The sequence below is a fragment of the Natrix helvetica genome (assembly GCF_964273705.1).
Source record: "Natrix helvetica genome assembly, chromosome: 7".
In the NCBI taxonomy this organism is placed as follows: domain Eukaryota; kingdom Metazoa; phylum Chordata; class Lepidosauria; order Squamata; family Natricidae; genus Natrix; species Natrix helvetica.
The window spans coordinates 73,336,354-73,443,524 of NC_138558.1; the positions used below are offsets into that span (position 1 = coordinate 73,336,354).

General features: G+C 43.6%; 5 protein-coding genes across 9 annotated transcripts in view; 2 read left to right on the plus strand and 3 right to left on the minus strand.

The window, feature by feature from the left end:
• Positions 1-209: 209 nt before the first annotated feature.
• KLB (klotho beta) lies at positions 210-19,184 on the plus strand (the record flags this gene model as incomplete). The annotated part of the gene is made up of 5 exons (XM_081959720.1): positions 210-938; positions 10,067-10,577; positions 11,441-11,709; positions 13,657-14,800; positions 17,924-19,184. The coding sequence occupies 5 exons, from the start codon at positions 210-212 to the stop codon at positions 18,319-18,321; spliced, it is 3,051 nt and encodes a 1,016-aa protein (XP_081815846.1). The 3' UTR covers positions 18,322-19,184.
• Positions 19,185-19,332: 148 nt separating this feature from the next.
• RPL9 (ribosomal protein L9) lies at positions 19,333-30,632 on the minus strand. Of its 3 annotated transcripts, none has more exons than XM_081959043.1 (8): positions 30,533-30,632; positions 28,654-28,706; positions 28,409-28,524; positions 24,641-24,736; positions 24,361-24,493; positions 22,927-23,007; positions 22,509-22,622; positions 19,333-19,440 (listed from the first exon to the last, which is right to left on the minus strand). In XM_081959043.1, the coding sequence occupies exons 2-7, from the start codon at positions 28,697-28,699 to the stop codon at positions 22,516-22,518; spliced, it is 579 nt and encodes a 192-aa protein (XP_081815169.1). In that variant the 5' UTR covers positions 28,700-28,706; positions 30,533-30,632; the 3' UTR covers positions 19,333-19,440; positions 22,509-22,515. The 3 variants fall into 3 exon arrangements, with proteins under 3 accessions (XP_081815169.1, XP_081815170.1, XP_081815171.1); XM_081959044.1 differs by having other exon boundaries at positions 19,333-19,431; positions 22,502-22,622; XM_081959045.1 differs by lacking the exon at positions 30,533-30,632 and adding an exon at positions 30,466-30,529.
• A 27-nt stretch (positions 30,633-30,659) lies between these two features.
• On the plus strand, positions 30,660-48,515 carry LIAS (lipoic acid synthetase). The gene is made up of 11 exons (XM_081959022.1): positions 30,660-30,858; positions 33,370-33,536; positions 35,570-35,663; positions 36,316-36,396; positions 37,440-37,596; positions 39,110-39,167; positions 39,285-39,413; positions 41,829-41,974; positions 44,150-44,220; positions 45,571-45,682; positions 46,914-48,515. Exons 1-11 carry the CDS (start codon positions 30,778-30,780, stop codon positions 46,964-46,966), a joined length of 1,149 nt encoding a protein of 382 aa, XP_081815148.1. The 5' UTR covers positions 30,660-30,777; the 3' UTR covers positions 46,967-48,515.
• A 261-nt stretch (positions 48,516-48,776) lies between these two features.
• On the minus strand, positions 48,777-75,881 carry UGDH (UDP-glucose 6-dehydrogenase). Its single transcript, XM_081959009.1, has 12 exons — positions 75,682-75,881; positions 67,926-68,094; positions 65,662-65,763; positions 60,880-61,080; positions 60,595-60,792; positions 58,489-58,636; positions 56,408-56,502; positions 54,151-54,281; positions 51,875-52,008; positions 50,207-50,298; positions 49,881-49,991; positions 48,777-48,951 (listed from the first exon to the last, which is right to left on the minus strand). Exons 2-12 carry the CDS (start codon positions 68,085-68,087, stop codon positions 48,841-48,843), a joined length of 1,485 nt encoding a protein of 494 aa, XP_081815135.1. The 5' UTR covers positions 68,088-68,094; positions 75,682-75,881; the 3' UTR covers positions 48,777-48,840.
• A 6,111-nt stretch (positions 75,882-81,992) lies between these two features.
• The window catches only part of SMIM14 (small integral membrane protein 14), a 37,442-nt gene continuing 12,263 nt past the window's right edge, over positions 81,993-107,171 (minus strand). For all 3 annotated transcript variants that reach the window (XM_081959051.1, XM_081959052.1, XM_081959050.1), the window contains 4 exons: positions 100,973-101,078; positions 93,120-93,168; positions 85,926-86,074; positions 81,993-84,109 (listed from right to left, as the gene is read on the minus strand). In XM_081959051.1, the coding sequence (XP_081815177.1) occupies positions 84,077-84,109; positions 85,926-86,074; positions 93,120-93,168; positions 100,973-101,047 (306 nt within the window). In that variant the 5' untranslated portion in view covers positions 101,048-101,078 and the 3' untranslated portion in view covers positions 81,993-84,076. The remainder of the gene's footprint in view (positions 84,110-85,925; positions 86,075-93,119; positions 93,169-100,972; positions 101,079-107,171) is intronic.

The following is a 107,171-nucleotide window of genomic DNA, read 5'->3' on the forward strand; positions in this document are numbered from 1 at the left end:
GACGACCGATCCTAAGTCCTGTAGTCCAGGCTAATTATTAACAGGACTTCTGGAATCACAAGCGTATTTTTACCGGAGCTTTGATAAGACAAGACACTGCAGGGACCCAGGAGCGAAGGAGACAAGGTATGCAGCAGGAATCCAGGAATCAATTTTTGGCAGCCTCTAAAAAGAAATGTGACTTTTAGCATCCGCTCTGCAGGTATAGGATGGCTGGCCGGCTCCTGAAGGGTCCCGTAGCTTTATGGACTTTAGTTTTCATCCAGTCGGTTTCCGGATTTCGCAGGGATGGGATTTCTTTCTGGGAAAAGGATCTCCACTTAAGTCCCGTGAACGAAACTCAGCTCTTTCTGCATGACACGTTCCCTCCCAGTTTCCTCTGGGGAGTGGGAACCAGTGCCTTTCAGGTGGAGGGGAGCCAGCTGAAGGACGGGAGAGGTCCTTCGATATGGGACCACTTCCTCCGCTCCAGGCGCCCTTACAGGACAGAGGACTGGGGTGACAGCTACATGTCCCTGGAAAAAGATTTAGCGGCTCTGAGTTTTTTGAAGGTTTCTTCGTACCACTTTTCCATTTCGTGGCCAAGACTGTTTCCTACTGGGATGGTGACAGCCGTCAACGAGAAAGGACTCCACTACTACAACCATCTCTTAGATGCTCTCCTCCGCAAGGGCATCAAGCCCATCGTCACTCTTTACCACTGGGACCTACCGTGGGAATTGCAGGAAAGGTACGGAGGCTGGGAAAACGACTCCCTCGTGGACATTTTCAACGATTACGCCACTTTTTGCTTCCAAGCTTTCGGAGACCGTGTGAAGTACTGGATTACAATGCACAACCCTTATCTCATTGCTTGGCACGGGTACGGCACGGGGCTTCATGCGCCTGGAAAGAGGCGTGAAGCTGCCATCTACGTGGTAGGACATAACCTGATCAAGGTATGACAGGGAGAGGTCTGGTCATAAGAAAGTTGCCGCAAATCGAAGCAGAAAAGGAAGGTATTAAGAATGAAAGAGGACAGTGGGAAGAGGACAAATAATGTTTCTATGCAGGTTTTGCACATGAAATGTATTTCTTACTTTCTTGCAATAATTTCTTGGAGGAACTAAGTCTGCTCTCTTGGCTGGTCTAATTGCGCCATCAATTTTACCATAAAGCCATGAGTTAACTATGAATTAATTTTAACAGCACTATACTTTAGTTGGAATTAATCCCTTGACAAATCTTGGTCTACTAAAAAGCTTTCTGTTTAGTTTAGAATAGAATAGAGTTGGAAGGGACCTTGGAGGTCTTCTAGTCCAACCCCATGCTCGGCAGGAAACCCTACACCATCCCAGGCAAATGGTTGTCCAATCGCTTCTTTAAAAACCTCCAGTGTTGGAGCATTTACAACTTCTGGAGGCAAGCTGTTCCACTGATTAATTGTTCTCACTGTCAGGAAATTTCTCCTCAGTTCTAAGTTACTTCTCTCCTTGATTAGTTTCCACCCATTGCTTCTTGTTCTATCCTCAGGTGCCTTGGAGAATAGTTTGACTCCCTCTTCTTTGTGGCAACCCCTGAGATATTGGAATAATGCTATCATGTCTCCCCTAGTCCTTCTTTCTCTTAAGCTAAACATACCCAGTTCCTGCAACCGTTCTTCACATGTTTTAGCCTCCAGTCCCCTAATCCTCTTTGTTGCTCTTCTCTGCACTCTTTCTAGAGTCTCCACATCTTTTCTACATCGTGGTGACCAGTTTGTCCTTCCTTAACCCGAGTTCTTGAAATGTTGAGACGACACCCCCCCCCCGACCCCCAACATAGCTGGCGGCTCTAGAATTCAAGCTAAAGGAAGGAATCATAAATGCAGAATCCTGGGATGGTAACATCTCATTCCAGATTGTGTCAGCTCTGCTGATCTCACACATACGGTACTTTTTTGTTTCAAGATAAACACGTCAATATTTAAAGAACATCAATATGACATCAAGCTTGTTCTTCTTCAGGCATTTCTTTCGTCTCAGAAAGAAGGAAAGATTCATTCTCTCACTTAAATCGTGTCCCTGACAGTCTGTGCCTGAATTAAAGTTTCCAAAATCAGAAAGCTAATTGCATCAAACCCTGCATTTTTTGAGATTCCTCTGCTGCCTATTAGAGCAGACGTTTGGCATCATCACACTGTCATGGGTGATGAAAAGAGGGGCAGCCACCAAGACAGTCTTAGTTACTGTCACAGTAGCTTTTGCTTCAGGTAATACATTGCTTCCAATCCGATCTAAACTCTTTCTGACACTTATAATTACACTTCCCTAGGTAGCTTAGTGCCTTAGAAGGGAAAGAAGATACTTCACGGAGATATTGCAAAGTTGTGCGATGCTGTTAGACTTCTTACATGAAGCCCATTCAAAAGTAGTAGGTTTTAGATCTAAAGGAAGATCTGTGGGTGTGAAGGTCAAGGCTCATCTTTTACCTACCTTCCCCCTCCTCCTCCTCCCATTTCTTCTTCTTCTTCTTCTTCTTCTTCTTCTTCTTCTTCTTCTTCTTCTTCTTCTTCTTCTTCTTCTCCTTCTCCTTCTCCTCCTCCTCCTCCTCCTCCTCCTCTCCTCCTCCTCTGCCTTCCTTGGGAACTTTAAGACTTGTGGACTTCAACTCCCAGAGTTGATTTGACAACTGACAATTAATTAGTGGAACAACTTGCCTCCAGAAGTTGTGAATGCTCCAAGTTTTTAAGAAGAGATTGCACAACCATTTGTCTGAAGTGGTGTAGGGTTTCCTGCCTAAGCAGGGGGCTGGACTAGAAGACCTCCAAGGTTCCTTCCAACTCTGTTATTCTATTTTATTCTATTTCCCTTGGCTTTCCCAGGCGGCTTATCCCCTCTCCATTTCTGATTTCGTCTGGAGGCAAGTTGTTCCACTCATTAATTGTCAGTTGTCAAATCATGTCAACCCAGCTTGTACATAATAGCCGCCTGTCAATCCACATTTCAAATGCTTCTAGTCCCTTCAAGTGGCTTTCTGTCAGAGACCAACTCTCTTCTCCGTAGAGCAGGATAGAAAATAAGTAGCATCTGACAAGCCTGATTTTCAATCTTAGGCTTATGTCACGACTGCAGAACCTTGCACATTTCACCACAATTAGACCTCTGGTGGAAGAATACAATTGTGTACATTTCTGGAGGGACCCCCCAATATCACAACTAGAACTTGTACAGGCAGTTCTTGGCTTACAACAGTTTGCTTAGTGACCGTTGAAAGTTACAACAAAGTGACTGATGACCGCTTCTCATACTTAGGACCCTTGGAGCTTCCCCATAGTCATGTGATCAAAATCCAGACGCTTGGCAACTGACTTGTATTTATGACGTCTTGCAGCGTTCCGGGGTCATGCGATCCCCCCTTTTTTTGACCTTCCGACAAGCAAAGCCAACAGGGAAGCCCGATTCGCTTAACAACCGGCTTGCTAACTTTATCAACCACAGTGATTCACTTAACAACGGTAGCAAGGAGGGTCATGAAATGGGGCCGAACTCACTTAGCGGCAGAAATTTTGGGCTCAGTTGTAGCCGTAAGTCAAGGACTACCTGTATTTATTTTTTCTGCACCCAAGTTTGGTAGTTTGGAACAAAAATGTGGATGAAGCTGGAGACAAGTCACGTCGACTGGGGGAGAATCTTGAAAGAAGTCTATAAACACGGTTCCTTCGTTCTCTTTTAGCCTTTAAATTGTTAAAGTGCTCTCGAAGATTTTAAAAAAGCCAGCCTGTTTGTTTAGAGAGCCATTTTTCCTCTTGTACTGATGTGAAGGATTAAAAAAGAAAGAAATTACCTGTTGTCCAGGTGATGGAAAATTCCAGGAACGATCCCTAGAATTACAGTCAACGTGAATATAAAGAATGGAACAGCTGCCACAGGAAACGCGGCTGTGTTGATGCTGAAAACGAAGTCAGCTCAGCGGCCGAGCGGAAATTAAAACACTTCCGTTTAAATTGTTTAATTTAAAACGCTTGAATTAAAACATGCGTTGCGCTGGCGGTCTCTTATCTCCCACTCCCTCCCTCTCTCTGTGCATGGGTCAGCCATCTACCCATTCTAGATGGTTCTTGAAAAAGCTAAGCAGGCTCAAACGTGGTTAGTCCTTCGGTGGGAGATCCTCCTAGATTAATTTGGAAGCTAAATCCTTGAAGGAGGCAGGAGCAAACCACTTCTGTGTTTTTGAGAAATATTTTAATATATTCATACGATCCAAAGAGAAAGCAGAGTATTTCGTGTTTGGTTCATGACTCCTGGATTGCAGTCAACAAAAGAACTTTACCCTTTGCCTTTTCGAATTCCATTTGGAGTTGGTCGCTGAGATTCTCCCTAACCGTTGATCAGAAATCGAGATAAAAATTGTTTTGCCAACATCACTTGGACTTTCCCTGAGCGTCTGACTTGGGAGCGCCTCGCCGACTTTCCTCTGGCTGGTTTTGAAAGAAGTGGGTTCGAGCCTGCTTCTCCTGCTTAGCCCTCGAATTGGGAGGCCTCCAGAAAATACCTTCCTTCGTAAACAAGATTTGGGCAGTGCAGGGAACACCCACCCCCCATCCCCCAGAAAGCAGCAATGTGGAAATGGCTTGCGGATTGTCGGGTTGTGAATTATATGTGGACAAGTCTAATAAGAATTTTTTCCCATGTAGGGAGGAGGGTATGCGAGTATGTCAGTTTAGCCCCCCCATACTGGTATTTGTTAAAAGAGTACTAGATAATGTGTGACCCATTGGGTCATTGTCTCAGAGATATTTCCTTACCTAAGCAGAATGATTTATAGTTGGAGAAGGCGGCAATGGGAACAACATCCATTTTATTGAGGTTCCTAATAGCAGGAAGCATAAGAAATCTTCTCTTTCCTTCCCTCTGCTCCCTTCTCTCCACTCCTCCCCTCCCCTCCACCACTCTTCCCCTCTTCCCTTCCTCCCCTCTCCTTCGCTCCCCTTCCCCCCTCCCTTTTCCCCCTCCCCTTTGCTCCCTCCCCTCCCCTTCATTCCATTTCCCTCTGCTCCATCACACCAAACCAAAGCTTGGTGTGATGTCAGCTATTGAGAGGTGTCTCTAACGCAAATAGAACAGAGTCCATTGGTTAAGGTAAAGGTTAAAGTTTCCCTCGCACATTTGTGCTAGTCGTTCCCAACTCTAGGGGGCAGTGCTCATCTCTGCTTCAAAGCCAAAGAGCCAGCGCTGTCTGAAGACGTCTCCGTGGTCATGTGGCCGGCATGACTCAATGCCGAAGGCGCACGGAAAGCTGTTACCTTCTCACCAAAGGTGGTCCCTATTTTTCTACTTGCATTTTTTACGTCCTTTCGAATTGCTAGAAGCTGGGACAAGTAACGGGAGCTCACTCCATTACGCGGCGCTTGGGATTCGAACTGCCGCACCGCCTACCTTTCTGATCGACAAGCTCAGCGTCTTAGCCACTGAGCCACCTGTGTCCATTGGTTAGCATCCCATTTTCTCAACTACTAGATTTTGCCGGTAACTGAATTAGAAAAACAATCACCGTGTTTACGGTATGTCTGCAGTAACATTGAGGCATTACTTCATCTTGCTCGAGAGGTCTTCAGACCCATGAATGATTTACCTCTATCTTATCCCAAGATAGGGAAGGAACTCTGCGCAGAAATCTCAAGGATTATGAAGACATTGCAGGACAAATACCCACGTCTGAGATTCTTGCTCACTAAACATTTCCCACACAGCAATAAAGTTGGGAGTTGATTGATGGATTAAGTAAAACCCATCTCTTCTCTAGTAGATTTATCTTGCTGGTTGGAGCCACGTCCAGCTATACCATCTAAAAGGGTCTTATAAGTAGACCTACTTTGCCCCTTTGTAAATTCTTTGATTCTACATCAGGCCCAAGGTGGTAGACTTGCCATTGTTCTTCTGCTGTTGCACTCCGGTGCCAGAAGTGATCAGATTAACCCAGGGCAAAGCAACTGAGTAAGACCTTTGAAGTGTGGTGGCAAACACGACGTGTGAAAAGCTCCTGTTTTTGGATGTTTCTCAGCCAACTTCAGGAGGCTCCACTCCGTTCTCGTCTTCCCACCTATTATTCTCTCCCTCCGTGGAAAGAGGGATCTTAAAATACCCCGAAGGCAGGACAAGAAGCAATGGGTAGAAACTAATCGGCTCACTACAGGAGACCATGCAGGCAGAAAACCATATTTTTAATGTTGCCTTTTTATATTTGTGTTGTATTTGTGCTGATAAATAAATAAAGGGAGACTAGTATAGATCTATTTCAAGCTATTTAGCTCTCATCAACTAGCCATACCCTTACTGGGATTCGAACCTGGGTATGGCTAGCTGATGAGAGCTAAATAGCTTGAAATAGATCTATACTAGTCTCCCTTTATTTATTTATCAGCACAAATTTAGCTTAAGAGAAGAGTTTAGCTTAAGAGAAAGAAGGACTAGGGGAGACATGATAGCATTGTTCCAGTATCTCAGAGGTTGCCACAAAGAAGAGGGAGGCAAACTATTCTCCAAAGCACCTGAGGATAGAACAAGAAGCAATGGATGGAAACTAATCAAGGAGAGAAGTAACCTGGAATTAAGGAGGAATTTCCTGATTGTGAGAACAATTAATCAGTGGAACAACTTGTTGTGAGTGCTCCAACACTGGAAGTTTTAAAGACGATGTTGGATAACCATTTGTCTGAAATGGTATAAGGTTTCCTGCCTAGGCAGGGGGTTGGACTAGAAGACCTCCAAGGTCCCTTCTAACTCTGTTATTCTATTCTATTCTATTCCTATTCTATTTACATTTTCTCAAGGAAGAGCGCTTCTTTTGAATGTCTTACGATATCACACAGATAAACATTGCCCTTATAACCATTGAAATTTGCCTCGGCTCCATGGTTGCAACTTGGAGTAAGGTGTTATCTTGAGTAGATTCTTGGCTTAGTTGGTTTCAAATATAGGACTTGATTAGCTAGCCCAGGTGCTGTTGCACAACAGCCAAGATAAAACGTTTGCCTTTTCTCCGGCCGTTAATCAACCCTCAACAGCAATTAACTGTTTCATGGCATCTTACAGTTACAGTTGTATGCATGGGTATCTCGAAATAAATATCATGATTATAGGGTCTCTTGCTTGAGCATGGGGTCGGATTAGAAGACCTCCAAAGTCCCTTCCAATTATTCTGTTATTCTTGTCAATCCCCACCCCACCCCAAGCATTCAGAGAAGCAAACGTACTCCATGCTATTTTCAGAAAGCACGGATACAGAGCTCTCATTACAATTAATGAGCTGTGGGATTCATCCATCCGTGGCAGAAGCAGGGCTATTCTCCATCTCAAAAGTTAATGTGGACATTCAGACCTTAGATCAGGGGTGTCCAAACTTGGGAACTTTAAGACTTGTGGACTTCAACTCCCAGAATTCCCCAGCCAGCATGGCTGGCTGGGGAATTCTGGGAGTTGAAGTCCACAAGTCTTAAAGTTCCCAAGTTTGGACACCCCTGCCTTAGATAAATGCTTGGGGAAAAATTAGATTTATCAGACTAGAAACTACAAGGGTTGATAGCAATATTTTCCACCTTGATCATTTTAAAATGTTTTCTCAAGGCTGACAGCTGTCCTCATTCCACTTCCTGTTCTGCCAGCATCCTGGAGGAGATATATTACGCTGATAAAATTTTGAAAATAAATGTTTACATAGGCTTGCCTTGCTGAGATGCTGGAGTTGAGGGCACCTGTCGTATTTCTTTTCTATGGATAGAGTCACCTTCTTCATCCGAAGCCAAAATGACAAACACACAAATAATCACTTTGATGCGTTTTGTCCTAGGCGAGGGGTCTCCAAACATGGCAACTTTCAATGGCCGGCTGAGGAATTCTGGGAGTTGAAGTTCACAGCTCTTACGGCTGAGGAATTCTGGGAGTTGAAGTTCACAGCTCTTAAAAGTTGGAGACTTTGACCCAGAGGGGAAAGACATCAAATTGCTTCCCATAAATCAAACGAATTTACCGGGAAATTTATAACCAACCTTCAGCCCGTTCGAAAGTACTTTTCATTTTTTATTGTGCCACTGTTACGCAGTAATCTTCCACTTCCATAATCACGGGACTCCTGAGGTGCTGAAAATGAAGTGGCCGTGTTCCTCGTTACGTTTGATGTTTAATTTATTTTGTTTTAATTTCCTTTTAATTAAAAATTAATGGATGGGGAAACCTGGCAAAATCGAGAACAACTTTCAAGTGGGGAAAAAGAAATCCAACCCAGGTCTTTGTCGGGAAATATTCCTTTCTCCTTTAAAAAGCGAAGTTGAAAAGAAAGGAAGAGTTCTGGGAAATGTAATAGAATAATAGATAGAATAATAGAATTCTTTATTGGCCAAGTGTGATTGGACACACAAGGAATTTGTCTTTGGTGCATATGCTCTCCGTGTATATAAAAAGACAAGTTGCATTCGTCACGAATCCTAAGGTACAACCCTTAATGATAGTCATAGGGTACAAATAAGCAATCAAATAATACTAGGAAGCAATCAATATAAACGGTGAGTATACAAGCAACAAAGTTACAGTCCGACAGTCATAAGTGGGAGGAGATGGGTGATAAGAACGATGAGAAGATTAATAGTAATAGTAATGCAGCCTTAGTGAATAATTTGACCATGGTGAGGGAAATATTTGTTTAGCAGAGTGATGGCGTTTGGGGAAAAAACTGTCCTTGTGTCCAGTTGCTCTGGTGTGCAGTGCCCGATAGCGTCGTTTTGAGGGTAGGAGTTGAAACAATTTATGTCCAGGATGCGAGGGGTCTGTACAGATATTTTCACAGCCCTCTTTTTGACTCTGTGCAGTGTCCAGGGCCTCAATGGAAGGCAGGTTGGCAGTCATTGTTTTTTCTGCAGTTCTAATGATCCTCTGAAGTCCGTCTCTGTCTTGTTGGGTTGCAGAGCCAAACCAGACAGTTATAAACCAGGTTGGAGGATTTTGCATTCATCCATTGGTAGTTGCAGGGCTTTTTCAAACTTGGCAAATTTGTGTAGACTTCAACTCCCAGAATTCCCCTGCCAGCAGGCATCCTGGGAGTTGAAGTCCAACATCTTAACATTGCCAAGTTTGAAAAACACTGATCTAGTGTACTCCGACTGTATCAAATGCCACTTTGTGAGAACACTGAAGTTCTTAAAAGTAAAAAATAGCCACTAGCCTCAAGAGGCCGGGCAACCCTAATATGGAAAGTTTGGATTGACATTTTCCTTGTGACCAATTCACAATTAAATCATGTTTTATGTACTAAATTATAAAACCTTACTCTAACAATAAATTCCACATGAATGAGCTAATAGATTTATTATGCTTGAAGCTTTCAGGTAATTAACTTGATAAACTGAATACCGGCTCATATCACAACAAACCGATTTGTCTTTAAATTAGCTCAATTGTATCATTAACAATAATTAATAAATACCTGGATTTTAACATTTGCATCTAAGAAATATATTCAGATTTAACAGATGAACAGCGTTGAAAGGGACCTTGTAGGTCATCTAGTCCAACCCCTCGCCCAAGCAGGAGACCCTACACCATTTCTGACAAATGGCAGTCCAATCTCTTCTTGAAAGTCTCAAGTGATGAAGCTCCCACAACTTCCGAAGGCAACTTCTGTTCCATGGGTGGATTGTTCACACTTTGTCAGAAAGTTCTTCCTTATTTCTAGGTTGAATCTCTCCTTGTTCAGTTTCCATCCATTGTTCCTTGTCTGGCCTTCGGGTGCTTTGGAAAATAGCTTGACCCCTTCCTGTCTGTGGCATCCCTCAAATATTGGAAAATGCTTCCATGTCCCCCCTGGTCCTTCTCTTCACTAGACTAGCCAGGCCCAGTTCCTGCAAACGTTCATTGTATGTTTTAGCCTCCAGTCCCCTCATCATCCTGGTTGCTCTTCTCTGCACTCTTTCTACAGTCTCCACAAGTTTTTCATAGTGTGGTGACCAAAACTGGATGCAGAATTCTAGGTTCAGGTTCATAGCTCTTCAAAAAAAAACAAAAATCCCTGCAACGATCACCTATAATTAAACTCCAAATGTATTTTTCTTCCTTAGGCTCATGCAAAGGTCTGGCATAATTATGACCAACATTTTCGACCCCAGCAGCAAGGGTCTTTATCAATCACGTTGGGATCTCACTGGATTGAACCAAATAGAACCAACAACCAATCAGATATTGGAAAGTGTCAGCTGTCCATACAGAAAGTTCTGGGCTGGTTTGCAAAGCCAATACATGGAGATGGCGATTACCCGGAAGAGCTGAAGACCGAACTTGCTTCCCTCCTCCCAAAGGCCACTCCAACTGAAAAAAACCATTTCAAAGGGACGGCTGATTTCTTCGCATTTTCTTTAGGGCCAAATAATTTTAAACCTTCAAGCAAGCTGCCCCAAATGGGACAAAATTTTTCCCTCGACTTGAGAGCTGCTCTGAACTGGATTAAAGTGGAATATGACAATCCCAAGATCTTGATCGCCGAAAACGGGTGGTTCACCGATGAAGACGTGAAAACAGAAGATACTACGACTATTTACACAATGAAGACCTTTATTAATATGGTTTTGCAAGGTGCGTATGGAGATTGGGGAGGGGGGGGATTTGAAAGCAGCCAGTCAGGGTTGAAAGAGGGTCGCTTAAACGAGGGAAACCAAAAAGGAATCAATTACAGGTAGTCCTCGACTTACAGTTCATTTAGTGGCTGCTCAAAGTTACAACCGCACTGAAAACAGAACAGAATAGAGTGGAATAGAATAGAATTATTGGCCAAACGTGATTGGACACACAAGGAATTTGTCTTTGGTGCGTATGTTCTCAGTGCACATAAAAAGATAAGATAAATTTGTCAAGAATCATTTTGCGCTTGCACCGAACCAGCAGTAAGTAATGCTGACAGCAACCCACTCCTGCCCCAGGAGTGCCGTTTTTGCCCTCCCCAGCCCCCCAGGAGCACTCTGCCAGCCTCCCAAACCCTCTGCGTGCCCCACTGTTGTGAAAGACAGGACACGCAGAGGGTTTGGGAGTCCTGCAGAGTGATCCTGGGGGCCAAGTAGGGCAATCACTCCCCTCCCCCCCCTCCCGTTTACCTCTTTGAAATCTTGGTGCGTCTTATACTCCGGTGCGTCTTATAGTCTGGAAAATACGGTAATCCATGCCTTCGTTGCTTTTCAGAAGTAAGGGGGGGGGAGTGGTAAGATATAAGATGAATTAGACTGATGTGATCCCACCTGCCCTGTTGCTGGCTCCATCCGATTAGTCTTAAAGAAACAGTTATCCACCCAAAATAAAAAATAATTCCTTAGACTGGACCTCGATCAACAAACCAGGCAGCTGCTAAGAGAAATCCTTCCCAACCCTCCTCCTTACTGGTTTACATTTGTCATGTTCGTTAATTGGACAATTGTTAATTGTTTTTATTTATTTGCCTTACGCAGCAATTAAATATGATCGGGTCGATGTCTTTGGTTATACGCTTTGGTCACTCTTGGATGGATTTGAATGGCACCAGGCCTTCAACACACGGCGAGGTTTGTTTTACGTAGATTTCGACAGTGAAGAGAAGGAGCGGATCCCCAAGTCATCTGCATTTTATTATAGGCGAATCATTCAGGAGAATGGCTTTCCTGACAAAGAATCAACCCAGACTTTGCAAGGCCAGTTTCCTTGGGATTTCTCCTGGGGCATCACAGAATCCGTTATCAAGGTAAGCAAACTAAAGCAAGCATCCCGACTCTTTGAATCAGAATGGAGCTGGAAGGGACCGTGGAGGTCTTCTAGACCAACCCCGTGCTCAAGCAGGAGACCCTGGCCTATACCATTTCAGACCTCTGTGTGCCCCATTTTTGTGAAAAATGGGAAATGCAGAGGATGACTTCTTAAGGACCTCCAGTGATGGAGCACCCACAACTTCTGAAGGCAATTTCTGTTCCATTGCTTAACTGTCCTCACTCTTAGGAAGTTTGGGAGGATAAAATTAATTTAGTGTCTCCCCAAAATGTTGCAAATATTAAAATCAGAATGCCCCTTATTCCTCAATGATTATCCTTTATAAATCTTGAGTTTTTTTTTTTAAAAAAATCCAAATCGTTTATTAATGTAGATGTTCCAAACCGTAGGTTTTTAAGGTCTTTGCTCAAAAAAAAAAGTACTATTACGAGTAGAACATAAATCAGAAGATTATAATTTGACACGTTCCTCAAATGCCCAAACCATAAAATCAGTATTAAATTGGGGCTGTAAATAGAGCACCAAGGGAAAAGTCTCTATATGGTAATGCCATTATAGAAAACATCCTTATTTTATAGATTATTATGACATAAATATGTTCAAAAGATGGGAGCAGCTTCGACTGAGAAAACCTGCTACTCCTCTCAGATATAGCAAGCTGAGAATATGTAACAGATGGTTTCCCATCTCTCTTTTGAGACCAAGCCCTCTCTTCCAGAACAGGTTGAATAGCATTCATCTTTTTGACGTTGCCTAGATATCTTGATTTCTTGAACTTCATGCTTCGGTATGTTGTTGTGTCCAAACGTTAATTCAGAACAACCCCCCAAGCTTCACCGGCATTGTGCTAGACTGGGCTTTTATAATCTTATTTTTCAAAATTTCCCAAGCTTCTTGAGTTGTTTTCCTCTTGAAGATTCTCATCCATGGAATCCTTCCCAAGCTCTCTCTAAGTTTATTGAAATTAGATCTCTTAAAGATGATGGATGGGGAGAGGAGGAAAAACTGGATGTCATTCGCAGATTGACATCCCAGCTCCTCTTTTTTATATGGCCTTGTCTAGATGTACTGATCTTTTCACCTTCGTCCATGACTTCCCACAAGGGTTGAATCAGCAGATGGAACAGTGGCTTCAGAGGTTGCTTCAGAAATGCTCCACTTTGACCATGCTATTAGAAGCCACCCGGGCTGTTCTGACCGAGGCTTCCCAAGAGCATGAAGCAAACTCCTTGTCCTGACAAAAACCCCTTTTATTAATTTACTGTGAATTCTGCTCATTCACATCCAGCAACGTCTTTCAAGGGAGGATTTACAGTCACAGACCTTCTCTGGCTTGGAGAGCTGCCAGTCCTGATATCTGCAGAACTTGGCCAAGAGTCTCAGAGAGTCACGAACCAATTAAACGAACTAATTGCCTCCTGCAAACTCCACTCCCCTTCCGCTCCTCTTTTATTTCCTTTGGGAGGGGCCATTCACCATCCCCCCGTGGCCTTACTCCCAAGTCGACCCCTGTCCTTTAGCTGTTCCCTTCATCTGGCAACTCTGCGCATGCGCACACTGGTAACAGGCTCCAGCTGTTCGTCTGCCTCACTGCTCTAGCTCCGTAGGCACCTGATCACTGCCAGACGGCCTCAGCCCCGTCTCTGCCTTTGATACAAACCCCTCGTCAGAGCCTTCCCCAGCCTCCAGAACTGGCCCATGCTCCTCCGCAACCTCCTCACTGTCCGACTCTGCTGCCAGCTTTGCTGGCCACTGGTGGACCACAACACTATTGGAGGAACAGACTGGGGTGCTCCTCAGATCAGGCTATAACTGATCTTGCCAGTGTCCGAAATCTAACATAACGACTCCTAGATGTATTGGGAAGGAGGGAAGCCACCTATGAAAATCAATATTCCTTCTTAATCTTCATTTTTGTTCACAGGTTGAATCCATTGCTTCTTCTCCTCAGTTCTCTGACCCTAACCTGTATCTCTGGAATGTCTCTGGAGACGGAAAATTCCACCAGGTGAAGGGCGTGAAATTGAAAAATCGGGCAGTTCAGTGTACGGACTTCAGCAGCATTAAAACACACCTTCAACTGCTATCAAAAATGAAGGTCACTCATTACAGGTTCGCCTTCAATTGGTCACTGCTCCTCCCCAGTGGCGACATGTTGTCCCTTGACAGCCATGTCCTGCGGTATTACCGATGTCTGATTAGCGAGATGCTCAAACTCAACGTGAAGCCCGTGGTAACCTTGCATTATCCAACCCATCAGACCTTAAGCCTGCCAAGTCCTTTACTTCAACACGGCGGATGGTTGAATCAATCCACCGTCCAGGCGTTTAGAACGTACGCCGAAGTGTGCTTCGAGGAATTCGGAGACCTAGTTAAATTCTGGATCACCATCAACGAGCCAAATCGGATGGGTGAAATTTACAACAGCAGCAGCAACGACACTTACCAAGCAGCTCACAATTTGCTGATCGCTCATGCCTCGGCTTGGCAGGTCTACGAGAAACATTATCGGTCTTTCCAGCGGGGTCAGGTGTCTCTGTCTCTGCACTGTGATTGGGCAGAGCCTGCTAACCCTTACTTCACTAACCATTTGGAAGCAGCCAATCGGTTCCTCCAGTTTAAAATGGCCTGGTTTTTAGATCCTCTGCTGAAGACGGGAGACTACCCAGTGGCCATGAGAAAATACCTGGGTTACAAAAAACGCGAAGGCCTTTCCAGTTCGTTTTTGCCATTTTTTACAGAGGAGGAAAAGCGGCTCGTCAAAGGGGCTGTCGATTTCATCGCCGTGAATCATTTCACCACTCGATTTGTGATCCACGAGTCGAAGAACGGGAGCTGGTATGAATGGGATCAGGACATTAAACTCATACAAGATAAGACCTACCTAACGTCCCCCGTTCGCTCCACGGTGGTGCCTTGGGGGTTACGCAAAACCCTGAACTGGATCAACCGGCATTACGGCGATATGGATATTTATATCACCACGAGTGGGATCGATGATCAGGCTGAAGACAATGACGAGCTCCGTAAATACTACATTGAAAAATATGTGCAGGAAGCTTTTAAAGGTGAGTAGAAGGTGATATGGGACGCGGTGGCTCAGTGGCTAAAACGCTGAGCTTGTCGATCAGAAAGGTCGGTAGTTGGGCGGTTCGAATCCCCAGCGCCGTGTAACAGAGTGAGCTCCCGTTACCTGTCCCAGCTTCTGCCAACCTAGCAGTTCGAAAGCACGTAAAAAATGCAAGTAGAAAAATAGGAGCCACCTTTGGTGGGAAGGTAATGACGTTCCATGTGCCTTCAGCGTTGAGTCATGACGGCCACATGACCACGGAGACGTCTTTGGACAGCGCTGGCTCTTCAGCTTAGAAACGGAGATGAGCACCGCCCCCTAGAGTCAGGAACACCTAGCACATATGTGCGAGGGGAACCTTTACCTTAAGTTGATAGACGCTCAACCCAATAATTCAGAAGCCTCCTGTGCATTTGTTTAGCAAATTTTAAAGAGGGTCGCTGGGTTGTTTTTCCTTTGCAAAGAAGGGACGAAACGCGAGGTACGCTATTTTTATTGATTGGAATAATATTGTTAGGTTTCCCTGTAGCAGGTGAGACTACCGGGTGGCCATTTCTAGCATAGAAAAATCACAATGGGGACAGGAATCCAAAGGTCTGCTAGCCACGTGATCAGACCAATGCTTTAAAAAAAATAAAAAGCATAGCCTTTTGTAAGGAAAGCATCTGGTTGATCGCGAGGATGGGCAGATCCACGGAGACCATGTCAATGACTGAGTTGTAATGGGTTAAAAAAAATACTCAGCCTCCCGATTTTTGGCTGCTAGATTAACATGGTTTCCCTCCAGCAAGGTCTAAAATGGGAGCAAAGGATTTGTTCGCAAATGTGTGCGTCACACAACAGTAAGTGGGTTTGACTGCCCTTGACACCTCAGGTCCTAAAGCAGGGGTGTCCAAACTTGGGAACTTTAAGACTTGTGGACTTCAACTCCCGGAATTCCCCAGCCAGCATGGCTGGCTGGGGAATTCCGAGAGTTGAAGTCCACAAGTCTTAAAGTTCCCAAGTTTGGACACCCCTGTCCTAAAGGAAGCTTCCCATCCCTACTGCTCTCTGGATGTGTTAAGGATGTTGTGTTGTGCTGGTTTAGCCAGGGGATTTATTGGCTAGCATTTCTGGGAAGCCCTCTATCAAAAATGATTGTTCCCATTATATTCAGCAAATCCAGGCCAAACATCACACCTCCCCCCCCCTTTACAGCAGGTAGTTCATTTCTGTACAATTTACACAATCCTGCCCAAAGCAATTTTTTTCCTCTGTCAGCCATAAAGCTGACATCCGCAACTATGGTATATCACAGGAGTACAGGCCTTCACATTTTGTAAATATTTAAGTCTATCTCGCCAGCAGTTTAGACATTAATGGCTGTGTGTTGTGTTATTTTGAGGGGACAGCAGATTTACACTGCTGTATCCTCACTACTTTACATTGTAGCCAAGTGACATTTCTTCAGTGTTGTCACATGGAAAGATATCCTTAAATATTTACAAAAGGTGAGGGGTGTGTGTACTCACCTCTGTGATACACTTCCAAGTGGTAGTCAAATTATTATTTTCATCATATGGTTGATAACTTTATTTAAAAAAATACCAGACTATTTCATCCAAAATTATAATCTAGGTGGATATAGCAAAGTCTACCAAACAATAGCCAGAGCAATAAATATGATACTGACAAATACCTTTTTAGCAATCCTATGGTTTTTTTTTTCCTACCTGGATTTTGAAATAAGTTATCAGAAATCAAGACCAATAATGAAAGACATTTCAGCCCAAACTATCTCACAGGGTTGCTGTTTGTGGAGAAAACAGGAGGAAAAAGGAATAATTGGCGTGCTTAAATAAAGACGAGATAAAAATAAATAAAAATGATAGGGTGGCAATATTGTTTCTCACTAACAATGCAAACAGAAGAATCTGATGCAAGTGGTTGAATAAAGGTATAGTTATCTGATTTGCAGAAGAATGCCCCAAGGTCTGAGTGTTTTTTATGTAACTTAGCTTTGTATCCTAACTCAGCTCTGGCTACGGAAGTGGGATAAGTGCCTTTCCAGTTTAATCTATCACAAAAGATTATTGTGAAAGTCATAGCGACTCAAAGGAAGGATTGATTTATGAGAAGTTCATGAAATTCAGTTGTGAGGGATAACAAATCTTGTGTTGTCAAAGCTTAACAAACCTTTGTGTTTGTGAGGATTACAGCTGAACAAATGCCAAGAATATTATTATAGGGTATACACAGGGAGTGCTCAACTTACAACTCCAATTGAGCCCCAAATATCTGTGGCTAAGTAAGACATTTCTTAAGCCCCATTTTACCACCTTTCTTGCCCCGGTTGTTAAACGAATTGCTGCCGTTGTTAAATTAGTAACGGTTGTTAAATGAACCAGGCTTCCCCATTGACTTTGCTTATCGGGTCACAAAAGGGGAGTCACATGACTCCCCAGGACACAGCAACTGTCGTAAACAAGTCAGTTGCCAAAGCTTTGAATTTTGATATGACATGACCCCGGGGATGCTGCAATGGTCGAAAGTCACTTTTTTCGGAGCCGCCATAACTTTGAATGGTCATTAAACAAACTGTTGTAAGTCGAGGACTACCTGTAGACCAGGGGTGTCCAAACTTGGGAACTTTAAGACTTGTGGACTTCAACTCCCAGAATTCAAAGCATAGCTGGCTGGGGAATTCTGGGAGTTGAAGTCCACAAGTCTTAAAGTTCCCAAGTTTGGACACCCCTGCTGTAGACAACTATTATTTGAGGAAGGAAATGATGAGGTGGGAGACAGTAAGAATTACTTTTGGAGACTATAAATAAAGCAGTAATAGTCTGAGACATAAATGCTTCTGTCCCAAAGTAATCTATGTAGTGTGGCAAGATCACATAAGAGCAAGATATAATCTCATTCTTGAAAGCTTTTAGAAAAAAATGTTAATTGTATTATTAGTAATACAAACAAAATTCTTTTTTAAAAAACTGCAGAAATTCTAGGAAGGGTGTTCCTTTGGGGTGGAGGGGAAACGAGCTTAAATGAGTTTACACCCATTTCCCCCCAAATACTATAGAATGGCTTTTCAGTTCATGCAGAAATAAAGAATTAACGCGAGGTTGGTTGTCCTTTTCAGCTTACCACATCGACAAAGTCAACCTCAAGGGCTACTTTGGATTCAAGCTAACGGACGAAGCAGCCAAACTCAAAATTGGATTCTTTACTTCCAAATCCCAAGCCAAAGCGTCCGTCCAGTTCTACAGTCAGCTGATCTGCAACAACGGTTTCCCCATCGATCCTACAAACAAATGTGGACAGCGAACAGAATCGGCATCCTGCACCTTCTGCCTATTTGGCATTCAGGAAAAGTCCCTAATATTCCTTGGATGCTGCTGTTTGGCTACCCTAATCATGTTCCTAATTATTGCTGCTTTCCAGAAGCAAAAGCAAAAGAGACGAGATTGGTCAAAATACTTCAAGCACTTCGGCCTTTCTACGGAAACTAAACCTAAGAAAGTTCTGAGCCAAATATAGAATCATTTTCTTTGTCCCTTTATCAACGGGGATCAGAAAAATGAGTGGAAATTAGTGGAAACACTCTTATTATTGTCTCTGTAAGATACGTATGACCAGAATGCCGAATTCAGGATTCTGACACAAGAGCCACACTTTTTTCTTTTTTTTACAAGGGCTCATTCTACATTCTTATTCCGTACCTTGGACATTTCTTCGCTGCTTTACTACAGAGAAAATGAGTCTCCAGTCAACTAGCCTTATTCACTTTCTTCAGGCTCTACAGATTATACAACCCAGTCCCGTGGAAGCTGTTTAAGCTATTGGACATCTTGCACCTTCTCCATGTGAAAGCAAACTATTTTTTAAAAAAATATGCCTGTTGGTTAATTGTTTTAATTAGAATTCAACCAAATGTTTCTGCTGGGTATATTGAGATAACAAGGTAGTTCATTTTGAAATGATGAGATTTTAGACCTGTGCACTTTTAAAGAAATGTCTTTGCATTTCTCAAAGTATAATTCTACTGGGTGTGTGTGTGTGTTTGTGCTGTGGTTTAGAGATGAAACTTTGACGATATACTTTCATTTTTTGCAACCCAATTAATATTCCAAATTGGTCAAATGCCAGCATGTATAATATCTATCACTAAATGGACGAAGCAGCCAAACCCAAAATTGGATTCTTTACCTCTGAATTCCAAGCCATGAGATTGTAGCTTTTAATTTGGTTTCCAAAATAAGAAACAAGTGAAGTTTTGGAAAAAGACTTGAAATATCTAATGATTTGAGTTAAACCAATTCCAGATTTCAAATGGACTAAATAAAGATAAATGACGTTACTCCAGTGTCTTATTGTGCGAGACTCTGACATGTAACTCCTGAAGTGTACGAAAAACTTGAAAAGGCTCACAATTCACCCTAAAGATATTTATCTTACCATGTTTGTGTTGTGATGGGCAACTGAGCACTCCATTTTCAAAATTAACAGGGAGTTATAGCTATTCCCTGCTCAATCACAAAATACAGGATATTGAAAGATTATGGTTTTATTTTCTCAAAACAACCTGAGACTCTTCAGTTCAAATAGAAAACTTCCAACTGCAAGTGGTGTCATGTTCCCAGATTGCCACTTCAGGACCTAAAACCATTAAAAAAAAGTTTTATTGTTGAAGCAGATAGAACACTAAGAAAATAAATTTACTTCCTTTCTCTGACAAACATATTCAAACTAATGTGATAAAGAGTACTGTGGTGTAATATTTTATAGATGTATTTACATATATGAAAAATTCTTACGTATATGTTTGTTTTATTGCATTTTTTCCCTTTTGTTCTTTTTCCTCATTGTTAAATAAGTTAATTTTTTCTGTTTTGTTAAATAAAGGCAAATCAATGGGAAAAAAAAAATCACCTGATAGTTTCAGTCTGTGAAGTGAATACACATCAGCAGACAAACTGACAGATGGGATTATTGGATGCTTTAGATTTCTTAAAATACTTGTGTTTCTAAAAGATTTTAGAAAGTACCGTATTTTTCGCCCTATAAGACGCTCCGGAATATAAGACGCACCCAATTTTAAAGGAGGAAAATCTAGAAAAAAAAGATTTTTGGGCTCAATTGCCACTCAATTTTGGGCTCAAATGTGGTCATAAGTTTTCTTTCTTTGTTTGTTTCTTTCATCTCTCTCTCCCACTTTCTTTTTCTTTCTTTTCTTTTTTCATTTTTTCTACCTTTCTTTCTCTTTCTCTCTCTTTCTGTTTCTCTGTGTGTCTGTCTGTCTCTCTCTCTGTGTGTAGCTCTTTGTCTCTCTCTCCCTCCCCCCTCTCTGTCTCTCTCTGTCATTCTTTCTGTGTGTCTGTCTGTCTGTCTCTGTCTCTCTCTCTCCTCCCTCCTCCATCTGTCACTCTGTATGTGTGTGTGTGTCTGTCTCTCACTCTCCCTCCCTCCCTCTCTCTGTGTTTCTCTCTCCTCCCTTCCTCTCTGTCTGTCACTCTGTGTGTACGTGTGTGTGTCTGTCTGTCTGTCTGTCACTCACTCAATCACTCACTCTCTATCTGTGTGTGTGTGTGTATGTGTCTCTCTCTCTCTGTGTCTCTGTCTGTCTGTCCCTCTCTCCCAACTGGAGAACAACCTTTTCTGTCCCCTTACCAGCCCATCCGGGAAGATGAGGAACGCGAGGGGGAGCCAGAGTGGGGTGGGGAATCCTCCCTTTCCCCCTCTCAGAGATCTTTTGGGAAGTGAAAGAGCTGAGAGGGGGGAAAGCCTCCCATTGAAAACAGCACTGAGTGGGGTGGGGAATCCTTGCTTTCCTCCTCTCAGAGATCTTTTGCTAAGGGAGGCTTCTCAAAATGGGAGGCCCCCATCTCTTTGCACCCTTCAATCCGTCTCTCTCTCCCTCTGTCCCCCAATGGCTCAGCTGAAAAACTGGGGGGAACCGTGCAGAGGAAAAGGAGGAGGAAGGAAAGGGGGGAGAGAAACGGGGGGGGGGGAGGAAGAGAGAGAATCTCTCCCTTAAAGATCGCCTGCTTAAAGATCACCTGCTTCTTTTTAAGCAGGCGATCTTTAAGCAGGCGATCGATCTTCGGCTGCACAAGCCGCTCTGCCTTCTTCTGATAGCTGCCTGCTTAAAAAGAAGGACGACCCCCCCCCCCCCCTGCAAAAAAACGCCATGGACTTGCGAGTGAGTGACAGGGGCGGGGCTTCCAGGTTCATTGACCAACCAGCAGAAACCCACCACTGCCCAGGTGGCTACATTCGGCCTATAAGACGCACCCAGATTTTCACCCTCTTTTTGGGAGTAAAAAAGTGCGTCTTATAGGGCGAAAAATACGGTATTTTAAAAGCAAAAAAGGGCAGGTGAACTTATCCATTTCATCACCACAAATGCTGAACAATAATCTCAGGAGCCTCACCTTAAACAGTACGATACACATTAATCGCATTATAACTTTGGCAAATCTCAAAAAGCTAATTAGAACTGAACATAGCCAGTGGTTGGGATAGGGGGAAAAAAATCATCTAGATGCGATAGGCAAGAGTGAAAAGTTGAAAAACGGCCTGGAAGTGCAATCGCAAGAAAAACATTGGCAAGAAAATGATTAAGGTATGTTTCTATGGTCATCATGAATTGAATTCAATTCAATAAAGCTTCATCTTCACCCTTGATACGAAGAACTATTGCAAGAATTGGGTTTGGCTAGTCTAGTGAAAAGAAGGACATGAGGTGATACAATAGGAGTGTTCCGATTTCTCAGGGTCTGCCCCAAAGAAGAGGAGGGGGTCAACCTATTTTCCAAAGCACCTGAAGGCAGAAAAAGAAGCAATAGATGGAAACTCATGAAGGAGAGAGGGAGCCTAGAACTAAAGATAAAATTCCAGGCAGTGAGAATAATTAATCAATTGCCCCCAGAAGTTGTGGGGGCTCCAACACTGGAGGCTTTTAAGAAGAGACTGGGCAGCCATTTATCCGGAATGGTATAGGGTCTCTTTCTCGAGCAGAGGGTTGGACTAGAAGACCTTCAAAGTCCCAACTCTGTTATTCTGAATCAAATTATATCTATCTAAAGCCTATCCGTATCCAGGCAGTGGATTAACTATTCTTAGCATTGGGACTATACCTCCTCAAATCATAACCAGCAAGTCAAATTGAAATGGACTCAGTGATGCCCTCCTCGTTGTCTAAACTCTCAAGTAAGCTAACATGAGAAATAATCTTTCTCAATTATTCACGTTTCAGTGGGATGAAGAAGAAAATGCTAATGCCTCCCCAGCTACCTGTGCAATTTTACGAGCAACACACACAGGATATACAGTATATGACTATTTCCCAAATGGCAACTTACAGAAATGCGTGTAAATCACTTGATTAGCAAGGTGTCTATTATACACCACACCGGAAAAACTTATCACTTTCTCCCATCCCAAACTATTAATCAGTCATCCATCATACATCCACTATAATGGAAGCTACAACAAACAGCTAACTCTACTTGCTAAAAATATTCTTGGAATTAGCCCAGTGACATTTAGCATTTCAGAGGTGAGTGCCTGAGACCAAATTAAAATAAAAATTCACTGAATTATGCCACTATGCTGGTTCAACTGTCCCTGCTCTGTCAAAACTTAATCCAGGAGATTTTATTTATTTGCATTTCATGTACCGCACATGGATTTATGCGAAAAAAAGAATGTCACTAACTTCTTACCGGGGTTTTATTCATCAGTTTGTTGTACTGTTCCCTTCTCGGAGACATAGATACCATCCAAGAATTTTCTGATATCTTTATTCTTGACAGTTGTGGCTTGCTGGATCAAGGCAGCTATAAAAAAAAAAAGATGGCTCTATTTAGTTTGGAATGACAATTACACCCTCCAGATTTAACAACTGATTTAACAAAAGCTAGGGCTACAATAAAATCAAATTAGATGGCAAAGCCAAATGAAACCATTTGTAGCAAGGTAACAGTAGGAAAAAAAATGGGAATATTAGCAAAACCTGTTAAGAATAACAATACAAGAAAGAATTTCCCTGATCTTCAGTTTATTTAAACAAACAGTTTCCAAATGCTTTGCAAGACATAATACAAACTTAGCAATGGGGCAAAACGTAATATAAAGGCCTACCCGAGTTAGATACCAATTCAATGTCATTTCCTTCAAGGATCAGTTCATCCTTCTGAGCTTGAGACACTGCACAATTAACGCCTAAAGTAGGAAAAAAAGAATACTTGAGAAAAGATTATCACTAAAAAAGAAATGAAAATGTATTCAAAGGAACCGATTTGTAACTTAAGAAAAAATATATTATTAATGCACTCGCTGTACTTTGCTTTTCAAAGGTAAGAATTTGTTTCCCTTAAGGAAATTCCCTAGGAAACCCAGAATAAGCATTACAAAAATACCTACAGCAAGTATGCATCACAACAAGGACACAACAAGGTCGCTGTGTCTTTCTGTATTCAAAAATTCAAAATGAACTTCTCTGTTTTATATATAAAATACACAAGTACCACCTTGAAAATTCTGTGGTGGTGGTGGTGGTGTGTGTGTGTGTGTCTGTGGCTGGCATACAATAAATCTGTTTGTAAAACCCACCAAGGGGTTGGTCCGACTGTTGTCGTCAAGCATATCATCATGCTTTGTCAACCATGAAAGACAGAGAAGGGCTTTTGACTATACTTAGTCCTTACTTAGTGACTTCTTGTTCAGCAGCCATTTGAAGTTACAACAGTGCTCAACAAGAAGACTTATGGCCGCTCCTTGAAGTTGTGGCTGTCACAGTGTCCCCCCCAGTCACAGGATCACGATTGGGGCACTTGGCAACTGGCACAAAGTTCCAATGGTTACAGCTTCCCACGGTCACATCATCACCCCTTGGGATCTTCACTGCCAACTTCCACCCACCTGACGGTGTGTTTAATGACTGCACAGGATTCCTTAACAACCACAACTGTCATTGTACACTGACAATCGTATTTAATTTTGTTGTACAAGGTGCAATGACAATAAAGTAAACTAAACTAAAGAAAGGAAGAAAGATCAACAAATTAAAAACAACTACAAAATCGGAAAATGATTAAAAGATAGAAATACAAAATAGACTGTAGCAAATAAATAATAGGAAATGGATGCAAAGCGATTCAAATGTAATAAAGGTCGTTATATATAGAATATATAGAATGTTATATATAGAGTGAAGAAAAAGGTGTATGAAAGAATATATAAATAATATAACTTAAAGTTATAGCTATACAAGACCTTTATGTACAGATAAAAGAATCGCAACAGATATGTAAATGTGTTGCAAAGATATGAAGTTTGCATAAACAAAAAGATTTTAAAAAATAAACTAAACTAATGAAATCAGTATCTATCAACTTTTCAAGATTCTATTCCAAGATTCATCTCAAGCAGTCATTTTCAAACTTGGCAACTCTTAAGATGTGTGGACTTTAACTCCCAGAATTCCCCAGTCCATCCCGTTAAAAAAACCCACTGATCTCAGGCACAGAGTATTGGAATTCTCTCTCTTTTCCCATTTCAACTCAGGCACCTTACCTTGCCTCATGCGTACTCGCCGGATATATTTCTCCCCAAGGAAGTTGCGGATCTCGACCAGAGAGCCACTTTCTTGAATAACGACGTTGATGGGGAAGTGGGCGTACACAGACCTCATCTTATAACGAAAGCCCTGAAAATTAGGCAAGTCGATCAAAGCAACGAAAACGTCGTTCTGAAGAGTTGCACTAGCTTATCCAAAATGAGCAGCTGCCAAGGCGACCTTACCCTGCCTGCATTGTCACGTTTTGCGTTTTAAGCTCAGTTTTACGAAACTTACCAATGTCACGCCCTTGATCATGTTTTGCACATGACTGCAAATTGTGCGAACGGTTGCCAACTCCTTTCTGTTACCCCACCACTTGTCAACACGCAGCTAAAAGGTTTAAAGAAAAAGTAAAATTAATCGCAATTCCAATACGTAAGGACAGTCATCCCCCCCCCCCCGAAAAAATTTACAATTCTGGAACATTTCGTTAAATTGACAATTTTCTGTGCCTGCAATTATTGATATTTCTAACGAGCCAAGATATAAGGCTCGTTAGGCCAAGATATAAGGCTATACTCTAAGCTGTAATTATAATTAGCTTGCAGATGACAGCACACACAAAGAATCAAACATGAGTCAAGGGTACCTAATTGTATAATGCAGGGGTTCCCAAATTTGGCAACTTTAAGACTTCTGGACTTCAACTCCCACAATTCTCCAGCCTGCACTGTCCAAAAACGTCTCTGTGGTCATATGGCTCAATGCCAAAGGCGCATGGAACGCTGTTCCCTTCCCACCAAAGGAGGTTCCTATTTTTCTACTTCCATTTTTTACATGTTTTCGAACTGCTAAGTTGGCAGAAGCTGGGACAAGTAACGGGAGCTCACTCCGTTACGCGGTGCTCGTGATTCGAACCGCCGACCTTTCTGATCGATAAGCTCAGCGCCTTAGCCACTGAACTACCACGTCCCGCTTTAGGATTGTATAATGCATTTTAATTCCAATTTCAATGAAATAGTTTCCAAAGGTTCTTTCCGCTACTTAAAAGAAAAATCAGGGGTAGACTCTACCCTCAACTTACGATGAAAGATAAAACAGTGCGGAAACAAAAGGGAATTGACAGAGACCTCCTAAAATGTAAACTTTTGTCGTTGACTGAACTCAGTGAAGCTGCAACTGACCAAATTCTGATTTGGTGGTCTAGGCCAGCAGCCCCCAGCCTTTGGGCATCAGAGACCGGTGTTATTTCGTGTGCTGCCTGCACCCCATGGGTGGGGCTTCGCTTGTTTGCGCTGCCTTGTTGCTGGCATCCATGGAACGGGGGGGTGGGGGTGGCGGCTGGAGACCTCTGGCCTAGGCCAGAGTGGTTCCCTACAATCCATATTTTCAGCAAGCCAGAGCAGTACATTCCTGCATTGAGAGCCAGTTTGATCCATACCCCTGAATGCATGCTTGTTCACTAAAGGACAGTTGAGGACCATCTTGTTCTGACCGAGGCTTCCCTAGAGCATGAAACAACTCCTTGTTCTAACAAAAAACCCATTTTATTAATTTACTATGAATTCTGCTCATTCACATCCAGCATCCTTCTTTGAAGGGAGGATTTACGGTCACAGACCTTATCTGGCTTGGAGAGCTGCCAGGCCGATATCTTCAAAACTTGGCAAGGAGTCTCAGAGAGTCACAGACCAATGAAGCGAACGAATGGTCTCCTGCAAACTCCCCTCCCCTTTCGCTCCTCTTTTATTCCCTCTGGGAGGGGCCATTCATCGCCCACTTGTGGCCATACTCCCAAGTTGACCCCTGTTCTTTAGCTGTTCCCTTCGTCTGGCAGCTCTGCGCATGCGCACACTGGGAACAGGCTCCAGCTTTTCATCTGCCTCACTGATGTCTGACTCTGAAGGCAGCTGATAACTGTCAGACGGCCCTGGCCCCCTCTCTGCCTCCGACACAGAGCCCTCCTCAGAGCCTTCCCCAGACGCCAGGGCCGGCCCACGTTCCTCCCCAACCTCCTCACTGTCCAAATCTGCTGCCAACTTTGCTGGGAGGCCACAACATGTCTTTCATGCCCCAACTATGCAAAACGCGACCATTTCAGTAAACCGAAGGCTTCGCTTCCCAAAATACAACACAACTTTCTCCAAACTGCCCACGAGAACAAGTGTACTGCAGTGCAGCTCAGAAACAGATGTGCAATGTGTCGATCAATCCAACCAACTGTTGGACGGCAGCAATTTCCAACACCAGACTGACTTGTCAAGCCACTGCAACCATAGCAATTGCTCCCAACGATATGCCAATGCCACCTTTACACACTCATTTCACACACCTCCAAGGTCCCTTTCAACTGTTTATTTTTTCCTTTCTTTTCTATTCTATTCTTTGTTCTGTTCTATTCTACATTCTATTCTATTCTTCATTCAATTCTATTCTTTACTAAGAGATAACCTGGCGTTGCCCGGGTATTTATTTAAAGGGGGAAACTGTCCGGACCAAAAGTAATTTCTAATGTTGGATTTTCCCCCTTACCAGAAACCCCCTTGTGGAGTACTGTGAAACCACTACCATTGTACAGTAGAATCCATTTGAAGGCACAATATGCTGTATCATAACAGAACAACCCCCTCCCCCTCTGAGGGGTGTCTTACCCCCACGGTATTTGTTTGCAGAGTGTAAGACATCTGTGTACCAGGTTTGTTGGAAATTGCTCGAGGTGTTCCAGAGTTATGCTGGAACTCCACTACCCCCTTTTTAAAATATATATATGTAGATTCCATTCTTGAGCTTAACTGGACCCCAGAGGATGGTAGAAGACAGGAAGGCCTGGAGGAAAGTTGTCAATGAGGTCTTGATGGGTCAGGCACAACTTTGCAACTAACAACAACAGATTCTATTCCATTCTATTCTCTATTCTATCCTATTCCTCATTCCATTATTCTGTCCTGTCCTGTCAATATGACAGGGACGCGGGGGAAGGGATGTTCAGAAATCACCCATCATACACTAAAATGGATTAATTGATATACCATTTCCATATGCACTAAAAGTCCACTGAGCATGTCAGGTTTCACTAAATTGTGTTTGGAGCTTTTTCTACTTCAGGTTTTTGTGTTCAATCCTGTAACTCTAAACTTATATTTGAACTACGAGGGGTTAAATACACAGCATGAAGGATGGCAGCCAATAATGTAGTTTTTACTATGTTTTAATTTGTTGTATTTTGATACGGACTGTACACCGCCCCGAGTCCCTTTCGGGAGAGGGGGCGGTATATAAACGCTAATAATAAATAAATAAATAAATAAATAAATAATAGTTTCAGAAACCTTAGTAGAATAGGTGTATAATACAGGTAGTTCTCAAGTGACAAGTTTATTTAGTGATCAAACAGCAAAGACTTATGACCATTTTTCACACTTACAACTAGTATCCCTGTTTTTTATGTAATAAAAATTGGTACACGTGGCAACTGGCATATATGTATGACAGTTGTGTGTCCCAGGGACATGTTATCACTTTTTGCGACCTTCTGACAAGCGAAGTCAGATTCATTTAACAACCTTATTACTAACCTAACAACCGCCGTGCTTCACTTAACAACTGAGTGAAGAAAAGTTGTAAAATGGGACAAAGCTCACTTAACGAACATCTCCCCTTAGCCACAGAAATTTTGGGCTCAACTGTGATTGTAGTTTGAGGACTACCTGTACAAATATTTTTGCACTCAAGACAGGAACATGGTCTATGAAAAACTCAGAAGCGTTGCACAAAACGAAATACATATAAAATAAGTAGCAAGCATGGAAACAGCTGGCATTTGATGCAATGAAAGCTATCGCAGGCCTTCAGAATTTGTGACACCACCGCAATGATTCACGGGGTTTGTAAACATTGCAACTTTTAGCAGGTTGTGTTGAATCAGACATATTTTCTCACTACCTTTCAAGTCAACATCTCCAAATCTCATATTCTAGCCACACAACCGCAATAAATTGCGAATTAATTATAAGAGCATGATCGGAAATCTGGAAACCTGATACAACGCCGAGACAGTCTCACCTTCTTGCGTTTTTTCCCCAAAAGGGAGAGTTCCACATTGATGTGGTTGAAATCTCTTTTCAACGTTCCTCTGGGGCCTTTGACAGTAACTGTCCGCCCCTTCAGGGTAATGTCGACTGGAAAGAAAGAAAGAAAAATAGCTTCAGTAAAATATTCAGGCAACATAAATATCCAAACAGTAAGTCAGATGCTTATTTATTATTAATTTTTGTAAGAAAAGAGTTTTAGGAGAGTTACATCCTTACCTTTCTCAGGAATGTCAACTGTTTGGTTACTGAGAATGGTCTTCATTTTTAATCTAGTAAAAAAAAAAGAAGACAAAATGGAAAGTTAAGCAAGAGAATCTCTTTTTTAAAAGCAAAATTTCAACAGCATGCATTTATTTATTGTAATTTGTCAGAGAGAAACAAAAACAGGAATAATATAAAAATACAATGAGAGAGACAATAGGGATGTTAGCGCACTTATGCACGGCCCCTCTACAGACCTCTTAAGTATGAAGTGAGGTCTATGGAAGTCAATTTGTGACTTCCATAGTGAAAATGTTCAGCTGACCCAACTGGATCAGGTAGAAGAGCATTCCAGATTTTGACACCTCTATTACAAAAATTGTATTTTTTTCAGTCAAGTTTAGAACGATTTACATTGAGTTTAAAGAGGTTGTTTGCGTGCGTATTATTGCGATTAAAGAAGAAAAAAGTCATTTCCAGTTAAAACATTACTCCGTAAAATTTTATACGCAATACCGAAATCTGACCGCAAGCGATGTGGTTCCAGATTATCCAAACCGAGAATTTCGAGCCTAGTAGCATAGGGAATTCTATTCTATGAAAAACAAATTTGAAAGCCCAGTTGCACCAAGGATGTTTAATATCTTTTATTTCAGCACTGTTTTTATAAAATTGTCCTACCACCTACACTTTTCTTGACCATTTTTTTCCAAAGGTGATTTTTTTCCAAATGTTAAGCTCCACCACTGTTTAAATCCTTTGTTTTCCTAGATCTCCCTCTTAGGAAAAGGAAAAATAGTAATATGGAATTACGAGTCCCTTTCGGGAGAGGGGGCGGTATATAAACGCTAATAATAAATAATAAATAATAAATAGGAAAAACACATGCTTCTATGATTTTAATAAAGCTGGCTGTCACATATCCCTGTAAAGCACATTGCAGTGTTGAAGCTGTCCTAATAATGGACATACAATATGCACATTGAAGTTCTAACAAACATACAATATGCACACGTTGAAATTCTTTAAATTTTGGACTGTAACTACCATAAAATTATTTGATCAGATGAAACAATTAATTGTGATTAAAGGCAGAGGAGAGTGGTGAAAAACTTTTGGATCTTATGGCTCAATAAAATAACATAACCATTTCAACAGAGAGGAGGGGGTCAAGCTATTTTCCTGGAAATAAGGAGAAAATTTTCTGACAGTGAGACCAATCAACCCATGGAACAGAAGTTCCCTTCGGAAATTGTGGGAACTTCATCACTGGAAGCTTTCAAGAAGAGACTGCATTGCCCTCTGTCAGTATAATGGTGTAGGGTATCCTGATTGGGCAGGGGGTTGGACTAGATGACCTACAAGGTCCCTTCCAACTCTGTTAATCTGTATCAATGTGGCCATTCATAGCTCTTGAGGATTTCTACTGCAATTCTGGGAATTGAAGTCCACAAGCCTTAAAAGTTGCCATGATTGGACACTCCTGAGATACACCAACGCCGTCCCTAGTATTTAGCCTACGTGAAAGCAACACCAGAGCGAAGGAGTTATAAACAGGCTAGTTCACACAACAACTTGGGACTCTCCTTCCTCTAAATCAGAGAACGTGCCCATTAAAGTCACTTAGGATGGTCGCGCAAGCGCAGATGAACAACAGGCGCGCGCCTCCCTTCTCCAGGCCACCGGTGCGAGTATTGGGGAGGGGATTATTTCTGGGGGTCCCTCTCCGAAACCGCGCGGACCGCAACCCGAGGAGTACCCTCACTCCTAGCGGGGATGCCGTTCGGGCCTGGCCCGGAGCGTTAGAAGAAACCCGGCGGGACCTACTTGGCGGATGGAGGCGGATTCTCCTGCCTTCGCTCCGAGGGGGAAAAGAAAAACCGGCGCGACTCACCTTTCGCGTTGACAGGAAAGAGGAAAGGAAATGCGTCTTGCGTCATCACGCTTTTAAACGGCGTGTCGCGTCCTGATGACGACGGCGCCCGGAGAAGGTGTTGTCAAAGGCCTGCCAGCAGGCGCGATCCATCGATCGCCGAGCGGAAAGGGGAAACTAGCCGAGCGCCGAGGTTGCCCATCGAGGGACTTCGGCCCCGGGGACGGTGTCGGTGGGGCAGCGGCCGGGCTGGGAGGACAACCGACATGTGGCTGCTTGGTAGCCGGCTCCCCTGCGCTTCCCTCGCCCCGAGGAGCCTCACGAGGCTTGTAGCGGAGGGCAAACCGGTGAGAGGTCTCTCTGTTTGCCCCGTTTCCCCCGTCTCGCGGCTGCTGCCCCGGTATCCTTGGGCGCACAACGTCCCTGCGAGGTAGGAAGGGACGTCCGGTCGCCCTCGGCGGAAACCAGGACCGAGGAGGTGACCTGGGTTGATCTGGAAAGCGTAATCGCATCTAATCTGGATTACAGGTGGCTGGGGCACCACCAGGAGATCCCAGGGCAGGGGAAAACGATGCAAGCAGGCATTAGCAAGCTAAGTACAGGTAGACTTTGACCTATAACCACAATTGAGCCCAACGTTTCCGTTATCGAGTGGGTTTTGCCCCGTTTTGCCTCTTTTCCTCGCCCCGGTTGTTAAGTGAATCACTGCAGTTGATGTTAGTAATCCAGTTGTTAAGTGAACCTACCCATGGACTTTGCTTGCAATTAGGTCGCAAAAGGTGATCACATGACCTTGGGACACCACAGCAGTCATAAGTATGAAGCAGCCTCTGAATGTTGATCACGTGGTCGGGAGGATGTTACAAAGGTCGTAAATGTGAAACCCGGCCACAGTTTTTCAGTACCATTGTAACTCTGAATGGTCACTAAATGAACTATCGTAAGTCAAGGACTATCTGTTGTCCCGTGACATGCTGCTAGGAAAAGAAGAAATATTTTGGTACAACTAGCAGTGGGATCAATTCTAAATATCTGAGGGAAGCTTTTCAAGCTAATTTTCTTCTTAAAGCTACTGTGTTGAAAAAGGCTATACAGGTAGTCCTTGATTTAACAACAGTTCATTTAGCGACCGTTCAAAGTTGTCACTGAAAAAAGTGACATTATTGTTCTGACCCAGCCTTCGCAGAAGCAAGAAACGGACTCCCTGCAAAAGAAAACTCCCTCTTTAATTACACCTTGGGAATTAGCTGCATTCACCAAGAGAAAGTCCAGGCAAGAGTCTTGCAAGAAGTTAACTGAATCAATAGTCCTTAGCAGCTTGTTATCATAATTCAAGGTTGTGAGCTCCCAGCCAGGAGACTGCAAATTAAGTCAGTTCAAACAGAGAAATAGATAAACCTCAGTCTGGCAAGCAGTCTTTGATGCACGGAACACAATGAGCAAAATCTCCAGAAATACGAACTGTTGTCTCCTACGACCACCACTCCCCTTTCCTTCTATTTATTCCCCAGCCAGGGAGGGGCCATTCAGCGTCCACCTTTGCTTTGCTTCCCGAGTCGATTCCTTGTCCTCTGTTATTCACAGAGGGACACGGTGGCTCAGTGGCTAAGACACTGAGCCTGTTGATCAGAGAGGTCAGCAGTTTGGCGGTTTGAATCCCTCGCGCTGTGTAGCAGAGGGAGCTCCCATTACTTCTGCCAGCCTAGCAGTTTGAAAGCATATAAAAATGCAAGGGGAAAAATAGGGATCACTTTGGTAGGAAGATAACAGCGTTCCATGCGCCTTCGGTGAACGAAGCTTCCCCAGGCTCCAGAACTGGCTCAAGTTCCTCCCCCACCTTCTCATCGTTCGAGTCTGCTGCCAGCCAACATGGTCTGCTCCAGCCATGTTGTGGCCAACTGGTGGGCCACATCGCTTATAACCATTGCAGCATCCCCATGATCGTGTGTTTTATCCTCAGCTGCTGGACAACTGGTTCATATTTATGACGGTTGCAGTGTCCCTGGGTTGTGTGATCCCCTTTTGCGGCCTTCTGACAAGCCGAGTCAAGGGGGAAGCCGGATTCGCTTCACAACGGTGTTACTACTTCAACAAGTGTAGTGATTCGCTTAACTAAAGTGGCAAGAAAAACCGTAAGGTGGGGCAGAGCTCACTTAACCCTTTATTGCTCCAACTTTCCCCCAACTATTCCCACGTTTCTGGCAAGTGCCAGAGCAAAATGATCACATGCACACACGCACACACACACACACACACACTTCCAGCAGCCTCTGGCTGCAAGTAACCCAGCACAACGCTGTGAGCACAACGGCTGCAAAACGGGAAATCCAGTGGGGCAAGGGAATAAGCCAATGAGTCCAGGAAGCAAAGGAACAAGGCAGTTAATCCAGGAAGCAAGAAATAAAGCAAGAAGTACAGGAAATGTTCAACATTGGCAACGGCACAAAAGCCTCCATGTTTTGTTCCCAACAAATGCCCCTCCTCACAGCATCTCCCTAAGTCTCAGTCCCTAGGTGTGCCTTGTGAAGAGGGGAGGGGTGCTCTCCTCCTGAGTAGTTGAGTCAGTCTGCGCTGTTCTCACCTTCTCTCCACTCTCCGTGCTCTTGGATCAGGAGGAGGTGGTTCTTGCTCATCGCCTGAGCTCCGTCTCTCATGTTCATGTTTGATCTCCATCGGCTCCAGTTCCGGCTTGTCTTCCTCCTCAGATTCAGACTCTGATGGGGGCATGACAACAACTGTTTCACTCAGCAACATATCTTTTGGGGTCAATTGTGGTCATAAGTCGAGGATTACCTGCATATTACATTTGCAAAGCAATTATATATCTATCTATCTATATCCCCCCACCACCACCCCAGGTGTTTGGAAACCAGCTGAGAACTTCAAGCTCCAATACGCTGCCAGAATCCCAGGTGGGACATTTTCAAGAGGGACCCGATTTGAAAGATTTCATATCTGGGGAACTTTCGGACAAAACCAAATGGGCAGAATACAAAGGCAATTTAAAGCGTCAAAAAGGAGAAAGGTACAGAGAAATATTCAGTCTCGTTTCTTGTAACCCATTCAAACCCACGTTAGCCTGTTGGTGTTTCATCTTTTGGCTCAGAGATTGGGGAAATGTTGATCCTTTTATGACTTGTGGGCTTCTGGGAGTTGAAGTCCACACGTCATAGAGGGGCCGTCATTCCCCGGTTCTCTTTTAGCAGAATGAAATAAAACCTTTCTCCTCCTCCTCTCCTTCCTTCCTTTCTTTTACTTCTTTCTTTTTCTTTCTTCTTTTTTTCGTATGTATGTATGTTCCAGCATAACTCTGGAGTGCCTCGAGCAATTTCCACCAAACTTTTGGTTACAACCCTTCCCTGCTCGTAAGACATCCCAGGTGTGTGTGTGTGTTCCAGCAAAACTCTGGAATGCCTGGGCTGTTAAGGAGAGAGAGTGCGGCATCCTAGAGTGGCAATCGTTTGTGATGTCATGGGAGGGAGAAGGGAGAGCCTAGGCTGTTAAGGAGAGCGAGCGCGGCGTCCTAGAGCAGCAATTGTTTGTGATGTCAGTTCCTTCGCAGCTTCCTCTGGAAAGCCAGCCGTGACGTTCGCCCTCCAGTGGGGAAGCACCTGATGGATTTGGGGGAAGGTGCCAGGATGGTAAACAGGGCGGGAAAGAGGAGCCCATGCGAGGGGGAAGGGAGAGGGCAGGGATGATGGGCATGGGAATAGGAAGAAGAAAGGCCCCCCTCAATGGCTCCCTGTCAGACAAATGCTTTGACATGTAGGAATACCTGTGCAATGCCAAGTTATCAGCTACTAGATAATAAAATGGTGCCATTGGATGGGGTGTCATAAACCTGTAGAAGCCTTAAGAAATCTATCACGTATTTTATATTCTTCTCTGTTGTTTTGTTGTCTTCGGCTTACAACAGTTTATTTAGTGAACATTTGAAGCTACAATGAAATATGAGCCAGCAGTGTGCAGCAGCTGCCAAAAAAGGCAACACAGTTCTAGGCTGCATCAACAGAGGGATAGAATCAAGATCACTGGAAGTGTTAATACCACCTTATAAGGCCTTGGGAAGGCCACACTTGGAATATTTGAATCCAGTTTTGGTCGCCACGATGTAGAAAAGATGTGGAGACTCTAGAAAGAGTGCAGAGAAGAGCAACAAAGAGGATTAGGGGACTGGAGACTAAAACATATGAAGAACGGTTGCAGGAACTGGGTATGTTTAGCTTAAGAGAAAGAAGGACCAGGGGAGACATGATAGCATTGTTCCAATATCTCAGGGGTTGCCACAAAGAAGAGGGAGTCAAACTATTCTCCAAGGCACCTGAGGGTAGAACAAGAAGCAATGGGTGGAAACTAATCAAGGAGAGAAGTAACTTAGAACTGAGGAGAAATTTCCTGACAGTGAGAACAATTAATCAGTGGAACAGAAGTTGCCTCCAGAAGTTGTGAATGCCCCAACACTGGAAGTCTTTAAGAAGATGTTGTATAGCCATTTGTCTGAAGCGGTGTAGGGTTTCCTGCCTAGGCTGGGGGTTGGACTAGAAGACCTCCAAGGTCCCTTCCAACTCTATTATTGTATTGTATTATATTGAAAAAAAAAGTGACCCGACCGTTTTACACCCTTACAACTATTGCAGCTGCCCAGTGGTCATATGAGCAAAAGTCAGAGAGTTGACTCATACTTATGACAGTTGTAGAGTCCCAGGTTCATGTAACAATCTTTTGTGACCTCCTAACAAGAGAAGCCAAACTTTAACAACTGCAGTGATTCACTTAACCGTGGCAGGAAAGGTTGTAAAATGGGACGAAAAGCACTTATCAAATGTCTCGCTTAACAACAGAAATTTTGTCTCAATTGAGGACTACCTATATAAAAAAACATCAGCCCCCCCCCCCCCCCCCCTTTCCGGCATAAAATTCCACATCATTCCTGGATGGATTTGTTTGAAGTGTAATTAAAGAAGAATTTGAGAATGTGAAGAGGATTGATACAGAAAGACAAAAAACATTTCTAAAACAGAGATAATTGGCGAACTAAAACAAGCTTTTTATTTTTAGGTTACGGCTCCCTCCCTGGTTGAAAACCGAGATCCCCATTGGGAAAAACTATAATAAACTGAAGAACACGCTGCGCAATTTAAATCTACATACGGTAGGTATAGTGTCAGTACCAACACTTGTTCCGGTTTGGAAATTTTTATTTTTCTCCTCCTTTTCTTCCTATATGTCAGGGGTGTCCAAACTTGGGAATTTTAAGACTTGTGGACTTCAACTTCCAGAATTCCCCAGCCAGCCATGCTGGCTGGGGAATTCTGGGAGTTGAAGTCCACAAGTCTTAAAGTTCCCAAGTTTGGACACCCCTGCTATATGTGATTGGGCCGAATGTGAAGGAGATAACAGAACCGCAGTAGCTTTTTCAGACATTTAAGCGAAAAATCCATTTTAAATTCTTCATGAAAAGTTTCCCTTAAATTTCCAGTTTAGGTTAACTTTTTTCTTTTAAATTCAAGGTTTTTTACTTTTTTAATACAAATTATACATATTGTAGAAACGCAGCGTTGTCTGTGTCTTTTCTTTTACATCCTCTTCTTTACATAGTCCATTTTACATCATGGTTTCGTTTTCCCTTTCTGCCAAATTATTCCCTTCCATTCTTTTCCATCTTTATAGTTATTTTTTTCTTAATGCATGAGCAATATCTTCAATTGCGCCGTCAACGGTACACCAAGTTTTCATTTCTTATTTTCTCCTTTGGTATATTTTGCTATAAGCAACATATATCTTCTAATTCAATTTATACGTAGGTATGTGAGGAGGCCAGGTGTCCAAACATTGGAGAATGCTGGGGGGGAGGAGAATATGCTACCGCTACAGCCACTATCATGGTAAGTTCATCTGGCGGGCCACAACATTAAGGATTAGATCCAGAAAGACCCAGATTTAAACCATAGAGTCGCCCTTTCCATATTATTGCATAATGCAGGGAGCGTTGCAAAACAGCCTTTAGTATATGGGTCAACTTCACACCCCCAGTTCAGATGGGGGAGTTCTCCTCGGAATGTGCCATCGGCCGCCCCAGAGGGGGCTCTTTGTTGAGCTGTGGGGTCATTGGTGCTCTCTGAGGTGGGCTGTTTCCTTGCAGATGCTTCCTGACCCAAACAAGATGACATCCTCTGTACTGATGATGTTACCTAGTTGGGTCATGAAATGTCTGCAAGAAAGCCACAGCGATCAGGGAGCACCAATGACCCCACAGTCCTCTTCCTCCTCCTCTCCACAACCCCCCCTCCCTTCTAGCACTGATGATGTTACCTAGTTGGGTCATGAAACGCCTGCAAGAAAAGCACCAAGCTGAGAGAGAACTAAGGACCCCATAGTCTTCCTCCTCCTCTCCACAAACCCCACTCCCTCTTAGCACTGATGATGTTATCTAGTTGGGTCATGAAATGTCTGCAAGAAAGCCACAGCAATCAGAGAGCACCAATGAACCCACAGTCCTCCTCTCCACAAGCCCCACTCCCTTCTAGCACTGATGATATTACTTAGTTGGATAATGAAATCTCCGCAAGAAAGCCACCAAGCTCAGAGAGCACCAAGGACCCCAGAGATGTTCTCCTCCTCCTCCAACTCCAAATCCTTCTAGCAATGATCATGTTACTTAGATGGGTAACGAAACGTCTATAAGACAGTAACCAAGTTCAGGGAGCACCAAGCCCCATCTTGCCAGTTTTGACGGTCCCCACTACCAAATTTGTCTTTGCCACTTTCCCATTCTTGAATCCAGAGACTGATACCTCTGGTCTCCATGCCATCCGGTATGGAGGTATTTCATCGTTCGCAGTCGGACACGCAGGCAGTTCAAATAATTTGAAAAAAACGGGGTTTTTTTAGATGGGAAAAAAAAACCCTCGTCTCTTTTCTATTTTAGCTAATGGGGGACACGTGTACGAGGGGTTGTCGCTTCTGCTCGGTGAAGACATCAAGAAACCCTCCCCCGTTGGACCCCGAGGAACCGTATAACACCGCAAAAGCAATTGCAGAATGGGGACTGGATTATGTCGTGCTGACCTCTGTAGACAGGGATGGTATGTTGTGTTACTTGGCCGGCGAGAAAACAAAATAATACTATGCCGATTTACAACCATAATTGAGCCCAGGATTGCTCTGGTTAAGTGAGACATTTGTTAAGAGAATTTTCCCCGGTTTACGAAAGATGTAAACTTAAACATCTTCCTTGCCACCGTTGTTAAGTGAATCATTGCAGCGGTTAAGTCAGCCACACGGATGTTAAGTGAATCTGGCTTCCCCATTGACTTTGCTTGTCGGAAGGTGGCAAAAGAGGATCGCATGACACACACACACCCCAGGACACTACGACCGTCATAAATACGAGTCAGTTGTCAGGTTGTCTGAATTTTGATCCCATGTCCATGGGGATGCTGGAAGCGTCGTAAGTGTGAAAAACAGTCATAGCTCACTTTTTAGTGCCGTTGTCACTTGGAACAATGAATGGTGTTAAATCAAGGACCACCTGTATACAAAAATCTCAGAGAGTGAATACAAAGGTGAAAAAAAAAATGCATGTAATCAATGTTTTCCCGCAAGTTACAGGTATTTCTGTGTCTTTTAGGCAAAATAGGTAATTTTGGGATATCTTCAGTGGATTTCTCCAATTTTCCATTTATTCCTTTGCTGTTTTAATTTTCCCTATTTCTAGAAATGAGTCCATAAACACATGCAAAAAAGAAAAGGGAGTCTCTTGTTAGAGAACATATGTTGTGGCATTTTTGGGCCATTTTCTAGGCCGTTCTGGGGGCATTTTTGGAATATTTTCCAGGCCATTTCAGCGCCGTTTTTAGGCACGGTTTCAGGCAGATTTTTACTCAAAAAATGGCCAAAAGGGTTCACCATCACTGCCCTAAGTCTTCTTCCCAAAAAATATCTCACAAATTCCCCTTCCCCAATCATTAACATTTTAAATTCCCAACATTAGATTAGATTCAAAATTAATAATATTATTGAACTGTCTACTTTCACATTCCCATCTCCTGATCTACCTTCTTATATATATTTACTAATATTTACCCTATGATTATGCTTTTCTTCTATTGACCTTTTCCTGATTATCCATCCATCCATCTTTACAGTTCAGAGTTGAAAAGAGATAGCCATAATAACAGGAAAGGAAAGGAAGAGAGGAGGAGAGGAGAAGAAAGGAAAGGGGAAAGAAGGAAGAAAGAGGAAAGGAGAGAAAGGAGGGAAGGGATAGAAAGAGAAGGCGGGAGGGCAGGAGGAGGAAGAGGAAAATAGGAGTAGGGGAGAGGCAAGGGAAGAAGGGAAGGGAAAGGAGAGGAGGAAGGAAGGAAGAGAAGGGAGGGAGGGTGAAAAGAAAAGAAAAAAAATAGGGTGATGATAATGCAAAATAGGGGTATGGGATGGTAAGGAAAGCAATCCAGAATGTATATTTTAACCTTTTATATGGAAAAGCAAATACATAGAAGTGATAAAGATAAATAAGAATAATAACTATGTGAATGTACACCTGTAACTATATATAAGGCAATTTTTTAAAAAACTTTTTAAAAAAAACCTTTACAGATCTTTCCGATGGAGGCGCAGAACATTTTGCCAAGACCGTCTCTCACTTAAAAGAAAGGTAAGAGGAAACACGGATACGCCGAAGGCAAAAACTTTTCCCTGTTTTTGAAAAGAGATTCCCTGAAGAGGTTTTCCCGACTCTTGCGCAAGTTTACACACCTTCCTTGCATTGCAGGAATCCCAACATTCTGGTGGAATGCTTGACGCCTGACTTCCGAGGGGACCTCGGCGCGGTGGAGAAAGTGGCTTTGTCTGGATTAGATGTCTATGCCCACAATGTGGAGACCGTTCCCGAATTGCAGAGGTGATGGGAGGTGATCTTTCAGCCAGAGAATGTCCTCGTTCCAGGGGACATTGGTTTTGTTTTTTCTTAATATATTTTTAATTTATCAATAAGTACTAGCTGGATAGAAGGGAAGCGGTGGCTCAGTGGCTAAGATGCTGAGCTTGTCGATCAGAAAGTTTGCCGGATTGAATCCCTAGCGCCGCGTAGCGGAGTGAGCTCCCATTACTTGTCCCAGCTTCTGCCAACCTAGCCGTTCGAAAGCACATAAAAAATGCAATTAGAAAAATAGGTGGGAAGGGAACAGCATTCCGTGCGCCTTCGGTGTTTAGTCATACCAGCCACACGACCATGGAGACGGCTTTGAAACAGAGATGAGCACTGCCCCCTAGAGTCGGGAATGACTGGCACATATGTGCAAGGGGAACCTTTACACTTTAACCGTATAAGCTGGATACCTGTACTTCGCGACGAAACTATGTGATCGGGCAATGCAGGAAAAATCCGGTTCAATTCGTTGACTCAGTGGTGGCCGCAGCACTGTGATAGTTTCTATCTAGTTTCTTGCATAAGGGAATATCGCTCCCACCGCCTAGAGTCCGGAAGCAGTTCCATAAGTGGAAGGCGTAGACATTTTGGTGAGGTACCGATGTTTAGTACTGTAAGGAGCTCCAGACCACTCCTGAGTGAAGGAGTGGAATGTCTGTCAGTTTGAACTGAGGTAACGGAATGTGAGGCAACTGGCAGTTGGAACAGAGTTCTTTTCGGGTAGGGAGAGGGAGTAGAACTCCTTAGCATCAGAGCGTGTTAATTAATGTATAAGAAATACTAATGATCTGATGGTCATTTCGAAAAATCCTAGCGAGCACCTAGAAGCCAAGAGGCTCTGCCACCTCCATTTCCTCTTCCCCCTCGGAGCTCTCGGATTGCCTTGATTCTGACCCCAACTCCCACGCCTCCTCCTCTCCATTGATTCGGCTGTTGGAGGGACAGGTGGTCGACAGACCACAACAGCACTTACAATGAGGACCCATCGAAAGCCTTACAACATTGCAATGAGGGTCCATCGGACAAGCAATCAAAAGAGGACGGCTTGAGGCCAATTGACCCCAATTCGCTGTCCAGCATTTTATTATTATAAAGATTTTGCCAACTTGTCGTAGCAACGGGGCAGTTTCCCATTCCTTTAACCTCAACGTTACAACAGAGTTATATTTACATCCACTTTAAGCACACGCTTCCTCTTTTCCTGTGACATCTTGCCGGCAAAGCAACTGCCAGTGCTGCAGACCACAATTTTGACATACTTAAAGGTCACAATTTCGGCACATAGAATAGTATTGATTTTATTTCAGTCCTTAATATGCCTGATAACCACCTCCTCTTCCAGTGGCACCATCTTGTTTTTCAGTTCTGTGCCTGCGGATAACAATTTTCATTGCAAAAATTTACTTTCTCCCCATTTTTAAAAGTTTTGCGCATGCGCAAACCTTTTCATTTGCAAATGTGCTTGCGCATGGAGCATTTTTTTTTTGCACACCCCGAACCGCCAGTAATGCCAGCAGCAACCTACCCTTGGCTCCGGAATATAGGATGCACCTTAGTTTTTTGGGAGGAAAATAATAATAAGAAAATTCTGCCTCTGCCTACCAGCATCCCTGGTATTCAGCTGACACATGGGAACAAAGTCAGCCAATGAATAGGCAGAGCAACTAAGTCAGCCAATGGGGGCTATTTGGACTCTGAAACAGTATTTGCTGGGTGAGCAACAAAGAGACAGGAAGGAGCCTGGCTTAGCCTAGAACTGAAAGTGAAACTGCTTGTGTTTTGCTTGTATTGACTGCTACCTTGGAAAACCTGCTTTTGGTAATGTATTGTATATAATAATTATTATTATTATTTTGAATCCTGCTAAATCAGTTATTGTGATTTCTGAATGTGATTGCTGCTGCAAACTCTGACCAGCCAGGTCAGCTTCAGCACTTACTGCAGCCTGATTCAGAACAGCTGATTGGCGGGTGGATCACACTGTCCGAATACCCCCAATCAGCTGTCCCAGGCTGCAGGGATTGCCACAGACCATTGCCGCCTCCACGCCTCGCGTTTTTGGCCTCTGGTGGGTGAGGCTACATTCGGTGTATAAGACACACCCAAATTTTCACCCTCTTTTTTAAGGGGGGGAGGTGCGTCTTATACTCTGAAAAATGGGGTGATTTTTTCTTCTTCTTCTTGCACCTCTCCTGTCAGCAAATCCCAAAGTGGGCTGGGAGAATTCTGGGAGTTGAAGTCCACCCATCTGAAAGTTGCAAGCTGAAGAACCACTGTTCTTAATGTTCTGCGGTCTCAGTGTAGGGATCAAACTTAGCCAGAGCTGCAACAAACCTAAGATCCACCCCGCGTTGGTCTAAAACCTTTCGCATGCCTTTTTTCTTGCAGCAAAGTTCGCGATCCACGGGCAAACTTTGAGCAATCCGTTCGTATTTTGAAGCATGCCAAGGAAGTTCAGCCTGACGTGATTTCTAAAACGTCGATCATGCTTGGCCTGGGGGAGACGGACGAACAGTTGCATGCCACCCTGGAGAGTAAGTAGAGAGAAGGGATAAGTAGCGTAGGGGTTAAAAAAAAAAGTGAAGTTGGCCACTCCAAATGGGCACTCCATGCTCCACCCCTATTTATTTGCGTCGTAGACAGCTAATCCCCGAGAGGTGAAATGATTGTCAGCTCTCACCTCACAATCAGGAGGATGTGAACTCAATCCTAGGTAGAGGCAGATATTTCTCTCTCTGGGCACAATGAGAATATATCTTCTGAAGAAAACTCCGCACTGGTGACAGGAAAGTCATCCGGCCAGTAAACACTCTGCTAGCTCCATTCTGTTGTCCAGACTTCACCCCGCAAGGGATTACGGCAGGGGTGGGTTATGGCTTCTTCTACTACTGGTTTGCTCAGGGACGCGCTTTGGGCGCCCGCTTGCGCGGAAGCAAAAACAAGATAGCAGCACCTACGGTGCCGCCGATAGAACTGGTTCGGGCAGCCAAACCGGTAGGAACCCACCTCTGGATTAGGGTTCGTTAAAAGAGGATGATGTAGACAGCTAATCCTCAATTTAATGACCCACAATTGAGCCCCAAAATTCTGTTGTTAAATGAGACAAGTGTTAAGGGCGTTTTGCCTCATTTTACAACTTTCCTTGCCACAGCGGTTAAGTCAGGGTGTCCAAACTTGGGAACTTTAAGACTTGTGAGTTGAAGTCCACAAGTCTTAAAGTTCTCAAGTTTGGACACCCCTGGGTTAAGTGAATCACTGCCGTTTGTTAAGTTGGTAACACAGGTTAAGGGAATCCAGCTTCCCCCGTTAACTTTGCTTGTTAGGCCGCAAAATGTGACCTCAGGACGCTGCAACCGTCAGAAGTACAAGCCAGTTGCCAAGCATTTGAATGGTTTGATCATGTGACCACATGGAGGATGCAGTGGTCATAAGTGTGAAAAAAGGTCATAAGTTGCTTTTTTCAGTGCCGTGGTAACTTTGAACGGTCACTAAATGAACTGTTGTAAGTCGAGGACTGCCTGCAGAGGATTCACACAACAAAAAGGCTTAGATTATTTTTTTTAACATCTCGCTTCGTTTTCGTTTTTCTCTCTCTTTGAACAGAAAAGAACAGAACAGAATAACAGAGTTGGAAGGGACCTTGGAGGTCTTCTAGTCCAACCCCCTGCCTCGGCAGGAAACCCGACACCACTTCTTTGCATTTTTCTTTACTTTTTATATTTTCCTTCGTTTGTATGAAGCCTTCTTATATCTTGGTATAGGTCAGGGGTGTCCAAACTTGGGAACTTTAAGACTTGTGGACTTCAACTCCCAGAATTCCCCAGCCAATTCCCCATGGCTGGCTGGGGAATTCTGGGAGTTGAAGTCCACAAGTCTTAAAGTTCCCAAGTTTGGACACCCCTGGTATAGGTAGTCCTTGACTTACAACAGTGTCAACACATAAAACATTGGCATATTTGTTATAAGTTCCCATGGTGAGGAAAGCAGGGGGTGGGGGGAGCGCATTCTACATATACCTTCGACGAGCCGGATCTCAGATTACTACCGCAGGCTTGTGAGGCGTACACCTTGTTGGCGAATGTGATTTATGACACAGACAGAGGGGAGGGAAGGAACGGGGTAAAGTTCAGCCATAATGCAAATGAGTATAGATCTGACTGCAATGAGGTATTGCCGAAATGGTGTTCCTAATTGGTTTTCTATTGAAACTTGGCTCAAGGCTCATGAATTAATTAGGGCATCTTTCGGAAACCTGACACACAGTTTATTTAGTGGCCACTCAATGTTACAATGGCATTGAATATAGTGACGTATGACCGTTTTTCACACTTACGACTGTTGTAGCATCCACGTGGTCACATGATCAAAATTCAGATGCCTGGCAACTGACTCATATTTATGACGGTTTCAACATCCTGGGGTCATGTTTTGAGACCTTCTGACAAGCAGAGTCAATGGGGAAGCCAGATTCACTTAACAACCATGTTACTCACTTAACAACTCCGGCAAGAAAGGTTGTAAAATGGGGGGAAATTCACTTTGCAAAGGTCTTGGCAATATAAATTTTGGACTCGTTTATGAACGTACATCGATAACTACCCACATTTGCAAATTTGGATAAAATTGTTGTTAAACAAGATAGGAGAAAAATGCCAAATCCTGGTTCTGTCATTTACTAAGAGTATCTTATTTTTTTTAACGAAAAATAGGATTACGTGAAGCTGATGTGGATTGCTTGACCTTGGGACAGTATATGCAGCCAACAAAACGGCATCTAAAGGTATTTTATTTTAGAACTAACTAGCTGATAATCTGGCGTTGCCCAGGTATTCATTTATAGGGGTGAAATGTCTGGATCAAAAGTAATTTCTAACGTTGGATTTTCCCCCCTTACCAGAGGGAGCCTCCTTGTGGAGTACTGTGAAGCTGTTACCATGGCAAATCCACTGTGCTGTACAGTAGAAGCCATTTTAGGCAGTATAGTAGAAGCCATTTTAAGGCACAACAGGCTGCATCTTAACAGAACACACACTCCTAGGGGTTTTAAGGGTGCCTTACCCCCACAGTATTTGTTTCCAAAGAGTAAGTCATCTGTGTACCAAGTTTGGTTGAAATTGCTCGAGGCGTTCCAGAGTTCTAATGGAACGCACGCACACACACCCATTTTTATAGAGAGAGAGATTGGAAGTCTTAAGGCTGTTCATTGCTTCCGATACTCTAAAACCTGTTATATCTGGACTAATATTAAATTGTATTTTTTTGCTGGCAATAAACATTTTGAATGGAGATCCAGATGTTTGGTTCGTAACATCCCATCCGAAGCCCAAAACGGGGGATTGGAGCACTTTGGAAAGTATTCCACAATCAAAATACGCTCGGAGTGTCCCAAAAGACCTTTTTGAATGTTTGAAAAATGCTCAAAACCTTCCTTTTTTCAATCTTTGAAGTCATTTTTTCCCCCACATTTAAGGGAGGGCTTGTAACAAGATGGTTCGATTTCAGAGTAGTTCAAATTTAAACATTCTGCATACCATGACAGTTAGCAGCAAGCCGTGCAGTTCCTTACCACCACCACCACCCAAAATGGGTCCAAAATTAAAAAGTGTTTCTAAACCTGTACATTTGCTCAGTTTTGAAATTTAATAGGTTTCCAAAAGGATCATTTTTGTTCTTTCCCTTTTGCACAAGGAAAAGGAAGGATTCTGCCCTTAAAATAGTTCTAAATTAAGTACAGATAATCCTTGGCTTACGACAATTGAACCCCAGATTTCTATTGCTAAGTGAGTTTTACCCCGTTTTACGACCTTCCTTGACACAGTTGTTAAGTGAATCCCTTCAGTTGTTAAAACTAGTAACACTTTGCTAAGTGAATCTGTGTCACGTCAGCCAGTTGTCAAGCGCCTGAATGTCGATCGCATGACCATGGGTTAATGCAACGGTCGTTAAGTATGAAAAATGGTCATAAGTCACTTTTTTCCATGTCACAACTCCAAACATTCATTAAATGAACTGTTGTAAGTGGAGGACTCCCTGTATAAACGGGCTTTTGCGAAAGCAATTAGAAAACTACCCAACTTTCAGATGGCCCAGAGCTCAACTGCCTTTATAATATCATTATTTTTTTTCCTAGGTGGAAGAATATGTTGCTCCGGAGAAATTTAAACACTGGGAGAAAGTTGGAAACAACCTCGGATTTCATTACACAGCTAGTGGGCCTCTTGTGCGTTCTTCTTACAAAGCAGGTACGAGTTGTCCGATTAGCAGGACCACAAGCGAGTCACTCAGCCCAGCCACAGTATCCAGAGCTCAACAGGTTGCTCAAGGATTGCTAATTAAATTATTACTGGTAAATTGTATTTGCACTTCAATTGGGCAATTTGCCATTGCTTCCTTCTCAGGGCTTAAGAGAGACTGACTGGCTGAAGCCTAGCTGGCTTCCGTGTCTGAGGCAGGACTAGAACACAAGATTGTCTACTACTACAGAAACGCAGCCCAAATGTACAGGATTTATATTTTACTAGCTGATAAACTGGCGTTGACCGGGTATTTATTTATAGGGGGAAATGTCTGGACCAAACATAATTTTTAATGCTGGATTTTCCCCCTTACCTTTGTGGAGTACGTGAAGCCATTACCATGGCAACTGCGCTGCACCGTAGAAGCCATTTTACGCAGTACGGTAGAAGACATTTTAAGGCACAACAGGCTGTATCTTAACAGAAAACACACCCCGAGGGGTGTTTGGGGTTGTTACCCCCACAGTATTTGTTTCCAGAGAGTAAGTCATCTGTGTACCAAGTTTCGTTGAAATTGCTCAAGGCGTTCCAGAGTTATGCTGGAAACATACACACACACACAGAGAGCCATTTATATATATATAAATTTCCACCAACTGGTTGAACGGGTCCAACACTTCAATTATTAATCCATTAGATCCTCAGGAAGACTTTAGAAGTCCAGTGTGCAGCAGACTACAGCCAGGATTAATTTAGATGTAAATTGCTATGTAATTTGCATCATTTGTTGTAACCTGGAAGCTCTCTTACAGGTGCGCTTTAAAATCAGAATATGCTCTGGTTGAACGACAGCAATATTTGAGAAGCTTTAAAAATGTTATTTCAGAGCTGTTAACATGTTTGAAGCGTCCTGTTAGGTACAATAACTAATTTCTGAGTCACTGGGAAGGTTTTGGGTAGTATTCAGCTTTAAAAACCAAAGGATGATAATTTTTTGAAATCTCTTTTGCTTTTTTGACTATGCTGAAACTTTAGGAGCACCAAATAGCACAGAAGCTATTAGTTGCTCTTGAATTTTTGATTTCCCCCCCCCACAAAAAGGTCCATTTCATATTCAGATTCTTTGCCGTAATTGATGGCTCTCTTGTATTTTCCTGCAATAATGACAAAAAATGGACAACGGAATATTTTTACCGCTTGGTTAAAACGTCTTGCTTTTGTTTTGGGTTTTGCACAGGTGAATTTTTCTTGAAAAACTTAATCCACAAGAGAAAGAAGAAGGACATCTGATGCGTCTTAAGACCGAGAAAAAGAATTCCACTCTTATGTTCTAGATGGCAGCATCACGGATAAACGCAATGAAAACAAATTGGAAAGCTTTTGTTGCTTTATAAAAAAAAAAAGATTACATAATATTTTATTTGTTCCTGGACCCTGACACGTTCTGATATTGTACAAAACAAAGATATCACTCATTATCCAATAAGTGACGTTCGGACACATCAAGAAAAACAGAGGTAGAATGAGACACATACATTAAGGAATCATAAGATGCATTTTCCCCTCTCATCTATAATCATGGTTTGTTCCATTATTAGTCCCCATCGCATCGCTAAACGTCTTTTCAATGACACTCAGCACACGAGCGATTCTCAGTCATCATCCCCGTTTGCATAAAATACAATGAAATGACTTTTCTCGTTGGCCTTAAATAGGATTAGAAGCATATCTGTACCGTAAATGATATTCTTAATTAAACTGTTGGATTGGAAATGATATTTGTGATTAAACTGTTGGATTGGAGCTCGGCTGCAATATTATCTTTTCCCTGACCGCTTTATAAAAAAGGTATGAATGAGGCTCTTAAGTCAAAAATGAACCAATGTGCTAATTTTGAGGCTGTTAGACAAAGCGGTCCCTCGAAGATTTGTTTGCAGTTGATCCAAGGAAAAAAGTGGACTTCTGTTTTATTTGTATTCAGTACAAGTGTGTTTGAGAATTAAGCCACAATACCACTGCAGTGATGGGTATTCCAGTTTTATGTTTATTCCTGTGGGTACCGAAAAACGGAAGCATCCTTTGGTCATTATTTTGTGTGTCGTAGTTTACTGGGACAAACTGCAGAAAAAAAAATCGGATTTCTGTCTTATAATAAGGATGTGAAAAGATACTGGTAATGCCCAAGACTCTGCAAAACAAACACATTTCCCCAGATATTTTAAGGATGTTGTGTGTCCCAGTTCACACAGCGTGTTTAAAACCATACTTTGCTTGCTTGGTCTTGGCTTACGGTACGTACCCGACCAACTTGGATTTATTCGGTAAACCGTGGTTACAATAAGTCAGCTTAATGTAACATACTAAAATCAGATCAATTCCATACCTGGAAGTCCCGAGTCTGCTTTTAACCACAATAAGAAATGTGTTTTGCTTAGCTTCTAAGGTAAGAAAGTGATGGTCAACATATCAGCAATTGAAGAGAAAGCAGAATTAATAATTCCTTATTTTGGGTCTTCTCTGGAATAAGCATTATTTTTATGCAAAGTACCTCAACCGTCATTTCATTAATGCCTTGATTTCACTCATGGAAAAAAGTATCCCTTTGCCTTTGCTGGAGACTTCCATACCAGACAAGTCTTAATTTAAACTTCCAACATGAATAATGTTACATGGTATTAATAGGTTACTATCTATTCAATAGGATAGGAAATGTCTTGCTTGCTTCTACTTTCAATCTGTCAAAGCTAAAGTTTTAAGTCTGTGAAATCTTGCAAAAATACCCCTAAAATCTTGGAAGTTCAAAGCCGATGCGTTGTCCCGTTAAAAAAATATTTAAAAACATGATGGCTGTATAGTTAACACGTCATTGGTAGAAGTTACAATACTAGAAAAATAGACCTTATAATAAAAGGGAATCTGGTTGAAAATGTCCCAGGTAACGACGGAGCTTTATCTCAATAGTTCGTATGAAATCCTTTTCACTATGCAAAAAAATACTAAAACTTCATTTAGCCAGAGCGGAGTGTTAAGTGGGGTTTCCGTGGGAGATATTTAAATCTCCCATTGAAATCAAATAATTTGTAATGCTTTATTGAGGCTCAAAGGGTGCCTATTGTTTTCTTCTATTTTCCTCCTTCTTCCAACTTTTCTGTACCAAAAAAAGCCTAGATCCTTGGTTTCTTTAGAGGCGGGTCCTGCAGACTGAATTTTGGAATGTCACCGGATGACGCAAAGGGAATTCTTTTGGCTGAGATTTTCTTCCCGATTGTCTCAATCTGAAGAAAAAGGAAAAAAAAATACACAAAATCAGCTGACAGAGAATGAAATCAGTATTTGAGGGGGGCTTGTTAAAATATTCATGAGTGGGAGAGACATGGGAACAAGGTCAGCCAATGAATAGGCATAGCAACTAAGTCAGCCAATGGGATCTTAAACAGATCTGAGTCTGTGCAAAGACTTGAAACAGAAACTTAAGCAGTCTCCTGCTCTGAGAAGTAAACTTAAGCAGTCTGTCTGGGCTTTGCTGATATGAAACTGCTTGTGTTTGCCTGTAACTCTCCTGCCTTGTATTTACTTGGAAAAACCACCTGTTGGTATTGTACATTTATTCATCTATTATTCATCTCCATGCATTTTATTCTCAACTGGTTGTGAGAACCCAACTTTGTGAGGTTACTGTAGGGTTTTTAAACACTGTCTGACTCCACGAAACCACGGGTCACTTGAAGCTAGATAGCAATAACAGACTTACATACCGCTTCATAGTGCTTTACAGCCCACTCTAAGTGGTTTACAAAGTCAGCATATTGCCTCCAACAATCCCCAAGTCTGGAGGGAAATGATGAGGAAGAGGAGGAACAGCTGGGTCTAGTGTCTTACACACGGATACACAGAAGACAGAGGAGAGGAGAGCAGTGGAAATCTATGAGCCGGTCCTTGGGACAAAAGAGCCACCACTGCTAGCGAAGCTCCACCCTAGCTCTGGGGATAAAAGGCAGGGAGGAGATGAATAAGTGTGGCATACAACTATTCATCTCCCTGCTGGACGGACTTGTTAGCCTGCGGTGAGAGAGAAACTTTTTGCCGGGGCTGCTGGTGCTCCTAATAAAGGAACCTTTGAATTCAATTCAGAGGGCTTGTGGGGATTGGGAGAGCCAGGTCAGAGCACACGGTTAGCGAGCAGAATAACGGAAGGAGATCATACCTGGAACCCGATCGTTTGCAGCCGATGATGGAGATCATCCAGGACTCTCCTGCCATCAAAAATAAAAGCTGGCTTCAGCATTTTTTTGTGAATGCGCTCGTAATCCAGCTCCTGCAAAAGACGCCCAAGATAAGTTTCAAGCGATTCGCATTGGATTCCCTTATGTCAGGGGTGTCCAAACTTGGGAACTTTAAGACTTGTGGACTTCAACTCCCAGAATTCCCCAGCCAGCTGGCTGGGGAATTCTGGGAGTTGAAGTCCACAAGTCTTAAAGTTCCCAAGTTTGGACACACCTGCCTTACATAGAGCTTTTTCACTGTGTTTACCTTAAACATGTCCCACTCTGTGCAAATGACGAGCGCGTGGGCCTCCTCGCAGGCTTCGTACGGGTCCTTACTAATGGTGACCAGTCGCGAGACTAAAATGGGAAGAGAAAGCGGGAAGTTGGAGTCAAACGTTGAGCATCCATTGGCCCAAGAGAAGCCCATTGAAACTGAGCTTCTCTGACATGCAGGTCACGGTTATCCTAAAGGTGCTTTTTTTTTTTTTTCCCAAGAGACTCTGGTTTTTCTTTGAAGACATTTCGCTTTGAAGCACTGAAGAAGAAGCTGAAGAAGCTTCCTGGATGAGAAGCGAAATATCTTCAAAGGAAAACCAGAAAGTCCAGTTGCCTCTTGAAAAAAGCACCATTTAAGCTCGTTGTTTTCAGTGGGAGAGGCTGAAGCACTTAACAGAAAAACAGAATGGTTTCCCATCAATATGATTTTCCCGTGGTTCCATTAGCACAAACCCCTTTTATGCAATTTTAATGGTTACTGTTCTGACCCAGGATTCCTTAAAAAGCAAGAAGCAAAGTTCTTGGTCCCAGCAAAACCCCTTTTATTTACATGACTGCGAATTCCTTTCATTCACAGTCAGCAAGGTTTAGGAAACAGTCTTTCCAAGGAGTAGTTATCAACACGAACCGTATCTCGTTTGGCGAGCTATCAAATAACTAGTTTCCAAACACAGGCCAAGAAAAACGTGGCAAAGAGCTTCTTATAGTCACAAACAGAACTTTCCACTCTTGAAACGACCGAAGGAACGAATTGTTTCCTGCAAAAGCCCCCTCCCCCTTCACTCTTTTGTTTCCTATAGGAGGGCCAATCAGCTCCAAGGTGTGGCTTTACTCCCGAGTCGACCCTGCTTTCTTAGTTGTTCTTGTCTTCTGGCAGCTCTGTGCATGCGCACACTGGGAACAGGCTCCAGCTGTTTCTCTGCCTCACTGCTCTCTAGCTCCCTCTCTGCCTCCGACACAGAGCCCTCGTCTGAGCATTCCTCAGCCCCCAGGACTGGCCCACGTTCCTCCCCAACCTCCTCATTGTCAGACTCTGCTGCCATCTCTGCTGGCTGCCGGTAGGCCACAACAGTTGTCTTTGGGTAAGTGATCCATACCAACATGTACAAAATAAGAAAGAAATGGCTGAATCAGAATCGAGCTGGAAGGGACCTTGGAGGTCTTCTAGTCTAGCCCCCTGCTCAGCCAGGAGAGCCTCAATTGTGGCCATAGGTTGAGGGCTACCTGTATTTGTTTTTAAAATTAAATTACAGCATTTACAGTTTATTATTTGGTCTCAGTAATCACTACAGTTTTTTCCCCTTTCCAAATTTTGACGTGTGTTATACAAAAAGCTTTTCAATATAGCAATAGCACTTAGACTTATATACCTCTTTACAGTGCTTTGCAGCCCTCCTTAAGCGGTGTAAAGAGTCAGCCTCTTGCACCCAATAATTTGGGTCCTCATTTTACCCACCTCAGAAAGAGGGAAGGCTGAGTCAACCTGAAGCCTGGTGAGGTTCCAACTGCCAAATTGCAGTCAGCCGGCAGTCAGCAGAAGTAACCTGGCACTCTAACCACTGCGCCAACATGCTCAATACCCTGATTTTGTTTCGGGTTTTTTTGTCTCCTTTCTGTGACTTTTCTGCAACACCTTTAGAAAGCTCATCCCACTCACCTTGGTCATCCTCAGAGACCCCTGGGTGAGAAAGATCCAGAATGATTTGCTCTCTCAGAACTTTGGGATCGTAGATATGGAGTCTGGCACCTTCGTCCATTAAATATTTGCTGATGTAGATACTGGATGATTCTCTAAAAATAAAACGTACAACGTCCTGAAATCCCTACCTCTATTAACCATCCTCTAGAGCAGTGTTTCTCAAACTTGGCGACTTTAAGTCCTGTGGACTTCAACTACCAGAATTCCCCAGCCAGCTATGCTGGCTGGGGGATTCTGGGAGTTGAAGTCCACAGGACTTAAAGTCGCCAAGTTTGAGAAACACTGCTCTAGAGTTTAACCTAGGACACACCTGTGTTGAAAAGGCAGGCAAAGATTACCAACTTATCAAACAGATGGGTGTTAGAATTAGCACCTCTGAATGTGATGAGATTTACTTCTGGGCAAAGCACTGAGAGCGCCTTTACCTGAAATACATTCCTTGTGAGAAACGGAAGGGAAGGAAAAATAGGAAGGGAAGGAAGGAAAGGAAAGGGGAGGGGAGGAGAGGAAGGAAGGAAGGAAAGGGGAGGGAGAAATTGAGGAAATAAGACACTTTGAAGAGGAAGGAAGGGAGAGAAAGAAAGAGAGAGGGAGAGAGAGGAGGGAGGGATGCCCACATCAGCAAGAGAAATAGATGTTTTAAAGGGGAAGGGTGGAAGGAAAGAAGGAAGGAGAAAAGAAAGGAAAGAAAGAAAAAGAAAGAAAGAAAAGGTAAGTGTTGAGTTTCCAATTTAAACTCTATCCATTTTATTTATCCTCCATCCATCCAACCTTTCAGACTTCAGGGACCACTAAATTCATAATTTTAAACCCCGTGGACCACTAATATGATCTGCCTAATGACCAGCAGGGTGGGCGTGGCTAGGTGGTCATGTGACTGGGTGGGCGTGGCCAACTCAGTATCACTCACTTCGAGGGGTGCCTTGCTGGCCTCTACTCACCCCTCCCTCCCAGCCCCTCCTCATCTGGCCTCCTTAGGACCCCAACAGGAAGCCGTTGCTGGACCTAAGCAGCCACCACAAGAAAGAGTTGGCAAAACAGCTCAGTTCAAATTGGATCTGACTGAGAAGGAGGCTCAGCTGAAGCGCCTCACTGAGGACTAGGAGCATAGGCTTTCCAAGCAGAGGGAAGACCTGCGGGAGTGCAAGGCCAGGTGCCGGAGCCTGGAGGCTCAGCGGGCTGAGATGGTCAGCTAGTTCCAGGCCATGATGCAATCCCCCACTAGAACGAGGCCCTCCGGCTCTTCACTACCAGCGGCTCTTCCCTCTAGCCTTCGCCCAAAGCCTCCCCCCCCCCCCCAGGCTGAAGCAGACCCCAAGTGGGAATTTCTGCCTCCCTCCGACCCGCACAAAAAGACCCTGAAGGGGGAGACTCTCTGCAGCAACACAAGCGTTCATTGCACGTATCCGTCCCAGGGGGCGTAGTTTGAGGACCCCGGATTTAGTGCAATATAAAAAATGCAAATAATTTTTCTGCGGACCACCAAAATCTTCTCGCGGGCCACCAGTTGGTGACCGCTGCTTTGAAGTATGAAACAAGGAATTACTGTTTAATCATGGAGCTGAATGCTTTGTTAACCCCAGGGCCATAAACAATTCATCCTGATAAACTCTTCCTGGGTTGGGTCTGCCTATCATTAAGGGCGTATACTGAATTTATCTGCCAATTAGTCATGCTCTCCTAAACGAAGAGGAAAGAAAGAGATGACATCAAACATAATAAGCCTTTGAATACGGGTAGTTCATTTACTGATCGTTCAAAGTTACAACGTCGCTGAAAGAAAAGGGCCTTACGACCATTTTCCACCCTTAATGACTAGTTCAGCTTCCCCACGATCAAAATTATTCACATTTATGACGGTTGCAGTGTGCCGGGGGGGGGGGGAGCCCGCAATTCCCTTTAGCGACTGTCTGACAAGCAAAGTCCATGGGGAAGCCAGATTCACTTAACAACCAGGTGACCAAGTTAACAAGGACAGGGATTCCCTTAACGACGGTGGCAAGAAAGGTCGTAATATGGGGCAAAACTCACTCAGCAAATGCTTCACTTAGCGACGTAAATTTGGGGCTCTATGGTGGTTGTGAAATCGAAGACTAATTGTGATTCCATCTCACTTGTGACTTACACCAACCCTGATCTGCCATGTCACCGTTTCGCACACCCAGCTCTCAGTGAGAGTCAGATGGAGGGGGAAGGAGAATCTGTTGGCCAGGCCTCAGTTTCCCTCATTTTACCTGGTATCTCCTGTGTCCTTTTTAAATGCAAAACCCAAGATAGCAATCTTCTTATCAGTGACTGTGTTGAAGAGGCTGTCGATGATGCGGGAAGCAAATCTTCTACGTTGATAATCATTCATGTCAATCACCTGCCATTATGGGTTGAGAAAAAGAAAGGGGGTGGGGACAGAGAGTAAAGGCCCCTCCTTTGGAAACATCAAATAAATTTCCATTCACACCCCCCTCTCCCAACGTCCGAGTTTATAAACACCCAAAGGCTGGGGGAAATTTATGCTGCTCAGATAATACAAACATACGAAGCACCTAAAGGCCAGACAAGGAATCTTGGATGGAAACTGAACAAGGAGAAAAGCAAGGCAACTTCAATGTTATGATTTAAAATTGCTTTTATTTAGAATTATTTTGTGTTATTGTATTGCTCCCAAAAGTCAGGCATCCAGTTTTATTTACCACACTATAAAAAAGATGTTGAGACTCTAGAAAAAGTGCAGAGAAGAGCAACGAAGATAATTAGAGGACTAGAGGCTAAAACATATGACGAATGGTTGCAGGAACTGGGCCTGGCTAGTCTAGGGAAGAGAAGGACCAGGGGAGACAGGAGAGCATCTTCCAATATTTGAGGGGCTGCCACAGAGAGGAGCGGGGAGTCAAGCTATTTTCCAAAGCACCCAAAGCCAGAGAAGGAATAATGGATGGAAACTGAACATGGTAGAGATTCAACCTGGAAATAAGGAGACATTTTCTGACAGTGAGAACAATCAACCCATGGAACAGAAGTTGCTTTCAGAAGTTGTGGGAGCTTCATCACTGGAAGCTTTCCAGAAGAGACTGGACCTCCCTCTGTCAGAAATGGTGTAGGATCTCCTGTTTGGGCAGGGGGCTGGACTAGATGACCTACAGGTCCCTTCCAACTCTGTTAATCTTATCTCAATCTGTATTTAAATGTAAAAATCCTCACTAAGTATATGCAAGGGCTGCTAAATTGTATGAGATGTGTATGTCCAGGGTTGTACACAACTATTCTTAAATGGGCATGTACACGTACATACTACAACACATACACACACACCCTTTTTCTCACCGTGAGGTCCTTGGTGCTCTCTGAGCTTGGTTGTTTTCTTGCAGATGTTTCATTACCCAACTGAGTAACATCATCAGTGCTAAGAAGGGAACAAGGCTTCCTCTCTGTTTATGTATATCTATAAAAAGACACACCACTCCCAAACAGCACTGATAATGTTACCTAGTTGGGTAATGAAACGTCCACAAGAAAACAGCCAAGCTCAGAGCACCAAAAACGCCTCCAATACATAATTTCATATTATTGTTCTTTATGTTTAGGAATGAGGGCAGATCTGCAGCGTATATATTAAAAAGAAGCTATAAATCAGGGGTCATCAATCTTTCAGACCTCAGGGACCACTAAATTCATCATTTTAAATCCCGCGGACAACTAATATGATCTGCCTAATGACTGGCAGGGTGGGCGTGGCTAGGTGGTCATGTGACTGGATAGGAGTGGCCAAACCAATGTCATTCATCTTGAGGGGCACCTTGTCATGCTCTACTCACCCCTCCCCTCCCAGCCACTCCTTGCCTGCCCACCTGGGCTCCTTAAGGCCCCAACAGGAAGCCGTTGCTGGACCTAAGCAGCCCCCAGGAGAAAGAGTTGGCAAAACAGTTCAGTTGAAATTGGATCTGACCGAGAAGGAGGCTCAGCTGAAGCGCCTTACTGAGGACTAGGAGCATAGGCTTTCCAAGCAGGGGGAAGACCTGCGGGAGTGCAAGGCCAGGTACCGGCACCTGGAGGCTCAGCGGGCTGAGATGGTCAGCCAGTTCCAGGCCATGATGCACTCCCACTGGAATGAGGCCCTCTGGCTCTTCGCTACCAGCCTTCGCCCAAAGCCCCCCACCAGAAGTCTGAAGCAGACCCCAAGTCGGAATTTCTGCCCCCCTCCGACTCAGACAAAAAGACCTCAAAGGGGGAGATTCTCTGCAGCAACACAAGCGTTCATTGCACGTATCCGTCCCAGGGGCCGTAGTTTGAGGACCCCGGATTTAGTGCAATATAAAAAATGCAAATAATTTTTCTGCGGACCACCAAAACTTTCTCTTGGGCCAATGATTGGTGACTGCTGGTCTAGACCACAATAGAACCGTTCATTGTGCTTCCCCACCCAGCAAGACGTCCAGGTGGGAATCAAACTAGATGAATCGCATACCCTTAGGATTGAGGTCCCTCCCAAAGCCTTACCTGTTGCCAATAGCGAGCCACTTCCGATAGGTTCAGGGCCTCGCAAAGGTAAACCAAATTCAGAACATCTTTTTGGAAGCAGCTCCCACCAAATCCTGGGGAGGAAAAAACAGGAATCGAGTCCTGATTGAAGGACAATGTTTTTGATTTTCAAGTACCTTCCTCTTCCTATGACGGCCTTTTGCCCTAGTCTACCTGAGGTCGACAGATTTAGGAAACATGGAGTGACTTTTCTGTTTACTCCACAGTTGTGTGTTCTGACCGAGGCTTCCCAAAAGCACGAAGCCGACTCCTCGTCCTGATAAAACCCCTTTTATTTAGTTTATAAAGTGAATTCCTCTCCAGCAAAGTCCCGGCCAAGAGTCTTTCAAGAGATTTCACAGCTACAGACCTTCATCAGGCTTGGAGAGCTGCCAGGCCGATGTCTTCTAAACTCCATGCTGTAGCAGCAATTACTTGGCAAGAAGTCAGGAACAGATCTTCACCCTCATGAATTGAACTAATTGTCTCCTGCAAACTCCCCTCCCCTTTCACTCCTCTTTATCCCCTTTGGGAGGGGCCATTCACTGTCCACCTATGGCCTTACTCCCAAGTCGCCCCTGTTCCTTAGCTGTTCCCTTTTCTTGGCAGCTCTGCGCTTGTGCACACTGGGAACAGGCTCGTTGTTCTTCTGCCTCACTGATGTCCGACTCCGAAGGCAGCTGATAACTGGCATAGGGCAATGGCCCCCTCTCTGCCTCTGACACAGAGCCCTCGTCCGAGCCTTCCCCAGACTCCAGGACTGGCCTATGTTCCTCCCCAACCTCCTCACTGCCCGAATCTGCTGCCAACTCCACTGGCAAGCAACAACATTGTGGAGCTGCCAGAAACCGCCCTTTCCTTAAGCGCACTTGTCCCATTTCTGTACAGGTAGTTCTCGACTTACAACAGTTCATGTAGTGACCATTCAAAGTTACATTGGCAATTATGACTGTTTTTCACACTTACGACCGTGGCAGCATCCCTATGGTCGTGTGATTTACATTTGGATGCTCGGCAACTGGTTCATATCCTGCTGCATCAAATATTCATTTCCTACTAGCTGATAACTCGGATTATGCCCAGATATTTATTTATAGGGGGAAAATGTCCGGACCAAACGTAATTTCTAATGTTGGATTTTCCCCCTTACCAGAGGGATCCCCCTTGTGGAGTACTGTGAAGCCATTACCATGGCAGCTCCACTGCGCTGTACAGTAGAAGTCATTTTACGGCGGTACAGTAGAAGCCATTTTATGGCAGTACAGTAGAAGCCATTTTATAGCAGTACAGTAGAAGCTATTTGAAGGCACAACAGGCTGTATCTTAACAGAACTCACACCCTGAGGGGTTTTTAGGGGTGTCTTACCCCCCACAGTATTTTTCTCCAGAGAGTAAGTCATCTGGGTACCAAGTTTGGTTCAAATTTCTTGAGGCGCTCAAGAGTTATGCTGGAACACACACACACAGGAACACACACAAAGTGCTATTTGTATATATACGTATATATAGTATCTCCTTAGCGTAATATTTATTTACTATTGGTATTCCTTCAATAAGATTTATAAATCATCATAATTAAAGCAAAGTCTGGTTAGTGATGGTTTGAAGTTAGAACGGCAATGTAAAAAGTGACGGAATTGGTTTTTTTCACACTTAACGACCCTTGCAGCAGCCCAGTAGTTCCCAAATTTAGACACTTGGCACAACTGACTCATAGTTACGACGGTCGTAGTGTACTGGGATCACATGATTCCCCCTTTTACGACCTTCCAACAAGCGAAGTCGATGGGGGAAGCCAGATTCGCTTCACAACCGTTTGACTAGCAACGGTAGTGATTCACTTAACAAACATGGCAAGACAAGTCGTAAAAAGGGGCAAAACTCACTTGACCACCGTCTCGCTTAGCTCAATTGTGGTGGTAAGGAATACCTGTATTACAGAAGCCAGGTTGATATAGATTTTTTTTTTGCCTTTCAGGGAAGCCTAAAAAGAGTTTTAACTAAACTTCTTCATCCTCGGATCTCTCACAAGTAGAACGTCGCCGCGCTTGAGAACTTACCAACGCTGGCCTTCAAGAACTTGTTCCCAATTCTTTGGTCCATTCCGATGGCTCTGGCCACCTCTTCAACATCGGCGCCCGTGGCTTCACACAGGGCACTGATGGAGTTGATACTGGATATCCTCTGTGCAAGGAAAGCATTGGCTGCCTGGGGTTGAAGCCAAGAGAAAGCAAAGCACAAAGTTATTTCAGTTGAGACGTAGGAACCAGGCAACGAAGCGCAAGAAAATGATGAAAGTGTTGTGGCCCACCAGCGGAGCTGGCAGCAGACTCGGACAGTGAGGAGGTTGGGGAGGAACATGGGCCAGTCCTGGAGTCTGGGGAAAGCTCTGATGAGGGCTCTGTGTCGGAGGCAGAGAGGGGGCCATTGCCCTATGCCAGTTATCAGCTGCCTTAGGAGTCAGACATCAATGAGGCAGAAGAACAGCTGGAGCCTGTTCCCAGTGTGCGCATGCGCAGAGCTGCCAGGCGAAGGGAAGAGCTAAAGAACAGGGGTGGATTTGGGAGTAAGGTGGACGATGAATGGCCCTTCCCAGAGGAAATACAAGAGGAGCGAAAGGGGAGTGGAGTTTGCAGGAGACAATTAGTTCGCTTAATTGGTTTGTGACCCTCCGAGGCTCCTTGCCAAGTTTTGCAGATATCAGCCTGGCAGCTCTCCAAGCCAGATAAGGTCTGTGATTGTAAATCCTCCCTTGAAAGACTTTGCTGGATGTGAATGAGCAGAATTCACAGTCAGTGAATAAAAGGGGGGTTTGTCGAGACCAGGAGTTTGCTTCTTGCTCTTGGGAAGCCTCGTTTGGGACAGAAACTGACATTAGATCACTAGCCTTGCTTACTATTTGTCAGGGTTCCAAGTAATAAATCTATGGCAAGCAAGACTCCGAGGCCATTGAGCTCCTGAAAGAATACTTTTATTGGAAATATCATATTGGCACATATCTGGTAAAAACCGACTCTGAAAACTCCCATGGTTTTCACCTTATTAAAAGTAAAATATTTTCTACTCTCTCAAAACAATCAGCCACGTGGTCCAATCACCGTGCAGTCTGACAAGCAGGTAACATCACTCTGCTGCCTTCTGACCAGGTGTGGGAATGTCCAACTATTATTGATGTTGGGACTATGCCTGCCTTCAAAGCAATTCAGAGATTTTGCGTGCAGAGAGCTCTGGATTCCAGCATCAAATGGTTTAATAAAAGGTAAAGGTTCCTCATGCACCTATGTGTTAGTCGTTCCTGACTCTAGGGGGCGGTGCTCATCTGCGTTTCAAAACCGAAGAGCCAGCGCTGTCCGAAGACGTCTCCGTGGTCATGTGGCCAGCATGACTAAACCCCGATGGTGCACGGAATGCTGCTACCTTCCCACCAAAGGTGGTCCCTATTTTTCTACTTCCATTTTTACATGCTTTCGAAGCTGGGAGAAGTAACGGGAGCTCACTCCGTTACGCAGCGCTAGGGATTCAAACCGCCAAGCTGCCGACCTTTCTGATCGACAGGCTCAGCATCTTAACCACTGAGCCACCGCGTCCCTTAAATGGCTAAATAAATACACACAATTCAGTGTATTGTGTATTGTGGCCCAACCAAACCAAAAAGGTAAAGACTAGATACGTTTCATTTTGAACAATTCTGGGTAACCGCTGATCGGTGAAACAATGAATCCTCTATTTTCCCTTGAACATTTTGCTACAGATGTTCTTCCATTGTTTACAGATGGTCCCCAACTTATGACCCCAATTGACCCCAAAATCTCCATCGTTATGTGAAAGAGTGTCCCTTTTAATACGATAACCTATTTCTGTACAGGTAGTCTTGGACTTACAAGAGTTCATTTAGTGGCAATGTGAAATTACAGTGACACCTATGACCGTTTATCACACTTACGACTGTGGCAGCAATCCCATGGTGCGATTTGCATTCGGACCTTCCCTGTTCCTCCCGTAATACTGGAAGGGTCTCCTGCTTGAACATGTTGGGGCTGGACTAGAAGACCTCCAAGGTCCCTTCAAACTCTGCTATTCTGTAATAACTTTGAATGGACCCTAAATGAAAGGTTGCAAACCGAGGACTACCTGTGTGCCATTCTACCTTTTCCTACGATACCAACCAGTTTGGAGAGCTCTGAAGACCAGGTATTCGTGGTCAGAATCTTCTCTCTGGGCACCCACTGCTCATAGACAGCACTCAATGCACGGACGGCTTTTTGCCCCTCGGGGGTCTCGTCCCCCCCTATCAATACGCGGTCTGGATTCTTGAGGTCGTTGACGGCCGTGCCCTCCGCTAAGAATTCTGGGTTGGATAAGACCTGCAGCCAAGAACAAAGATTGTTTTCCCCTCGCGCAGACGAGATGTGCATTGCATCACTTCGTTTCACAAATCTCGATTATCTTACCTGCAGATTTAAATTCGGTTTCATGTTGGCATCAAATATCCGGCGGATGCTCTCGGCGGCCCGCACAGGAACGGTGCTTTTCTCGGTCACAATTTTATAACCGTTGGAGTTTTGCACGATCCTTCTTGCGCAAGCCTCAATATACTTCAGGTCGGCAGCCCGGCCTTTCCCCATACCATAGGTCTTCGTTGGCGTATTAACCTAGGTTAAAAGAGGGTTTGAAAGAGGAGAGATTCTCAGGAAAACCTGTTGCTTCCTGGGCTGTGTCCCATCATGTAATGTCCTGTTTCAACTTTTAGATCATTAAGAAAACTGCGATCTTATTTTTGAGAAGAGCTGGAGAAACATTTGATGCGCATCTGAAATCCTTCATGTTTAAGCATCGTCAGTTGTCAGAATCCAGTCTCCACCGCCAAGGTTTGCTCGCTCCCCTGGGTTAATTTATTGATATGTAAGCAAATTAAAATTTGCTTTGCTAATAATAATAGTATTTATAATATTAAATCACAAAAGTTGGAATAGACTGTACAAGTGGCTACAGAATAGTAGCCAAAACAAGAAATAAAAGTTTAAAAACACTATAGATTATGCTGAGAAAAATGTATATATGTAAAATTTGATTATATGCACTATGCTATTGTATTATAATTATTACATTATTATTATTAGAATTGTTAAGAATTACGAGAATAATTGAACAGCAAACTACAAAAACAGAATATACATGCTGATATGGGAAGCTGCAAAATTATCAAAAAATCAAAACAATTTATGGTGAACTGCGCATGCACGCACATGACTAAACTTGCCAGCAATGGTGGTGGCAACCGGGGTACTGGTTTGAGGGTGTGGCCAGCCTGGGTCACTGCCGGTTTTGCGACCCAGGTCTAAATACCACTACCGATTCAGCCGAACCAGGAGCAACCCACCTCTGTTCTGCCACCCAACCAACTCCCAAACAAGATTGTATGCCAGAATCCCTACTTCTAAGGAGTGGCTGCCTTTTAGCATGGATAATGTAGAGCTAAATCAAGAAAAAAATGTAATTTTATTTTAATACATTTGTATATTATTCAGTTTAAACCACAAGCTCCCCCCCCAAAAAAAAGATTTTTTTTTTTCCAAAACCAAAACAAAATTAGACCAAACGTTAGAAAAATTGTCTCATTTTGTTACGTTTAAGCAAAATGTAACTTCTTGCATTTGCAAAAAGGGGCATATCTAAATGTCTCTTGTGAACAGCACATTTGGAATACCAATACATTGGGAATATAAGATCCCTCCTCTTAAATTCCCAAGTATGCCTTCTATCACTTAGTAGATAGGGAATCACTCCCAATGAATTTTGAGGAATTTCAGTCGCTGTCGTTTAATCAAGCTATGAATTTTCTGCACCAAAGATGGAATGGGGAACAGAACCCTTTCTTAATCCCCCCTTTTTCACGCTGACTCTGGGAAACCTATCGTGGAATGGGAGGAGGCGATAACCTGCTATTAGCCCTCTGCAAATATTCTGCTTTTTAAACTAACTGTGCTTCTGGAACCCACCAATGGAAGGTTTTCCCTTGAACTGTAATCCCCTCCTGATCTCCTATGTCCAATTGGTGTGGCCTGTCGGCCGCCGGCCCCTCCAACCGCCGAATCAGAGGAGGAGGAGGCGTGGGAGTTTGGGCTCAACATCAGGACAAACTGAGAGCTCCGAGCAGGAAGAGGGAATGGAGATGGCAGAGAGAGAGAGAGAAAGAAAGAGAGAAAGAGGAGGAACCTGAGCCAACCATCAGCCCTCAGATGGAGAGTCAACAGCCCCCCAGGTCTGGAGATGGCTGATGAGGAAGAGGAGGAACAACTGGGTCCAGTGCCTGATGTGCGGATAGGAGAGGAGAGCAGTGGAAGTCTATGGGCCGGTCCTTGGGGCGGAAGAGCCACCTCTGCTAGCAAAGCCCCACCGTAGCTCTGAGGATAAAAGTCAGGGGGCGGAGATGAATAGATGGGCAGAAAGCTATTCATCTCCCTGCCGGTCAGCCACTGATAGCCTGCTCTGTGTGTGTGTGTGTGTGTGTGTGTGTGTGTGTGTGTGTGATAGAGAGAGACATTTTGCCAGGGCTAATGGCGCTCCTAATAAAGGAAACATTTATTTAATACAATACAATAGTAGAGTTGGAAGGGACCTTGGAGGTCTTCTAGTCCAACCCCCTGCCTAGGCAGGAAACCCTATACCGTTTCAGACAAATAGCTATCCAACATCTTCTTAAAGACTTCCAGTGTTGGGGCATTCACAACTTCTGGAGGCAAGCTGTTCCACTGATTAATTGTTCTCACTGTCAGGAAATTTCTCCTCAGTTCTAAGTTGCTTCTCTCCTTGATTAGTTTCCACCCATTGCTTCTTGTTCTACCCTCAGGTGCTTTGGAGAATAGTTTGACTCCCTCTTCTTTGTGGCAACCTCTGAGATATTGGAACAATGCTATCATGTCTCCCCTAGTCCTTCTTTCTCTTAAGCTAAACATACCCAGTTCCTGCAACCGTTCTTCATATGTTTTAGTCTCCAGTCCCCTAATCATCTTTGTTGCTCTTCTCTGCACTCTTTCTAGAGTCTCCACATCTTTTTTACATCGTGGCGACCAGAACTGAATGCAGTATTCCAAGTGTGGCCTTACCAAGGCATTATAAAGTGGTATTAACACTTCACGTGATCTTGATTCTATCCCTCTGTTGATGCAGCCTAGAACTGTGTTGGCTTTTTTGGCAGCTGCTGCACACGGCTCGCTCCTATTTAAATGGTTGTCCACTAGGACTCCAAGATCCCTTTCACAGTTACTACTACTGAGCAAGGTATCACCTATACTGTACCTGTGCATTCCGTTTTTGTTGCCAAAATGTAGAACCTTACTCTTTTCACCATTGAATTTCATTTTATTAGATAGTGCCCAATGTTCAAGTTTGTCAAGATCCTTCTGTATTTTAAGCCTGTCTTCTGGAGTGTTGGCTATTCCTGCCAGCTTGGTATCATCTGCAAATTTGATGAGTTTCCCATTTATTCCCTCATCCAAATCATTGATGAAGATGTTGAAGAGTACTGGGCCTAAAACAGAGCCTTGGGGTACTCCACTGCATACTTCCCTCCATGTAGATGCAGTTCCATTGAGAACTGCACGTTGAGTGCGGTTGGTCAGCCAGTTACGAATCCATCTGGTGGTGATGCTGTCTAACCCACATTCTTCTACTTTATCTAGTAGTAGGTTATGGTCTACCTTATCAAAAGCCTTACTGAAGTCCAAGTAAACTATATCAACAGCATTCCTCTGGTCCACTAATTTTGTCACATTTAACTACAGAGGTTTTGTCGTGGGTGGGAGCCAGGTCAGAACTCTCGGTTGGTGAGATGAATAAGTGTGGCAGACAATTAGTCATCTTCCAAGGAACTTGTTAGCCTGTGAGATAAACTTTTTCCCGGCACTGCTGGCACTCCTAATAAAGGAAGTTATTTTCCTTTAAATTCCTGGGAGTCCACCTCCAGCAAAGACCTCACCTGGAAAATCAACACGACCCAGGTGGCCAGAAAGGCCCACTTCTTCAGGGTCTTGCGGGGAAAAAAAAGTGGAAGAAAAACCGATGGCCTCCTTTTACCGGTCCCACAATAGAAAGCGTCCGCACTCATTGCATTGCGGTGTGGTATGCTGGCTTGACAGCCGCCTCCTGCCGGCCAGCTGATTTTTGGATCTCTGCAAAAGATGATACAAGCCATCGAGAATGTAACTACCTACATCCAACAGGAACAGGAAGTTCCTCATGGGAGCAGATAGAGGTCAATCCTAGAGAGGCAGGAAATGGATCACTGAACAATGCAGCTGAATGCCTAGAGAAGAATAAAGCTGCATACAAAGCACCTGTGACAGCTCAGGCATGCAGGGGTGTGTGAGGGTGGCTCCCGCCGTGCCCCCTTTTTTGGGGTCCCAGGAGGCTTCAGGGAGGCCTGCTAGGCCCAAAACGGGGCACGGGGAGTTGCAATGCACAGGGCGGTGGGAGGCACACATTGTATCATGCGTATGCGCGTACTTTCAGCACACGAGGAGAAAAAGGTTCGTCAACAATGCACTAGGACATCGCTAGGACTCGCTGCCTTAGAAGAGCGAGGAAAATCCTCAGGGACGACTCACAGTCTGGCCGGCCCTTCTTTCTTCTCCTGCCACCGGGAAGGGGATATAGACGCCTAGGCAGCCGCACAAACTGGCTGAAGAACAGTTTTTAATCGCGGGCTGCCAGGCCCCTGAATGCGAAATACCATATTTCTCGGAGTATAAGACGCAGCAAGGTTTTGAAGAGGCAAATTAAACAACAAACAAAAGGTTTTGCACTCTGCAAATGACCCCTTGCAACAAGCAGGAACCTCACAGAGAGCTCAAAAGACAACTATCACACTTCACACAAAAATAACACAAAAGCTATTATACAACTAACTCACACGCAATGCAAAAGCAGCTGGACTTCACACAAAATGGCGCCTGCAACAAGCAGGAACCTCACAGACAATCAGGCACAGCTGATTGTTGCTCAGCTGATTGTCGGAACTTTTTTTTTTTTTAGCATATTTTTGCTACCGGCCCAAATTGGGAGCATTTCACCCCCTGGTTGGTCGTGTTTGGGGAGCTGGATCAGAACACCACAAGGAATTTTGAAACCGAGCAAAATTATTGCTGGCACTTGTGACTAACTGGGTTCCTCCTTCGGGTTTCCTTCCATTTCCCTCGGATTTAAACTTTTAAGAAGTAAAATGAATTACTTACAGAAATAAATACGAGATCAGCTTCTCTGATAGCTTCATCGATGTTGGTGGAGAAAAAGAGATTTTTTCCTCTGCAAGATTCTACTACCTCTTTAAGTCCCGGCTGGGGGAAAAAAAATCAACAAAGAAAGCATTTTTGGATGGGTTTTATTCAAGAGGAACATGGCTCAAAGGGACGAAGCCTGATCAAGTTATAGTAGAATTGTGAGCCACCCGGAGTCATTTGTGAAGATGGGTGGCTGTAAAAAATTGAATGAATAAATTCATAACTAAACATTAAAAGCAACTTCATTCCTTCACTGTAGATCAACAGAGGCTTGTGGGGTCTTTGGTGCTCTCTGAACGTGGCTGTTTTGCTGCAGACCTTTCATTACCCAAATAGGTAACATCATCAGTGCTAGTGAGGAGTGGGGTACAGGGCAAGCCGCCTGTTAAGCAAACAGCGAGCAAACTGCAAGGAAACCACCAAGCTCAAGAGAGCACCATGGAACTTCAGTTCTCCTCCTTCACTCTGCAAGTCACAATCCCTTCTAGCACTGATGATGTTACTTAGTTGGGTAATGAAACGTCTGCCAGAAAACCACCAAGCTCAAGAGAGCACCAAGGACCCCACAGTCCTCCTCCTTGCAAGTCCCCCTTCTTTCTAGCACTGATGTTGTTACTTAGTTGGGTAATGAAACGTCTGTAAGAAAACCACCAAGCTCAGAGAGCACCGAGGACCCCATAGTTTTTTCTCCTTCTCTCTGCAAACCACACTCCCTTCTAGTACTGATGATGTTATGTAGTTTGGTAATGAAACGCCTGCTAGAAGCCCAGCAAGCTCAGAGAGCGTCAAGGACCCCTCTTTTCAACCCCAAGCTACAAATTTCCTCCTTTATTGGCACAACAGGTGCTTCTCTGGCTTTTAAAAGAAAAACCCCCAAACCTCCTGATGGAATTGGAATTAATTTCACTTCCTCCACACCTCCTTGATGTCCATGCAAAAGGACAGCCATTCAAAGACCGTTTATATTCTGAAAACAGCATTTATTGTTGCTTTCGTGGTGTGGAGACAATAACTTGGTCCTTAACACCAATATGACCAAGGAGCTTCTAGTGGACTATAGAAGGAATAGGTCAGACATTCAGCTCTTGCTTATCAATGGAGACTGAATGGAGCAAGTGGCCAGTTTTAAGTTTCTGGGGATTGTCATAAAAGAAGACCTGACCTGGGGCAACTCACATTGCAGCCCTGGTCAAAAGGGCCCAGCAGAGATTATACTACCTGAGACTTCTCAGAAAGCAACACCTGAATGGAAAACTGCTGGTGACCTTCTACCGCTGCACCATAGAGAGTATTTTAACTTACTGCCCCTGTGTCTGGTTTGCCAATTGCACAGGGGCAGATAGGACAGAGCTCCAGAGGGTCAACGTCATTGCCCAGAGGATCATGGGTCGCCCTCTCCCCTCTTTGGAAGAGCTTTATAGCTCCCGCTGCCTTAAGAAAGCTCAAAACGTCCTTAAAGATCCATCTCATCCTGGGCAGCCTTTTTTTAAAAAAACTATTACCATCTGGCAGATAGTACAGGATAATAAACAACAAGGGCAAATAGGCTGAAAAACAGCTTCTATCCCAGGGCAGTAACCATGTTGAATTCTACAGCATAGTGCAATATCAGGTTTTCAATTGCAATTATATAGAAAGTAAAAGTTGTATGTGTTTTTATTTTTTATTTTTATAGTTATAATGTACACTGAAGACGGCATTTAATTTTGCTGTACCATGAGCAATGACAATAAAGTAAAACTATACTACCCTGTGTCCCTGAAAATAAGACCTCCCTGGATATAATAAGGCCAATCGGGCTTTTGAGCGCATGCGCTAAAATAAACCCTCCCCGAAAATATTGCAACACAGCAGCAGCCATGAGGTGACCACGCTCGCCGCCTCCTGCACCTCAAAAATAATAAGACCTCCCCAAAAATAAGGCCAGGTGCTTATTTCAGGGGGTCAAAAGAAAATGAGACCCTGTCTTATTTTCGGGGAAACACAGTAATTATTGAGGGAGCAAGTCCTTGTCCTTATTCTATTCTGCCCCGTGGGCAGTTATGAAAATGTGACAGGAGGTTCTTCTGTTAGCCACTCCGGAACAGTATGTAAAAAATGATTAACAATAAGAATGGATTTCATAAAGATAGTAGCGGCAGCGTTGCAGAAATCCAGGCGCATGAAATGCAGCATAAAATCAGCCAGAACAAAAAAGTAATATTACTGAGCCACTGTACCTCATAAATAGGAAGGATGTCAGAATTCCACGCCCCGATCCGAGCTTCGTTAACATCAACTACGGTGACTTTAATTTTGGGGCACATATGAGCAATAACGCTGCATGTTGGCCCACCAACATAACCAGCACCAATGCAGCAGATTTTCTTGATTTCAAACATGACTGATCTGGTGAGGAAATAAATTGGGATGTGGGTCAATTAGAACCAAATTTTAGAATGGAATAAAAACTGTATTGTCAGTTTAAAGGTACACGAATCAGCGTATCTTAAAATGAAATCTCGTTGCATTCAGCTCTCAAAAGACAATCATTGTGCATATACCCACATACACACACACACACACACATTTATATGACACAAAGAAACATCAGAGTCCAGTTCGAATGTATACATACACATATCAGTCCCTCAGACAGAAAGTCCATACAGAGAGTGATGAGGACAGTGGAGATGATTATAGAAAGCTCACTTCCCGTTATTCAGGATACTGCCTATAAGTGCTATGTGCTTAGAGCTCAAAGCATTGTTAGAGACCCTGCACATACACTTTACGGTCTGTTTCTGTTGCTCTCCTCTGGGAGGAGGTTTCAAAGCATTTCTAGCAGAACCACTAGACTCTGTAACAGCTTTGGTCCCTATGCCATCCACCTGGTAAACTCGCAAGATTTGTTTTTCTCGCCATGTATATGTATAGAATTACAGATGTATAGAATTACAGAATCCGGTAGTCCTGCTAGAAATACTTCTAACACCTCCCCCCAGAGGGGAAAAACAGAATCAGACCATGGAGAGGGTGGGTGGGGACTCTAACAGTGCTTCGAGTTCTAGGCACACAGCGCTTATAAGCAATATCCCAAATAATGGGAAGTGAGCATCCTATAATCTTCTCCGCTGTCCTCACCACTTTCTGTATGGACTTTCTATCTGAGGCACTGTTGCTACCATAGTTTCAGCAGAGTTTCAACACTGCACAAAGTGAAAACCACTTTTGAAAGGCATGCTTATATGGGTCCCAAAATTTGTGTTCAATATTTCTGTTTGGAAGCACCTACAAGTCCTGCCTAAGCCAATTTGGGAAGGAAGGAGCAGTTTGGGAAGCATTTTATGATAATCCCAGAGCTCTTTCCTAGCATGTTCTCTTTGCAAGAGTCACTCATCCCATCTTCGTGTTCACAGATGCTCATCGCGGCCTGAGAAAAACTAAACCCTGCAATACAGAGAGTCCTCAACTTACAACCGCAAAATTTATGCCGGGTTAAGCGAGTTTTCTACATTTTACGATTTCCCTTGCCACATTTGCTAAGCGAATCGCTGAAGGTCTTAAATTGGTAAGATGCACTGTCAGAAGGTCACAAAAATGGATCCCAGTAACCTGGGACATCCCTGCGACCGTCATAAATGGGCACCGGTTGTCAACGCATCCGAATGTAAAATCATGTGACTGCGGAGACATTTTTTTTCAGTGCTGTCGTAACTTCGGTCACTAAACGAACTGTTGTTAAGTCAAGGACTGCCTGTACTGAATTATAAACCATGGAAAGGGGGGGGGGGAGAAAGAAATGAAGTTGACTTGGTAAGAAGCAGCATTTTGAGGAAGGAGTGCTTGCAAACAGACCCCCGAGTAAAACATCTTCTTTACAACTCCTTCTTTTAAGAAGCAGCTTGTAAGGAGTCGCTTCCCTTCCCCCAAGCCAACTTTTTTTCCCCTCCTTTTTCTTGCAAAATACAAGGAAGAAACTGTTAGAGAAGGGTGGAGTGGGGGAATTGCCCAATTGACGTACTCTCGTTCAACGGAATCTGGGTGGATTTCAACACTGGTTGGCCTTGTGGATTAGACATTCTTGCAGCTGATTAATCCTTTCCAATGGCAAACGTCTTTCCGTTTTCTTCCAAGGGGTTGGGACGGAGGGCTGCCTGGATTAGATATTACACACACACACCCAGGTGAAAGATTAAGCTGGGGTGCGTTTACTATGGCAGAACTGAGCAGAGTTGGAAGGGATCTCGGAGGTCCTCTAGTCCAACCCCTGCTCAAGCAGGAGACCCTGTAGCAGTGATGACGAATCCACACACTATGGATTTCAAATAGCTCCCCCCTCCCCTCCCCCAGTAATCACATCAGCTTAATTTACCTGAAGATGACATAACTTCCCTTCCACCAAATTAAGTCACACTGCTGTTATTATCTGTTGTTTAGCCACTTCTTAGGATACCAGAATTGCTAAAGCTGACCTAATCCAGCATTTCTATATTCAATATACTGGTACATACTTCCCAATCAAATAGTTCTGGATTTGTGATTGAAATCGGCATTTGTCAATCAGCATTTGTCAATCAGCATTTGTCCAGCAGCTGCCAAAAAAGCCAACACAGTTCTAGGCTACATAAACAGAGGGATATAATTAAGATCACGTGAAGTGTTAATACCACTTTATAAGGCCTTGGTAAGGCCACACATGGAATACTGCATCCAGTTTTGGTCACCACGATGTAGAAAAGATGTGGAGACTCTAGAAAGAGTGCAGAGAAGAGAAACAAAGATGATTAGGGGACTGGAGACTAAAACATATGAAGAACGGTAGCAGGAACTGGGTATGTTTAGCTTAAGAGAAAGAAGGACTAGGGGAGACATGATAGCAGTGTTCCAATATCTCAGGGGTTGCCACAAAGAAGGGGGAGTCAAACTATTATCCAAGGCACCTGAGGGTAGAACAAGAAGCAATGGGTGGAAACTAATCAAGGAGAGAAGCAACTTAGAACTGAGGAGAAATTTCCTGACAGTTAGAACAATTTATCAATGGAACAACTTGCCTCCAGAAGTTGTGAATGCCCCAACACTGGAAGTCTTTAAGAAGATATTGGATAGCCATCTGTCTGAAACAGTATAGGGTTTCCTGCTTAGGCAGGGAGTTGGACTAGAAGACCTCCAAGGTCCCTTCCAACTCTGCTATTGTATTTATTTGTTATTACTTGTCAATCAGAAACCAGAAATTCTGAATTGTTTATTTCTTTACAGCAATCAGTAGGTCTAATAATGCTGGTCAGCATGAGTCCAAAATGTTCCAATCATCGCATAGCTGCCTCATAAGTCAGAGGAGAGAAATGTTCTCCAGATGTTACTGGCTTGCAATGTCTGCCCATCCTTACCACAGCAAAGACCAACAGAGATTTTAATAACATTTGGAAAGACAGCACTTTCAGGAAAAACAGGACGATTCCTTATTTTTTTTTATTTTTTGGATAGGAAGGCAGGCAGGCTAGGAGTGCATGGCTTGCCTTATAGGCGGTCTTATTGGTTGACCCCCAATATGATGCAGGAACTTACCAAATATGGTAAGAAAGGAAGCAAACTCTCCTATTAAAGCAGGAATATCAATGTCTTCCTTTTATAACTTTTTGAAATAAAACAAAATAGTACAGCAGGTCGACGATCGAATGCTAAATCTTGAATCTAACGCTGAGATCTCAATAACTCAGTCAACAGACATAGATATTCATTGCCCTAGAAGTAGACACGCTGGCTGAAGAAGAAGAAAAAAACTTATCTGGCACTCAATTATGGCTTTGATTGCGGTCCAGCCAGAGGTCTCAAACTTTATTTCAACATAAGCGAAGTACCGTATAAAGGAGAGCAATCTTAACTTTCTGTTTCAACTGCATGAAATATATATATATATATATATATATATATATATATATATATATATATATATATATATATATATATATATATATATATATATATATATATATATATATATATATATATATATATATATATATATATATATATATATATATATATATATATATATATATATATATATATATATATATATATATGGCTAATGTTATAGGTATCAGAAACACACAATTAGGGTGATTTGTTATAATTCCTTCTTATAATATAACTAGCCGATAGCCCGGCATTGCTAGGGTATTTTATTTAGAAGGGGAAAACATCCAGACCAAACGTCATTTCTAATGTTGGATTTTCCCCCTTACCAGAGGCAGCCCCCCTGTAGAGTATGGTGAAGCCGTTACCGTGCAACTCCACTGCCCTGTACAGTAGAAGCCGTTTTACGGCAGTACAGTAGAAGTCATTGAAAGGCACAACCGGCTGCATCTTAACAGAACACCACCACCCCCCGAGGGGTGTTAAGGGTGTCTTATCCCCACAGTATTTTTCTCCAGAGAGAAGGTTATCTGTGTACCAAGTTTGGTTGAAATTACTCAAGGCTTTCCAGAGTTATCCTGGAACATACACACACATCGCCATTTTTACATATAGATTACATTTATAGCCCCAAGAATGTTTTTTTTTTCATGCAACCTATAGAATGTTAGTGACAAACTACACACCAGCTTAAATCCCAGTTGTACAATGGATTTCCAGACCTACAGAATTTGCTTAAGGGATACCTTGAAATACCATCCTAAATACATTACTACAGAACTGGGGGAAAGGAAAAAAAAATTCATTTTTCCCTAACCCTTAAGATCCACTCCTCCAATCTCACAAGGGTTTGTTCTAAGAATAAATAATGAGCCGTCCTGAAAAGGATAGAAACTATCAGTAGCAAAACTTCACTGCGCTGTACAGTAGAAGCCATTTTACGGCAGTACAGTAGAAGCCATTTTAAGGCAAAACAGGCTGTATCTTAACAGAATACACACCCTGAGGGGGGGTCTTACCCCCACAGTGTTTTTCTCCATAACATACACACACAAATAGCCACATATACACACATATATATGCTGGTCTTGTTGTATTCGGGTCTTTTCCCGTGTAAGATTGTCTTGGCAACGTTTCGGCGAGGTCCCACTCGCCATCTTCAGGCATGAAGCCGAAAACACCAGCCTGAAGATGGCGAGTGGGACCTTGCCGAAACATTGCCAAGACAATTTCAATCTTACATGGGAAAACACCCGAATACAACAAGACAGGTGTGTGTGTGTGTGTGTGTGTGTGTGTGTGTGTGTGTGATGTCAAAGCACCTGGTATGCCCAAATATGGGAGGGAGTGCGTATATAAGACCCGAATACAACAAGACCAGCATAGATAGATAGATAGATAGATACATAGATAGATAGATAGATAGATAGATAGATAGATAGATAGATAGATAGATAACATTTATAGAGTACAATAAAAATATAGGATAGAAACTATCGATAGCAAGGCTGTAGTACTGATGCCATGATACAATAATAGACAACACGGTAAAAAGGAATGCAGTGCTGAAAATTAATGAAGAAAATATGTTAATTAATGAAGACTTAAAAAGAATCTTTTGGAAATTATAGATTACTTTAAAACAGCCTCTGGAAAGGAAGAGCTGTGTGCGAAATATTTTTTCCTGAACTCTACAACTGCAGAGTCAGGCAGAATATGGTAATTATCCCAGATTAAACGGATTGGGGGGGGGGGGTGTTGGTGGAGTGAATCCATGAAGGGTGCAGAATAAATTGGCTCATCCATTAGGTCTTATAGAGGGGAACCCCGTTTTATAAACCACCAAAGCAAGCATGGTTTCCCCTCCACATTTCCACCACTGGCCGGGAGACCAGCCACTGCTCCAAAATAAAATTTGCTTTGGGAACACCAGTCCATCTTGAGTCTCAAGTCAGTCCTCTCACTTATGCTGGGAAATTCCCAGAATGAATGAAGTCAGAGGATGGGAAGCGTGGGGGAGAAAGAATCCCCCCCTCCACCCATAGTTTCTTGAATCCTCTTGCCCCACATCACAGGAAAAGAAGTGGGGGGAGGCCCACCTCAGCCAGAGAAATGGAGGAAATGGGACATGTTAAAGTGGAAGGAAGGGGGGGGGGAGGAAAGAGAGGGAGAAGAAAGGAAAGAAGGAAGGAAGGACCCACCTCAGCTAGAAAAATGGAGGGAATATGACATTTTAAAGTGGAAGGAAGGGGGAAGAAAGAAAGAGAGGGAGTGAGAGGAAAGAAAGAAAGAAAGAAAGAAAGAAAGAAAGAAAGAAAGAAAGAAAGAAAGAAAGAAAGAAAGAAAGGAAGGAAGGAAGACCCACCTCAGCTAGAAAAATGGAGGAAATGGAGGAAATTTTAAAGTGGAAGGAAGGTGGGAGAAAAAGAAAGAAAGAAAGAAAGAAAGAAAGAAAGAAAGAAAGAAAGAAAGAAAGAAAGAAAGAAAGAAAGGACCCACCTCAGACAGAGAAAGGGAGGAAATAGGACATTTTAAAGTGGAAGGAAGGAAGGAGGAGAAAGAAAGAGAGAGAAGGAAGGACCCATCTTAGCCAGAGAAACTGAAGAAATAGGACTTTTAAAGAGGAAAAAAGGGTGGGGGGAGAAAGAAAGAGAGTGGGAGGGAGGGAAGGAAAGAAAGAAAAAAAGGGGGAGAGAAAAAGAGATGGAAGAAAGGAAAGAAAGAAAAGACCCACCTCAGCCAGTGAAACTGAGGAAACGGGACCTTTTTTAAAGAGGAAGGAAGGAAGGAAGGAAAGAAAGAAAAAGAAAGGGGGGAGGGAAAAAGAGGTGGAAGGAAAGGAGGAGAGAGAGAGAGAGAGAGAAAGAAAGGAAAAGGGGGAGGGAAAAAGAGACGGAAAAAAGGAAAGAAAGAAAAGACCCACCTCAGTCAGAGAAACTGAGGAAACAGGACCTTTTTTTAAAGAGGAAGGAAGGAAGGAAAGAAAGAAAGAAAGAAAAAGAAAGGGGGGAGGGAAAAAGAGGTGGAAGGAAAGGAGGAGAGAGAGAGAGAGAGAGAAAGAAAGGAAAAGGGGGAGGGAAAAAGAGACGGAAAAAAGGAAAGAAAGAAAAGACCCACCTCAGTCAGAGAAACTGAGGAAACAGGACCTTTTTTAAAGAGGAAGGAAGGAGGGAGGGAGGGAAGGAAAGAAAGAAAGAAAAAGAAAGAAAGGGGGAGCGAACAAGAGATGGAAGGAAAGAAGGAGAGAGAGAGAGAGAGAGAAAGAAAAAGGGGGAGGGAAAAAGAGATAGAAGAAAGGAAAGAAAGAAAAGACCCACCTCAGTCAGAGAAACTGAGGAAACAGGACCTTTTTTAAAGAGGAAGGAAGGAGGGAGGGAGGGAGGGAAGGAAAGAAAGAAAGAAAAAGAAAGAAAGGGGGAGGGGAAAAGAGATGGAAGGAAAGGAGAAAGAAAGAAAAAAGGGGGAGGGAAAAAGAGACGGAAGAAAGAAAGAAGAGACCCACCTCAGTCAGAGAAACTGAGGAAACAAGGACCTTTTTTAAAGAGGAAGGAAGGAAGGAAGGAAGGAAGGAAGGAAGGAAGGAAGGAAGGAAGGAAGGAAGGAAGGAAAGAAAAAGAAAGGAGGGAAAAAGAGATGGAAGGAAAGGAGAGAGAGAGAGAAAGAAAGAAAAAAGGGGGAGGGAAAAAGAGACGGAAGAAAGAAAGAAGAGACCCACCTCAGTCAGAGAAACTGAGGAAACAAGGACCTTTTTTAAAGAGGAAGGAAGCAAGGAAGGAAGGAAGGAAAGAAAGAAAAAGAAAGGAGGGAAAAAGAGATGGAAGGAAAGGAGAGAGAGAGAAAGAAAGAAAAAGGGGGAGGGAAAAAGAGACGGAAGAAAGGAAAGAAAGAAAAGACCCACCTCAGCCAGAGAAACGGAGGAAGCAGGACCTTTTTTAAAGGGGAAGGAAGGAAGGAAAGATGGAGAGAAGGAGAGAGAGAGAGAGAGAGAAGGGCCTCCCCCCTCCCTTCAGCCCTCTCTCCACCGGACCCCAGCCGGTCTCCCCCCGACCCACCTCCCACCCTGGAGGCCTGGACTACCTGAGGGGCTGGCGGAGGCGAGGCAGGAGCCGGGCGGGCGGCAGAGGCCAAGTGGGGCCGCCCCGCAGCGCCTCACGCTTTAAAGAGCCGCCTTCCTCCTGGGGCAGGCGGAGGCGGAGGCGGCGCCCAGCCCGGCGAGGCCCCCTTCAGGCACGGAGGCGGCCCGGGCCCAATTGCACCGCCGGAGGCGGCCTGGGCCTCGGAGTGGGCGGGGAAGGCCGGGGAGGGAGGGATCCCATCGCCTCCTCCTCTTCCGCCGGAGGATGCCCAACGCCGCCGCCGGTCGGGTCTTGAAGAAAGGAAGGATGGAAGGAGAGAAGGAAAAATGGAAAGAAGGAAGGAGGGTGGAAAGAAGGATGGAAAGAAGGAAGGAGAGAAGGAAGGAGAGAAGGAAGGATGGAGAGAAGGAACAAAGGATGGAAAGAGAGAAGGAAAAATGGAAAGAAGGAAGGAGGGTGGAAAGAAAGATGGAGAGAAGGAAGGAGAGAAGGAAGGATGGAGAGAAGGAACAAAGGATGGAAAGAGAGAAGGAAAAATGGAAAGAAGGAAGGAGGGTGGAAAGAAGGAAGGAGAGAAGGAAGGATGGAGAGAAGGAACAAAGGATGGAAAGAGAGAAGGAAAAATGGAAAGAAGGAAGGAGGGTGGAAAGAAGGATGGAAAGAAGGAAGGAGAGAAGGAAGGATGGAGAGAAGGAACAAAGGATGGAAAGAGAGAAGGAAAAATGGAAAGAAGGAAGGAGGGTGGAAAGAAAGATGGAGAGAAGGAAGGATGGAAAGAAGGAAGACAACAAGGGAGGGAGAGATAGGAGGGAAAGATGTTAGGAAAAACGAAAGGGAAGGAAGGAGGGAGGAAAGGATAGACAAAGATACAGAAAGGAAAGAAGGGAAGGAGAATGGACAAGGGAGAAAGAAAGCACAGGGCAGGAGGGGAGAATGAAGAAGGGAGGGGAAAAGGGAGAGAGGAAGCAAGAAGAGAAGAGGAAGGAAACGAGGAAGGAAGGGAGTAATGGAGGGAAGGAGGAAAGAGAAATGAAAGAACAGAAAAGGAAGAAAGGAGAGAAATGGAAGGAAGGGGGAAGAAGAGAAATGGGAGGAGGGGAAAGAGAAAGGAGAAACGAAATGGAAGGAAGGAGGGAGGAAAGGAGGTCAGACAAGGAAGGACACAGAAGGAAGGAATGCAGAATGGACAAGGAATAAAAGGACAGGGTGGGAGGGAAGAAGGATGGAAGGAGAGAAAAGGAGGAAGGATGAAGAGGAGAGGAGGAAGGAGAAAAAAAGGAGAGGAAAGAAAGGAAGGAATGGTCCCAGTGAGTAAAGTGGGAAAAGGGCAGAAGCCCAGCAGGCCAAAGGGTGGGTTTCTGTCTGGCCTTTCCACCTTCCCATCCCGGGACCCCTTGAGGTTTTCTAGACCACCCCAGGGACAGGCTAGGCTTCCACCAGCCAGTTTAATGACCCTTTCCCAAAGCCTGGCTTCTCCCTGCAGCAGCTGCCCTTCCTCGGCCTGAGATCCATAAGTTTGCATGGAGGGGAAATTTCATTTTAGGCAAACCTGTTGCAGAGGAAACGGGCTTGTCCGAGGCGGCTTAAACAGCCGAAGCGGCTGCTGGCCCTTCCTCTCTGGAGCCAAGCAAGGGGAGTAAACAGAGATCATTCAATAAACCGTGGCTAACTCAAAGGCACTATAAAGGTTGTCTTAACGCAAACCATTCAAGCACGCATAAGCTGGCAAGGAAATTACAAGAATGATATGACATGAATGATATAAACCAGCTGGTGGCCCACCAGAAAATTGTGATGCTCGGCAGAAAAATTATTTGCATTTTTTATATTGCACTAAATCAGGCGTCCTCAAACTACGGCCCCTGGGACGGATACGTGCAATGAACTTTGGGCAAAGGTTGGAGGGAAGCGTCGCTGGTGGGGAAGAGCTGGAGGGCCTCGTTCCAGTGGGACTGCATCATGGCCTGGAAATGGCTGACCCTCTCAGCCCGCTAAGCCTCCAGGCGCCGGTACCTGGCCTTGCACTCCTGTAGGTCTTTCCTCTGCTTGGAAAGCCTATGCTCCTAGTCCTCAGTAAGGCGCTTCAGCTGAGCCTCCTCAGTCAGATCGAATTTGAACTGAGCTGTTTTGCCAACTCTTTCACCTGGTGGCTGCTTAGCTCCAGCAACGGCTTCCTGTTGGGGCCTTAAGGAGTCCAGGTGGGCAGGCAAGGAGTGGCTGGGAAGGGAGGGGCGAGTAGAGGCTGCCGAGGCACCCCTTGACGTGACATTGAGTTGGCCACACCCATCCAGTCACATGACCACCTAGCCACGCCCACCCTGCCGGTCATTAGGCAGATCATATTAGTGGTTCGCGGGATTTAAATTATGAATTTACTGGTCCCTGAGGTCTGAAAGGTTGGGGACCCCTGATTTAAATGGCGCACAGGCAAGGAAATAGGACTTTGAAATGTCACCTTTGCTCTCCAGGTTTTGCATGTGTGATTTTGGGCAGCTGACCACATGGTGTTGAGAGTGGGGGTTTACATACCTTCTCTTGGGCTTTGCACTTAAGCTTCCTGTTCCTGTGCAAGAACATGTCTTCTATTGGCTGTTGTCAGACTCGCATGGGGCCATGTAGGAGTCATCGTTGGCTCTATAGGCAAAGTGCAAATCCTAGGTGTTTGTCGGAGCCAAGTTTGATTGAAGTTTGGAGGGTGATGCAATCATTCCTATTATGGCTTAATGGCTTGTCCCTGTGTTGGCCCTTGGGTGAGGGCTAATCAGACTTTACAGGAATGCAGTGGCTCAGATGCTGAGCTTGTAGATCAGAAAGGTTGGCAGTTCGGTGGTTCGAATATCTAACACCACGTAACGGAGTGAGCTCCCGTTACCTGTCCCAGCTTTTGCCAACCTAACACTTCAAAAGTATGCAAAATGCAAGTAGGAAAAATAGGAACCACCTTTGGTGGGAAGGGAACAGTGTTCCGTGTGCCTTCGGCATTTAGTCATGCCAGCCACATGACCATGGAGACATCTTCGGACAGCGCTGGCTCTTCGGTTTTGAAATGGAGATGAGCACTGCCCCCTAGAGTTGGGAACGACTAGCACATATGAGCGAGGGGAACCTTTACCTTTTTAATCAGACTTTGCTGTCTTGAGAACAACGCAGCTGCGCAACAGTTGATTCTCAATTAAAAAAAACAGATAAACTTTGAAATCACTGTAAACAAATGCAAAAGGACTCGGGAAATGCGACGTGTCAAGATGGCACGTGTTATTTTGGAGTGAAGCATTAGCAAAGGAGACCAGCCTTCCCTCCCACACCAAAGCAAAGCAAAATGACAGAGAAAGACAAAATCCAGACTTTTGAAAAGTTTATTAGTGGTTCTATTTGTCAAGACAATTTTTTTTTAAAAAGTGCATAGAACAAGCCCTTTATTTCACAGCAAATCTTGTAGTAAAGGATTATAACATGGCACAGATCTTTTCCGTTTGGCATAATTCAGACAATTTAAATCACTAAAATCCATCACAGTATGATCAATCTTTTTGTCCATGAGACTTATTCTAAACTAAGGCAGAAAGAGCAGTCGCAGTTCATATGTGAATGTGAGACGTCGATTCTGACACCTAAAGTTTAAACATTAAATGCTGTAGAAATTCAATAAGTAGAAAAAGCTATGTTCAGGATCTCCCAGTTGTTGTTTTTTTTCTGAGTTTAATTGGTCAGTCAGTGGCTGGGGTTATATAAAAGCTGCAATGTCAGAAAAGGAATTTCCAAACCTTTTCTGCACGATATTTTCATAATTAAAATCCCCACCACCACCTTGCTGGGGTTTCTAAATTCTGCTAATCTTACCATCATCCCATAAACCAGTTTTTTAAAGTCTTGAAAACAAGTCATCATAATCGTCCACCTTATTCTATCTTAGAATAAATCTAGTTTATTCACGTAAAGTAGAAAAAAAAGTCAATAAAACCAATGTATGGGCTGTAAATTTGGCTTGTCCTGTAGTGAACCTTTAACACAATGGTTATTGTATCTGTTAACAGATTATATTTCAATGTTGTGATTTCATAAAATGGCCCTGGAATTTCCTATTTTTGAGTTTTGTTTCAATTTTTCCCAGTTTTGGAAGGAGATTGGGGTGGGGGCATCTAGTTGGCCAATAACAAGCTGTACATTAATTCACATTTTGCTTCTTCAGTTTCTCTCTGTCCAAATGTTTATATCAACAAATTATTCTTGACAACAAAATTCAGCCCCAGGACTCATAACTGCATCACATTTTTGAGCTGTTCTGCCAACCTTAGAAAGGTTGGTAAAGATGAACAAACTTGCATGAAATGTAACCGACATTTTTAAAAAAATGAAACATAGAAAGGTTCTCAAACGCGATCATGAAATGCCCCAAACACAGCGCTGTAATTCTTAAAACAATTCCAAAGAATTCTTTAATGTTATTCCCTGGCTAAAAGAATGGATCTCCGAAATCTAAAAAACAGCATTTTATGAACAAAGGTTGGGACAGATTGATAGACTAAGTTGCTCCCACATTGGCATTAATACAAACGGTAGATCCCTTCCTTGAAATAAATTGACCAAATGCAGTTATCAACGGATGGATCTGTTACCCAAGCTTGCTGAGAGGTGTAAAAACTGAGAAACTTTTAAAGCATACATCCTTAATCCTCGTACAAATATACAGCAGATTAATGAATTAGGTTTAGTTACTAGGATTGGTTGAAATACATTTTCCATCCTTCAAATCCAGCAAGAACTGGATTTTAAGACTCAGGGAGGTTCAAAAGTAACCCGGATAGTAAAATCCTACTTGCCTGTAACTTACATCTTCCGGTTTGCGAGCAATAGGTCTCTCGACAACTCACTGCCTTCACCAAGTTTCCTTACAATATTTTTGCCGGAGTGGTGGTAGAATGTAATGGGATGGAAAAGTGATGTCCTACGACCTTATTATATTCGTTAGACTGGTCTTCTCTAAGGATTAAAGGTAACATATAGAGGTTTATCTATTCCAGTTTGTTTCACAGACAAACCTTGCTGGAATAGGTTGACTCCAAAGTCGTCAGTGAATTTCTGGGGCTAAGGATGAATGAGAAACTATAATGTGTGGGTTCCAGTCCACCCTCCTAAACTATTTGGATCCAACAAAAGAGATTGAAATGTTAAGGCTTTTCTAATGGGCATGTGGATAACTCTTCTTGATTTCTAAAAAAAAATCTTAAGGCCCAATAAATTTAAAAAAAGGACTGTAGGCTTGTTAAAATGAATTTGGCAGATTGGAGAAAACTCTTGGTGTGTTCTTTGAAAAGGATCAAGAAAAATCGGGAGGATTCTTCGTAGCATTAAAGATGTAATGTTAGGCACGCTTACTTAGCAGTTACCATATTTTTCAGAGTATAAGACGCTCCAGAGCATAAGATGCCCCTTAGTTTTTGGAGAAGAAAACAAAAAAATATTCATCTGCCTAGCGTCCTTAGCCTGGTCAGTTTCAGCACATTAATTCTCTGGCTGTGAGCACACATCCTCAATGGGGATGATAAACAGCTTCAAAAGCGCAGCTAATAGTTGGAGGGAACTTCAGTGAGTAAAGCAGGAGACGGGTGGAAGCGGTAAGACAAGGGCACGAAGCTGTTCTGGGTTACCAATTTAGGCTCCATGCGACACGTGTTCAGCTTGCAATTGCTCCATGTGAGACCCGTTCAAGGTTGCGGGGATCGCCAAGGGATATCGGTGCCAATCGCTGCCCGAAAATGCGATGCGCAGATGCCAAAAACGGGGCATGTGGAGGCCTAAAATGCGATGCGCAGAGGCAGAGATTGGCAGCAATGTGCTCTGGTGATCCCCACAGCCTTAAACAGGTCTCAAACAGAGGCTGAAAATGTGAGGCACAGAGGTCAAAAATGCAAGCCACGGAAGGAGCGATGATCTGCGCAGCCTGGAACAGCGACAAGCAGAGGCCAGCGGGTGGGGGCAGCTACATTCAGAGACACACTCAATTTTTCACCCTCTTTTAGGGGCGGAAAGAAGTGTGTCTTATACTCCAAAAAATACGGTACTCTCACTGAGCAGATCAACAGACTAAACTCAGGATTTGGCTGCCCTGACGGTTCGGAAACTTTTTAAGACACAGAACTTTGCATAACTTTACACTGGAACTGTATTCACCTTGCATTGTCCTTGATAGTAATTCAAGGAATTTTAAAAATGCAGCAGGAAGGCTACCTTAAATTCACAAGAATGCAAATTTTCACAAGGCTTTTCGGTTTCCTTGGCTCTTTGGGCACGTTATCTCACCGAAAGTCCAGTTTGAAGAAGCCAAAGGTGTCAGCCTTCAAGCCACTTTACACCTCACGCGTTCTGTCACTAACAGAATTACACTTGGAACCAAGTGAAGGCTACAGATAGAACCGTGATTTTGAATTCTGTGGAGAGAGAGGGGTTTTTGCATCCTGGTTAGCTTCGATAACCAAACATGAAGCATTTTAAATGGCTCAGCACCAGGGGTGGGATTCAGCCGGTTCAGACCAGTTCGAGTGAACTGATAGCTCCAACAATCAGCCGGCCCCTGAGCTATACTGACCTATATTTCCTTTGTTTGAAGCCCAGCTGATCGCAGAGCAGATTCCCCCACCTTGGCTGTTTTACTCACTGGGGCTGTTTTTAAGTTTTTCACCTGTTTTTAAATGCACTTTGTGCGCGCACTCAGCAAGCCGGTTGTTACACTGGTTGAATCCCACCACTGCTCAGCACCCAGAAACACCGAATCTGTAGGTGATTCTGTATTCCCAGACTGTTATTTATGTCCTTCTGTTGCTTCATGATGCAGGTAATAATTTTAATTCCTGGAAATAACCTTCTATTTGTAGAAGCTATTTGCAAAGTAAAAAAAAAACCTACACATTCCCTTCCCAAAATCACAAGTACGCTCACAAATGGGGAGAATAAATGTTTGCTCCCTGTATTTTGGGGGAGACTCTTAAGTATCTGAAATGATTGGTAACGCACAGAACATTCAATTTTAAAAATGGCAATCACTCAAGCAAACCTAAACGTTTGGGTTTTTTTTTTATGGGCGAACTGTTGGCAACTGGCAGATGCTCTTGTCGATTTCCATTCGTAGAAAGAACAGTGTTTTCAGTATGAAACTTTCCCTGCAAACCTAGGTTAACACTAATTCATAGATTTGGGAAAGTCAATCTGCGCCCACACACACACACATTCCAGGAATGTCGTCGTTTAATTTCAAGTGAACTTTCCCGTAATGGAATAATTCAATGTTTGTTTTTCAAAACTGATCTTAAGGTTGTAGCAGTAGCTATTTCACTCTGTAATTTACCATGCTATAAGAGTGGGCTGTCTTTTTAGAACTAGAAGACATGATGTCATCTCTGTGGGCTTCAACCTACTGGTAGACGTCAACTCCCAGAATTCTGAGAGTTGAAGTTCACAAGTTTTAAAATTGCCAAGGTTGGAACTTCCCTGGTTTTGATCCTTTTTTAGGAAAGACTATAACATCAACAGGTTGAGCTTCATAGAAGCTTAACATGCCAATTTTGCTTCTTATTTCTAAAAGGCAGACCACTCAAAATCTGCAGTTTTGGCAAATTCTGTGCTGTGGCCTCATGATAGAAAGTGTTTGGTTGTGTCAGTGTTCCATCGACATTTGAATAACATGTAAAAAATGTGTTAACCTAATGCAATCCAGAAGTTGATTTTGACCGCGGAAGCTTTTAAGCAATTGCAGTGAAGGAAAAACGTTGTATAAGAGTGGGACTAGTTTTCAATGTAAATTTTAATTATTCAGGCTTTATTTGTTATCTTCCTTCCTTCCTCTCTCCTCCCTCCCCTCCCCCTAAATAAACTGTTTCATTGATAAAACTATAACTAGTTTACATCAGCTTTCTTAATGTGAAATCATCTGGATTGTTGACTCTGCCAAGCTAGGAATACGACATAATATTCAACATATGCAAAAAGGCACTAATTGGAGAAGGCTGTAGTATATGAACTTTTTGAAAATGGACACAGTGGAAGAAACGTTTGCGGATTTCCCCCACAAAATGGGTGAAGATCACAGAGGAACTTACTGCAATTTTTAATCTCTAAATAGATAGGAAGAGAAAACCTACTAGTCTGAACAAGAGCAACTGATTATCAATAGAGAAGTTTAACTTTTTTTCTTTAAATATTGTAGTGGACATAAGTTCAACACCCATCAATGAAATGCTGTTACTTCCACCACGTTAAGTTAATCCATTTAAATGTAGCTTAAGAAATAGAAAAAGAAAATGGATATTCTATGTACAAAACAAGACCCTACTGTACAATGATAAGGAATGCTCTTTTTTTGGTCACTGAAGATTAAACTTGTTGAGTTTTTCCAGGAAACTTCAGTCCACCGGTGGAGCTGGTGGTTCTTGTCCCTGTGTGTTGAGAATATATTGAATTAGAGATTTCTGAATATTGCACAAGAGGAGGGGCTATCCACTTAAAGATCCTCATACCTCTTTATAAATTTTTATTTCAGGGAATAAAAGAAACCACAGGTAGTCTTCAATTTACAACCACAACTGAGTCACCCAGCAGACTTTCATGGCTAAGGTGGGATTAGAACTCAGGGTTTTGAATGCACCGTTTAAGAATACGTCTATTCATACATATGGGTGGCAAAGGACGGAATATAAATCTAAAAGCAGAAGACGACGGAAAGACAAGGTGATAGGTGATGATGAGAAATTGTGAACGTAAAACAAGCAATGGATGATCTTTGGAATGAATGCACAAGAAAGAGCAGGAAAGAAGAAACAAGTGAAAATAGAGGGGGGGGGGGGAAATTACTGCATGAAAAAAAATAGAATTATTTCCCAGTGAGTGACTAGAACAGGGGTGTCTAACCTTGGCAACTTTTAAGATCTGCGAACATCAACCCACAGAATTCCTCAGCCAACCGTGCTGCCTGGAGAATTCTGGGAGTTGAAGTCCACAAGTCTTAAAGTTGCCCAAGTTGGAGACCTCTGGACTAGAAAGTCAACAAAACAACAAAACAGGAGACGGGAGCTACCTGGAACAAAAGGAAAAGCATCTTATTAGTGCCAAAGAAGTTCGTGGACTTACACCAGGGGTGTCCAAACTTGGGAACTTTAAGACTTGTGGACTTCAACTCTCAGAATTCCCCAGCCAGCTCTGCTGGCTGGGGAATTCTGGGAGTTGAAGTCCACAAGTCTTAAAGTTCCCAAGTTTGGACACCCCTGACTTACACGGATGGGAAGTAATGAAAGAAGATGCTTGCTAAAACGATGACGCAAAGGCGGTTGTGCGATGTGTGTAGAATGATTGCTGCCAAAAGGAGAGGAGACATGATTGTGCGGTGTATGCAGACATAGAAAAAGCAGCAAAGAATACAGTCCAAGAGAACAAGGAAGCATCAAAAGGTAAAGGAGGAAGGGAAAATGAAGAGCTATTTAGATTGGGGGTGGGGGGAAACCCCACTGGAAAATCCAGGTAGCTAGCAAGGAGCTTTCAAGAAAATGAATGAAATGCTACTTAGAATCCTAGGCTAATCCGTTACGTTAACCAGGTTATCACCCATAAGCTGACAGGATTATTCAACCCCCCTTCTCTGTTTTCTTGAAAATCTCACAAGCCCACAAAAATTCTTCAAGATAGTCTAACCTGAATGATTTTACTAAACAGCAATGCAGTATTACGACATCCTGGAAAATAGGTCTTGCAGGTAGTCCTCGACTTACGGCCACAATTGAGCCCAAAATTTCGAGACAAATGAGACATTTGTTCAAGAGAGTTTTGCCCCATTTTCACGACATTTCCTGCCACTGTTGTTAAGCGAATCACTGCAGCTGATAGGTTAGTAGCCTGGTTGTTAAGTGAATCTGGCTACCCCGGGCTTGCCAGAAAGTTGCAAAAGGGGACCATGTGACTCCGGGACGCTGCAATGGTCGTAAGTATGAACCCGTTGCCGAGCCTCTGAATTTGGATCACGTGGCCATGGGGAGGCTGCAAAGGTCGTTAAGTGTGAAAAACGGCCCTTTTTTCAGTGCTGTTATAACTCTGAACGGTCACTAAACAAACCGTTGTAAGTCGAGGACTACCTGTATTGAACCAGTGTCGTACGAGCTACCTCGGGATGAGTGGATTAATTTTTCCTCGTATTTGTACATTTCCTTCCCGTTCTGTTATTACCCAACCAAAGAAAATAAAGGCAGCAGGAAACAGACTCACGTTATGAGGGCTCGACGGCTTTTCAGAAGAGATCGATCTCCGTAAGCTGATGGGTCTCATCAAGAACAAGACCAGTGCGATGACCAGCCAGCCAACCATGATCATTGTGACACTCATGTCGCTCTCAGCCGATGGATTTGGTCCCGGCACTAGAGAAAGGACGACAACCAGAAGGAAAGGGAGGGCAGAATTAACTTCGGACATGTCAAGAGATGATCAGCCGGGAAGGTTACCGTATTTTTTGGAGTATAAGATGCACTTCTCCCCCTCCCCCCAAAGGAGGGTGAAAATTTGGGTATGTCTTATACACTGAATGTAGCCTCGCCCACCCCCCACCCTTTGGCCTCTGCCTCCCAGCAATTTACCTCCTTGCGGGGGAAATGGAGCTAGGCAGTGTTGGAGAACCTTTTCGGCACTGAGTGCCGAAATGGGAGCATGGGTGCGTACGCGTGGAAGCACTGGAGACCAGAAGAGCAGTTCCCCGGTGTGCATGCGTGGGAGCGCCGGAAACTGGAAGAGCAGTTTCCTGATGCGGATATGCACGCTGGGAAGCTAAGCTTCTGGTTTCCGGTGTGCGCATGCGTGCCGGTCACCTGGTCTTCTTCATGCATGCACGAAGACCAGCTGGCCAGAACATGCCCGGAGAGATCCCTCTGTGTGCCACTTCCGGCACTCGTGCCATCGGTTCGCCATCATGGGGCTATGGCAATCCCTGCCATCTGAAACAGCTGATCATCAGGAGGCCCCTGCTAAAACTGAAAGTGAAAGTGAAATGGGCTGTTTGCTGCAAGAGGGCAAATTGCTGGAAGGCAGAGGCAGATTTTTTCCCCTTGTGCTAATCAGGCAGTTTGCTGTTTGCTGCAAGGAGGTAAGTCAATAACTATAAATGCCTATAGAACGTTCAAATTATTAGACTTATTTTTTAAAGACTGCTTTATTATTGTTCTAGACGACTTAACAAAATGAAGAAGCTTTTTTAAAATAAATGCTTGCTCTGAAGAGGCCCAGTGCTGTTGTATCTTCTTTTCAATAGCAGAGAATAACTATACTTCCAGAAAGCCACATCAATTTTAACAGCACCTGTACAAGTATAGTCTGAAATGTAACACCGCAAACAGTGTATATTGTCTGTACTGTTTGCTGTTTGTTGCAAGGAGGCAAATTGCTGGGAGGCAGATTTTCCCTCCCTTGTTTTCCTCCCCCAAAGCTAGGTACGTCTTATACTTTGGAGCATCTTCTACTCAGAGAAGTACGGTAGTTTGGGGTAGGGCAGAATTGTGAATCTGACAGAGTACTGACATAGTGCTAGGTTCTTGTCTAGACTTCTTGGGTGCTAAACAGGTGGACAGGAGTTGAACATCAGCAATTGGATAACGTAACTCCTCATCCTAAAATAATTCATGCCCCCCCCCCCTGCCTAATCATCAGGATTCCGTGCCTCCAGGCATGACCATGAAGTCCTGCTGGCTGAGGGATTCTGGGAGTTGAAGTCCACCAGTCTGCAAGTGGCCAAGGTTTGGAGACCCTTGCCCTGGGGCAGAAGGCTGAGGGTCCAACCAGCATACCTGAGAACAAATAAATCCCGAGAGAAAGGAAATATTTCCTCAAATGCTGTTTCATATATGCCCTTAATCAGCTCCAATAGAATCCATTGAGGACCTGTACACAGCACGAGTCAAAAAGAGGGCTGTGAAAATATCTACAGACCCCTCCTCACATCGTGGACATAAATTGCTTCAACTCCTACTCTCAAAATGACACTATAGGGCACTGCACACCAGAACAACTAGACACAAGGACAGTTTTGCCCCGAATGCCATCACTCTGCTTAACAACTAATCCCCACAACACTGTCAAACTATTTACTAAGACTGTAGTACTATTATTTTCTTATCCTTCCTAATACCTATCTCCTCCCACTTATGACTATAAGCATGTTGCTTGTATTTTTACAATTCATATTGTTCGATTGTTTCCTAGTATGATTTGATTGCTTATTAGTATCCTATGACTATCACTAAAGTTGCATCATTTTATTCTTGATGAATGAATTTTATTCTCCTTAGGTTACCAAAGAGAGCATATGTACCAAAAACAAATTCTTGTGTGGCCAATCTCACTTGGCCAATAAAGAATTCTATTCTATTCTATTCTATTCTATTCTATTCTATTCTATTCTATTCTTTATTCTGATATTCTATTCTAAATTCTATTCTATTCTAAACTTCATTCTATTCTAAACAAAAAGAAAAAGTTACTTCAGAGAAAGTGTGATCAAGATTTCACTAGAAGTTATACAAATTGCTGAGATAGATTTAATTTTTCATGCTAAGAAACAACAAAGTGTGTAACCTTAGCAATGTGCTTAATGTCAGGACAGACATTACGTCAAACACCCAGCTGCCCTTAATAACAGTCTGGCTCTAGACAGCTTCCTGGTTGGGAAATTTTGGGCGTTGAAGTCCACCCACCGCAAACTTGCCAAGAAACACGGCTCTAAAGAATGGAAAGGGAACTGGCCCAATCATTTTGAGATTTCCGTCTGTCATTCATTCATGACTTCTCCTGAGCCGTCTTTCTCTGCTATTATTTATTCTCTTATTGAAAGGACCACCGAAAGAAGTTCACCCCAACATGTTTTTGTCTTCAATCTGACATCATCCTGAGAGCAGAAGTGAATCTTGCCAGCTCCCCATAAATCTTTTTTGTTCAACTATCAAAAAAAATTCTATAGGTCCTTTGCACATCAAAAAATTCTCCCTAGTTTGCTCTTTAACTGTGAATATTCCTGAGGGAGAGGACCGGAGTGTAACATAAATACTTAAATATAATATCTGACATGATAATAGCAACAGCACTTAGACTTCTCCTGTTCAACTGAAAGTAAGACCTTCCCGGAAAATAAGTCCAATTGGGCTTTTGAGCGCATGTGCTAAAATAAGACCTCCCAGAAAATATTGCAACACAGCAGCAGCCCAGAGGTGACTACACTCACTGCCTCCTACACCTCAAAAATAATAAGACCTCCCTGAAAATAAGGCCAAGGGCTTATTGCGGGGGTCAAAAGGAAATAAGACCCTGTCTTATTTTCGGGGAAACACGGTATGTACCGCTTCACAGTGCTTTCCAGCCCTCTCTAAGCGGTTTAGAGTCAGCCTCTTGCCCCCAATAATCTGGGTCCTCATTTTACCGACCTCGGAAGGATGGAAGGTTGAGTCAATCTTGAGTCTGGTGAGATGCAATCTGCCAAATTGCAGGCAGCCGTCGATCAGCAGAAGAAGCCTGCAGTACTGCACTCTAACCACTGCTCAGCACAATCAATACAATACCTGACATGATATCCTACAGGTTTCCACCCCCCCGAAAAAAAAAACTCTTGATCTATTTATTTATTTATTCCTGGAATCTTTTCCCTGAAGTAGCTCTTCATGCCGAGAGGAGCAGATTACGACACCTCCCCCCCCCCAACCTGTCTCTTGATAATTCTTTTAGCTTTACTCCCAGGATTAATATCACACAAATCTTAGTCACAATCCACACTCAAGACTGAGATTAATCACTATGTGGGTTGTGAACCACAAGCAGCCGGCCGCTTTCGCACTTCACCTTGGTTGACTTTCAACTGAATAATCTGTCGATCTGGAAGAACCTACAATCCCATCTGTCAAACTTTGCAGGGCCCTGTTTTCTCTTCCTTCCATGCCTTCCTCCTGCTAGCTCCATCTTCCCCAACTCTGGTGGTAAATTACAGCTGCAATCCCCAATGCATCTGGAAGTGATCAGGTTGGCTTGGAGAAAACTGAGCTAGCTAGTCAATAGGACGTCTTATATTGATGTGCAAGCAAGATGACTTTGTCTTAATTCCAGCATCGTGGCCAACCAGTCATGTCATTTCATATCGGCAGCCACAAATTGTATTTTTGTCCTGTGGATGAGATGCTTAATAGGATGCGATGTCCAAATGAAATTATGTAAAGTTATAATTATTATTTTTTATTATTGATCTTACTATAAGTATCATAAACAGCTTAAAAACAAGGCAACTTAGTCTTAAATCTTCATAATAACTTTCTCCTAGCTCAGGGGTCAGCAAGCTTAAACACTCAGAGCCATTTCGACCTGTTTCCCACAGAAAACACCGGGATCCACAGAACTAACACATGTAGTTGAATTAAAGGTTCTGTTTTCGTTCTGAATTTTTTTCTTTTCTTGGATTTATCTATAGTTGGCCTACTGGGGGTTCAAAAAGCTCAATAAATCGTATGGCAGCAGGTATCACACATTGGCGATTGTGGTGCAAATTTTGAGCAACAGGGAGCCGCATCAGAAGGATGAAAGAGCCACATGCGGCTCAAAAGCCATGGATGGCTGACGACTGCCCTAGCTGATCAATTAATCTATTAAAATGATTAAAATTGCAACTATGTTGCAACCCAAAAAAAACCCTTTAATTTATTTAGATTGATGGTATTAAAAAATGCTGCTGGAAGAGATTGCCATATGTAGCCCTAAAACAAATACTAATTTATAACTGAAGTGAGGATTTATCAGTGTCCTTTGAAAAGAGACTGGACAAAGCAATGTTCTCTTCCACACTCCACAAATGTCAGCCCCTACTTGAATGTGCTGGTACTTCTACGTTATTAAACAAAATATAGATAGTAATACAAAAGCACATGCTAAGACTGCTTTGTCAGTTATTAGCCAGAGAAATGGGCTGCTGAAAACTGCCCCCTTAGTAACCAACAAGACATTTGGATAAGTAATGCAGCAAAACCAAACAAAATTGAATACCAGAAATGAAATATACATATTAAAAAAAAACGGGGTGTCAACATTTTAAGCATTCATTCAGTTTCTTTCTGAACGCAAAATGTCGACCTCATAGCAGTTTGCAGATTCCAAAGCAGACATATCCTGCATAACAGCTCTTTTAATGAAAAGACTATTTGTCAAAAGTATGAATGAGGCTTTCAGCTTTACCGAGCAAAGGTATTAGTTCGTGGCATGCTTCATGGGGGAAAAGAAAGAAAGTCAGTCAGTCATAGCAGGAAATAACAGTACTTGAATAGCAGGGTATTTTTCCTCCCAGCTCTTAAGTATGCTAAACATCTTATGCAGAAATAGGAATACATGTGTGTGTCCACAAAACATCATTACCGTTCATATGTGTGTACTACATTGTTCATATTTGTGATGTGTCTGAACTTATAGGAGGAGAGTGCATTAGATTATGGAACTTAAAAAAATCAGGTATCTGGGAGTAACTTTCCCGACTATCACATTTTATTTAAAGGCCTAAATGTGGTATCACATGCATCTAATATATCTGTTTTCTAAAGCAATCCTACCCTGGAACGTCTTCTCGCCTTCTTTATACTTCTTGGGATGATAAGAGTTTCCAAATTTATTTGGGAGGGGGGGGGGGAAGGTTGGAACATGAACAATTCAGGAATTGCTAACATATGGTGTGTTTTTCTCCCAGTTGCTTCTTGGGACAGTCTGAAAGCAAAAATTAATGACAGAGACAGAGACACACACACAGAGAATGAGAAAATGAGACAGAGAATGAGAGAGAGAGAGAAACAGAGAGAGAGAGAGAGAGAGAGAGTCAGACAGAGAGAGAAAGAGAGAGAACTGCATGTCTTAACTTCTGTGGCAGACAAAGATGATTTTCAAACCTGACTCCTTTATTTGTAATAGCAGAACGGACATCATTCTGACATCAGCTGAACCACAATCCGGTGACTTTGTCTACAAATTGTTAAATATCCATCAGGGAGCAAAGGAATGACAGAAGAATGAGTCAGAGGCAAACAACAAGCAGACCATAATTTATTAACACAATAATTATAATGGATTATTCTGGTTATATAGCAACTGGGCCTTTGCGCAAATGCGGGTTGTGGGCCAGGGACGCCCTGCCCTGGACCGACAGTCCCAACTCAGTCACTCATGCCCTAGTCACTTCCCGACTTGACTATTCCAACGTGCTCTACATGGGGCTGCCCTTGAAGAGCATCCGGAAGCTCCAGTTGGTGCAAAATGCAGCGGCTCGGATGGTTTTGTGAAGACCCCAGTGTGCCCATGTATCACCTCTCCCGCGGGAGCTGCATTGGCTTCCAATTTGCTTCCAGGTGCAATTCAAGGGGGCAGTTGTCACCTTTAAAGCCCTTCATGGCTTGGGACCAGGTGATCTGAGGGACTGTCTCTTGCCAGTCACATCTGCCTGACACACCAGAGGAGGGAGGCAGGGAATGCTCCAGGCCCCATCCCCGAGGGTGATACACCTGGTGGGACCCAGAAGAAGGGCCTTCTCAGTGGTGGCTCCCTCTCTCTGCAACATCATTCTCCCAGAGATTAGAATGGCCCCCACTCTGACACTCTTCCAGAAGGCGCTGAAGACCTGGTTCTGCCAGTGGGCCAGGGGAACGCAGAGTGCGATGGAGCCCATTAAATCGAGTGATCGGCGATCACCGGGGCAGGGTGTGTATGTGGGAGGTGGAGATTGATTTTGTTATATTGTACTATATTAATTTATTTGATCCTTTTTGTTAGTTTTTATTGTTTTAAATGTGGTTTTATATTCTGTAAGCTAACTTGAGTCGCCATGGGTGAACAGGCGGCAATACAAATGAATGAATGAATGAATGAATGAATGACCCACCTCAGCCAGAGAAATTGAAATAGGATGTTTTAAAGAGGAAGGGGAGAAAGAAAGAGGAAGGGAGGCAGGGAAAGAAGGAAGGAAGGAAGGAAGGAAGGAAGGAAGAAAGGAAGGAAGGAAGGAAGGAAGGAAGGAAGGAAGGAAGGAAGGAAAGACCCGCCTCAGCCAGAGAAACTGAGGAAACAGTTTCCAATCTTTGCTTAATATAACGTACTGTATTAAGCAATGTACTTTTTTCCAGATTAATCATAGCCAACAGGATGCCTGCCTTAATCAGAACAAGGACAAGACAAAAGGCGAGGTGTGCAGATACAATTTTGGCTTATCTACACTGGCTTGTGTAATGTATTTGTTCCTCAATTATCATGTTTTGCATTGCAACCACCTAGTCCAGGGGTGTCCAAACTTGGCAACTTTAAGACTTGTGGACTTCAACTCCCAGAATTCCCCAGCCAGCTCTTAAAGTTGCCAAGTTTGGACACCCCTGACCTAGTCACAGTAACTATTCTTGCCTTCCAATTACTTACGTTCCTGAAGACATTCCGTATCCGTGCAGTAGGACTGAGATTGCCGTAACTGAAACGAAGACAAGGATACAAGAAGTTCAATTACATTTCACCAGCTTGTTGGACAATTCCCAAACACTAAAAATACACCGGAGAGTTAAATGGCATTGATAAAAAATCCATTTAGTCTGTAAAAACAGCTCTGGTACATCTGATTCCGTAAGCTCCTAGGAACTGTGGTCGCTCACAGAAATGTAGATAATATTCATCATATTTTTCCATCGTCATATATTCATAATATTCCATTGAGGACCTGTATGCTGCACGAGTCAAAAAGAGGGCTGTGAAAATATCTACAGACCCCTCACATCCTGGATATAAATTCTTTCAACTCTTACCCTCAAAATGACGCTATAGGGCCCTGCACACCAGAACAACTAGGCACAAGGACCGTTTTTCCCTGAATGCCATCACTCTGCTAAACAACTAATCCCCACAACACTGGCAATAATTTACTAAGACTGTATTACTATTCTTCTTCTCTTCCTTCCTAGTATCTATCTCTCTCCACTTATGACTATAACCATGCTGCTTGTCTCTTTCAATTTATATTGTTTTTATTTGTCACCTAGTACAATTTGATAGCTTATTAGTAACCTTGACTATCACTAAGTGTTGTATCTTTTTATTCTTGATGAATGTATTTTATTCTCCTGATATACACTGAGAGCCTATGCACCAAAGAGAAATCCCTTGTGGGTCCAATCACACCTGGCCAATAGAAAATTCAATTCAATTCAATTCTACTCAACTCTACTCTACTCTTCTATTCTATTCATTTAATTCCTATGCTATTTTTTATTATTCTATTCTATTCTACTCTTATATTCTATCCTATTCATTTACTTCCTATTCTATTCTTCTATTCAATTCATTTACTTCCTATCCTATCCTATCCTATTTTATTCTATCCTATCCTATCCTGTCCTGTCCTATCAGAATTTCTCGCGATTTATAGCAGAGCTAGTGACAACTTTCGGAGAAATCTGACATTGGCCAATAAAGCTGAAAACCGACATAAAGCTGAAAACCGACATAAATTGTGCTTTCTAAACATGCAAGTTTATTGCTACACATAATTGGAAACTTTAGGACAGGGGTGTCCAAACTTGGGAACTTTAAGACTTGTGGACTTCAATTCCCAGAATTCCCCAGCCAACCGGGGAATTCTGGGAGTTGAAGTCCACAAGTCTTAAAGTTCCCAAGTTTGGGCACCCTTGCTCTAAATAAACCGACTGCAGCTGTCATAAATATCCATTTCACGGTATCTGGTTCCTGAATGATGAGATATGCAAAGCTGAGTTTTAAATTGAATCAGATATTGCACTGATTTTGCAAAAGCAATGGAGAAGCACCCGTTCTCCGTTCTTCCGTCTTGCACTAACAGCTTATCACTTTAAAAAAAAAGGTTAACAAACCCTAACCCTTTTTGGGGGGAGGGGATTCTGCAACAGCAACAGGATGCATAAGTTACAGACACACAAGCCCTTGTTGTAATTTTTTTATCGCTCAGTCCATTTCTAAAGCACTGCAATTGTGCAAATGCAGAGTGTGCGGGATTGTTCTGACCGAGGCTTCCCAGGAGCCTGAAGCAAACTCCTTGCCCCGACAAATATCCCTTTTATTAATTTCCTGAGAATTCTGCTCCTTCACATCCAGCAAAGTCTTTCAAGGGAGGATATACAGCCACAAACCTTATCTGGCTTGGAGAGCTGCCAGGCCGATATCTGCAAAACTTTGCAAGGAGTCTCGGAGAGTCACAAACCAATTAAGCGAAGCACCGTAATTGTCTCCTGCAAACTCCACTCCCCCGTCGCTCCTCTTTTATTTCCTCGGGAGAGGCCATTCATCGTCCACCTGTGGCCTTACTCCCAAGTGGGCCCTTGTTCTTTAGCTGATCCCTTCGTCTGGCAACTCTGCGCATGCGCACACTGGGAACAGGCTCCAGCTGTTCTTCTGCCTCACTGCTGTCTGACTCCTAAGGCAGCTGGTAACTGGCATACGGCTCTGTCTAATTCCCTCTCTGCCTCCGACATAGAGCCCTCCTCAGAGACTCCCCCAGACTCCAGGACTGGCCCAGGTTCCTCCCCAACCTCCTCACTGTCCGACTCTACTGCCAGTGCTGCTGGCCTCTGGCGGGCCACAGCAGACAGAGAGGAGAGTGAGGGTGCGATCCTGCGTGTAAAAAGAAAAATATTTTGCTAAGCAAAGAGGCCCCTTAAAAAATAAAATACAGAGCACCCGAGCCAATTCTCTATTGTTGAAGGAAAATAAAAACAAAAGCAAGAAAACTCTGCATGGATGTGTTTATGAAGTCCCTAGAAAAGGAGCCTGACTTTTTGTTGCTTCTAATGAGTCCATAAACAGATTGTACCTTGCTGTGTGTGCGTGTGTGTCTGTTTAAACAAAAGAGGGCAATATTAATATAAATGTAAGCTGATGGAAAGCCATATGGCTGCATTAGCAACCTCTCTGGAGAGCTCCTTTCATCTATTACATTCGGATCCTTCATTTATTACATTCGGATGCTTAATACCAACATCATGATCATCAGGCAGAATCCAATTGTGCTCTTGGGAATTAAGAAGCTGAAATTAAATCATAGCACTTGCGTTCTGCAGCGACTATAGTAAGATCGGAGATGGTAGGCCCCCGTCTTCTGAATGAGCAGAACCATCCATCGGAAAAAAAAACCTTAGTAAACTTAGACCAGGTTTTTTCGTAGTGTTTTAGTGTAAAAGATATCCTCTCCAGAGAAAAACGTGCCATATTTGGAATTTTATAGCTCGGAATCATTTATACACTTGAATTCTTCTGTTTGAAGAGTGTGGCGCGGTGGTCTAGAGGTGGGGCTGTCGCCTCACGATCAGGAGGTTGTGAGTTCGACCCTAGATAGAGGCAGGTATCTCTCTCTCTCTGGGCACGATGAGAATGTATCTGCTGATCAAAACTCCGCATTGGCAACAAGGAGGGCATCCGGCCAGTAAACACTCTGCTAGCTCCATTCGGTTTATTTTTATTTGTTTATTTGTTTGTTTTGTCAAGGATGTATAAGATAATGGACTTAAGTATATACAAGATTAGGAGTACATGAAATGGATACGAATAAATGGGGTTGTTAGGAGAGGGATGGTAGGGATGTTGGTGAGCTTTATGAACGCCCCTTACAGACCTCTTAGGAATGGGGTGAGGTCAACAGCAGACTTCACCCCGCAAGGAATTATGCGGTCGTTAAAAGGAGCTGGTAAAAATTCTCATGTTTGGAGTATATTCAAAGATTTCCCAAGAATTCTTAAGTTTAGGAAATTTAAGTTTATCATTAGGGTAAGGCAGGGGTGTCCAAACTTGACAACTTTAAGACTTGTGGACTTCAACTCCCAGAATTCCCCAGCCAGCTGGGGAATTCTGGGAGTTGAAGTCCACAAGTCTTAAAGTTGTCAAGTTTGGACACCCCTGGGGTAAGGAATTTATTTTTTTCTTTTAAGGACCGGGCCATCCCTTGCTTCAGGATGAGGACTGAGAGGAATGGAGCATTTACTGGTGGCGTTCCCAGCAGACAATCAACGCTTTGCATCTGGAGAGAAATAGCTGCCGCTACCTAGGATTGAACTCACGGCCTCCCGATTGTGAGGAGAGAGCTCCACTTTTAGGCCACCATATCACTCCACCATTAAGCATCGGCTTTAAAAAAATAAGATTGCAAAGTTGAAATAACACATAGACAAGCAGGATTTGAGCTCCCCCTTCTGGACACGGTCATCTTCAAGACAAATACAGATTGTCCTCAACTTATAACAGCTCCATTCAGTAACCATTAGATGTTGCAACGGCACTGTAAAAAATGACTTATGGCCGTTTTTCACACTTATGACCTTTGCAAAATTCAGGGGATCAAAATCCGGACGCTTGGCAACCGGTTCACATTTATGACCCTCGCAGTTGTCCTGGGATCACACAATCCCCTTTTGCGACCGTCTGAAAGGCGAAGTCCATAGGGAAGGCAGGTTCACTTAACAACCACGTTACTAATTTAACCACTGTGGAGATCCACTTAACAACGGTGACAATAAAGGTCGTAAAAGGGGGCAAAAGGTACTTAACAAATGTCTCATTTAATAGCAGAAATGTGGGCTCAATTGTGGCCATAAGTCCAGGAAAAGCTGTATAGTAATGTACAGGAACAGTTATCCAAGAGACTGCCAGTGTTGTGTTGGCAAGACATCAATGTGAGCTTCCAAGCAATTTTCATAGAAAAACACAAGGATTTTTCATTCTATCGATGTCACTTGAGTACTTGTGGATTAGCATAATGATAAAAAGCCTGCTTTGTTGATGACAAGGCAGGAGAACTGCTGAGGAGTGGGAGTGGGGTGGAATAAATAGCAATAAAGGAGAATATTTGTAGGTCAGGATTGAAAGGAGGGATCCTTGGTGCTCACTGAGCTTGGTTGTTTTTTTGCAGGCATTTCATAACCTGACTAGGTAACATCATCAGTGCTAGTTGAAAATTAAATCACAAGGCTGCCGCAGCTCTCAGAACACGGAATTCCTACATTTGCACCAATTTCTGCTGTGTCGATTTTTATTTTGCTATCCCAGAAATGCTAATACGATCGAAGACATTTTTTTTCTTTTTATTTTGTGTGACTTATGGAAGCCTATTTCTATTTTTTTCCCCTGCATGTGGAAAGAGGGCATAAAAGTTGAAAAGAACCCTCCACAAATATACAAGTTACCCCAAAAGGAAAATAGATTTCTCACTTTTGCAAACACCAAATATAGAGATTGCAGCCCTTGGATTTTCTTTAAATCATAAGGTAAAGGCTCCCCTCGCACATATGTGCCAGTCGTTCCCAACTCTAGGAGGCGGTGCTCATCTCTGTTTCAAAGCCGAAGAGCCAGTGCTGTCCGAAGACGTCTTCGTGGTCATGTGGCCGGCATGAGTAAACGCCAAAGGCGCACGGAACGCTGTTACCTTCCCCCCAAAGGTGGTTCCTATTTTTCTACTTGCATTTTTTACGTGCTTTCGAACTGGTAGGTTGGCAGAAGCTGGGACAAGTAACGGGAGCTCACTCCGTTACGCGGTGCAAAGGATTCGAACCGCCAATCTTTCTGATTGACAAGCTTGGCATCTTAGTCACTGAGCCATCACGTTGCTCTGTAAATCATATCCAAGCCAAAAACAACCAAACTCTGTTATGATACCAGGCCTCCTAAAAATGGTTGAAGAAGTTTAAGGACAATTGTTCCAGGTGTAGGAATGAGACAGTTAAAAGAAGAAAAGGAGAAGTCCCCTTAATCCACGAAGCGTAACTACTACAGCTTATGTGAAAACTCTCACTGCTTCATTTCTCTTTTTAAAAGTCTCATAGAAAATTACAGAAACTAGCAAGACTACTGTAGCAGAACGGCTCAGCTGCAAAAGGCGGAAGATCCGTGTCTGCCCTCCCTAAAAAAATATCTTTCCAACCAAAACCTGTTTCTTACTTTAGGTGGTAGGGGGAGTGGCTTGGTAGTTCCCAGTGTACCCCTATACTTTCCAGAGGTGCATCAATTGAAATTTACCCTGCTAATCTCACCCTGCCAACAAAAGTGCGTAGAGGCAAGGCTGTGGTTTTCCCAGTTGCAATGGATGGCTGTGAAGGTTGGACCATTAGGAAGGCTGAGCGCCAAAGAATGGAGGCCTTTGAACTCTGGTGGCTGGAGAAGACTCCTGCATTGAGTCCCTTGGACTGCAAGGCCATCCAACCGGTCAGTCCTAGAGGAGATCAACCCTGACTGCTCTTTAGAAGGCCAGATCCTGAAGAGGAGACTCAAAAGACTTTGGACACCTAATGAGAAGGAAGAAGGACTCCCTGGAGAAGAGGCTCATGCTGGGAAGGATGGAGGGCAAAAGAAGAAGGGGACGGCAGAGAAGGAGGTGGCTGGATGGAGTCACTGAAGCAGTCAATGTGAACTTAAATGGACTCCAGAGGATGGTAGAGGACAGGAAGGCCTAGAGGAACGTTCTCCATGGGGTTGTGATGGGTCGGACACGACTTTGCAACCAACAACAACAATCTCAGTGGGTAAGAGGGTGTCAGACCCTGTGCTGCCTTTCTGGAGATTAAAATGGAATTGTTTCTATGATGCGACCCCCAACTAAGCAGTATATAGATATGATATTTAAAATACCACCTTGGGAGAAAATCCAATTTACAAGACAGTGGTCCCCACATTTCCACATTGGTGGCCCCGTCTGGCACTTGGGGTGGGGTGAGGGTGTGAGTGGTAGGCATACGCATGTGGGCACAGCCCCATTGGAGAATCAGGATTTGAGTTCACTGGCTTGGTCACCCTACTCTATTATAGAATAGAATAACAGAGTTAGAAGGGACCTCGGAGGTCTTCTAGTCCAACCCCATGCTCAGGCAGCAAACCCTATACCCGTGATGGCGAACCTATGGCACGCGTGCCACAAGTGGCACGCGGAGCCATTTGTCAGGGCACGCGAGGCGCTCCTATAAAGCCCCTGGAGCCTGGGGAGGGAAAAAAAATGTAAAAATGGGGGGGGTCGTGCGTTATGCGCGCATGCGCACTGGGGGGGTCACGCGTTGCATTATGGGTGCGGCATGCCCGCACTCGACCCCCCTGCGCTCCCCCCACTTGTGGCACGCGAGCCAAAAAAGGTTCGCCATCACTGCCCTATACCATTTCAGACAAACAGTTATCCAATCTCTTCTTTAAAATTTCCAGTGTTGGAGTATTTACAACTTCTGGAGGCGTCAATTTACAACAATTCATTTGGTGACCGCTCAATGTCACAACGGCACTGAAAAAACCCGTCAGGCCTGCAGTCATCTTTTCCTTTGGATCTTTGGCCCGCCACACTTTCTATTATTTTACTATATATTTTCTATTGTGGGAAAATGGGAGGGGGGATTGTACGGAGTTAGATGATATGTAGCCATCACACAATTCTTTCTAGAAAGCCAAGATCATCCTTTGTCTCTGCACCTCTGCACCTGACCGGAACTGGATGGGTGGAACTGCCAGCATGGGAGACTGAACCATGTGATGGACTTGTGGGTGTGGGGGGCAAGATGTTGAACTTTCAACTAGGTGGGGAAAACCGGGAAGCTTTCAGATTCGGGTTTTCCCAGATGTGCCAACATGGCTCTCTTAATAAATTGGAATTTTGAGCAATACTTTGCCTTGGGCTCTGATTTAATTTTGGATGCCATTTGGATGCTACTGTTTTTTTCACACTTACAACTGTTGCAACATCCTCACATGATCAAAATTTGGATTCTCCTGGCAACTGTCCCATATTTATGACCGTCATAACGTCCCGGGTTTGTGCAATCCCCTTTTTGCGACCGTCCAACAAGCCAAATCAATAGGAAAGCCAGATTGGCTTAACCACTGCAGGGGTTCACTTTAACAACTGTGGCAAGAGAGGTCATAAAATTGGACAAAATTCGCTTAACTCTCTTGTTGAGCAACAGAAACGTTGGGCACAATTCTGGTCACAAGTCAGGGGACTATCTGTGGCTGAAAGCCTCCTTCGATAGCTGGGGGGGGGGGACAGACATACAGTTATCTATACAGATCTAGAGCAGGTGGACGTCTCTTTGTCCGTCTAGCCTTCCGTTCCTCCATCCATGCAGGAAGGTGGGAGGACTCTTCCAAGCACATTGCTGTTTGCATTTGACTGCATTGGATGGAAACTCTAAGAGGGGTTGGCTGCCCTCATCCATGCAGATTGGAACTGAAGGCTCTTCAAAGCAGCCAAGTGCACAGAACAAGACTCTAGTCCCCCAGGTTATCCTTACCAGGTTGATCAACCTCCTCATGGCGTGCTCTTGCGCGCAAATACACTCACAGGGGTCAAAGCCGCCTTCTGCCATGTTATGGATGGGCCTGGAGCGTTAAAGGACCCTAGGAGGAAACAAAAAGGGGCTGGGGTTAGTTACTTATTCAATTTGTTTCACAGTTATTTTTATTGGTTCATTCATTGATTATCCCGCTTTTATTGTTTTCAGAAGTAACTCATGGCGGCAAACATATCCAACACACTTTCCGCCTCTCATTTTCCCCATAACAACATCTTTGTGAGGTGGGTTGGGGTGCTGAGAGAGTATGACTGCCCAAGAGCACCCAGCTGGCTTTCATGGCTATGGCAGGACTAGAACTCACCATCTCTGGGTAATTAGGCCAAAGTTACCCAGCTGGTTTTCATGTCTAAGGCAGGATTGGAACTCACAATTTCCTGGTGATTGCCCACTCAGCTGGTTTTCATGTTTAAGATGGGTCTATAACCCACCATCACCTGGTGATTAGCCCAAAGTCACCCAGCCAACTTTCATGCCTAGGGTGGGACTAGAAGTCACGGTCTGTTGCTTTGTAGCCTGGTGCCTTAACCACTAGTCCAAAATGGCTCTCGGGCTGTCCAACTCATATATGGGGCAACTGGGGGGTGTAAAGCAGTGGTCACTGCTGCTCAAACTACGACCCCTGGGCCGGATACGTGCAATGAACGCTTGTGTTGCTGCAGAGAGTCTCCCCCTTCGGGGTCTTTTTGTGAGGGTCGGAGGGAGGCAGAAATTCTGACTTGGGGTCTGCTTCAGCCTCCTGGTGGGGGGCTTTGGGCGAAGGCTGGAGGGAAGAGCCACTGGTGGCAAAGAGCCAAAGGGCCTCGTTCCAGTGGGACCGCATCATGGCCTGGAACTGGCTGACCATCTCAGCCCACTGAGCCTCCAGGCGCAGGTACCTGGCCTTGCACTCCCCCAGGTCTTCCCTCTGCTTGGAAAGCTTATGCTGGTAGTCCTCAGTGAGGTACTTCTGCTGAGCCTCCTTCTCGGTCACACGGCTGTTTTGCCAACTCTTTCTCATAGTAGCCGCTTAGGTCCAGCAACTGCTTCCTGTTGGGGCCCTAAGGAGGAGCGGATGGGAGGGGAGGGGCGAATAGAGGCTGGCGAGGCGCCCCTCGACGTGAGTGACATCACGTTGGCTACACCCACCCAGTCACATGACCACCCAGCCACGCCCACCCAGCCGGTCATTAGGCAGATCATATTAGTGGTCCGTGGGATTTAAAATTATGAATTCAGTGGTCCCTGAGGTCCGAAGGTTTGGGGACCTCTGGCATAAAGCACTAAAATTCAACAAGAAACTCCCCGCCCCGCCCCATGGCAGTGACAAATACAATAATCCAAGCCCTTTGCCCATCTCTGAATCAACCTGGGGTCCCCAAACCCACTGACAGAATCATGTCTTCAAGGCCTTTCAGAACAGGAAGGAGGGGGTCAATCTAATTCATGAAGGAGCGACATTCCAAAGGAAAGGAGCCACTGCAGAGGAGGCCAAGAGACAAATAAATAAAACACAAATCAAAAAGAAAAATACAGGCTAATCCTTTAATCTGTAGTTTTTCCATGGGTGGTTTGCTAAAGCATAGCCAATGTCTAATTTTACACCTGTATCAGAGGCTCCAAAAAAATATGGGAAAAATTACACGTCAACAATCTTTATAAAAGAACAAGAACAAGTTACTTTCAGACTGTATCTATTTATTTAAGGAGTAGAAATCCTACTTCAGAGTCTGACAAACAACAACATTCTCTTTTTTTACTAGCTGTTTCCTGCCACACCTGTTTAACTAGTCTAAAACAAAGGCTTATATTAAGGTAAATACAAAAATTAGAATGGAACGTGGCGATTTTTATTGTGCAACAATTTATCGCCGAGGTTATACCTTCAAGCTTATATCAACAAAGCAATTCTTTGTTGCGAAAGTCATTTTGTGCTGAACACAATTACAGGCAGTCCTCGACTTACAACTGTCCATTGCACGACCGAAGTTACGACAGCACTGAAAACGTGATTTACGACCATTTTTCACACCAACGACGGTTGCAGCATCCCCATAGTCATGTGATCAAAATTCAGACGCTTGGCAACTGACTCACACTTATGACAGATGCGGTGTCCCCGGGGTCATGCGATCCACTTTTGTGACCTTTTGACAAGCATACCAATCGAGGAAGCCAGCGTCTGACTAACTTAAGAACTGCAGTGATTCACTTATCAGTGGCAAGAAAAGTCATTAAACGGGGCAACATTCACAACGAACTGTCTGGCTTAGCAACAGAAATTTTGGGCTCAATTGTGGTCGTAAGTCGAGGACTTACTTGCAGCCACGAACTGCCCTAAAATAATGAAACATTATCAGCAGCTTTGTCTGGGAATAGATGTTTGTTTTGCAAATATTATATACCACCTCTGCTAAATATATTGATGAAAGTAGGAAATGAGAAATTTCTCATGAGGCAGAACAAACTTTCATTAAAAACAGTATCTCTTATGGTAAGACAATGCAAATTACTTGGTTAAAACACCTCACCGTGTTGTTGATGTTTTAATAGCTTGTGCAGTGAGGTGTATATTGTGGCTGCAACTATAGACACAGACAGTTTTCATCCCACCAATATGACTGCAGCACTGAAATCATTCAACGTTTGTCCCGACCTCCTTGCCAAAATAAAATCTTAATAGAATTGGGATTAGCATCGGTCGCTTGAAATTCGAACAGCAGATGATAAAGGAAATACATTTGTCTAAGATCAAACCTCAAAAAGAACCCTAACAACATACAGGGAATCAGTTTGGTCTAGAGATTAAGGTGCTGGCCTAGAAACCAGGAAACTCTGAATTCTAGTCCCACTTTAGGCATGAAAGATAGCTGTGTGACTTTGGGCCAATAACACTCTCATTCACTCAGATGCAATTTGCATTTGAGGACATGTAGCAATCGGATGCGTTACAGAGCTGAAAATTCTGCTTGTTATAATACATTCTTCCACTTTGATCTAACCCCCCCAAAATCAGTGTCATCAACAGCAAGGCCAAAATATTGGTCAATCTTTAAGGTATCTCTTTGTTTATTTCTCTGCCACATGTGCACATACACATCCAGATGTGTCCCCATAAGACAATTCCTGCAGGTCGTGGTCAACATAGAAGGAAATTATTTTGTAGTTCAAAAAATCTGGAAAGAAATAACTTTTTAATGTCACAGGTATTTACAGATGAACAATTCCTAATACTATGCACCAACTTTCTTTTTTCTTTTTGTCTTTCTTCCTCAATTGCATATTATGCGCTAATCATTCTTTCTCATCCTTTCCAACTGGTTATACTGGTTTTTTTTTTAAAAAAAATCTATAACTGCTAGCATTTCCTTAAACCAGTCTCAAAGGGACCTTTTATCATGTGTTAAATTCAGTCTTCCAGAATGCCATTACTGATTGTTGTTAGTTGTAAAGTCATGTCTAACACATTGCCGCCTCATGGACAACGTTCCTCCAGGCCTTCCTGTCCTTTACCATCCTCCGGAGTCCATTTAAGGTCAAGCTCCCGGCAACTGCTTCAGTGACTCCATCCAGCCACCTCATTCTCTGTCGTCCCCTTCTTCTTTTGCCCTCCATCTTTCCCAGCATGAGGCTCTTCTCCATTGAGTCCTTCCTTCTCATTTGGTGGCCAAAGTCTTTGAGTTTCCTCTTCAGGATCTGGCCTCCTAAAGAGCAGTCAGGGTTGATGTCCTCTAGGACTGACCGGTTGGATGGCCTTGCAGTCTAAGGTACTAGCAGGAGTCTTCTCCAGCACCAGAGTTCAAAGGCCTCCGTTCTTTGGCCCTCAGCCTTTCTTATGGTCCAACCTTCACAGCCATCCATTGCAACTTGACTAGATACACTTTTGTTGGCAGGGTGATGTCTGCTTTTTAGGATGCTGTTTAGATTTACCATAGCTTTCCTCCCCAGGAGCAAGCCTCTTTTGATTTCTTGGCTGCAGTCCCCATCTGCCGTGATCTTGGAGCCCAAGGAAATAAAATCTGTCACTCCCTCCATTTTCCCCCCATCTATTTGCCAGGAATTGAGAGGGCTGGATAACATGATCTTAGCTTTCTTAAGGACTGAATGATTTAATGAAGCTGTGAGCCATGCCACGCAGGGCCACCCAAGACGGACAGGTCATAGTAGAGAGCTCTGACAAGGCAGTAATCCATGAAGGGCCCATTACAGGAATAAAATGCAATGGGAATTAAAAGCAAAAATAGCCAAATCAGAATGAGAAAGTTAGAAGGATAGGATACAATTCAAGGGAAGATAATAAACAAACAAACAAAGAAAGAAAGATGTCCATTACTGACCAGAGGGATTTTAATTTTCTGCAACAGCTTCTATCCATTCTTGAAAACCTTTCAGCATGTTTCAAAGCGAGTGGCAAATTATTAAAAGAATGCAGGCAGGGAAATATGTAGTCTCTGGTCATCTTTGAGAGTCAACACAGTTGCTGTTGGCTACAGCCCAGAAACTTGACAATTGTCTCAGTTTAGCCGCTGCAACTTTAGACTTGAGTTTGGGTGTGTGTGTGTTTTTGTAAGCAAGAATAAACAGGAGGACAGTCAGAAGCAATAAAGGATTGGGAAGGAAGAGGAAACAGAAAGAAAAAAGCAACTAAAACATACTGAGATTATTTTTAAAAAAGTTATCTTCCTTAAGTGGAGCTCGGTTCTTCTGTAATTATATTTATTTTTTTATAAATAACTGAAGGTGACAAAGATATCTGTATGCCCTTTTCTTGGCACAAATATAAAAGTGATTTGCTTTTGCTTTGATGATTTTTTGTAACTTTCCTGCCTAATATGGGTATCCCACATTGAAGTAGGCTGTTGGACTCTTTTAACATTTTGAGAATCATAAAATCCTAAGGCTGGAAGGGACCTTGGGAGGTCTTCTAGCCCAACTCCATGCTCAAGGTAAGAGCCTTACATCATCCAGGCCACATGGCTGTCCAATATTTTCTTGAACACTTCCAGTGATGGAGCAGCCATAACTCTGGGAAGGAAAGCTGTTCATCTGTTTAATAGTTCTCACTGTCAGGAAATTCTTCCTTATTTCCAGGGTGGCTCTAGGAGCTTCCGCCTGTTACTTCTTGTCCTGTCCTCAGGTGCTTTGGAGAATAAATCAACCTGGGACAAGCTTTCCATGATTGGAAGATGTCTCCCCTAAGCCTCCTTTTCATTAGACTACCAGGGGTGTCCAAACTTGGCAACTTTAAGACTTGTGGACTTCAACTCCCAGAATTCCCCAGCCAGCAGAGCTAACCCTAACCCAGCAGAGCTGGCTGGGGAATTCTGGGAGTTGAAGTCCACAAGTCTTAAAGTTGCCAAGTTTGGACACCCCTGGACTAAACATACTGGTTCCTTAGCAGTTCATTATACCATAATGATGTTTATGTCATTTAGGTTGCAGGCACTTATCTTTGTAGCTCTTTATGGTGGTGACCGGAATTGTTTAACCCAAGTCAGCTAACAAACAGGGAATACATGCTTAGACACACACACACACACACACACACACACACACACAGAGACAGCATATCTAAAGTCATTTTTGATGAGATGTGTGTGTCCCATGATGGCCTGTGACAAAAGACCAGTTTCAAAGTTATTCAGGCACAAGCATGTCACGGTCATATTATTTTTAAGACGCTATGCCTGATCATTTTGGAATAACTAATAAAATTATATGGTCGGTTTAAAGGGTTTGACCTCAGAATGGATGAGAAGTTATGAGCCAGGATGTTCCTTCTGAAAAGCAATAAGATTTTATCAGCGTAATAAACTTGCAACTCAACATGGACATTAAAGAGGGCTTCAACCGATTGCTCAGAGTTTTAAATGGTATAATACTAAAGGTATTAAATATTAGCAATAATTTACTCTCGTTTTTTCTGCAGTCAGGTCTGTCTCATTAGGTTTCAAGCGTTCTCTAGGGCAGTGTTTTTCAACCTTGGCAACTTGAAGATGTCTGGACTTCAACTCCCAGAATTCCCCAGCGCTGGGGAATTCTGGGAGTTGAAGTCCAGACATCTTCAAGTTGCCAAGGTTGAAAAACACTGCTCTAGGGAGCAAGGATAGCTGATGACCTCATTGAGCCCACATAAATGCATCACTTCCAAAGAATTCCA

Coding starts and splice junctions, on each gene's coding strand:
- RPL9 (XM_081959043.1), bottom strand. CDS start 28,699: ATGAAGACCATTCTCAGTAACCAAACAGTTGACATTCCTGAGAAAG. Junction 28,525..28,653: donor AGTTGACATTCCTGAGAAAG/GTAAGGATGTAA, acceptor CTTTCTTTCCAG/TCGACATTACCCTGAAGGGG. Junction 24,737..28,408: donor TGGGGAAAAAACGCAAGAAG/GTGAGACTGTCT, acceptor TAAACCTTTTAG/CTGCGTGTTGACAAGTGGTG.
- LIAS (XM_081959022.1), top strand. CDS start 30,778: ATGTGGCTGCTTGGTAGCCGGCTCCCCTGCGCTTCCCTCGCCCCGAGG. Junction 30,859..33,369: donor TTGTAGCGGAGGGCAAACCG/GTGAGAGGTCTC, acceptor CCACCACCCCAG/GTGTTTGGAAACCAGCTGAG. Junction 39,168..39,284: donor GTCTCTCACTTAAAAGAAAG/GTAAGAGGAAAC, acceptor CTTGCATTGCAG/GAATCCCAACATTCTGGTGG.
- UGDH (XM_081959009.1), bottom strand. CDS start 68,087: ATGTTTGAAATCAAGAAAATCTGCTGCATTGGTGCTGGTTATGTTGGT. Junction 50,299..51,874: donor GGTCTCTGAGGATGACCAAG/GTGAGTGGGATG, acceptor TTCCCATTTTAG/TCTCGCGACTGGTCACCATT. Junction 48,952..49,880: donor TGCAAACGATCGGGTTCCAG/GTATGATCTCCT, acceptor CTTTTTCTTCAG/ATTGAGACAATCGGGAAGAA.